Raw genomic sequence first — 128,554 nt, 5'->3', positions numbered from 1 at the left:
CATCCAAAATGGACTGATTGTGGTCCGAGTTCAAATGTGTGGGATGTAATAATTCAAAACATAATGTTTATGACCAAAATCGTAAAACCGCCATATGTTTTGGACCACATTTGACCTTTAATCTTCTAATAAATGTTCCCAATGTGCTTAAAATTTTTTATTGCTCTCCATATAGGATCTCATTTGAACTATATATTGCCCAAAACACAATTGGGCTGGTATAGCATATCTATGTAATTACATTTGTATATGTTGGTTTTACTTATAGCTCAATATTGGAATAGGACAAATTAAAATTTGAAATGTTACTATAGCAGGACTTTATTGTCCCTTAGTTCATAAAATCTCAACTACTACTGCTGGTGCTCCCTCTTTTCATATCTCTTCCAAGATAATCTGTCGGTGGGGGCGATGCTGCACGTGATCAAATTATTTCATCTCATAGATTTTTTAATTTTTCCAAAGATACTTATCTCTTGATAGTAGATTATAGATAAACCGAGATTTTTTTTAATTGAGCATACCTTTAATTTAAGAGATGCTCGGTAGAGAATTTGATTTCACGAATGAATGATGAAATATTAATTTTTCATTCTTAGGGACAGTTGGGTGGCTACTTTTATTGAACATTAATATAGGTTTTTAATTTGATTTGATGCACATGACGCAAAAATGGATTTAAAATTCGCTTGGTGTCGTAAGCTGTGATGACAAATTCTATAATTAAATAATAGGAGCAATGCAAATTAATTTCTTTGAATAAATGTGACGACGGAACTATAGCTGCTCTTTTTAATCACATTATAATGAAATTTAATGCAAAGTTGATTAGTAAAAGAGAAAAAGAGTGGGGCCATCTTACCAAAATTGGAAATTAAGTGGAGGGCTGCTCCGCCTTGAGAGGCGGTGGCGCGGCCGTATGATAAAACAGTGACACATAAGGGCTGCGGTGTCAGAGAGGCGGAGGCTGAGCTGGGTCCCTTCCTATTTATCCAACACATGCAAACGTCGCTGCATCTTGCAGGTTCTTACTTCCAAGCAAAACCTCCACAATTAATTCCATTTATTTCTTCTCCTAACAAAATTCAATTTTATTTCTACTTTCCCAATGCTCTTACCTTTCATTTTTTAACTCACTTCCCCATGTAATTACGGCAAATTCCATGTTTAAAAAAAAAAATTCTTTTCGATTTTAAAAATTGCAGAAGAAATGCATGTGGGCAAGGCGAACTATATTAAATGTGTAATCCATAACTTTGTTAATGAAAGAGAGAGAGATTAAATATAGTGTTTCTTTCAAATCGAATGCTTGAAATGGTAAATGATGGGTATACTATTTACAGTGATGCTGGCATGGCTGGAGCTGAAAGAGGGGGAAGGGGCCAGAGTGTAATAAAGGGAAAAGATTGTATTTGTATCCATGTTTTCTCATTGACTTGAAAAAAACCAACCTTGTTCTGCCAAAGATATGCTCAAGATTTTCTTTCTTTAACTTTTTTCCTCTTGTTTCGCTAGCCGTTTCTGCCTCTGCTCTCCCACTCCCTGATTCTTGCACTCTTTTCCTTGTGCAACTTCTTGACCTTCACACAACGCTTTAGAAACAATGCACAGCTTCAAGTCTATTGCTCTCACCAGCTCTGATGTGTATTGCCATTCTCAGTCACCCTTTTACCTCAGGTTCTCAAAGATGCGTGCTTTTTTTAGTGTTTGCATGTCCTCATTCAATATGGCTTTGTGCACTCTTTTCCTTGTGCTTTGTTCAATGTGGCTGCATGTGTGGTTTGGTGAAACTTATTGCATGCCTTTGTGTGTGTAGGGGTGAAGAAGGTGGTAGAAATGGGGGACGCTTTTCGGATCTTGGGGAGCTCGAGCAGTCAGCGGGAAATGGGTTTCATCATGATGATACTGTTAACTTAAGCAGAAGTAAGCTGCTGTCTGAGTTTATGCGTGTATGTGTGTGTGTGTGATAACTTGTTTCTAACTAACATAAACATAAACCTTCTGTTTCAAATAGGCTCAATGTACAATGATTTGAAGGCAAGCAATGTTTCTGTTGTGTCTAGTAACTTGCAGTTTGGTGGGCTCAACAACGTATGTCTTCTTCCACATCATCAACACTCTAGCTCTATACACAAATTCTCCCTCTGTGTGTGTGTGTGTGCGTGTGTGTGTTCTAGATGTGTTGAATGTATTGTGTTTTTACAGAGCTTGGGTTCAGCAGAGATGGTTTCATCAGCAACAGGGGTTGATTCAAGCCAGTTCATCTCACACAAGGGAGCAATTATGGGGGTCTGCGGCGGCGGCGGCGGTGGTGGTGGTGTTATGGGAAATGGTCAGTTTGAAAACTGGGGTGATTCAGGGGTGGTGGCAGATCACAGCCAGCAGACTGACACTTCTACAGACACTGATGATAAAAACCAGGTCCCTTTTCCCTCTTCATCTCACTACCTGTTTCTTGATTCCATAATGTGTGGGAAAGTTGATTCCTTTCTTACTTAGTTTTAGAATTTTTCACATGTTTGGTCAATTATTTGAAGCCAAGTAAAAAAACTGCAGATGGGTGTCAAATTTGTCTTCTTTCTTAATATGTCTGACTTGTAGACTTGTAGTAGTCATGTAATTCACAACTTTCTACTGAAACATTAGTATTATGTTGGAACTTGAGTTCATTCTTTTGCTGTAAAGATCTGGATTAACCATATATTTTCCAAATTTTTATTTTGTTATTATGATTTTTAATGATATAGTTATGCTTTAATTTTGAGGAAATTTTTATTGGAAGTGACCTTAATTCCAGCTGCCTGACTAGTTAATTTTTTTGTACAATTTAGTATCCTGGAGTGCACAATGAAAGATTGATGGGCATGGACTCATTGGACCAATCGAATGGAAAAATCGGAGACCAAAAGGTCGTTGTTTTGCTATTTCTGACTTGTTATATAGCCAGGTATAATGTTCCCATAAGTGACAATATTTTGTTTATATTGCCTTTGGTCCAGGCACTGCGTAGGCTAGCTCAGAATCGTGAAGCAGCGAGGAAGAGCCGAATGAGAAAAAAAGTAAAATTAAATATTTTGAGCGCTTTGTTGATTGATTTTTAACATAAAATTTTGTATGCATAACCATTCCATCCTTAGTCCAATAGGGTACAAAAATGTGTTTACTTGTTAAGGTGTGTAGTTCTTTAGTTTGAGGCCTGCCTTGCCAGTTAAACTGCTATGGAAACAATTGTTGCTTGCTTTGCCTCAAGACTTCACCAAACACACAGCTTCGATATTTGGCTTTCTCTGTTGCTCTATCTACACCATCCGATGATCTTAATTACAATCTCCTAACATCTAGTTTTGGTTTTTGGTTAAGGCCTATGTTCAACAGCTTGAGAGTAGTCGGCTGAAGCTCACGCAACTAGAGCAGGAGCTGAAAAAAGTACGGCAACAGGTAAGGCTATATAAGACCTCAAACGCTGTCTTTTGGGAACTAATTTCGTGTTATCTTCTTCCCAAATGAGATGTGTTGCTTTACCTACAGATAAGTAGAGCTAATACTAAATAATGCAGGGCGTCTTTGCTGCATCCGGATATTGTGCAGATCATTCTCTAGGTGGGAACGGTAAGTTAAAAAGTTATTGCTCTTGATTTAGACATTGACTGGCTAATATGAAAACTGTATCTGATCAAATTGCAATTCCTTTTGATAAATCATGAATATAGGTGCATTGGCATTCGACCTAGATTATGCTAGATGGCTTGATGAACACCATCGGCTGGTCAACGATCTCAGAGCTGCTGTAAATTCTCATGTTGCTGACTGTGAACTCCGGCTTCTTGTTGAGGAAGTGATGTCTCATTATGATGAGATATTCCGTCTTAAGAGCATTGGTGCAAAAGCAGACGTCTTCCACATGCTGTCCGGCATGTGGAAGACTCCGGCTGAGAGGTGCTTCATGTGGTTGGGAGGATTTCGCTGCTCTGAGATTCTCAAGGTGTGATCTAATGCTCTTATTAGCATATTTTTCATCGGAATCTCATTCGTTTCCCAACGCCTGTTTTGTGAAATTTATAGATACTCGGAAATCAAATCAAGCCATTAACAGAGCAACAGTTGGTGGGGATTTGCAACTTGCAGCAATCCTCCCAACAAGCTGAGGATGCCTTGTCTCAAGGGATGGAAGCACTGCAACAGTCGCTCGTCGAGACACTTTCCACAAACGCCCTTGCCCCGCGGAACTCTGCAAACGTGGCTGACTACATGGGGCAGATGGCCATTGCCATGAGCAAGCTTGCCACACTTGAGAATTTCCTTCATCAAGTAAGTGCCCTTTCCAATCACAGAAACTTTCCGTGTTCTAAAAAAATTCTAAACGCGCCATGAAATTACATGAACAGGCCGATCTCCTGAGACAGCAGACACTGCAACAACTGCAACGAATACTAACAACCCGCCAAGCTGCCCGTGCCCTTCTAGCCATAAGTGATTACAGATCAAGGCTCCGAGCTCTGAGCTCGCTGTGGCTAGCACGCCCTAAGGAATGATCTCTCGTATTCTCATGTTCGTCATGGCTGCTTTGCCTACTCGCCATGTAAGTAAAGCTTTTCCTAGTGAGGCTTGTTGATCAGTAGCTTAGCTTTAAAACCTTATCTGTATCTAAGAATCATTTCTCCCACGCAATTTAATGATTTTTCTTGATCATTGTCATAATATATCTAAATAATCTATATTGATATAAGTGTTACAAACGCATGATCTCAAACTATCATTTATTTAGAGAAATATTTTGGTATATATTTCCCAACACATGAGAGACGTTGATTCTATTTACAAATCCTTAAATAAAAGAATCAAACAAATATTTTCCGATCATCAGTTTTGCTCCGCGCGCTTGTATGTTTGTCCTCTTTCGTTCCTCTTCCTCCCTGCAGCCATACAAAACAGAAAAATTGGTTATTACAAAACATGATGAATGTAATAAAGTAGTAAAAAAGTACTATGTTTGTATCATACATACTTGATCTGTTCTTTTTCTTTGACTGCACAATTTGTGGGATGAAAACACCAGTCCCGTTTCCGGTTCTCCACAAATTCATGATAAACGCAGGTGCAGCCATCTCGTGCCAGTCGTAATAGCCACGACTGTCGTTAAGGCCCTCTTTCCGGGCTGCCACCGTGTTCGAATTCTTGTTTTTGTAAACATGTTCTTCGATGTTGTCGTCTTCGTCTTCTGCTGTGAGTTGCATGACTTGTTTCCTTAGTTCGCTGTAAAAAACATCATCCTCGTATTCGAACTCATCTAATTGAAAATCCATTGAGGAATCTTGGTAATGATTTGAGTGATTTGCTCTGTGTTTTGGTTTAACTTGGCAAATGTTTTCTAATATATATACGTGTGTGAATGCGTGGAAAAGTTGGTTTGCTGAGTAAATGTTGAATGGAGTCGTCTCCATCTAGTTGGATGCAATTTGCTAGGAAAATTCCAATATTTGTAATTTAGTAAGTTATTTAATATTTTTTTTTATTTAAGTGAATGTTAGTGCCGAATTTTTCATTACCGGGTCTATTTAGGGTCTGAAACGCGTTGAACTATTAGTCACACTTGGAAATTTCCATATACTACAATACTAGAAATAATAGTATCTTCGAAGTAATGATGCTTTTTCCATATTACTTCGTGTGGTGTGGGTCATGAAAAAACTGAAAATTCCTTGCACTAACAATGCTTGGTTCAAACTGGACCGTTGGTTAAAATCATAATCGTATCATCAGTTCTAATTTTGGAATCGTAATCGAATGTTACCAATTTTTGTCGAAGATTAGGAATATTTGAAAAAACTAGAAAAACGTGAAAAACAGGAAATAACGTAAAAAACTGATAAATGTCGATGAAAGGTATCAAGTTTGGACCAAAACTTGAACTGTCATTTGCTTTGTTGGGTCGTTTTGGTTTCGAGTTTTTGGAAACAAAACCGACATTCTTGAACCGGTGGAATCCATTGCATTGTATACGGTTGCATAGTTTAGGTTCATATAATTTCAAATATACAAATGAGATAAAATCTACTAAAAGTATTATTATTACAAAGTAAGAGGTTTTTATTTGAATAAAGATATGATTTTTTAGACTTACAACTCATGCATTAACATTTACCCCGTTAACGATTATGTACTCGAACCATACTTGGTAGCAAGTATTTTATTAATTAAGTTACATATCGTCTTTTTTAGTCAAAAAATACAAAAACCATCTATTTAACTCTTGGAATTGGTATATTTACTTTAATTATATTTTTATAAATCTATAAAGATAATTAAGAAAAAATTTCAGCTGAACAATGTTGGAAACATAAAATAAATGAAATGTTGGAAGATTTGTTTATGTTTGAGTGTTAAATGGGCAATTTCAGTGTCAAATATCCTGAATTAGTAATTTTCATCTTTTGATTCGTAAAACTCTGAACCTAATTGATCATTGCCACATTTTACGTGTTGTAAGCATCTTTATCAGTTTTTGCGTTACTTTGTTTCTTAGAGTATTTCTTATTTCTTATTAATGATCATTATTTATTGGACTATGTTTTTTTTACTTTGAAAGTGGCGTGTATAATTTAAACAAGGAACCGTGGATTTGCAATTAAGTAGAAATTAATTACCGATGATGACGCATCACGAATTGAAGTGCTAGAGATATTTCACAGAAAAGACAGATTAGGAGTATTGATTAATTTAAACGAAATGGTAATAATAATGATTTAACAAATCAATATGAAATTGAGTTAGTTGACGAAATCGGATTATCCTAGTGATAATTTAATCTCGTATTTTGTCACACCTAATTTATACTAGTAGTATGCAAAAACAGTGGCATCAACAATAATGTATTCAATTTAGATTTGAAAACAATTCATTTTACCGGTAGACTACATACTTATTAGTTATTACTATAATATTCACATATAAAACAATTGTATGTCCTAGCGCCTACAATCAGTCAAACTCAAAGTCAAGTCAACACTTACAACTGGTAATTATTTTTATGGAATTATCTAATACCTTCTGATTTCGTAATCAATGGTCTTGTTCGACTCTTCTTCGTGGCATATTCACTGAATGCTCGACCAATATTATTAATTTTGAAGCTGACATGTGAAATCATAATTTTTCAATTTCTCACAATAAGACTCAAACTATAAGAACGTCGTTTAGTTTGGTTGTCACATTATATTTGATTAAAATAATAATTTTTATTTTGACCATTGTACGTAGGAAAATTATATAAAAATGAAAATTTATGATTTTATATTTTAGACAATTACATAAAAATGAAAAATTATGTTTTCATTTAATTTTAAAATTATGGGATTGATGGTTGATGGGGTACGTACTAAACAAGCCCAATAGCAGTGACAGCTCGGCCAGCCCAAAGCCCAAGAGTTCAGTTCGGCATTACCAAAGAGTTCGGCCTCAGCCTACAGCTCGGTAAAAGCCAACCAATCAAGCTCTGCTCTCAGATCGGCAACCAAAGCAGTTCGGTCTCGGTATTCGACCGAACAAGGAGTTAGTGGACCCATACCGGATGTCCAACACACCCACTACCACGTGATGTCAGTTCAGGCCACGATCGTAGGCCATGACCTACGCTTCACCCACGATCTTAGGCCATAACCTACACGACATCCACGACTTAGGGTGGTGACGCAAGCCATGATCTGAGTTCATTATATAAATAGAACTTAGATCTGATAGAAGAGGTTAGAATCTCTCTAGAGAAACAATCATATAGCAAGTCTGTGTTGTAAGCTGTATTTGGCAGATCAAGCAATACAATCTTGCCCTCCCTTTTTCCCGTGGACGTAGATTTACTTCAGTAAATCGAACCACGTAAATTCTTTGTGTCTGTATTTTCATTCTCTACCAGCCTTTGCTAACGCCAAAAATTCGCGGATCCATCACTGGCGCCGTCTGTGGGAACCAGAGAACAAAATTTGTGATAAAGCGAATTTTTGATCCATTTTTTTTCCACCCAAAAAATGCATACCAGATCGCAGAGTACCCGTATTCCTGCCCGTGAGAACCAGGAAGAAGCCAATCCATCCCATAGGTCTGGAAAACAGCCTAGGGATAAATCCACCACCAGTTCTCATGGCGAAGGAACAGGCCGCTCCAAAAATCGTCCCACTGAGTCTTCCCAGCAGCCTGATTTGAATGAGGCTGTCAAGCTGTTCTTGGCTGAGAAGCAGGATGAGTTCTTAGCCTTCCTGCAAAAGAGCCAAGAGCCGAAGACGAAAGCGGAGGATTCTCCTTCCTCATCCAGACATGAAAGTCACTACCGCAGTAGTGCCGTGTCTTCCAGGAAGAAGAATCCTCAACCCCGACATATTCCTGCTCTTCCTCGGTACCGGAATCACAGGAGAACTCAATCTCCTCCATACCGACGAGATATCGGATTCGCCGTGTACGGAGCACTGAAGACTCCGTTCTCGGACGACATCACCCGAACTCCTCTACCGCAGAACTACCGAACTCCGTCGATGACTTACGACGGGCTCGTGGACCCTCACGATTTCTTGGGGCGCTATCAGTATAACATGGCGAACCAGGGTCTCAACGAGGTCCACATGTGCAAGCTGTTTCCCGAGCTGCTCATCGGGAACGCGAGAAGGTGGTTCGATAGCCTCCCCCAGGGCAGCATCAGATCTTACCGAGATCTAATGGATGCCTTCCACAGGAGGTTCTTTCAGAAAGCGGAAGCCCGAATCACTTCGGCTCAGCTGCTTTCCATTCGTCAAGGTCGCGACGAAAAAATCAGCGACTTTATGACAAGATTCCACAAGGAATGCCTGCAAGTAGACGATCTCAACGATCTGCTTGTCATCTCGGCGTTCCAAAATGGAATCCTGCCCGGAGCTCTCTACAGGAAGCTCGTTGAGTGCGGTCCGCAGACAGCTCAGGAAATGTGGGACATTGCGGACCAGTACTCCCGGGCCGATGAGGCAGACCGTCGCAAACGGTCGTTAGACAGCTCATCGTCCCGAGGAGACAGGAGGAAGCCCGATCATAGCGATCAGGGACATCCTCGCCGGACTCCTTTTGGCGATCAGGGACATCCTCGCCGAACTCCCTTTGAAAGGATTCAAAGGACTCCGGTGCAAGACAGATTGGGACCCCGTCTCAATCCCGAGAAGCCGCCCGCTCAGTTCGTACCGCTGAACAAGCCGAGAGCGGAAATTTTCGAACTGCACTCTGACCTGTTCGAAAAGCCAAAGCGGATGACGAAATCAGCCGCGCGCCGACCCCAGGATAACTACTGCTCCTACCATCAAGACCACGGTCACGATACCGAGGAGTGCAGAAACTTGGCTGCAGGTATCGATGTTCTTGTGAGGGCAGGGACATTGAAAAAATACCAAAGCAAGCAGTCAAAGAAGAATAAGAAGCAGAGAGGTGCGAACTGCGCTCCTCAGGATCCGAAAAGGCAGCCGGATCCCGAAGACGATGACGAGCCGCAATATGATGGAGTAATCCTGACTATTGACGCTCTCCCTGCCGGGAAGACCAAGTCGTCCCTGAAGTCAGAGCGCAGGGGCTCCAATCGAGAGGAGCCAACGCATAAAAGGCTGAAGCAGGACGAAGTGATTACGTTCTCGGATGCTGATCCCGTCCCGGCCATCTCTCCTCACCAAGACGCCATTGTCATCCAAGCCGGAGTGGCAAACAAACTGATCCACAGGGTGTTTGTGGATACAGGAGCGTCAGTCAGCATTCTTTTTAAAGAGTGCTTCGACAAACTAGAAGTGGACCCAGCTCGGCTCAGCCCGGCTCCGCTTCCCCTGAAGAGCTTCGCCCAGGAGGACACCCGCCCTGAAGGTATTATCAGCCTTCCGATCACGGTGGGGAAAGCGCCTACTAGCTCCAGTACGATGATTGAGTTTTTCGTGGTGAAAGCTCGGTCCCCGTACAACGTCATCCTGGGAAGAGACTGGCTCAACACAGTTCGGGCCATTTGCTCCACTTATCACCTCACCATCAAGATCCCTACTAAAGGAGGGATAGCGGTCATCCGAGGTGACCAAAAGAGAGCAAAGGAATGTCTGCAAATTGCGCTTAGAAGTGCCGAGCAGTCAGATCGGCACCACCAAGCATAGCAATCACAGCAGCCGGAGTCAGAGGCGATGACCGAAGTCATACATGAGCCGAACTCGATGACAGTTCAGCTGTACGAAGACGACCCATCCAGAACGGTTAAGATCGGCTTCGCGGGAACGCCTCTACTTCGGGAAAAAAACCATCCAGCTCCTCAAGGAGTACAAAGACGTCTTTGCATGGTCTCCGTTGGACATGACCGGAGTGCCCCCCGAGGTAATCACTCATCGTTTAAATATTGATCCTTCGGTCCGGCCGATAAAACAGAAGCAAAGACTCTTTGCGGCAGAACGAAGTCAAGTCATCCATGACGAAGTCCGTCAATTATTGAAGGCGGATGTGTTATTCGAAGTGAAGTATCCTTCGTGGGTGGCCAATCCTGTCATGATCAAGAAAAAGGAAGGAGGATGGCGGATGTGCATAGATTTCACCGATCTAAATAAGCACTGTCCCAAAGATTGCTATCCCCTTCCGAACATAGATAAAAAAGTAGAAGCTCTGATAGGCTTTGAAATTTTTTGTTTTCTTGATCTATACAAAGGATACCATCAGGTTTTAATGGATGAGATTGACGCTTCAAAAACGGCCTTCATTACTGATTTCGGCATTTTCGCTTATAAAAAGATGCCATTCGGTTTAAAGAATGCCGGAGCCACTTATCAAAGGATGGTAGACAAGCTTTTTCGGCACCTGATTGGAAAGGAAGTCGAAGTATATGTTGACGATATAGTCGTCAAGAGCAAAAGCACCTCGGAGTACGAGCACAACCTCAAGTCCACTCTCAACGTGCTCAAGAAAGCCAACCTCAAACTTAATCCCCAAAAGTGTACCTTTTTGGTAGATTCGGGAAAGTTTCTGGGTTGTTGGGTTTCAAAAGACGGACTCAAGGCAAACCCCTCAAAAGTTCAAGTCGTTCAGAACATGGCGATGCCGAAGTCCATACATGACGTGCAAAGGCTAACCGGATGTCTAGCCGCACTGAGTCGATTCCTTTCCCAAGCAGCCGAAAAGCAACTGCCGTTCTTCAAGGTGTTGAAAAAGGCACCAAAGTTCGAGTGGGGAGCCGAGCAGAAAAAGGCCTTTGACGAGCTCAAAAGTTATCTAGCCGAGCTTCCTATTCTCTCTGCTCCAGCCGAAGCCGAAGTACTATTCTTATACTTAGCGGCATCGGATCAAACCATCAGCGCGGTGCTTGTACGAGAAGAAGGCCTAAAGCAGTTTCCCATCTACTTTACAAGCCGAGCATTAAGAGGTCCAGAAACAAGGTATCAACCTCTGGAAAAAATTGCTCTGGCGTTAGTAAATGCAGCAAGGAGACTGCGGCCATACTTCTATGCTCACAAGGTATGCGTCTTAACCGATCTACCTCTTCGGCAAGTTTTGACCAAGCCAGAAGCATCGGGCAGAATCGCCAAGTGGGCTATAGAGTTGGGAGAGCACACAATTGAATATCTACCTCGGAAAGCCATCAAGGGACAAGCCTTGGCAGATTTTCTTGCAGAAGCGAAGTTCGATCAAGCAATTCCTATTATTGCCGAACAGAAGAATTCTGCCAATGCCGAACTAGCACAACCCTTGGAATCCGAAGTAGAGCCGCCGGACTGCTGGAGCGGATTCGTAGATGGAGCTTCAAACAAGATGGGAAGTGGAGCTGGTATTTTACTTGTCGCTCCCGACGGACACGAGGTAACCTACTCACTTCGTTTCCTATTCCCCACTACTAATAATGAAGCCGAGTACGAAGCCCTCCTGGCCGGACTCCAGTTAGCGCAAAGTCTACTCGTCAAATCTCTCAAAGTCCATTGTGATTCACAAGTCATAGTAAATCACATGTTGGGTACAAGTGAAGCCCGTGACGAGAGAATGAAGAAGTATTTGGACAAAGCGCAAAGCATCAGCCGAAGTTTCTCCTATTTTCGGATAATCCGCATTCCCAGAGCGGAAAATAGCCGAGCAGATACCTTAAGTAAGTTGGCCTCAGATCCGAGCTCAAAGGCGGAAGAATTAATGCATCGAAGCATTGATGAAGCCGAGGTACATTCTGTATCCAGCTCGCCGAACTGGATGACGCCGATCTTGCAGTATCTGGATCAAGGACAATTGCCCGAGGAAAAGAGAGAAGCTCGGAAGATCACGTGCCGAGCTCTTCGGTACGAACTTCATGAAGGAGTCCTCTTTAGAAAGTCTTACCTCCAGCCGTTATTGCGGTGCGTAGGACCAGAAGAGACGGACTACATCCTCAGAGAAGTTCATGAAGGATCGTGCGGTAGCCACATCGGAGCCAGAGCTTTAGCTAAAAAAGTTCTGAGATGGGGATATTATTGGCCAACCATGGTACAAGAGGCAGTGCAGCTCGTCAAGAAGTGTACGAAGTGCCAAATTCATGCAAATGTCCCAAGGATGCCGCAGACCAATCTATACACTATGCAAAGCCCTTGGCCTTTCATGCAATGGGGCATAGACATAGTGGGACCACTTCCTCAAGCTCCTCGGCAAATGAAATTCCTTATCGTTGCCGTGGACTACTTCACGAAGTGGGTGGAGGCTGAACCATTAGCTACGATAACGAGCTCAAAGGCATTGGACTTCGTCTGGAAGAACATAGTGTGCCGATTTGGCATACCCCACATCCTCATCTCGGATAATGGGACTCAGTTCACCGACAAGACGTTCAAGAATTGGTGCCAAGAGCTGAACATACAACAGCGGTTCACTTCGGTCTCCCATCCCCAAGCAAACGGACAAACGGAAGTAACGAACCGGATTCTGGTGAAAGGGTTGAAAGCTCGGTTAGAACAAGCCAAAGGACAATGGGTAGAAAATCTCCCTCAAGTCCTATGGTCCTACCGAACTACACCCAAAACCTCCAACGGTGAAACTCCGTATAGTCTGGTGTACGGCACTGAAGCCGTAATTCCGGTGGAGATCGGCGTACCCAGTCCCCGAACTCTAAATTTCTCCTCAGAAATGAATGACGACGGACTGAGAGCAGAACTAGATCTCGCCGAAGAAAGAAGAGAATTGGCGTGCATAAAAGCAGCCAAGTATAAGGAGCAAGTAGCCCGGTATTATAACCAAAGGGTGAAAAAGCTTCAATTTCAAGTGGGAGATCTCGTCTTGAGAAACAACGAAGTAAGCCGAGCAGAAAAGCTGGGCAAACTCGAACCCACATGGGAGGGTCCATATCGGGTGTCAGAAGTCCTCGGCAAAGGGTCTTATAAATTGACTCACATGTCAGGAGAACAAGTACCCCGAACATGGCACGTCTCCAACCTCAAGAAGTTCCACTTGTAAGAGACAAGTCCGGTCAGTCCGTCTCGTGTCTAGTTCGGTCATAGGGGTATGTGTTTTTATTTGTTTGTTTTTTACTTGCACCTTTTACTTGTCGTTTTATAAAAAGTTTAAAGTTTTTTCTTTCGTCTTTTTCATTTTTTCTCTATGTGTTTTGTCCCTATGTGCTTGTCGTCTCTTACAAATGGTACCAAGGTATATCGTTCTTTAAAGACTGATCCCCTTTTTAGATCGATTATTAAAGACTATTGTGAGTCCAAGCTTCTAAGGAGGATATAAGACCACAATTCAGCTTAACAAGCAGTCCGTCTGAAACGAACTGCAATAAGCCAACGATTGTGAGTCCAAGCTTCCAAGGAGGATATAAGACCACAATTCAGCTTAAACAAGCAGTTCGTCTGAAACGAGCTGCAACAAGCCCACGATTGCGCGTCAAAGCTTCTAAAGAGGATACAAGACCACAATTCAGCTTAAACAAGCAGTTCGTCTGAAACGAGCTGCAACAAGCCCACGATTGTGTGTCAAAGCTTCTAAAGAGGATACAAGACCACAATTCTGCTTAAGAATCAAGCACTTCGTCTGAAACGAACTGCAACAAAAGTCCGATTCTCGCGATAAAACTTGCCTGAATTAGGACAAGGGAAAGTCCAATCCACGCGATAAAACTCGCCGAATTAGGACGACCAAGTTCGGTCAAAGCAGTTTACCTCATAAGACCGAGGACGACCATGTCTAGTCAAAGAGGTTTACTGCATAAGACCACTTCGGTTAACTGGGAAAGTCCGATCCACGCGATAAAACTCGCCGAATTAGGACAAGGGAAAGTTCGATCCCGGCGACAAAAATCGCAAAATTAGAACACAAACCAAGTCCGGTCAAAGATGTTTATTTCATCAGACCAAAGACGAGTCCGGTCGAAGATGTTTATTTCATCAGACCAAAGACGAGTTCGGTCAAAGGTGTTTATTTCATCAGACCAAAGACGAGTCCGGTCAAAGATGTTTATTTCATCAGACCAAGGACCAAGTCCGGTCAAAGAAGTTTACTTCATAAGACCGAGGACAAGTACGATGAAATTTTTTCGCTAAGCTGTAAATACAGTGTTAGAAGCGAAAACAAAATTTCATTTATCAAATCTTGTTCGGCATACAACTCCGCTACCCTACAAAATGGCGTTACGCTATTACAAAGGACTATTCTACCGTCCAGGGTTGCTGAAGTTAAGCCACCTATCTGCAAAATCCTCTGGAAGCCGAGTTCGGTTGTTCCGAGCAGATGAAGAATAAGCAGGTCGACGAGATGCTATCCTCGACCCAACGCCTCTTCCCCGAGCCCGAGAAGTCCTAACACCTCGGCGATGAAGAGTCTCTGCAATAAGCATCTGCTGATCTTGCTCGCTCATAGTCACAACTCCTCGGCGAATTTCAGTCCGTCCCCGTCTTGACGATTCCGGTTGCTCCTGAGCCCGTTCTCGTCTTGACGTTTCCGGCTGTTCCGGAGTTCGTTGTTGGCTGGGAGTAGGATTTTGAACAAGGGAACCAGAGGTTTGATCTGGAGTGCGAGCATCTGTTGGCACGATATGCCGAAGGAATCTTTCTATGGAGGGGCGCCGAGAAAGAACAATGTCGTACCGAGAAGCCCAGCGCCGTAATGATTTCACAACTTGTTGGCAAGCCGAGCTCTCCAGCGCATTGTTCCTCCGGAGTACAAGATATTCCTCCCACAGTTCGTCAACTCGACTCTGAACATCTGAGATGGTCAATCCCCCGCGCACACGGATGTAATCCTCGTACGCAGTCCTCTCAGCAATGGTCGTATTCAGCTCGGCCTCCAGATCCTTCTTATCGGACTCTAAGTCCTTATTATCGGCCTCCAGCTTCACTAAACGAGCCAGAAGCTCGTCATTCTTCGTCTGATCGGCTATAGCTCTTCTCTCAGCTTCGTCTAAAGCCGAAGAGTACAGCCGTTTCCAGTGAAGTATCTCCATCTCCTTGAGTACAAAGCAGCTATATTAGTTCGGCAGCTGTACCGAGCAGATAGTAAAATACAACAGGAGTAAAGGCGAGTACGCAAAGCTATACGAAGACAAGTGTAGAGAATTTTTCATTCACAAGGAAAATTTTTTACACTAGGGCTTCAAGGCCATTTTACAAGGAAGAAACTAGACTAAGAGAAGGGAGACGAAATCATACTCCGCCAGCTTCGTCTCCGGCTCCTCGGTCTGGTACAGCTTCTTTCTCTTGGGCTACCTCAGCCTCGGCCTCGCTTCCTGCCGGCCTCGCCTCCGCCTCCTGATCGGCTTCCTCCTCCGGATGCCCGGCCCGCTCGACTTCGGCCTCCGGCTCCAGCGGCTCGGCCTCACCCTCTCCGTTGTAAGTCGAAGCGGGTGAAACGGGTCCCACGGAGGCAAAGATAGCCTCCAGGTTCTCGTCCCGATCAGCTCGACAACTCCGGACTCGGTCTGCAGAAAGCAGGACCGAGGATGAAGCGAGCTCCTCAAGGAGCGGCAGATTCTGAAGCCGAGCAGCTATCTCTCGGCTGTACAGAGGCAGCACGACGTCGGGCCCCTGCTCGCCCTTATCGGCAATTAGCCTTACCAGACTACCGACAAAGGCCGAGAACTGGCTGCTCAAAAAGAGTCTCTCCGTGTAGGCACGGAGACCCTCTCCTTGGGCAACCACGGCGGCAGCATCCCTCCGTTTCGTCTGCTCTCGCTGGATGACGAGCTGGTTTTTGGCAAACTGAGCTTCATCCTGGGCCGAAATCCTAGCAGCCCTGGCTTTCTCAAAGTTTGCCTCAGCCTGCTCGGCCCGGTGACAAGCAGCCGCCAATTTCCTCTGCATCTCGGCATAGTCGTTGGACGCTTTGGAGAGTTCGACGGCGACGAGCTTGGAGAGCATATCATTCCTCTGAAAATGGATAAGGAAAAAAGTCAACAGAGGGCACCAAAAATACAAGACAAGCCAAGCCAAGGAATCAAGAAGACAATTCACCTCGGCGAAGTCCGTGGGCCATAAAAATGGCTCACAGATATGCTCCGAAGGAGGCGCCAAGACCACGTCTTTCTCTGGCGCCCTTGGGGGCTTCTGGGTCTTCCCCTTCTTGCTTGCCGAAGTCGACTCCGGCTTCTTTGGACCCGAAGAGGTCTTTTGCCTCTTCGGATTCTTCTCGGCATCAGGCGCCGAGCTGGTAGCCTTCTCTCTCTCCGGCTCCACAAGCTCGGAGGACTTTCTGATAGCCTTATTCAACATGAACACTGCCAAAAAGCAAGAAAGCAAAGTCAGATTTTCTTCGTTAAAGCAGTAGAGCATAAAGATAAAGAGAAATCCTCACCCTCGGCCTCTTCGTCCGAAGACGAGATGTCGAACACGACGTCGCCCTTGACGAGCTCAGACTCCGTGTATTGTTTCCTAACTATGGGAATCTTGTTGAGCTCGCCATCGAGCTCGTCCAACGGTTCAGGCCGAGGGTGACGGATAACGGACTCCGGCCCTCTCCAGGGAAAACTAGGAGCCGCGGTCCTATCATAGTAGAAGAAGCGATTTTGCCACTTCGGCCACTTCGTTTTACAAAAGGCCCTAAAGGGCTGTAAAGGGATCAAGTAAAACCAAGACCCCTTCCTCTTAAATTGAAAGAATTTAAGGATCGCCTTCAAAGACAAATCCCTTCCTAACCTACGGAGTTCGGCAGCGAAGGCCGACAAGTGCCTCCAAGAGTTCGGAGTCACCTGGCCTAAAGGAAGCTGAAAAAAATCTAGTAAATCTATAAAGGCAGAAGGGAGGGGGAAACGAAGCCCGCATTCTAAGCAGGCCTCGTACACGGTGACGTAACCCTCCGGCGGGGAGTCAGCCCTGTGATCACCGTCAGGTACCACCGCCTTCCCCCCAGGAAAAGAGTATTTTTCGTAAAGGGATATCACAGTATCCTTACTCAAGATACTGTGAAAATACTCTACGGTCTTCTCCCCGGATTCTTTCCGGCTAGAAGACCCCTTACCCCCTTTCCTAACGCTACCCGACTCCGAAGAAGAAGAAGAAGACATTTTTCTTACTTTTTGAAGGTGAAGGTAGTCTGAAGAAATTTTTGAAAGCGGAAGGAAATTTTTCACGCAGAAGATAGAGAGTGCAGAAGAAGCCAATAGCAAAGGTGTTCAAATGATGAAGAAAGACGGTATTTATCAGATTTGGAAAAGATTTCAAATCATCGCACCGTTTCATATCCCACCTTTTCAGGATTCAACGGCCGGATTTTACTGTCGCATTTAATGCCGCATTTAATGCAGTCACGCGCAGGGCACGTCCCCTGACTTCAGCCTCCCCCGTACCCTTTTCCAGAATGCCGAAGTGACTCGCTTCGCCGAAATGAATCACTTCGCTTTTCGGGGGGGGTAGTGATGGGGTACGTACTAAACAAGCCCAATAGCAGTGACAGCTCGGCCAGCCCAAAGCCCAAGAGTTCAGTTCGGCATTACCAAAGAGTTCGGCCTCAGCCTACAGCTCGGTAAAAGCCAACCAATCAAGCTCTGCTCTCAGATCGGCAACCAAAGCAGTTCGGTCTCGGTATTCGACCGAACAAGGAGTTAGTGGACCCATACCGGATGTCCAACACACCCACTACCACGTGATGTCAGTTCAGGCCACGATCGTAGGCCATGACCTACGCTTCACCCACGATCTTAGGCCATAACCTACACGACATCCACGACTTAGGGTGGTGACGCAAGCCATGATCTGAGTTCATTATATAAATAGAACTTAGATCTGATAGAAGAGGTTAGAATCTCTCTAGAGAAACAATCATATAGCAAGTCTGTGTTGTAAGCTGTATTTGGCAGATCAAGCAATACAATCTTGCCCTCCCTTTTTCCCGTGGACGTAGATTTACTTCAGTAAATCGAACCACGTAAATTCTTTGTGTCTGTATTTTCATTCTCTACCAGCCTTTGCTAACGCCAAAAATTCGCGGATCCATCAATGGTTCAACCTAAAGTTGTGATATAAACCAGTTCTAATATAATTATCTTCTTGATGATTACTAATGAAGAGCTCAAATGTTTGTTGTTTTTAATGTGGAGGCTATAAGAATTCAATAATCAGACAAGAAAAGATTCAAAATTAGCAATATGAATTCGGCTTGATTAGAAGTTGGAACAATGTTCTGCCAAATAAGCATATTTCATTATTTTTATCCAGCAAAAGCCTAAAGACAGCATAATATCAAGAATAAGGTCCATTTTAGGTCCCTTATATTTGGCTAAACGAACTTTTTATCTCGTACATTAGATTTGTGACCTTTTACTCTCAAACAATATGTTTTAGTCCAAACTTAACTTTTTCCGTTCAAATATATTTGACCAATTTAATATGTTAATTATAACTTAATTAACTAATTAGTGATACTTTAACATATTTAGATATTAATGAATAATTAAATAAAATTAAAATTAAATAAAAAAATTCCAAAATCAAACTTTCTCTCTCCTCTCCTTCTTCTTCTCCCCCAAATCGCTCACTAATTCCCAAAGGTGGTCTTCTTCTTCCAATCGCTCATTAATTCCGTAAGGTTGTGCCATCAAACTCATAAAATCTTATGGCAGAAACCATAATCGACAGAAAATTGTCCATCCCTTGTCTATTAATCAGTATAATCCCTCATCCATTCCCACTCTTCTAAAAGCAAGATCATTTTAACATAATTCATAATTCCAAACAACCATCTGCCAACTCTTCACCAATCTTATAGTTCGAACAACATAATCGAATACCACCATCAAACTCACTTAATTTGAATCGAACATAACAAAAGAACGAAATTTGAAATAAAAGCTAAGCTTTCGAGGGGGTGGGTGCTGCCTGAGCAGTAGCGCACGACGGAGTAAGCAGGGAGCCGTCAGCCGCTGGCGAGGCGGTGCCCAATGGACGGCGGCGGTCTCGGGAACCACAGCAGCGACGGCGGCTGAAGAGTAGCAGCAGCGTGACCCATGGCAGACCGGCGCGAGTCCAGGAAACGGCGTTTCACGGCTTGAACGGTGACTGGTACGGTTGAAATACCGCCGACCATGACGGCGAGCCACGACGGTGGTGAACTTTGAGAGAGAGAGAGACGAAATATAGTGGAAAGAAAATTATCTTTTAAAGTTTATTCTATGTAAAAAAAAATTATTTAATTAATTTTCATTTTAAGTAAAAAAATACTACTACTTATTTTATAAATTTTTATATTAAATTAATGAAGTTAATTAGGTTAATTATATTATAATTAAGTCATTATTTGGTCAAACACGTTTGACCGTTAGTTTTAACGGAAAAAGTTAAATTTGGATCAAAACATATTGTTTGGGATCAAAAGGTCACAAACTTAACGTAAAAGACTAAAAATTTGTTTTGGCCTAATGTAAGGAATCAAAATAGACTTTAGTCTAATATGAACATCTTATTTCTATTATTATATTTTTTTCCCTTTTCTTCCATTTGAATGATACATATATTCTTTGTTTAGCGACATTAATAACGAGTTTTTCTTTTTCTTGTAGAAAATTATACTCCACATGGTATTCCGAAAAATTGTGCACATATTTATGATACAAGTTTTAAGAAAAAGTTAGATAGTGTATTACTGTATTATGTGAGTAGAGTGCCAGTCCAGGAGTATCAGTTAATGTTGATAATATGGTGCACGTTTGATTTTTTGTACATAGATGTGAAAAATGAGAGCAAAGTATACTGTATACCAAAATAGCAAAGTGTACACTGTATTTTGAGGAATAAGATGTGTTAATTATAGTACACTCCACGCAAGTGAAATAACTACAATATCACACAAGTTTTGTCGTACCACACACACGCACACTTATGTGGCGCCTTATCTTTGCCACTTAATGACAGTTATATATTTCATGTCGAAAGCCCATAAAAATGTCATCTCTTCCCTAATAAAATTTCTTTTTGAATAAAAAAAAAATAAATTAGCTCAACCTCTATTAATTTAACAAATTCTTGAAAATTCCTATTTTTATTATAATTTGATGAGTTATTTTTAAAACAAAGGGGAGTAACAAAATAAAAAATGAGCTAGCAGTCATAGTATTAAAACTTTAGCATGTAACAAATTGCTAACTCTCAAATTTAATTAATTAAATAATACTCATATTATTAAAAATCTATAAATTTAATCTACAACTACTAAAATACCCTTTGAAAGTATTAGGGCCCTACGTGCCCACTCCAACGAGCTTTTATGTAGATAGTTATAGGTATTATGTTTCCTACATTATCTGGATAATTCATAAATCAAATTCAAATTCAAATTCAAATTCAAATTCGAATCCTAGATGATTGAAGTATCGAGCACTATATAGTTATGTTATGTTAATAAGTTAATTTTTTAAAAAAATCTATTTAAATCTCAAGATCCTTCAACGCACTAAATGCAACATACGTTGCAGAAACATCAAATAGTTCAACTCTTGTACTCATTTGAAGCCACAAAATTAATATCACCAAATTCAATGAATCTATATACCAAAATTCATCACATCTATTCCACCTCTTGTAAATAGGATTCAATTCAAACCATCCACATTCTTAATCAGCAGTTTTACTTGCTCTCTATTTAATTATTTTCCCACCATAATCAATCATGCCCCACAATCTCTCCCAACCTCAACAATTTATAAATTCATAGGAAAATACTAATAAAGAAGAAGAAATGGAAGCGAAAGCCGACAGCAGCAGAGCAAAGTACGAGGGTTATGAAAACGACACATTTTACCTAGAACTGGAAAGGGAGATTGTTCGATTGATCGACGACGTCAACGCCGATGAACTCAAGCCGCGTAAATCCAAGGGTTCCAGTCTGATAACTGATGAGACTAGCTAGATTGCTGCTGAGCCGCAGAAGCTACCACGATTGGTCGGTGTGCCGGAAAGAGGCCAAACCGCCGGCGCCGACTTATTTTCCGGCGGCAAATGTGGGGACCGGAGTTTTCATACCGCAACATCACGGCGCCAAGTTTGAATTCCGCGATTGCAGGAAATAGTTTTCTTTTTTTATATTAATGCTTAATTGATGATAATGATGATTGATTGATTTAATATTATACTCCTACATAATAAATATCTAAAATGTTTCATACTTGTACTCCCATTTCATATCCCTCAACCTTACTTGAATTTTTAATATGCATTTTTGTTTTGGGATTATAATTTATAATATGATATGAAATCTTAAAAATACGGTTTTAAAAGATGATGTTACCTCAGAAAAGGTATTAATATTAACCAGGGATTTGATGTGTAAAATATGGGGCAAATTAATGAAATAACTATGAACTTTAACTTGGTAAAATTTTTGGCATTTTCACAATTTTAAAAATTAATTGGATAACTCACAAAATTAAAATTTATTCACTATTATTTCATGAAAAATCAGGTCGAATAAAGTAATAGTATTTTTTCTTATTAATGGACGACACCATTTATATTATCATCTATAAAAAAAAGAATTGAATAGTTGCGAACAAATCTAAATTTTATGATTTTTTGGCAAATTTTTCCAAGTTGCTAATAATAATATACCATAATTAGATCATAATTCATAGTTTTTTTTATTGAATTTACTCCGAAATGAAAGTAGTTAATTGAAAGGAGCCGTTAATTAAAGAACCGCCAAGTGCCATATATCACGAACGGTTTCCTCCCTCTCCGTCTCCGATATATTCCGACGCTATCTACCTCATGATAATACTTAGAAAGTCAAGCTGAGGCCGCCGTCAGCTCCTCCAGTACCACCGCCAGCCACCGGTATTCCTTTAAATCAGTGCGCTCCGCCACCTCGTGCCGCTTCGAGTTTGAACCATCACGCTCCTCTTCCGTGGTCAACTGGTCTCTGTGATTGTTGCGACAACGTTAGCATTTGTAAGGTCCAATATTTTCTGAAATAAATTGCTCTTCTTAAATGTTTGAACGTTATGAAGTATTAGTAATTTAATTTGATTCTGTTTAAATTACATCTGTAAATTGTAAATTTAACAGCGTGTGGAGTGAGTGGGGCATTATACTCTATGTTATTTTGCATGAGTGGATGCTCTCTTGCCTATACTCGTGTTTCTATCGATCAAAATTGAGGGGCCAATATTTTCTGGAAGAGCAACCTTGCACGGATTGTTGTGTTCATTTGTGCTGTGAAACATGTTCGTCGTTATGCCAAGAGTATCGAGAACTCGAAAATCGAGGACTTGATTTATCTATCGGTACGTATATTTTTCCTTTCATTTGAATGATTAATTTTACATTTGATTGTGTTTTGAATCGAGAGAAAGTGAATTTGTAGGATGGAACGGAAATTTGGAGAGGCAAAAACGAAAGGCTGCTGCTGATATCGCTCCACCAATTCAACAAGGCATGAAGCTTTAGATTTTATCCTAACTTTAACAGTGTTGATACACTGAAATTGTACTCCTACCAGTATGTATGTTGTTATGGTTTTGATTAAATTCTAAAATACAATATCTGTTGGAATAGAATTGTGCGATTCTTTCCTGTTATAGCAGACAAATTTTTACCTAAAAAATATATGCAGGAGTGACTTAGTGCATGCTAAATTAAACATATAAATTAATTAGATAACCTAATAATAAAGAATATTAGTAGTTAATATGTATGATAAACATGGGGAACCCAAGAAAATGAGGCTAAAGGTGGTCGGAAAGATTCCTGTCTTTTCATAATGGAAGAGAGGAGGGGATGAATTCACATGTCCATCTGTTGTAGTATATCTTATCCTATCCATCTGTGGAAACAATCATGGTCAAAATTCCTAAAGAATGAAGAATAAATATATATATATACTTGCCCATTTGCTTGTGTACTTGGAAGATTTTGTTCTCAATTTCATATTCCATATTTGTAATCTTATAACAGTGATATGACAATTCAGAATTTTATATTTTCATTGTCTCGTATTATTTAAGTCAATTTTTTGGACAAGAATAAAATTGAAGTGAAATTAAATTGCATATGTTATTTTACTTATAGAGAATTTCCATAAGTACTAGTATATAATAAGTTCGAAATAGAACAAAATTCAAATGTAACAAAATATATGTAGGCAACATTTTCAGTTTTCAGTAAAATATTTTACCATTCGTAATTATAAATTTATCAACTACTAGTGTATGTTATTTTAACAATGGAATATATTTATTCGAGAACAAAGCTTATTCCATAAAGTACTTCTTCTTTGGCAGATTCGAATAGAAGATTTCCAAATTTAATGACCAAACTTAGAAATTAGAATCTTCTTGAAACTTCAACGGATGAGGTGGCTTTTGGGAAGTGGAAATGTATGTTATATTGGCGATGGACCATGAAAAACCAAGATGCAATTTTGACTGTAAAAATGGTGATATGAAATTTATTTTTGTGGGAGACAACCAGAAGTTAGGTCGGCTCTTTTTTGACTTGAGATGCATCTTTATATTTTATATGCATTGCTTATTTCTCAAATAATGTTGGCCTATCTACATATGTCAAGCCACAACCAATAAATAATTTTGGCCCCCCACCTTATAATAGTAGTATATTATATAATGTCTACTGCTACATGCATCCAATTATATTCTAATTGTCAAGAATTTGATGATTGCACGTACACCATCATACAGACCACATCTTACCCACTTCTCCTTGCCCACTTAAATAATTTTGTTCAATTTAAATTAAAAAATGTAATGTTGTTTTCATTGTCTCGTGAAAGGTTGATTATTATGGCTTGAATATCGTAGAATAAAATAATACATTTCTATTTATTTCGGTACTTTTTTATTCTATTCAATCATGTTAATATGTAGAATTTAATTCAGCTGACTATGATAGAAATTTGTGACGAAAGCAATTTCTGGTGCTTTTTTGTCTTTTTAAATTTATTTATTATTTATTGCACTGAATTGCAGTTTGGTACTGAAATTGAAGTTTGAGTATAATTGCATCAAAATTCAAAGCAGAGGGGCAATCGTAAAACACGTTGCTAAAATTTAATTATTTAAAGCCATCGCATTCTCACTAGATGAAAGAACGTGTGCCGGCCATTTCCACACTTATATGCGTCATATTTTTAATATACTTCAAATGTGTGGCGATTTCTTAATATATTTTGTTTTAATGTCAAATCTCATTATATTAATATGCCTAGTATGTTAAATTTAGTTTGAAATACTATAAGATGAAATTTCATGCGATAATATAATATTACCGAAAGTTACTACAATGAGATAACAAGATCAATAATTGTATCACGACTCACGTATATGTCCTACTTCCAAGTTCCAATCTTATCTCTTCTTCCATGACTTGCCAGTAGCCTCTATAAATACAACCTCTTCCAACCCCAATATTGCCCCAAACAAACAACACTTCAGTTCCACAATATCTCTCTCTCTATATATATACAAAACACACACCAACACAGATACACAAACACAACTGTATATATATTCCAATGGGTGCGATGACAATGGAGGCAAACCTGAGCAGCCACCAAATGAGAGGCAAAGCTTCCCAACACAAACTCCAAGTAGTTGAGGAAATTGAGGGCCTCATCAAGGTATACAACAACGGCCACGTGGAGCGCCCCGAAATCGTGCCAAGTGTCGGGTGCTCATTGGCCCCTGACCTCGGGGTCACGTGCCGTGACGCAACCATCGACACGTACACCAATCTCTGGGCACGCATCTACGTCCCCACCGCCGCCAACAAACTTCCCTTGCTCCTCTACTTCCACGGCGGCGGATTCTGCGTCGGCGCCGCGTCCTGGGCCTGCTACCACGAATTCCTCGCCACCCTCGCCGCCAGAGCCTCCTGCGCCGTCGTCTCCGTCAACTACAGGCTGGCGCCGGAGCACCCCCTCCCCGCCGCCTACGACGACGGCGTCAAGGCGGCGATCTGGGTCAAGCAGCAGGAGTGGGCCGGGAAATGCGATTTCTCTCGAATCTTCCTCGCCGGAGACAGCGCCGGCGCGAACATCGCCTACAATGTGGGGCTGAGGGTGGCGAATCCGATCGGCTTCGGAGCGATCAAGGGCTTGGTGATGATACAGCCGTTTTTCGGCGGCGAGGCGCGGACGCGGTCGGAGGTGTGCTCGGCACAGCCGCCGCGGTCGGCGCTGACGCTGGCGGCGGCGGACGCGTACTGGCGGATGGCGCTTCCGGCGGGGGCCGGCCGCGACCACCCGTGGTGCAATGCGGGATCGGCGGCGGAGCTTCGGCGGGCGGGGGCGGCGGTGATGGTGTGCGTAGCGGAGACGGACATATTGAGGGATCGGAATTTGGAATTTTCCGGCGGGCTGGCGAGGGAAGGGGTGAGGGTGGTGCAAGTGATGAGTAAAGGCGTTGGGCATGCGTTTCAGATTCTTAATAAGTCGCATTTGGCCAAAACGCGCCTTCACGAGTTGTTGTCTCATGTCAAAAATTTTGTGGGTAGATGATAAGTGGAATTTATTAGCCATGTCACTTTTTATTTTATTTATTATTGTTAACAAGATATGATGAAGTAGTTAGAACTTGTTCCTGAGTTTAGTGTTTGAGAAGCTTTGTGTTTATGCACCCTCCATTTGGGGCATAGTGGAAGAAGTCTTTTAAGAAATGACAAATAACACTCAACTCTCTTACACTATTAATCATGTAATTCATGTGTCCCACCATGATTGTTCTTTGTTCTTTTCTTGTAGGATTATATATGGATTTCGTATTAGTCTATGTTTATGATATTGACAAATATTTATAATCTAAATGTAATTTATAAAATACATATATAGACCGAGAATATGATAATGATAGCATATTTTATTTCATAGCTAGACACTTTTTCCCTTATGTCAAAATTAGGCATAAACTTGGACTACTAACAGTTGTATGGTCTACAAAAATTGCAACATAAAAATATGAAAAATCAATCAATACCATCCATAGAAAATGCAAATCTTTGAATCAACATAAAATTAACCATCATTAATTGTTAAACCAATCTTCAAGAAACATGATGAATATAAATAATAATAATAACCAAAAACTAGAACTCCCTCCATCCACCATTAAAAGTCCATTTGAATTCGGTACGAATTTTAAAAAATACATAAAAAGTGGGTGGAAAACGATAGTAAAATATGAGACTCATTTTTATATTAGTTTTAAATAAAATGTAAGGAGAATGAGTTAGTGGAAAGTGAAGTCAACCTACCATTTATGATAAAAGTAAACGAAGACTCCTAATAGCGGACTGACTAAAATGGCAACCAGGACTCCTAATGGCGGACGGATGGAGTAATTAGTTGGCGGTTTAGTTGGAGGATTGTATATGAGCCGATTAACGGCCACAAATGCGGAACACCCAAATATTCTAGCAAGTTGGTTACCTTGTACAATAATGTTGTCTTTAATTACTTTTGAGTGCACAGCTTGGTCGGTTATGGACTTATGGATGCAGTCTAACCTAGAAAGAAGTACTCCCTCCGTCAGTGATTAAATGTTCCATATTTGACCGGCATAGATTTCAAGAAATTGTTTGACTTTATATAGTAAAGTGGTAGAAAAGTTAGTAGAATGTGAGGTCTAATTTTATATATTGGTTTTATAATAAAATATAAGTGGAATGAGTTAGTAGAGTGTAGGGTCCACTTATCAAATATAATAAAAGTGAAATAAGATATTTATCGGTGGACAAATAAAAAAGGAAAAATGAGACATTTAATAACGGATGGAGGGAGAAAACAGTACGACTCCCGTTCATAATCTTTTATCTGCACTCCAATTTTAATCTCTTGAATACTTGCGACAAATGGAATCTATGCTAATTCATCATTTACTAAAAGGGAACTTTGGGTTTCTCAAGATTTTGTTAACCTCATTTGTTAGAATTAAATATGGTTGATTCATATTTCACATAAAATTGTGATTGACAAAATTATAAAATAAGCGTAAAATAAAAATATTCCAACAGCACAATTATTATTTTATTTTTTTGATAAATATGTGTGTGCTTGAGCTATGACTCAATGGCTAGCTAAGAACACAATAGTACAAACTAACCAGAGTCAGCACAACTATTATTTCTTGACCAATCTTCAACATGATGAATATGCTAACACTTGTACCAAAAACCAACTATTGAGGTGTAGGAGAGGTGAGAGCGTTTGGGAGTAAATTAACGGCCGCATATGCGGACAACCCAAATACTTTCACAAGTTGGTTACCTTGTATAATAGTTTTGTCTGTAATTACTTTTGATGCCACAACTTCTTCGCAGCCACGAATATAGTCCGTCCCACCAAGAAGTAGATCATACGTCGCTGTTTCATACTCTTTTATTTCCACTTCGCCTAGGGCACTTTTGAATGACAATATGACCAAGTCATACGACGTCTTACATTTTTCAAGTGCATTTTTCGAATTGGAATCCGTTTTGTTCTCCTTCAGTAGGGCTTTAATGTGGTCGAGCGTAGTGTTTGACTTTGTGATTCCTGATTTTATGATTTCGATGGAGAGTTCGTATAAGTTTTTCGCAGATGCCACTCTTGGTTCGGCTTGAAGACCTTTCTCGCACGTTGTGACGCTTATAAGTTTTCCGCCAGCGCATACTTTGTTGATTAAGGTTGGTGGAGAGGCGGCTTGGGTTGTTGAAGATAGGAATAGAATGGCGGATATGAAGACGATTGAAGCAATTGAAGAAGACATTGTTATTGTTGATTTTTATCTAATGTGAATTAGCTAGATTATATAGTGTTGTTGCGAGTGATAATTTTGTAATAAGGGGGGAAATAGTGATTGGTTCTTTCTCTTGTAAAAAGTTTGCATATGATTTATTATAGGGACAAGAATTTTAGATATGATATCGTTATGCCATCATATACTTATTTTTCCCCATGATTATATTATTTTTTCCCCTGATTATATTCGAACCAATCCATTAAATATAGAATTAATGGAAATCAAATTTTCTTTTCAAAATATCACTTAATGCAGAGTCATAATACTTAATTATTTTATATATTTAAAATTGCATTATATGGATTTGCATGGTTGAAAATTCTGGGAATTTAAAATGATACTAGTACTTAAATGATTTTCATAATCACATAGTAATTATTTGATATTTTTTTATAAAATAAATTAGATGGTAAAAAAATCTACACATATAATCTGATGATAATTTATTAATTTACTACTAGTATCTATTTGTAACGTAGGATTAGGTAAGAAAAATCAAATACTAGCATATAAAATCACGTTTCTAATTTATGTATCCATGATATAAGTCTTGCACAATCACGTACGATATCGGTTTTACAATCCTTTATTCTTTTGTTATTTCAGGGTACTTTATAATTTTATTTATGGCAAATTAGTTTCAATTGATATATACCAAGATTTCAATTTCTGATAAAAAAAATTATTGTGTGAGTCCTTGTTCATTGAAATGTACATCTGAATTTATATACCCGTGCCAATTAGTGTTGCAATCATTTATAAATTTATTATGTAACTAAAAGACCGGGATGAATTACTTCATATCTCTATTATTAGCCTTAATTTTTTTTAATTCATATCTCATTTGAAACAATACGATTGGGAAAGTCTTAATCTTGACTAATAAAATAAAATTACTTCATATATCTTTAAAAATCATAAAAGTAAATAGTCTCTTAAAAATAGCTTCAAATCATAAATGCATTTTACCAATTCGTATAATAATTACTTCTTGCAGCAAAATTGCTCAACTGGGCCTTTTGGGCTAGGAGGATACAAATCAGCCTAAGGAAAGCCCGATTCAGTTAATAGGCTCTAATCAAGTGTTGGATTTTCTTTAATTCCATGCAGATAAATCGTTTCCTAAATCTGTCACTGCCTGGCCCACCACATAACTTTCCCAACGTCGGTATTTTTTTTTATTTTTTGTGGAGTCACGTTATTAGGATAATCAATTACTCCTATTTTTAGTTTTATACTTTTATGAGTACTATTTGCTAATAAAAAATTACTAATGTGGGAATAATTATGGCGCATTAGTGTGTGCAATGAGGGTAGAAATCGGAAAATGAGTCATGACATATGGAATTTAGACTAAAATAGTTAATTTATTTATTTTGAGTTTACTATACAACCAACTGTCTAGTCATATATAGTGGAGTTTTTTGATATAGAAGTAAAATGCTCCAATTAGCGAGGGTAGTGAGTAAAATTTCAACAACACAAAAAATAAAGCTTTGCAGCAAAATAAACATAAGCACAAGAGCTAAAGCCAAAACACCTCACAATCTCCCAAAATCTTCTGAGATCGGAGGCCCCCGACACACCAAAAGAACAAAGGGATGGGAGGAATAGAAACAAGACACCCAAGCAGCAGCAGAGCCAAAAAAGTCAAAGACAAAGAAAACCCTTAGTCTCTCACAACCTCATGAAGAAGAGAACATACCCGTGATACGCTCGCCGATCTCAACCCCATCTAAGAGTATTCTGTAAAAAAAATTGACACCGATTGAGGATCCAAATTCACTCCCCTTCTTTCCTTGATGATCTCCGGGTCTTGCCATTCTCTTATATCTTTCAAATTTTCTACTATTTGTCCCGGTGAAAAGGGAAAGTTTGGACTTCACCCACATACCCAAGTGCCAAGACGCCACATCAACCTTTTTTCCTCGAACTCCCAATTTGGTTTGAATCTTTGGAATGTTATTTTATTTCTGATATCCCAAATAGACCAAGATATCACATAGAACATGGATATCTACAGCTTCTTGTCGAACTTCTTAAACGATGCTCCTAGCCATGAGAGAAAGCAATCCAGTGGTTGGATTGGCAGACAACCAGACAAGCTCCATCGGAGGCAACAAGAGTACCAAAACTTTGTCGAGACCTTGCAGCTGAAAAACAGATGTTCTATCGATTCAGGTTCCTCTCTACACAATGTACACTTATCATCTTGCACTTCTCCAAAGCCTAATCTGAAAAGCCTTTCTTTTTGTGGAGTTTAATTACATTTCTAATTTTATGGCAAGTTAGTTTCAATCGATTTACCAAATTTTCAGTATTTGACAAAAAATTTTACTACGAAGCCCTTGTTGAGGTTGTTGCAATCAAACAAGAAGATGATATATTTGGATTATTTATTATCCGCCTCAATTATTCTTACAATCAAATACTGTATGAAATTAAATATTCCACTTTGAGTCTAGAGTAGTGGATTTTCAGAAACATAAAAAATAGATTAAAAAAAAGTTTATAGAACATTAATATTATTTTTATATAGTAATATTAAGTTTATTAATAAAATATTAGTAAAAATGGGTTAGTAGAATGTCAAGTATATTTACAAAAAGTAAAAAATAAACGAATTTTAATGATGAACATTACAAAATTGTAATTTTAGACATTTAATAGTGAGCAGAGTATATTATTGCAAACGTCAGAAAACATTTTAGGATATATCTACTTTGGAATTTAACTTAGATATACAAAAATAATTCTGCACCCTTCACAAATATTAGTTTTGAGTATGGATGATACGAGTTTTAATACAAAATTAGTATTGCTTTCGTCCCATTCTAAATGAAGTATTTCTTGTTCGTCAATGTGTTTTTATGTAATGTTATTTTGTGTGTTAGGTAAAAAGAAAATTAAATATAAAAAAATATTTTTTCACTTTAGGAAACAAATATAACAATTATATGTCACTTGAGCATTTGGGATAAATAGAGTATATGGTTAATTCACCATTTACAGAAAGGGAAATTTGGGTATCTCAAGATTTTAATAAGCTTTATTGTTAATAAATTGATTATGTTTGATTCATATTTCATTGAAAGATTGTGATTGTAAAAAATTATAATAATGAACGTAAAATAAAAATACTTAACCAACAAAATTATTATTTTATTTGTGTGATAAATATGAAGTGTGCTGAAACCATGAATCGATGGCGGGCTAAATGCCCAATAGTATAAACGAACCAGAGTCAACACAACTATTAATTCTTGACCAATCTTCACCACAAAGATGATGAATAAACTAATACTAATACCGAAAAACAACTATTGAGGTGAAGGAGAAGCATGAGCGTTTGGGAGCAAATCAACGGCCGCATATGCGGACAACCCAAATACTTTCACAAGTTGGTTACCTTGTACAATAATTTTGTCTTTAATTACTTTCGAGGCCATAACTTCTTCGCAATTGTGAATGTTGTCCGACCCAACGAGAAGTAGGTCATACGTCGCCGTTTGATACTCTTTTATTTCTACTTCGCCTAGGGCACTGTTGAGCGACACTATGACCGAGTCATACGACGCCTTGCATTTTCCAAGTGCAACTTTCGAATTGGAATTCGTGTCATTCTCCTTGAGTAGGGTTTTGATATGGTCGAGCGTAGTTTTTGACTTTGTGATCCCCGATTTTATGATTTCGATGGAGAGTTCGTATAAATTTTTCGCGGATGCCACATTTGGTTCGGCTTGAAGACCTTTCTCGCACGTTGTGACGCTTATAAATTTTCCGCTAGCACATACTTTGTTGATCAAGGTTGGTGGTGAGGCGGCTTGGGGTGTTGAGGATAGGAGTAAAATGACGGATATGAAGACGAATGAAGCAATTGAAGAAGACATTGTTGTTGTTGATTTTTATCTAAGGTGAGTTAGCTAGGTTATATAGTGTTGTTGTGGGTGATAATTATGTAATAAGGGGACAAGTTAGTGATTGGTTATTTCTCTTATAAAAAGTATGCATATGATTAATTATAGGGAAATGAATTTTAGATATAATATCCCTATTCCATAATGCACTTATTTTTTTCCCCTTAGTTATATTCGCACTAATCATTAGATATAGAATTAAATGATCTTCATAATCAAAGAGTAATTATTTGGTTTAGTTATAGAACAAATTGATGGTAAAAAATCTACACATATGATCTGATGACAATTTATTAATAATTAGTATCTATTTGTAACGTAGGATTAGGTAAGAAATGAAATACTATTATATAAAATCACATTTCTAATTTATGTATCCATGGTACAGGTCCTTTTATTTTAAGGTAATTTTTAATATTGTTTATAGCAAGTTAGTTTCAATTGATATATACCAAATTTTCAATTTATGATAAAAAAAAATACTGTGAGAGCCATTGTTCAGAGATATCATATGTAAATAGTCCTTTGATTGGCTTGATTGTTGAAGATGATACATCTGAATTCATATACCCGAGTCGATTATTATTGCAATCATTTATGAATTTATAAAATACTAAACGACCGGGATGAATTTGATTACTAACCCTATTCCAAGCTTTTGAGTTTTGATCATCACAATTATTAGCCTTAATTTTGTTAATTCATATCTTTGAAACATTACGATTGGGAACGTCGTAATCTTGAGTTATAAAAAAAATTACGTCATATATCTCTTAAAATCATAGAAGTAAATACTAAACAGTCTCTTAAAAATTGCTTAAAATCATAAATGCATTTCACTAACTCGTATATTATTACATTGCAGTAATTATAAATAAATAGAAGAATATAAGAAAAGGACGTATTCTTGCAGCAAAATTGCTCTTATGGGCCTTTTGGGCTAGAAGGATGCAAATCATTCCAAGAAAAGTCCGATTCAGTTAATGGGCTCTAATCAAGTGTTGGATTTTCTCATGCAGATAAATGCGACGTCACGTTAGTAGAAAATTAGTAGTAATTATTTTTAGTGTTGGCATTTAAATTAATATTCATTATTTCGGTATTAATGTTTTTTTCTTAGTTTACTAAAAAACCTAGTTCTAAGAATACATCAAACTATATATTTTAAAGAAATTACATTAACTTTTGTTTTTCTGTATTTCCTACAACGAACAATTCTAATAGAGTCAAAGCTGAGTTGGAAAACGTGTGTGTTAATATTTTAGGTACCGCTAAACGCTAATTAATACTCATACAGTCATACTATGTCTTTGAAATCTGAATCGATAAATAACATGATGAATTTGTTTTCTATATAGAAGTATTATTGTTAATATTAATAATGAGAATATAATCAAGATTCCAGTAGGATTAGTGGGAGAATGGCAAGTGGACAAGAATAATTATGTATACGTGACTGGGTTCGGGTGTCATGTCTAATATCATGAGACTATATGATTAAGTTGTTGGATTATTTTAGTTAGAGGGGAAGACTATGACTAATTATCATGAGACTATCCATTTAAGTTTAAGTTGAAGGGTTCAATTTTATGAACCAAACATGATACATATTTAATCATCAACCAAATACCTTCATAGTATACTCTTATCAAGCTAACAGGTTTCAAATTTTGATTGGTTCTGAGTGTGGAGGCCCCCATCTTTCACCCACTACAATGAACAGACCAATCAGCTTTCGTCTTCTCCATTGACATGAAAGAAACCTTATCTATTTAACAATAATATAATGCGTATATTTTTTTAAAAAAATTAGTAAATGTAAATTATAAGGTCGCATTGATTCTAGATTCTAGAAGCTTCAGAGTAGCACAATAAAAGCCTATTTCCTCCTCTGGTTGTCCTTCTTCTCCTTCCTCTGGCCAGTCACCCTTGAAATTCTAGGAAAAAAACTTCGAAATGGCTAGCAGCCGTTGGATCAGACCTGAGGTATTCAAGATTCATCCTTTTTTTTTGCTGATTTGAGTTGATTTACTGTAAAACTTCTACTCTTGTGTGAAATTTAAGGGGGATTTGCATGTGTAGGTGTACCCACTGTTTGCAGCTATGGGAGTTGCTGTGGGCATCTGCGGCTTCCAGCTGTTCCGCAACATCACCATCAACCCTGAAGTCCGGTAATTTCTATCTCTCTCTCTCTCTACAAATATGTATTCTGATGAAGATGTTTGATGAGGAAAAGGTTAATCGCAAATTAGATATAACTTATCACCGGTTTTTTTCAATTTAAATCCTAACTTTAAAGCGTTGCAATTGTCAAAACCGTTCGATCCTTGGCAAATTCTAGTATTTTGATTTTCGATGTTTTCTATGTGTTTAAATCTGAGTTTGGATGCTATTGCCATGTTTCAAAACTAGGGTTTTATTTGTTAAAATACTGAATGATTGACATTGTATTTGCAAACTTCTCGGACTTGGTGGTGATTCAAAGATTGAGATTGCTTTCTTCACTTAGTTTGGACTCAAGAACACGAAGTCAGCGTGAATTAATTGATTAAGATGTAGTATTCTTGCTTGAATTGCTTCTGTCTTTTGATTGCTCTGTTCTGTTATCATTGGTGTGTGTATTTGAAGAGTGTTCTTCAGATTTTATCAAGAATGGTTCTTTCAGTTTCTTGATTAGCATCTACTACATCAATAGACTATAGTGATTGCTCTGTTCTGTTATCACCGGTGCTTCAACTTCAATAGCTGAGAATTCTAATTGTGTTTGTAGTGTAACTGAATGTGTTGAGGGATACATCTTGTTCATCGTTTTTTCTTGTTCAAATAAATCAATTGTCATGGAAATGGTGATATCCTGGTTGGATTTTGTTGCCTAAAATCTTTGGTGATTGTAAACAGGGTGAACAAGCAAAACAGGGCTGCCGGAGTGTTGGAGAATTTCGAGGAGGGGCAGAAGTACTCTGAGAATTTTCTCAGAAAATTTGTTCGCAACAAGAAGCCTGAGATCATGCCGTCCCTCAACAGCTTCTTCTCTGACCCACAGAAGAACTAAATGCCTTGTTGGGCTGATCGGAACGTGAAGATTTCTACGTTCCATAGATGTGGTCGCTCATTCATCTGTCAGAGATTGTATGTCTTTTCTTGGCTTTGAGTGAGGATTAATGGTGTACCTTAATAAACTCATGGATCTTGCTAGTTTAACACATGTTATGATATTTCAGATTAATCCTATCATTGGAATTTCATCTTTTGCTGAAGAACAATTCCAGCATTAAATAACTTTCCGACATGATTTGAACAAGGATGAAAACACCATTTATTCCAACCATAATATACACCTTCCAATAAGATGTCAATGAACATAGATGATAAAAAGAGGATACAAGCATCTAAAAGTTGGAAGCGTGACAATAGGTCACAACTTGTTGAAGATTTCACAGTATAATTTCCTCTTGAACACTGACATTCATAGTCTTGTTTGGAAGAACAATACTGTTGATCACCACAACTTCATCTTCAACCATCACTGATTCACCTGGTTCAACAACTTGTTCGTAAGCTATATATGGAGAAGTAGAGGACACAAGTTAGCCCGTTCAATGAAGAAATATGAAAGGTTAAAGTACCTAGAATGGTAACCCCAAGCTTTGCGTTATGGTCACCCGAGGCCTGCAAAATGTAAAAGAACGTTATAAACATGCTGCACGGAGCAAGAGACGTGTGGAGGGCCTCTTTCAACGTGGCCAACGCAAATGAAACATGAAAAAAGAGGTAGATTTTGAAAAGGTAACAGCAGATCTAGGCTGCATATTGCTGAGAAAAATGTTGAATAAATTTTTAGGCATACCTGGACTCTTGACCACCTTCCGATGGAAGATTTCCATCCAACGATTGCATGAATCACCACCGCATTTTCCTTATAATCAATCGGATAAATGAGTTTAAATACTCAGAGATACAGCGAAATTGAGTTAGTACCTTGATTTCGACATCATCAAGAATAATGCAGTTGACAAGCCTCACACCAGCACCGATTCTAGCATTAGCTGAGATCGAAGCACTGGGACCGATCTGTATCACATTAGATAATACGGAATCAGGAACGAGAGAGTATGCATAAGTTCCACACATAACGCTATTGATTGCAGCCTACCTTAGCAGTTGGATGGACTTTTGCTGATGGATGGATGTATACATTGCCAGAAATTGCAGCAGTTTTCATGCCTTCTCCACTAGCCAAGAGATGTGGTGAGGTGTGTCTGAACTGGGCGAGGTACAACCCTGAGCATTTCAGGGACATTCTGCACGACACCATGCCACATGAGATAGGATCCAAAGGCACAAGAGTTGTGATAGAGGAAGACGTAAATATACATCTTTAGCTCACCCGGGAGTTTTGATTTGCTCCCAGTAATCTGTTGTTTCGTACACATAAAACTGCTTTTTTCCAGCAAGTGGTGATAGAATGTCCTGATCCAGTCTTACAAAATCTGAGGGGAGACTCCTGTTTGTGAATCGGCCATCAGAAACGATAATCAACAGATTCTCTAGCCAAACAATTTAACCATTTTTCCACGAAAAGATTCACAATAGTAGTGTAAAAGTAGATTGTTTTGACTAGCTACTAATACAGATATTCTACCTGTTTGCTGGTTGAAGTGCTTCAAAACTGGATATCCGCCTAAGGGTAGCTGAAAACACAAAGAACGACCTAATTAATTAAACGAGGAACATACGCCTCGTTATAATAGTTTTAGTGCCACACGCAACAAGGAGAAAATATGATTTCAAGACTGCACCAGTGATCTGCATTGTATTTCAGACTTTCAGTAAATAGTTACTACATAAGATTAGAAATGTGCACAATCCCTTACCAAAGAAGGCAGGGTATGAGTTACCTCGGTCTTTTCTTTGGGAGGACACGTCTTGAACGGCCGTAAATATGTCAGGGGTAAATAAATAAACACCACAGTTTATCCTGTCACTCACCTGTTTAATACAAACTTGGGAAAGTTATGATGCGACCGAGCACACATCAAAGGCATTAGCAAATTGTGAGCAGACACTAAGTCGATCTTAGAAATTTTACGCACAAAAGTTTCAGGCTTTTCCGTGTAATGCAACAATTCATTTGTAACGGGATCAGCTACAAGCTCCCCAAACTGGCTTGCTGACTCCGGAGAAACCTGCAGAAGAAAAATGGAAAGCATCAGCCTCTATTGTATAGTGAATTTGTTGTCAAGAATGATGAAGATTTGTTAACTATTGGCCCGAAGGAATTAGAGGTACCGACCTTGATCACCAAAATGGTTCCCATCCCACCATAGCTTCTGTGGACCACTGTACAATCAACCAAAAATTCAATACACAACCAACAAAAACACAATCAAATGAAGACAAGTGATTTCCTGCCTGTGATGCACTGGATAAATAGCTAATTTTCACGAGCGACAGAGTGATAATTACCTAGCATCTCTGCCAGAGGAAAACTGCAGCAAACATCACAATTCAGCAAAAAGATGTGAGACTGCAAGGTTGAATACACCTCTATCAACAATATTGGCAAGAAACATTCAAAAGTATATAAATCAAAAGTGTTTGTTATCTACTCATTAGCCATAATGAGGCTTTTTAGCATAAAAAAATAAGCAACGCGATAATGCAGTTAGAATAGCAACCGGACTCTCTTCCATGATTTGATCCCTGAAGTTATAAAGTCCGCCTGCTGAACCATGTGGCTTGTCTTCTTTCAAATATCTATGAAATTTTAACACAACAATGAAAAGGTCACAATCTAACCTTTGGAAATGAGTAAAGGAGACGATCTTATATAGCAGCGGAAGTACCTAACAGGAACTCTGAGCTCATTGGATATTGATGACACAAACAATGCAAAGTCACGCTCCTCATAAAGGCCAATGAGGTAGATCTGAGCTAAATTCGGTATCTAACACGAGCAACATACATTAAACCTCTGTGCTTCACAATCATGAAGAAGCAAACACAATGCTTTTGCTTGCTTTCATTTCTACATACTCTCAACTTCATTAATACTACCACAAATCAAAATCAACTATCCAAGGATGAAATTAACAATACGCCAACGCGCATTTAAGCGTACCTTTTTACAAGCAGATATAGGATGATTAACCATTGGCTGTCCAGCCAATGGGAATAGGGGCTTTGGAGTATTAAGTGACAATGGCCTAAATCTGGTCCCTGCATTTGCAAAACCATAACCAAACAGTCAAGAAAGAGGACTAAGGTTGTCATTATTGCCCAACTTTCTCTCCTAACAAACTCACAGAATCTATAACATGGACATCAAATGCATAAGCAAATCACAATTATACAAGACACGAACATTGCTGATCAATCATCATCAGCCAAAGCTAGCAGCATTAAGCAAGAAAGAAAAGCTAAAGATGATACCTTTAGTTGGGCCACCCACCATGATCACAGCCACAACTCTCTCTTCTGAACCCCCCATTTCTCCAAACACCAGAACAAAAAAGAAGACAAGAATGAAAAAGGCCCCAAACAACCAGATCTCTAAACTTATAATTTAATAGATGAAATAATCAATTTGCTATAAAACACAGCAGCAACAGGACAAGAGATCTTGAACCAATCCTGTGAGCTGAAAAGGGTAAGAAGTGAACAATGAAAGAATGCTTCAAGATTGACTGAACAAATAAAAATCTAAACACTGGTGATGATCAAATCTGTCAGTCAGGTAATTTTCAACTGGAATAGGGGTGAGGGTGGGGTGGCACGTTGCTTGCATGTGGGGCAGAATGCATTGCCAATGACAGCTTAATACAAAGAACACATTTTTTTGATAGAGTGAGTGAGTGAATGCTACAGAGACAAGGGTATAATTCAGTTGGATTAAAGGACTATCGAATTCAATTGATGGGATTTTGGATTGCTGAATCTCGAATTATTGGAGCTAAAGCTACGTCAACAATTATTGAAATTTGAGGAAATAAAAAATTGGATTGGATTTAGAATATTAAAAAGTGATGGATTAAAATAATTGGAATTTGATTTGTGTATGTATTTTATCTTTATGAAATAGACTTTTTGTCTGTTTTGTTTTTCTTCTAAACAAACTTAATTTCGTAATGTAATGAAACGGCCCTACTTAATGCTTAATACACTAAAATGTTCAATTGGATATTTTTTTGGTTAATTAGCTGTAACACCGTTTAAGGATTCATTCGGATTAATTTTTCAATTGTAGTTGACGTGATCACAAATTTACAATCATGATTTTTAAATAACAAAATAGTCATAAGAGCATGCGTAACGCTTGGGGCCGGGCCGCAAATTGCGAGTCCCGGCCCGTCCCATGCATTACACGGAAGTGCGGCACGGCTCAGGACCGTCCCGGTGACGCGTGACCGGCCTGGGGAGCGTCCCGCGTCCCGGCCCGGGACGGGGTTGCACGGTGACGGGCCGCAAGTCCCGCGTCCCGGCCCAGCGTTACACGGTCTTCGGGCCGGGACGCAAATCCAATTTTGTTTTTTTTTAAAATTCGATGTCTATAAATACGAGCTTGCGTTCCATCCATTTCAATCCCGCGTTCCATTTCAATACTCTATTATACCCTTTGTATTTTCGGCGTCAATGGATTGGTTCAACAGCGATCAACGTGAGATGGAGGAGTTCGTTAACTCGAACAATTGGTACATACCGTCATCGCAACCATCGCAGACACAGCCTAGTCCGGGAGTCGGTAGCAACGGCGACATTACATCGCCGGTCAACACCGACGAGTTCGAGGTCAGTGAGATGGAGCCCGCTCAAGAGCGGGGAAAGGAGAAGGTCGGGGAGGAGGATGGGCCGAAGAAGTACACTCCGCCCGAGACAATGTGGCTTGCGAGGAACTACATCGACGTCTCCGAGGATCCTATCATCGGCAACCAGCAGACCGGCAAGGCTTTTTGGGAGCGGATTGCGCAGAAATATAACGCTGGCCGTCCGGAAGGGTCGAGCGAGCGTAGCTACGTGAAGCTGCGCAAGCATTGGGGCCGGGTCCAGGCGGATATGAGCAAGTGGAACGGAAAGTGGGCCAACGTAGTCCGTATGTGGCCGAGCGGGCACAGCGAGGCGGACCTCGTCGAGAAGGCAAAGGAAGCGTTCTTCACTGACGGGAAGAAGACCTTCAAGTACTTCGAAGTTTGGAAGCTCGTCGAGAAGAGCCCGAAGTACACCAGCGGTGCTGAGCCAGCGGCAACTGGGGCGGCGAAGAGAACCAAAGTTTCCGCCTCCGGAAACTACTCTTCGAGCGAAGGAGGTCCGGCGATCGACCTCAACGTGACGGGCGACGATGTCTTCTACTCCTCTCCTAGCATTCAGAGCCGCCCGACAGGAACAAAGGCGGCCAAGAGGAAAGCAAAGGGGAAGGCAGCTGCGAGCAACTCCGCTATGGTGCCACCGCCGACCAATCCGTCTCTGGATAAGATGTCCGACACTTTGTCGGAGATGAATATTACATGGCGGATGAGCCAGCTGACGGAGTTGACAGCGAGGGATACATCGAAGATGTCGGACGAGGAGCTCGAGTTGCACCGTGAGATGATCGCCTACCTTCGCGCCCAAATGAAGAAGTAGTAGTCGTGGCCCGGGTTTCTTGTATTTTAAATTTGCTTCGTCTAGTAATGTAATGTTAATTTCGAATGAACAATGCATTTTCCCGGTTTCAATTGTTCAACGAATTGCGTTTTCGAGTTAAATAGGTTGGAGTTGTGAATAGTGTCATTTATTAGTTGCGGCCCGAGTTGCGGCCTGCAGGGTTACAGCAGTTGGGGCCTGGGCCGCAACTGTAGAGGAATGATGAGGTGGAGGGGACTTGGGGCCGGAAATGGGGACGGGGTTACTGATGCCCTAAGTTGCTCTGGCTTTGTAAATCATTTCTACTTTTTTGAAAGCAACTCATAATCTCATATATCCTCTTTCTGACATTACGAATTCACTAATCAATTGTCTTAATTGAGAGTAGTTAATATCACGAATGAATCATGGAGTACTAAAGATTTTGACACTTTTCAGAATTCAGCGAAACATTTCTCTCTTTTTTTTTTTCTTTTTTTTTGCATTTCAATTTTCAACTCTTTGTTGGTCAACCTATAATTTCCTGCTACAGTAACGAGATTAATGAAATCATTTAATTCTGAAAAAGTGATAATTGAATAAAAGCTTGTGCGGGTGCCCGTAATTATACTATACTCACTTTTACTATAAACGATAAATGATATATAGATCCAATATTCTACTGACATTTTATTATAAAAATAATATATATATATATATATATATATATAGGGAGATGATCAAAATAAGTATGTGTTTAAATCCAGAAATGCAGACCAAATCTTGGCCATAGGATTAGATGATCTAATGGTCAATAATTAACCAAAAACACGGAAGGTCATAATTAAACAATTTTAGGTCATATTATAATATTTGGGTTTAATGTCATGCTAAGATCATTTTAGGTCATGCTTTGTTAGCATGACCTAAAAATTACCTAATTATGACCTAAAAGTGACCTAATTATGATATTGTTCTGCGTTTCTATATTTAAATCTAGTTTTGCATAGATCAAAACCCTATATATATATATATATATATATATATATATATATATATATATATAGGGGTGCGTTATAATAATAACCCCAATTTCCGTAATAACCCTATAACTAAATCTGGACCACACATTTTTAAAATCACGCGGTCTAGATTAAAACTTAGATTTACTTCATAAAAAAAAGCGCGGGGGTAAATATGTCATTTCGCTCATGATAAAATTTACGTATCCAAATTTCGCTCATTTAATTTCTGAATTTCGCTCATTTTATCATTTTATCAGTCAGTCAAAAGTATCATTTTATCAACCCAGAGTATCATTCTATCCGGGAAAACTATCATTCTATGCAATAAACCTAACATATATCATTTTATCATTTTATCAGTCAGTCAAAAGTATCATTTTATCAACTCAGAGTATCATTCTATCCGGAAAAACTATCATTTTATCAGTTTTAAGTCATTTTGTCACGTTAAAGTATCATTTTATCAGCTTATATGCAATTTCTTCAGCTAAACTATCATTTTTATAAGGTTACTGTCATTTTATCCGCTTAGATTATCATTTTATAAGGTAAAAGTATCATTTTATTAAACAAAAATGTCATTTTATACACAAAAAATACCTATCATTCTATCGGCTGAAAGTATCATTCTATCCGGCAAAACTATCATTTTATCATTTTATCATTTTACGTGATATTTGGCGAAATTCAGAGTATCATTTTATCAGTCAAGAATATCATTTTATCAACTCAGAGTATCATTCTATCCGGCAAAACTATCATTCTATGCAATAAACCTATCATTTTATCATTTTACGTGATATTTGGCGAAATTCAGAGTATCATTTATCATTCAGAGTATCATTTTATCAACTCAGAGTATCATTCTATCCGGCAAAACTATCATTCTATGCAATAAACCTATCATTTTATCATTTTATCATTTTATCAGTCAGTCAAAAGTATCATTTTATCAACTCAGAGTATCATTCTATCCGGCAAAACTATCATTCTATGCAATAAACCTATCATTTTATCAGGCAGTCAAAAGTATCATTTTATCAACTCAGAGTATCATTCTATCCGGCAAAACTATCATTCTATGCAATAAACCTATCATTTTATCATTTTATCATTTTACGTGATATTTGGCGAAATTCAGAGTATCATTTTATCATTCAGAGTATCATTTTATCAACTCAGAGTATCATTCTATCCGGCAAAACTATCATTCTATGCAATAAACCTAACATATATCATTTTATCATTTTACGTGATATTTGGCGAAACTCAGAAATTAAATGAGCGAAATGACATATTTACCCCTTCGCCTTTTTTTATGAAGTAGAGTATCATTCTATCCGGCAAAACTATCATTTTATGCAATAAACCTAAAATATATCATTTTATCATTTTACGTGATATTTGGCGAAATTCAGAAATTAAATGAGGGAAATGACATATTTACCCCTCCGCCTTTTTTTTATGAAGTAAATCTAAGTTTTAATCTAGACCGCGTGATTTTAAAAATGTGTGGTCCAGATTTAGTTATAGGGTTATTACGATATTTAGGGGTTATCATATGATCACGACTCTATATATATATATATATATATATCACATTTCACTAACTTATTTAACATACTTTTTTTACAATTTTTAAAACTCGTGCTCGAATCAAATATGACTCCTATTGCGAGATAGATGAAGTATTATTTATAGTTAAGGAAGTGTTGCTGAATTTAGAAATTTGTTTTGAATTTATAAGTTCATAAAATTAAATTAGAAATTTAGAACGGATACATTGTACGTACATTCCGTTACACATAAATTACAGTAATGTTTTATTGTTTTCTAATTATTTTAATTTGATTAATATTAGAGAAAATATAATGATTCTTACAATTATTACTACTATAATATATGTTAGGATGTCTTGAATCATTACTGTTTGCCGCTAGCCAAACGGGGGTCTCGCTGTTAGTTGCCCGTGGAGGGCAAGTTTGAGGCAAGAATGGAGAAGTTTGTTCGTCTGTTATTATGATGATGCATTTGGAAGGAGGATTCAAGCCAAGGTGGGGATTTGTACCTATTTATATAGAAGTAGGGCATAATAACTATGTATCTGTAACCGCAGTCATAATACAATTTGTTCTCCGTTCTTGCCCGTGGACGTAGCCAACACAACGTTGGTGAACCACGTAAATTATGTGTCTCTTTACGTTCTTTCGTTTGTCGATTACACAATTGCTCTATTTGTCATAACAAACTGGTATCTGGAGCCTGGTTTTCGAACTAGGGTTTTGAATTCCGCTGCTAGGGTTTTCTGGTAAATCGATCAAAGATGTCTGCTCTGAACGTGAAGGTTGACAAATTCACCGGGAGGAATAGTTTTGGCTTATGGCAGATCAAGATGCGATCTCTGCTGAAGCAGTAGGGTTTGTGGGCGCCGCTCAAAATAAAGAAGGCCCACTCGACCATCATGTTGTGTCTGTCTGACGATGTTATCATCAAAGTTGCTGATCAGGAGACTGCTGCTGACCTTTGGACGAAGTTGGAGAGTCTATACATGACGAAGTCTCTAACCAACAAGTTGCTCATGAAGCAACGTTTTTTTCGATTACGCATGCATGAAGGTATGCCCTTTGGGATCATCTGGAAAATTAAAACAAAATTTTGCTGGATTTGCATAATGTTGATGTTAAGTAGAAGACGAGGATGCTGCTTTAATTTTGCTTGTTTCTTTGCCTGAATCATACGAAGATTTTGTTGAGTCTTTTATGACTGGCAATGAAACTCTGTCGTTGGAGGATGTTCAATCTGCTATTCATATCAGAGAGGATCGTCAACAGACAACAAGTTCAGCCACAGAAAATCTGGCATCGGGATTATCTGTTAGGGGTAAAGGACAGAAGAAATTCGGACAGAAGAAGCAGAACTCCAAAGGTTCAAAAGGTCCTAAAGGCCCTAAGTCAGATGACATCTGCAGATATTGTAAAGAACCAGGGCATTGGAAGGCTGATTGTCCAAAGATAAAGAAGAAATTGGACAAGAAGGAGGATGCTAACGGTTCTGTGACTGTGGCAGAAGCTGATGACGCAAATTCGGAAGAAGAATTGGCCTTGGTTGTGGATGAACAGCCACACTGTAATGATGTGTGGATTTTGGATTCAGGAGCATCGTATCATCTCTGTCCTCACAGGGAGTATTTCACCACTTATGAGCAGATAGATGGAGGGAATGTTACCATGGCCAACAGTGTTGTCAGCAAGGTGGTTGGCATCGGCTCAATCAGGATTTGGACGCATGATGGGGTCTTCTGCACCTTGAACGATGTTAGGCATGTTCCACATATGACGAAGAATCTGATATCTCTGAGTACTTTTGACAGTAGGGGTTTCGGTTTCAAAGGTGAAGGTGGAGTAATGCGTATTCTGAAAGGTTCAAAGGTGGTTCTGACAGCTCTGAAACGAGGTACCTTGTATGTTCTGAGAGGTTCCATCGTGACAGATTCTGCTGATATTGCATCATCCGAGGTTGCAACCAAGGATATGACCAAGCTGTGGCATATGAGGCTCGGTCATATGGGAGAACGTGGCATGAGAATCATGTCGAATCGTGATTTTCTTTCTGGGCATAAAGTGCAGGAACTTGATTACTGCGAACACTATGTATTTGGGAAGCTTCATTGCAGCAAGTTTCCAAAGAAGGGTGATGTGTAATTTTAGAGCTTAGATATTATATGCGAGATCAATCAAGTTTAATTAATTAACTCTAATATTACAGCAATACTGCAAGAATACAGTGTCGATTGTAATATTTCGAGTGTCGATCCACAGGGAAGGAATTGATTATTTAATTCTAAAACAAAGAAAAGACATAAATGAAGGTATTTTGTTTTGAAGATTTTGATTTCCAAAAGTTGATTACAAAATACTACTGCAAGTTAACTAAGGAAGACTTTTCAAACAGGAAAAAGACGTCACTCCAAGTTGCTCACGAGGCTTGTATTATTCTACACCGATATTAAAAGCACATATTTGGGATTAACTAATCAACCTAATCGCGTGCACTGAACATGTCTACGACGTATAGTTCACAGTCAGCTGAACACTTGTTCCATGAACCAACTTTCAACGACATTTAATTCCTGCGGATGCGCGGGAACGAACGTCGTCTACTATAATCACTTACCTAATCCACTATCAATTTATCCCCTGAACAGTTCTAAATCGATAGCATACCAACAAACGATCAATCCTAAGCTATGTTAAAGAGACGATAGCAAAGGAATTAACATCACTACATCCATAGCAAAAAACATAGTGAATAAAATTAAGCACATTGTTGGACACAAACATATGAAATTAATGGTGTAAAAATATCCATACAAGCCTAGATTACAACTTGGAGCAACATAGGGAGCTTAGCCTAAAAACATGGTGAAATATGCAACAAAAACCGTAGGAAGCATGCTCTCGTTGAGTGGAATTGGAATATGGAGACGGGGCCTAGGAATGAAATTCCTCTGAATTCGCCACCCAAGTCAATCTCTTTCCTCAATTTTTCTTCCCTTTAATTAATGCTAGCCACTCCTTCACGTCACCTTTCTTCTCTCTCTCCTCACCTTTTTTTCTTTTTCCTAATCCTCCTGCCAACCTTCTGACACCTCCTTTCTCCTTTTTCCTTTTTTCCTCGACAAAACTGCCGAAAAACTGCTATTCAGCAGTTGAGACACGAAACGCCCGACCGGGCGAAAATCAAAGGGTATAAACGCCCGACCGGGCGAAGTGCTACGGGAGGTATCGTGGGAAACGCCCGACCGGGCGTTTTTGTGATGTCATAACGCCCGACCGGGCGAACTTTCTGGACTCCTCATGCATCAAACATTTCACCCGGCCGGGTGTTTCTTCTGCCTGCTATTCTGACGCATTTCCAGCTTCCAACACCCAAAACTACACTCAAAACACACTTTGGTGAGTTTCAATTAACATAGAAATGTTTAGTCTACGGGGGAAAAGTATAGGAAATATGCTTCGCATCAAAGGGGGTTCATCGAACGAAGGGGACACTTGACTACATTCATATGGATTGTTGGGGTCCCTCACGTGTTGAATCTGTTGGAGGACACAAGTATTTTGTGTCGATGATTGATGACTACTCGAGAATGACTTGGGTGATTATGATGAAACATAAAGGTGAAGCATTCAAGAAGTTCAAAGAGTGGAAGACTCTTATTGAAAACCAGACAGGGAAGAAGATCAAGCGATTGAGAACAGATAACGGTCTGGAATTTTGTTCGTTTGAGTTCAATGAGTTTTGCAGGAGTGAAGTGATCATTCGACATCACACTGTTAGACATACACTACAGTAGAATGGTGAGGCAGAACGCATGAATCAGACATTGTTGGAGAGAGCAAAATGCATGCTCTTTCATGCTGGTTTGACTAGGAAGTTTTGGGCAGAGACAGTAAACACGACGTGTTACCTGATCAACCGTGGTCCTCACACTGGCATTGACTGTAAGACACCTTACGAGGTATGGTCTAATGATGTGCTTGCAGATTATTCTTCGTTTAGAGTTTTGGTTGTACTGTTTATTATCATGTCAGTGAGGGTAAACTAGAACCGAGAGCTAAGAAGGATATATTTATTGGTTATGGGAATGGAGTTAAGGGATACAGAATCTGGTCGCCTTCAGAGGATAAAATTATTCTCAGTCGGAATGTGGTGTTCGATGAAATTCTATGTTTAACTCTACTGTGAAGTCTATTGCTGCAGAGGATTTGGATGGTGTAGATAAACAGGTGGAGCTGTAAGTCACTCACAATGAGAGTGAATCACAACTCCAAGGTGGAGAAGATCAACACACTACTGTTGAAGATACCGATACTACTAGTTCGGATGTTCATCCACAAGCTCGTCAGACAAGCATCGCTATTGACAGAGCTAGGAGGACAGGTGTGAAGCCTCCGTTGAGGTGTGGTTTTGAGGATATGATGGCATATGCATTACAGGTTGCCAATGAGGTCGAAGATGAGCCATCGACAGATGAGCCACCTACCTACAAGGAAGCTATTTCATGCACTGAGCGTGCTAAGTAGCTCGCTGCAATGGAAGAAGAGATAGAATCACTTTTGAAGAACCTGACTTGGGAATTGGTTCCACGGCCCAAGGGGAGAAAAAATGTTACCTGCAAATGGATATTTAAGAAGAAGGAAGGGACCACACCAGATGAGGGTGTTAGATACAAGGCTCGGCTAGTTGCAAGATGGTTCACGCAGAAGGAGCGGGTTGACTATAATGAGATATTCTCACCAGTGGTCAGGCACACTTCCATCAGAGTGTTACTTGCGATAGTTGCACATTATGATTTGGAGCTTGAGCAACTGGATGTGAAGACGACTTTCCTACACGGACTGCTCGAGGAAGATATCTATATGACTCAGCCAGAGGGATTCGTGGTTCCGGGAAAGGATGATTATGTTTGCAAGCTGAAGAAGTCCTTGTATGAACTAAAGCAGTCTCCAAGGCAGTGGTATAAGAGGTTTGACAGTTATATGATCCAGTTGGGGTACAGCAGAAGCCCGTATGATTGTTGTGTGTATCACAACAAAGCTGATGATGGCTCGATGATCTATCTTGTTCTATATGTGGATGATAAGCTCATTGCTGCGAAGTCGAAGTCTGAGATTCAGAAGTTGAAAGCCTATCTGAATGCTGAGTTTGATATGAAGGATTTGGGTGCTGCGAAGAAAATTCTAGGCATGGAGATATCTAGGGAAAGAGCAAAGAAGAAGCTCTGTTTGTCACAAAAGAGCTACATTGAGAAGATTCTATCAAGATTTGGCATGTCTGGAGCTAAACCTATTGATACTCCAAGTGCTACAAATATTCATCTATCTTCGGATAACTCACTGAAATCTGAAGTTGAGGAGGAGTACATGTCTCGAGTTCCGTACTCTAATGCAGTAGGGAGTTTGACGTACGCCATGGTCTGTACTAGACCAGACATAGCACATGTTGTTAGTGTTGTCAGCAGGTTCATGGGACATCCGGGAAAGGAGCACTGGCAAGCCGTGAAGAGAATTTTTCGCTACTTGAGAGGTGCGTCTGATGTTGGTCTCATTTATGGAGGTGATACTCATTGTTCAGTGGCTGGTTATTCTGATTCTGACTATGCTGGAGATGTCGATAGTAGAAGATCTATGACCGGTTATGTTTTCACTCTTGGTGGTTCTGTTGTTATTGGAAAGCAACTTTGTAGTCTGTAGTTACTTTGTCTACTACTGAAGCAGAGTATATGGCGTTGACAGAAGCTACTAAAGAGAGAATATAGTTGAAAGGGCTAGTTGGTGATCTTGGTTTACATCAAGATCAAGCTATTGTGTTGTGTGGCAGTCAGAGCTTTATTTGTTTAGCCAAAGATCAAGTCCACCATGAGAGGACTAAGCATATTGATGTGAGGTATCATTTTCTAAGAGATGAGAAAAGAATTGAGGTGAAGAAAGTTGGCACTGCTGATAATCCCGCTGATATGTTCACCAAGCCGGTCCCGCAGAGCAAGTTTCAACATTGTTTGGACTTGCTTAATGTCATGAGCTGTTAGTTGCCCGTGGAGGGCAAGTTTGAGGCAAGAATGGAGAAGTTTGTTCATCTGGTATTATGATGATGCATTTGGAAGGAGGATTCAAGCCAAGGTGGAGATTTGTTAGGATGTCTTGAATCATTATTGTCTATGATATGTTTCTGTTTTGAGCCTTAATTGTTGTATTAGGATCAGTTCGTCTCTTGTACCTATTTATATAGAAGTATGGCACAATAACTATGTATCTGTAACCGCAGTCATAATACAATTTGTTCTCCGTTCTTGCCCGTGGACGTAGCCAACACAACGTTGATGAACCACGTAAATTCTATGTCTCTTTACGTTCTTTCGTTTGTCGATTACACAATTGCCCCATTTGTCGTAACAATATCATATATGCGTGTGTTTGTATGTACTAAACCAAAAAAAACTAGCTAGTTGAATAGATAGATCCATGCTCTATTTCGCAATCGACAATTTTGATCATTTTGTTAAAATAATAATGAAAATTAAGGCTGATCCAATTTATATTTGGATAAATATTTCGATTTTATCTATCATTATAGTATTTCACGAAAATATCTCAACGGCTAGTTGCAAAACCTACGAAGCATTTGACTTTTCGTATAAAAATGTTAAGAAAATTTCGTCCACCGAAATTTGATATGTGAATCGAATTAATAACATCAATTAAAAAATGTGCTTGGTTGAAAAGGGGTTTATGGAGACACACGCATCACTTAGCAAAGGAAAAAAACTTATATATCTAACCAAATTTCTTAGGAGCAAGTTATTATAAAAAATTATAGGTCATGATTGAATATATATTATATTTAATTTATTAAATTAATTTTAAATAAATAATTATATAATTGAGTTATAGTAATTATCTCTGCCTAAAATAATCTCACAATTTAATCTTAAATAAATTATCACACAAGAAGAAGTTATTAATTATATAATAATAAATCATAAAATCAAACTACACATAAATAGTCCTTTATCAATTTATTAATCATCGAAAAATTGAGGCCCCAAAATCCCCTTGCACGGACGGGCACTGTAACGCGACATTAGTTCAGCATTAGATCTAAACTCAACATACAAATTGAAATGATGGTTGCAACAGACAAATAAAAGACACAAAATAGAGAAGTTTTTTTTATTAAAATGATGAGAGATTTGTTGGGTTACAAACCTATCCCACATCGGAGGATGAGTGAGGGAAGTTGGAAGATGTATATAATTCTTGTCCAATCCCAATTAGTTTGAGGCCTTTTGGGAGTGACCCAAAAACAAATCCGTGCGGGCTTGACCCAAAGCGGACAATATCAAACTAATGTTGCAGTCCACGATCCTAACAAGATTCGACTTCAAACATTAGTTCTATAGACGAATTAAGGTTATAGAACCTCTATATAAAAAAAGGCTATAGCCGTATAGGAATGTTGCCATTTTGGAAGCTTCATTCTCCACTGTAAAGAAGCAATCACTCTTCAATCTGTGGAATGCAGAAGCTTCTTCATAGCTTGGAAGGAGACTTGTACCAACCCCATGGTTCGTCGGAGATGTACTGCGTCACCTGCTTCACATTCAAGTAGTTGTCCAGTCCCCTGTTACAGAGACACAGATTCAGTCATGCTAAATCAATGGGGGAATGAACGAAACGAGACGTGAGACGATAAGGATATTATGAATACCATTCCCCAAGTTCCCGGCCAAAACCGCTGCGTTTCCTGCCTCCCCAAGGTGCTTGGGAGAAGCATGGCTGTGAGCAGTTCACCCAGACAATGCCAGATTGAATTGCCTGCAAAAAAATAATGACATTCAGCATAATGTTTGGCGACATCGTTGCTTCTAGAGGTCCGTGTGAAGATACTTGCCTTAGTTAGACGCTCACATCTTTCAAGATCTTTGGACAATACAGCAGAACCTAAACCGTATCTGAAAAGATAAATTCACACATGACAAATTAGAGATCAACAACCGAAAGAGGAAAAGTTAGTGGGTGTTAGTGTGTGAGAGATGGCTCACTGGGTGTCATTTGCAAGTTCAATGGCTTCCTCTTCGGTTGCAAATGTTTTAACGCCAAGAACAGGTCCGAACACTTCCTCTCTCCAGATATGCATCGATGTCTTTACATCTGTTATTATAGTTGGAAGGACGAAATAGCCTTTCTTTAGATGCTGCAAGTTAACAATAAGGCTTCGTTAATTCCATTGCATGATGTTCCACAAGCACCCAAACGTTAAGGGAGTCTTGTACCTGAGGTCGTGAACCTCCATACAATATCGTGGCACCTTCCTCCTTAGCTATCGAGATGCACTTGAGCACTTTCTCATACTGTAAAGTTACAAGATTTGAATACCAGAGTTATGAACTCTTTTTTCTCTTTTCTGGAAACAAAATTGGGGGAGGAAAGAGGAACAGACAAGAGTTCTAATCCTAGACCTCATGATTCATACAATTACACAAAAGAGGTCCGCTATCAGTGACTGAAATAATTGGTCTCATGACATTACCCAATACACAAAGAAATATGGATGGTTACTCACCTGTCCAGCACTAACAACAGGACCAAGCCTGCAGCCTTCCTCTAAGGGGTTAGATACTTTAATGTTCTCACACCATTTCACAAGCTTTTCCAGGAATGCTGCAGCAATGCTTTCCTGGAATATTTCCACAAAGTCGGACAAAAAGTTTATAACAAGAACTAATTTGATATTTCGGGGGGGGGGGGGGGGGGGGGGGGGTCTTTTTGTTGAGTGGGTGGGGTGGAGTTTGGGGCACAATCAATATCATTCTCCAAGCTTACATGCACTATGAGTCGAGAAGTAGCGCTGCATATCTGACCATTTGTCCAAAAGCAACCAAAGGCAGTCCACTCGGCAGCTGATTGAATAGCAAACATGGAAGTAAGAAAGTGAGCATCCTTTCTTAAAAAATCAGTGTATTAGGCCAGTAGTTCTACTTCTGATAACGAAAGTAGAAAAGGGTATTTTTCATATTATTAGAAGGCTCAAACCTTTATCAAGATCAACATCCTCAAAGACCACAATTGGACTTTTTCCACCAAGCTCAAGTGTTACCGGCTGAAATCAGGAATGGTTATCATTTTCTTAGAAGACTCAGAAGAAAATCACTTGCAATCAAAGATAAAATACTGCAATGAACATACTTTCACAAGCTGCGCTGCAGCTGTCATAATTTTGCTTCCTGTGGCAGTGCTCCCAGTGAATGCTATCTGTTATATCAAATATGAATCATGATCACCACATCATTGGTATCGAAACCCATGCAAAAGTACTTAAATTCCATTTTATTAACCTTGTCAACATGAGGATGAGAAGCCAAAGGAGCACCGGCTTCTGGCCCCAAACCAGTCAAGACGTTGAGAACACCAGGTGGAAGACCAACCTCCCTGCACACGTCGGCCAACTCCAAACATGTGCTGCAGTTAAAATAGTAGAGATTCATTTAGGGACTTCCAGCAACTAGTTGCATCTAGAAGAGTCTAACACTCTGCCTCAACTATGGATCGAGAAAATACAGCTAGCTCGTTTAAATGTAAAAAACTAATAGTTATAGCAAAGTATATATAATGATCATTTCAGAAAAGACTTTAAATATGTAGATACTACTGTATTACATAGTAGTGAAGAGGTATATATGTATATAGTTTAATAAATAAAGCATTCTAAATATGATGAGTACATTCACCAGGATTACTGGAACATATCATATCTAGGTTTGGTTATTAAAATACAACAGATTCATTTTCAATGCCTAAAGTAAACAGGTATGCTATATATCAATGAAGAAGACTTACATGGATGCTAATTCGGATGGTTTGAGTATTGCAGCACATCCAGCTGCCAGGGCAGGGGCCACTTTCCATGTTGCCATCAGCATAGGGTAGTTCCTAAATGACAAAGCAGTAGTTCCAGAACAATGAGTACTATTGTTCCTCCATGCAGATATTATGAAATAGCCAATATAATTGTTCAAATTTAAACAATCAACACAATTGACGAGTATTTAAAGATTTCAGAAAGTGACCTAAATGCATCTCTAACAGTAAGAAACATAAAATTCACATTAAAAAAATCATCCAACACAAAGTTCATATCATTTATACAGTAAATAACATGAGTATAAAAGTCAAAGTCTAAGACAAGGATTTGTACTACTTTAGAGATGAGATTCTAAATTACTCGAATAGCTTGAATCAAATTCCACTCTGACAGCTATTGATCAAAATTCATGCTCACATAATTCACCGAGGTCTTTACTTGTCATCAAAACAATGATATTTCCGGCTCTTTACTTGTCTAACCAGACAGCAATGATAATTTATATGCTCATCCAGAAACATAAAAAGGGGACTTGCACGTATAAACTGTCCCCTCAGCCAATTCAAAACTAAGCTCAACAGGAGTATATCTTAATCATTCAAGTGTAACCAGGAGAAGCCAAAAGACAGTAAATGCTCACAAACACATAAGCCAAAAAGATACTAAACGCTTGAAAATAATTCATAGGTCTCTCTCAAAGGGAAAATAATATAACAAGGAACCGGTATTCCTTCTCTTTGTAAATTTGGAGAAATATACTAGTAAAATTCAACATACCATGGCGTGATTAAACCAACGACCCCAATAGGTTCTCTTATAACGTGACATTTAAATGTTTCCATGGGCAAGGCAACAGGACTCTTCTGCTTTTTGTCCAAGGCCTCAGCGATGTCAGCATAGTATTCGAAACATCCAGCAACATCATCCTGAGTATGACTTTATAATCAGTATGTGCAGTGATACAGAAAAAACAAAGGCATTAGAAGCATACCATATCCCAAGCCGCTTCGTCAAGCGGCTTCCCAGAGTCGAGTGATTCAAGTTTTGCAAGCTCTGATTTCCTTTCCGTAACCTACATGTGACCAGATAAAGGTAAGCATCCAAAACGTCTAGGACATTTTCACAACTACCTCAACTAGTAAAAGTGAAATAGATAATCAGATAAAAAAACTCAAGGACCTTTGCAGCAATTGCTCGTAAATACTTGGCACGATGAGCACCAGTTGCAGAAGCCCAATCCTTCCCCCCATTTCGACTAAGTGCTCTGCGGGCTGCCTCCACAGCAATATTTACATCCTCCGATGTAGCTGCCGGAATATCCCCTGATACACACAGACACCAGAGCAGAAAACATCTAAAGAATCAGACTTCAGCAGCACTACTAGACATCGATATACTGTTTGTATTCTTACTCTTAGAGATATAAAGGTGAGGAAAAATCGGAATAATCTGCGGATCTACAGTGAATCACAAGATTTAAACTTAATTTACGCAGAAATTGTCCATCTAATGAAGCAGTAATTCACGAGATTTAAAGTTAACCGAGCAGTAAATAAACATTTGGCCGACTTCTACTGCTTCTGACTGACGAGCATATTGCTATTTCATTAAAACCGATGAGGGGTTTTAGTTATCTGCTTAGCTCAATAGCAAAAACCCAGAAGAAATATACAATCTTGAACGCAAATTGTGTTTAAAACAAAGAAAGAAAAGGAAGTAGAAGTAGAAGTAGGAATATGAGAGCCAAAAATAGTTAGGGAAACAGACCGATAATTTCTTCGGTGGCGGGATTGGTGACGGAGAGGCGTTTTCTGTTGACGGGCTCTCTCCATTCACCGTCGATGAAGAGTTGGCGGCGAGGAATTGGGATTGACATAGCTGAGCAGAGCTGTTGGACGATCACTCCAGTTATGCATTCACTGCGTCTGATCTTTTATAATTATTTAATTAAAGATAACGACAAACAAAACATGGGGAATTGGGCAGTTCGACACGTATCTCGTTTTCTAATTCAGTCCCCTTAATCATATCATTATCATTGTTTGCCATTAGGAGTCTGGTTCCTTAGCTAACACGAATTTAAAAAAGAATGAACTACAAAGTTAGCCCCTACGTATAGCTAATCAAACGCTGGAGGTACTCATGTTTCAAAAAATGCACTAGACACCTCTACATATGTGTATAATATCATTTGAAGTCTATTTTCATTATTTACGGTCTTTCATGCCCTTCTCACCCTCAATTTTTTTCCAAAATGCCACTCCAAGGGCATTCCGGTCTTTCCATTATTTAACACTTTTGAGATCTTCTCCCTCTTGCCGTTAGCCATTTTTAGTGATGATAATATTATAGTAAATAAGAATTTTTATTTATTCCTAGTATAAATTAGTTTTAAAAGTGTGGGGAAAATAATTTTTATATATTAGTAGGATACTTTAATCTTTATTATTATTTCTTAAAAAAATAATTGGGGAATAAAATATATTTAATTACCATTAAATCATTCAATGAAATATGTGTATTATATTTTCAGTATTTATAATTTATTGATATTATGTTTATATAAAAATTAATATTTTAATAATTTATTTTAGGATATTCTTATAATTTATATTTATTTATATTAATGAAATGTAATAATGAAATATTGGAAAGGCCGAAATGCCCTTAGTCATTTTGGAAAATAGAGGAGGATGAGAAGGACATGGAAGACCGTAAATAGTGAAAAAAGGACTTCAAATGATATTATACCCATACGTAGAAGCGTCTGATGCATTTTTTGAAATATGGATACCTCCAGCGTTCGATCAGTCATACGTAGGGGCTAATTTTGTAGTCCACTCTATTAAAAAAAAGTGAGTGAAAAAGAATAAGTGAAATATGAATCACACTTATATATATTAGTTTTAAATAAAATGTGAGTGACTTAAGTTAGTGGAATATGAGACTCTATTACCAATTATGGTAAAAATGAATCGGGACTCTCATTCACAGGACAGGCTAAAATAAAAAAAAATAGAACTCCTATTCGCGGACGGAGGGAGTACGTACTTCATATCAATTTTTAATTCATTTCTTATTTAAAAATTAACTGTTCCATTACCCTTGCTTCTTTAAGTATTTATAAATCTCAGTATTAGTAATTACTTATTACGTTATTAAACTTGGATGATGACATAAAATTTTAGAAGATAGTATGTTCATTTTTAAAAAATAGATTAGTTTTATCATTTTGGTTCGTCAGTAAAAATTAGATAAAGTCTAAATATGAAAAAATAAATCAATTAAACACCTCTAAAAATGTGGACCCATAATCCATCTCTAAAATGTATAAACAATTTCCTTATTAGTATGTCCTTAAAAATGTGAACTTTGGAATAGTTAAACTTACACATTACCCTTACACACCATTTTATTTACAATTTATACAATTACACTATATTACTATTGGTGTGGAGTCAACTCTGAACTAACAATACTTACACTATTTTTTATCTTTCTTTCTCTTACTGTACCAATTATACATTAAAATCTATGCCGAATCAAATATTCATACTTTTAGAGACGGAGAGTATTCTAATTGAACTAATTCCCTTTTAATGAAAATATGATATTCGTTAAAAATATAAAAGTATTGCTATAGTTAGAAATTAGAATCCCAGTTTTGCATTTTGGCCCCAACTTGGATCGTGAGTCTGATTCTATGCTACATTCCACTTGTCGATGTGATCAGAAGTTTGGCTTAGGCCACTAGCTCATTCTTTTATCTAGTTGTTGTAGACAGCACAAGACTTCTAAGTTTTGGGGTTCATTTGGTTAAAATGGGTTTTGAAGTGTGCAATTGAGCTTAGCTATTTAGATCGGTACCGACAATATTGTTACCAATTGATATGCTTTAAAGTAGTAGTAGTTCAGAATTATAGAACGTGCTGTAGAAATGTAGAAAACCAACACGAAGAACCGATTATGAAGATTGAAAACTCAGATCACAAACACTGGAAACTGACTTTGAGGATAAGAGCTCAACATTAAATCATACCAACAATTACAAACACACACAAACTAACCGAGGGAGAAAAGATAAACGAGAGAATTTTATTTATCACTCAATGAATCAATACATGCGGTTATGATCGCTATTTATAGTCGAGCTAAGAATAGAAGAGAAAACAAAAGGAGTTGCCAGCTCATCCCAACTAACTAACTAACTTCGAAAATATCTTTCAACGGTCTTTAATTTCTTCCATCGGTCTAGTTCTTCTTTCTTCAGTCTTCCAGCTATGTTGACGTATTTCAACACCCCCCCTCAAGATGGAGTGTACAAACTATGGAAACTCATCTTGCTCAGAATTCTTTCAAAGGCTGCAGCTCCGAGAGGTTTCGTAAAAATGTCGGCTAGTTGCAAATCGTTCTTGATATGCATCGGCTTAATGATTCCCTCTAGATATTTCTCTCTAACCGTGTGATAATCTATCTCAATATGTTTGGTACGTTCATGAAAAACTGGGTTAACACTGATGTGCACCGCAGCTTGATTGTCACAGAAGAGGGGAACCGCTTTGTCAATTCGAACCCCAAAATCCTTCAACAATGCTATGGCCCAGATGACTTCGCAAGTTGCCTGAGCCATTGCTCGGTATTCGGCTTCCGCAGATGATCTGGAGATGGTTTGTTGCTTCTTAGCCTTCCATGACACCAAGGAAGATCCAAGAAATAAACAATATCCGGTCATGGATCGGCGAGTGTCCGGGCAAGCTGCCCAGTCAGCGTCCGAAAATATGCTAAGTGCCGGGGTGGCTGTGCTTGAATAGAACAATCTATGACCCGGTGTGGCCTTCAAGTATCTCAATATCCTTTCACTTGCTTCCCAATGATCAATACACGGTTTGGACACATATTGGCTCAGTTTGTGCACGGCAAACGTGATATCTGGCCTTGTGATGCACAAGTATAGTAGCCTCCCTATTTGCCTTCTATACTTGGACGAATCTTCCATCAAGTTACCTGACTGTTGCTGCAACTGTTTAGAAGGATCCATGGGCACAGAGGAAGGTTTACACCTAAGCAAGCCTGCATCCCGTAGCAAATCCATTGCATATTTCCTTTGAGAGACCATGATGCCTTTCTTACTTCTTGCTATCTCTAGTCCAAGAAAATATTTAGGATGTCCTAGGTCTTTGAACTTAAAATACTGACCTAGGAATTCTTTGAAATCCTCCATTAGTTCGGGCTTGTTGGTGGCTGCCATTAAATCATCAACATAACAACCACTGCAAAGAAGATAGAGTTCTCATTCTTGAAGAAGAATGAATGGTCCGAGGCTGATTGTTGTAATCCAAATTTTGCTAACACCTTAGTGAGCTTCAAGTACCACTGTCTTGATGCTTGTTTTAGTCCATATAAAGACTTATTTAGTTTGCAAACCATTCGGGGACCAGCTTGATTGCCCTCCTCAACATGAATACCAGGAGGAATTTTCATGTAGATCTCTTCCTTAAGATCACCATATAGAAATGCATTGTTGATGTCAAGGTGATAAAGAGACCAGCCATGTATTGCAGCAAGGGCTAAGATGAACTTAACTGTTGTAAGTTTAGCCACTGGTGAGAAGGTGTCTAAGAAATCGATTCCCTCCAGTTGGGTGAATCCCTTGGCCACCAAACGAGCCTTAAACCTTTCCACGGTAGCATCAGGCTTGAATTTAACCTTAAACACCCATTTACAGTTTATAGGAAGCTTTCCTTCAGGCAAAGGAAGAATCTGCCAAGTGTTATTTTGAATGAGAGCAGAGAGTTCCTCTTGGATAGCTTGCTGCCATTCAGAGCATTGGGAGGCTTGTTTGTAGGATTTAGGCTCAAAGACAGCAGTCATAAGGACAATGTATTTGAGGTGAGATGGAGAAAGCTTGGAGAGAGAAGTAAGCTGATATAGGATAGGATGAAGAAGAGGAAACTGAGTTGCAGAGATAGTCAGTTAGGTGAGTTGGGGGTTTTGGTTGTCTGCCAGCTCTTGTGGGCTGAGCATGAGCAGGCTGAGGAATTTCAGAAGGAGTTGTGTTGTGTGGTTGTGGAAAAGAGGAATCAGAGATAGAGTTTGAAGGAGAGTGAGGAGTATCAGTAGGAGAAGTGTTTAGAGGAAGTGGAAAAACAGATGGAGAAAGGTGATCAAAGGGGAAGGTGTCTTCATGGAACACCACATTTCTGGTGATAATTTCTTGCATAGAATCAATGTCAAGAAGCTTATATCCCTTATACCCCGATGGATATCCCAAGAAAACACATTTAGAAGCTCTTGGTGAAAATTTGTCTCTATGCCGATTTAAGGTTGAAGCATAGCATAGGCAGCCAAAGGCTTTGAGATGGGAGTAGGATGGAGATTTCTGGAAAAGAGCTTCAAAGGGGGATATATTATCGGGTAAGACAGATGATGGTGTCCTATTTATAAGATAGGAGGCTGCAAGAATGCAATCACCCCAGAATGTAGAGGGTAAATGAGACTGAAATAGCAGGCTTCTCCCCACATTTAACAGATGTTGATGTTTCCTTTCTACTCGAGCATTTTGTTGTGGAGTTTCCACACAAGAATGCTGAGTAACTGTACCAAATGAGGAGTACAGATGAGGAAGATTAAACTCAGGTCCATTGTCACATCTTACAGCCTTTATTTTTCTGGAAAACTGAGTATGAATGGTGTTGAAGAACTGAGTTAGAACATTTTTAGTGTCAGATTTGTGTTGCATCAGGAAGGTCCACACAAATTTTGACTTGTCATCAACAATAGTGAGGAAATAAGAGAAGCCTTGAGCAGTACAAGGGGAGAAAGGACCCCATATATTACAATGTACAAGATCAAACACTTCATCTGCTATAGAATCAGAGGCAGTGAAAGGTAAATGTTTTTGTTTGGCTACGAGACAGATTTCACAGAGTGTATGAGATTTATTTGAGAAAGGAAGAAAAGATGACATTGACTTGAGCTTATTGAAATATAAGTGGCCAAGTCGTTTGTGCCAAAGATCAACAGATACAGCAGAATTAATGCAAGGAAAGGAAGAAGAACCTGAGATTGGGTCAGAATCAACATCAAGAGTGTACAGATTTCCCATTCTTCTACCCTTCCCAATCACAATCCCCGGAGAAGTTCCCTGAATGATTATAGAGTCATGAGTAAAATTGACAGCACATGACAGAGATGAAGTGAGGGAACTAACGGAGATGAGATTAAAAGTGAATGTAGGCACACAAAGGACTGAATGGAGAGTGATTGTGGGGGTGAGATGGACTGATCCTATGTGTGTGACAGTGGCTTTAGCTCCATTTGGCAAATTAACAGAAGCATTATCCATAGGAGATGAAGAGATAAAAAGATTTATGTCACAACACACATGATGAGTGTCACCGGTATCAAGTAGCCACATAGGAGTATATGGTGAAATTGAAGCAACAAAAGGAGAGAAAAGAGTGGTACCAGTGAAGGGAACTTGAGTGGAGGTAGATGGAGAGTTGATATGTGCGGCTGAAGGAAGAGATGTAGAGGAGGTGGACATGGCAGCAAGCTGTGACTGCAATAGAGAGATCAATTGTTGACACTGATCAGATGAAGGCATGACAGTTGATGGGGCTGATGCTGCTTTATCAGTGTCATCAGTCAGACAATCATCCACATAATTCACTGATTTTGCAGAAGTAAAGTCCTTAGAAATGAATTTTCCACGGCCTCTGCCAAGGCTTTGAGGAAAGCCATGGAGAGAAAAACAACGATCTACTGTGTGAGTATTTCTTCCACAATGAGAACACATCAATCTGCCGCGTCCATAATTCATGGAGGCTGCATTAGCATAAGGCTGCTCACTTGAAGATATTGTAGGAGAAGAAGGTAGATAACCTTCAATACTCTTTTGCCTTTCTTCTTGTACAACCATGGAGAAAACCTTGGATAGAGAAGGCAATGGAACAGTAGATAGAATACTAGATCTGATTTGAGAAAATGAAGGATTTAAGCTAATGAGGAACTGCATTGTGCAGTCATCCTCCTGGTATTTGTGCCACTTCGCAGCACTATCACAACGGCAAGTGGTGCAAGTACACCAAGCAAGAGGTTGAGAGTGTTTAAACTCATCCCAAACAATTCTCAGATTTGTAAAATATGTGTTGACATCCGAATTACCTTGAGTAAGGAACATAAGCTGTTGCTTGAGCTGATAAGATCGAGCTGAATCGATCTGAGAAAACCGATCGCGTAGATCCAGCCAAACCTCATGAGCATCTTCAATGTACATTATGCTCGAACAAATCTGAGGAGAAACGGAATTGCGAAGCCAGGAAAGCACCATACTGTTACATCGAATCCATGAAGGAGATAAGAGATCATCAATCGAAGGTCGAGGAAGCGCTCCATTGACGAAGGAGAGTTTGTTCTTAGCGATCAGTGCTGTGACAACAGATCTGCTCCAATTGATATAGTTAGAGCCGATCAACAAGTGAGGAACGAGCTGGAGACTTGGATTATCACTAGCATGAAGATAATACGGACTGGTGTTGTCTTCAACCGGAACAGTCACCTCACCACCACGATTTCCTCGGGGAACACGATTCATTGTGAGAAAACAGAGAAGATCGAAGCGGAAACGCAATTAAACTACTGATACCATGTAGAAATGTAGAAAACCAACACGAAGAACAGATTATGAAGATTGAGAACTCAGATCACAAACACTAGAAACTGACTTTGAGGATAAGAGCTCAACATTAAATCATACCAACAATTACAAACACACACAAACTAACCGAGGGAGAAAAGATAAACGAGAGAATTTTATTTATCACTCAATGAATCAATACATGCGGTTATGATCGCTATTTATGGTCGAGCTAAGAATAGAAAAGAAAACAAAAGGAGTTGTCAGCTCATCCCAACTAACTAACTAACTTCGAAAATATCTTTCAACGGTCTTTAATTTCTTCCATTGGTCTAGTTCGTCTTTCTCCAGTCTTCCAGCTATGTTGACGTATTTCAACACGTGCAGCCGGAAAAAATGCTTGAAATAGATAGCTCAAAAATGATAATTATAGCAGAGTGGGCGGGCGGTTGTGAGTTAATAGATTTTGACAACACAACCTGGGTATTGCACCGACTTTACAATAGTAGTACATCACTTATGTCACATTCATCAATTATTCAATTTTTTCAAACTTTGGATTTCTGTGTGCACCAGTTCTCAATTTGCAGAAAATGGAAATATTTAACTCGGTATGTTTAAATGGAAAATTATAAAAAAAAAACGAAATCCAGACTCAAACAAAAACAATGGATAGTTGCCCTTAATTCAATATCTATTACTCTACATTACTCAATTAATATAATATTCAATTCTCTTTGCTTCCGATTCCCATATAATAAAAAAATAGTAGTAATAAAAATTCCATTCTGTTTTCAAACTTTAAACTAATAAATTTATTTTAAAAATAAATATTTTACTAGTACTAGTAGAGTATTATTTAGAGCATCTCCAATGCCGGCGTCAAAATCGCGACGCCGATTTTTCGCCGACGCCGGTTCTGACGCCGAACCATTGGAACCGGCGTCGGCGAAATCGGCGTCAAAATCGGCGTGGCCATGCCGATTCGCGCGATGACGCCGGTTCCGACGCCGATCCTCACGGCGCCATTGTGGGTCCCGGATCGGCGTCAGATTTTATTTTTTATTTTTTTTTTCTTTTGAAAACACTATATATACGCGCTTTGAACGTCATTTTCATTCGCACCACTTGTTTTAACGAGTACTCTCTCTACCTTACTTTCCGTATGTTGATACAAGTGTAAATTAAATTATATAATTGTTATTAGTGATGTGGATAGGTAGTGTGAAGGCTATGTGAGGGCTATTTGATGTCCAGTTGATGTGGCAAGCTGATGTGGCAAGAGAATTGTAATGCTGATAATGTGGCAATGTGAAGGCTATGTGAGGGCTATTTGACGTCCAGTCTTACTGGAGATGCTCTTAGAAAGCAACATGGACATATATAGGCGGCACAATCTCAACCCCACACACTCACCCAAACAGACACGGCACATAATTTGTTTTTTATAAAAATGGCATTGCCTTTTTAATAGTACATGATATTAAAACAATGATGCATACGATATAAAGGATTCCCCAAGATCAAATCGTATCGATTTCGATTTTTGACACCAAGATTCAGAGTGAGGTGGCCGTATGGCATCAAGATCACTTTGAGCTGGCTGTAAATATTTAATATAATACCCTTCAATTTCAAATCAAATCAAATCAGACCGATTTCATTTAAGCCAATTTTATTACTCTATTAATAAAGTTTGAAATTATTATTGAAAAAAATGTTTTAACTTTCTTCTTTTATTTATGGGAAATAATCATATATTTATTACTGTAATTGCATAAATATCGCCCGCCTGTTAATACTATTTAATTTAAATAAAATATATTAAACTGAAATTGGGGGTGGGTCGTGGGAGGCCCGCCTGAGCGAGTTCTGCAAAAGAGGCAGCGTCTACGCTGCGGCCAGCCTATAACCCCTCCATAAATTCATGCACCATCAATGGAGATGCGGCGGCCGGTTCTCACCTTCCGCTTTGTTTTCCTTACTCATTAGTTTAAGGCAATTTTATCCCTTCTCCCTCCCTCTTTATTTATATCTCACTCACTCATACAATACTACTCTCCACTTTCGATGTGGGACTTAAACAACTATTGTTCCTTCAAATACTTTTCACAGAGCCACCTCGATATGTTGAGGGCGTCGCCGTTGCTACTGGTGGGGAACACGCCGCCGCCGCTCTGCCACTCGTTTGTTAATTTGATCCACTCCTTCCTCCACTCTCTCATCTCGAAACCCTGCCCTCTCTGTAGACTCTGTATCATGAACTTGAAGTAGATCGCTGCTCGTGGGCCGTAGTAGCCGTGCAACATCCCGCTCCAGTACTTGTTCCCATAGTCGCGGAGCAGGCTAGCTTCGTCGTCTGTGTTGTCGAACCACATTGTGATCTGTGTCCTTGCGTTCCACTCGAACTGCACGTTTTCGCAAGTTAAACATAGTGATGAATAATGTTGGGAGAAGGATTCTTACCTGTTTCCTCTGTTGGTCGTCTTGGGCGAGATTCTTCGCGCTCTCCAGCCACGGCCCGAGGAGGAATCCGTCGTGGGAAGCCAAGAGAGTGTCCATGTCATCCACGAGTCCGAGGAATTTTCGGCTGAGACGCCTCACGCTGCGCAGATCACCTACCTGATAGGCTCCTACGACCTCTACGAAGAGGTGGTTTGCGTACTTGGCCAAAGCTTGTCTCGTTAGGTCCACAACGTCGTACCTGAAGTAACCGGATAAACGAACTCACGGCTTGAAAATGCTTGGAGGGTTAGGAAAGTGGAGCTACCTGTAAGTGCTGCTTTCCGAGAGCTGATCCCCGGCCGCGATGAACAGTTGCAGCGCACGGATCACTTCAGAAGTCGAATACCATAGATGAGGGTGAGTATAGTCGTAGCTATTTTGTTCATCGACAGCTCGGCTGAGACTTAGGCGACGGACCACGTGTAATGATAGTAGGGATGAAGTAAAGATTGAATTAGGATCAACGTCTGGAAATGACACAATTACATCTCTGTTCTTGTCCTGTTACATAAATGAAAAACCACAAACAATTGTATCATCACTCTTAACACACACTATAATTATGATTATGAATTCTTCATACTTACCATTAAGCCATCTGTGCAGTTATATAATGTTTGATGTAAGATTTTCCAGGCATCTTGAATCGATGGAACCAGCTTCCCATACCGTCGTTGGACATACGTGGCAATCCATGTCTGGAGGCAAGAAAAAGAAGCTGCGATTACATTTCAACGCAAAGAGCCAATGATCAGCGGCAAACAGACTTAAGTACCGTCACATCAACTCTGTCCCATCGAAACGCCATTTCAGACATGAGATCATAAACAACGGGATTCTGCTCTATGCCTTCCATTGACATCCCAACACCAACCTGAAAGGTATGAACAAGGAAGAAGCATGCAATGAAAGTGAGATTGAAAATAGGTAAGAAGATAGAGAGGAAGCGAAAGAAAACCCTAGTTTGAGTCAGTGGACTTGCCATGGTTGAATTTTCACTAAGACGGGCATCTATAGGTCCAGATCCCACTGAGTCGACAAAACCATACATTTCGATGTTACCAGCAAAGTTGTGCAGCATACACCTGAAAACATATCAAATTTGGATGATATGGACACCCATAAAAACAGAACATACATGGACATTAAATCAAGTGTTAATGCATGCAGTAGATATGTCAAACAAAATCATGACGAAAGAACGCACCAGATGTAAGGGATGCCGTAGAACTGTTCTGAAGTAGCCCAAACTGGTTTAACTTCAGCGAATAGATCAAGAACAACCAACTTTCCAAGAGGAACAGAATGCAGGAGTGCCTGTAAATGATATTGTCAATTGAAGGAAAAAAAGAAAATATTATGGAAAAACCGTGAAGCCAATGCTGCTGCATTTTATGCTTTTGGTTTAAATCCTCACTGTAATGACATAGGAGTAAATGTTAAGAATTTCCACGTTCGGCCATATTATGTAATAGACCAAAAGAAAAAATCTAATTTGTGAAGAATTAGATTCTACCTTCATCTGTGGAGGCTTCCAAAATGGATCGTCAGTAAAAAGCCAACCCTACATAACACAAGGAAAACTTCTAGAGTCACGATGTATTCACTGTGGGCTCAAGGCATTGGAGTTACTTCCATCATTTTTGCTGCATTATAAAAAAGTGATAATGAGGCTATAGTATTACACCTGCATCAGCCAAACAGCATCATCATCGCCACTTTCCATGCCCTTATAAATGGCAGCAGCTAATGAAGAGATGTATTCCGGGTCATCTACCGGAGGCGTATTCTCATCAAAGGTGTCGCTGCAATATATATTATTGTAATTCAAGTAACCATAAAACTAGTATAGGCTTTTAGGAAAACACAACAAACAATATAGCTAATGGAACTTATGTGGAGAAAATGTAGTAACAATGAGACACAAAAGATTAAGGGAAATACAAAGAGAAAGCAGAAGAAAAAGCCTTGGCAAGTGCATGCAAACTTGAGCCTAATTTGGAGCTTACCAGTTATATATGTGACTGGTCCTTCCATATTCTGAAACAGATAAATATCCGAATAATCAGTAAGACAATTAGATGTTAGCTTTAGTTCATTTCAGACATAATGCCAAACACAAGCTCAGATTTCTGTGAATGTAACTAACTAGCTTGCATACCTGCCAACTGTTGTGTGATAAAAGCCCTCCCTATTTCGACGAACAAAGGATCTGTTGCATCCAGGAGATAGGTGCAGCACCATCTGGGGTCACTCCTAACAGTAAACCTGAAGAAGGTCAAGAAAAGTAACAACTGAGTTACATATAGTAATTCATTATTTTTGTTCAGTGTCAGGCTTCAAGAGTCATGCTGCAGAAAATGCATTGCCTGATTATTTTCTGATCTTTTCACTTCCAGGAGAAAGAAACAGGAATGACTATAGTCTATCTATTTCAAAAATAATAGTGGTGGTTTTGATAAATATTATAATATGCTTTTGTTCAAATATATTACAGCAGCATGCATTGAGATAAAAAAATATATATATATAAATAAAACATCCTAACAAAGTACACACCAGTTCCCTAGACGAGTTATTACTGCAGATGGATATACTCTTGTAAGAGCTGCTGGAACATTACCGGAGAAGGCTGGGAGAACTGCAATGCAACTCAAACTTTCAGTTTAAAAAAGAAAAATTGTATGAAAAGATTCTAACCTGAATATTAATAATCCAAATTTTTTTGCAAGAATAAAAGGGAATTGTAGTTCAGATCCTTATTGCGTGGAGAGAGTATGAAATTGCATTTTGCATTCAATTACTGAAGCACCTGGATTCATTCCGAACTCGTACATTCTGTCAAGAATTCTCTTCTGCATCTCCAGTTGCTGATCCAACCAAGTTTGAGGCAATGGACCACCCCACCTGCAATTAAAGTCCAGTGAGACTAAAGTAAGATAAGTTGGCAAAAATATCCAGAACATAAGCTCTTCTTTTAGTCAGACTGCCTGTAGATTTACAAGTTAGTTTAGGGCTGTAAGCTTACCCGTGGAGATTTCCCATACGTGACCACGCTAGAAAAGCTGGACCTCCGAAGAAATCATCCAAATCTTGAGCACTTATATTAAATTTCTGCTGAAGAGATCACAAAGACTTAGTAGTAATACTAACAGAAGTCATATTTTGACTTGGCAGAAATGTTTTACAACAGAAGGCATGACTTGTATTTCAATTTTTTAAGCGTGGATTCATTATATTCTTTTTTACCAGTAGAGTTTTTACTTTCCCCTATTTGTTATTATTTGCAATGTAACAGGATGCTTCATCTTGTTGTATTCCTTACTTGGCTTAGAGTAGTATGTAATGGACCATGCATCATCTACAATGAACTTACAAGTTCATATCTCTCGTTTCTCTATGTAAATTATAAATTTAGTTTGTTTTGTTCTTGTCTTTTACCTTTTGCCACGCTACAAGAGTAAATTCAAAAAAAAATCATTGAATTAAATAACATCATTTTAAAGAAAAAGTCGATATAACCTGGAAGACTTTCCGCCAGATGGCTTCTTGACCAGTAAACGCCAACGGTAAATTGATACCTTGGAGTGCCATCCAATCAATTTCCTTCTCCCATCTTTCCCAGTCCCACCACGCAAACGAATCTGTAGCAGCAAATAACTGAATATGAGCATTGACTCGTCTAAGAGCATATGCAACAACACGAAGATGAAACTATCTCTTACAGCTAGATGAAACAGCATTCTGATAGTAACTCCACGGAGTAGGTCTCTTTGTAGTTAACTCAGAATCTTGAATAAGGGGCAAAGATCCGGGTTTTGGTACTGAAGAAAGCTGTGATCCGCCAGTTTTGCTCCAGGATATATGTGCACCACAGTAATACTTCAGGTACCAATGTAGACCAGACAAAATCTCCACTCCAGTAGTTCCACTTATTCTGAGGGAAACAAAGCGTGCAACAGAAAATTCAAAAAAAGACCGTTTCACTACTTGATTTAAACACAAACTCATGTATGTGCAAATCTACTGCAACAAGGCCACAAGGCAGAAAAAGGTAATCAATTTCGATATGATCAATTGACTATGTAGTGGCATGTGAAGACATAGACATTTATATAATGAAAAGGAGGAATTCTACATACAAAATTTCAGGAGAACCACCATAACTGATAGCAGCATAATTGCTCAACTTAAAGCAATATTCTCCACCACAACTATCCTGCAAAAACAACAAAAGGGAGGACTCAAAAAACACAGCCATATGCCAGAAGGGAAGAGAAGTTCTATAATGAGAAATGGACACAGAGAAGCATCCCTTGACTAAATAAGCCTTTCTAAGTCATTATTTACACTTGTCTAAACCAGGAAGATAACTGACAAGTAAAAAAGGAACTTGCCAAAATGGTCCAGTCATTTTAGTTTTACGTGCACAAAAATCTTGTAGAAGGTTTTAACCCAAAATATAGTCAGCCAAATAGCCCAACCAGACAGAAAATTATCAAGATAGTTCCTCTGCCTCAGTTGATCCATTGAATATTAGCAGAATTAATGCGACTCCAATCCAAATTAATCTATTTACAGAAAGGGATAAAAGATGCAATTTTGGCAAGACTTACTAATTTAGCATTAATTGCAGTAAGGGGACAAAAAGGGAAATCACAACTCAATACCAGAATTAACTCAAAATCGGTTAGTAAATTTTCTATATCCAAAAACCCATAACATGAAGAAAGATAGTGAGTGGATTGAATTAGCTATATAAAGCAAGATAAAGAGAGGGTGGAGAGTAGTAGTGTGCCTTAGAGATTATGCGGAACTGAAAACTGGAAGAATGGGAGGGAATGAGGCGGTTGAGGGCAGTGTGAGCGGCGGCGACTTGGACAGACGGCGGCGCTCTCTCGCGGTCTTGAATCTCCAGCAACCGTGAAATATAACCCACCCCGAGAGTGGAGGAGTCGGCCAATGGTACGCCGTTGATAGTAACAAACAGGAAAATCAAGAGACCTATCATCATCCCGTTCAAATATGAAAAGGCAGCCATTGAATATCACTATGTGAGCTGCAAGGGGTTTGCGTATATATAGAAAAAGGTTGAAATTAGGCATCTTTTGGTGTGTGTAATGTGCGTATGAGTAGAGATAACGGGATGAAGACAAAGTTGCCGGCCGAAGAGTGTGTGTGCGCGTTTTTCAGTGTCGATATTCAACTACCTTCAGTGTCTGTTTCTTTTTTAAAAATTGTTGACTTAGTTTTGTCTTGTATATGTGTCTTGTCTTTATATTTTATTCAGTTCAGTCATCTCTTAATTGTCCTAGAATCTTATATAGAAAAAATTATGGCATAGTGTAATAGTGTTGGAAAACTAATACTCCATTGACATAGAAAAGAAAAAAACAGCAGCAGCCACTTTCCATTCTAATACATTCAAATCCTCAAGAAAAATACTATACAAAATTCAATTTTTTTCCTTTCTTGATTGATTAGTTGTAGCTTAGAACCGAAATTTTGGCTTGAGCTCCCCCTTGAATGTAGACGAAAGCGCACTCCGAATTAGGCTGTAGTGTTTGAATCCATTGTGGAAGCTCATAAGTATTCTTAGCCTGTGTTGGATTGAGCCCCCACAGTGATCCTGTCAGGCCCTCAAACTGCAGCTTCAGCCCCCCTATAGGCTTCTCTGAGATGTTCTTCACCACCACTTTGTGACGGTAATACTTCTCCGTCCCAACCATCCACGAGTTAGTTATGGAGTGGAGAAACTCAACTGGGACAGCTGGAGCTGATGATCCATGATGTACTTATGTTAGGATCATAATAAACTAATATGGAATCTTGTTATAGCAGTTCATGTTTGTTGATGTTACTTTACCTGCTTTGGGTTGGGGAACTGGTGCATAGTGTTGAGATGGAGGGCCTTGTGGTTTGTGGTAAGGACTGGAAGAGAGAGTGTGCAGTCTTGTGAAAACTCCAACAAGAGGGGCAGTTCCAGATAATGTAGGCTCAGTCTGGTCGTAAACAGATCTGTCATCCGTGAACTCATCATTGGCATTAGGCCCTCCCACAAGAGCTCCGTGGATTACATTGGGGTTGGCCTCGCTGCGCTTGTACCAAGTCTCAAACCCCTCCACACATCCAACAGATGCGTGTAGGAGAGAGACAGGAGCAATGGAGGCGCCCCTGTGGTGGACATGGATTGGATAGCTCTGGCCATAGCCCACCAAGTAGCTCAAGGACTTGGGGTTTTTGCCAAGAATGTAGTCAGCCTGCATTTGCAATGTTAGGGTTAAGACAAGACAAGAAGTCAACAACCAGTGTTAAAAAACAGGGAAGTGGGAAAACCAGTACTTGTGATTTGGCAAAGTTGAGGATTTGTTGAGGCTGGATTAGGCCATCTGGGCATTGCACGGACTTCTTGGCTTTGGTGAGGTAGTCGGAGTAGACAGTGAGGAGGAAAGAAGCCGAGGCAGAGTACTGCAAGTTGTTCCACTCACGTACATAGATAAGGCCACCTAATTAGCAACAACAACCAGTCAGTCAATAAATGCAGCAATTCTTGAAAATGGATTACATATATAGAAGAATGTGGGCTAACCGGGAGTCAACTTCACGTTGTATCCATCGTTCTTTTGCATGCACGCGCAGGTGAAGTAGTCGGCTTTAGCCTGATACTGCTGCAGCGTGGAGGCGTAGCTTCCAGCACGGCCTTCCAGAAGCATCTGCAGGTGGATATCATAATAGTTTGAATTAGTACATTGTTTTTGTGTATGTGATTGGTGATCTTGGTTTACCTTTGTGAGTAGGATTTGAACTCCGGCATACTTGTTGTCCCACGAGAATTCTTTGACGGCCCAGCCGGTTCCTCCAAAGGCGGCGCAGTTGTCAACAACATATTTCAAGTAATATTCATCGTTTGTAGATCTGTGTAGCCATGTTGCACCCCATAACAGTTCATCCTAAGAAAAAGGATGTGATTAATATTTTGAGAAATATATGTATAGAGTATGTGAAAGAAGGGGAAATAAACTTACATAGTAACCAGATGATGTATAGAATTGCTTAGAGTTTCCAATTGAATCACTAAACAAGCCTCTAAATCTGTCTGCAAATGAGAAAATCTAGAAAGAAAAAAAAAGAAACTCACATGTCAAATATTGTATATTTGAGTATGTTTAAGTGTAGAAATTGAATACTACTAACTAACCTGTTTTGCATGTACTAAAAGAAGACTTGAATATGTAGAATCATAAGGCTTGAAAGCTAGAGAGGCAGCAGCCAAGGCGGCTGCGGTTTCTCCAGCTAGGTCGGACCCGGGATGCTCGGCGTCCAGCTTGTATGCAGTCCGGGACGTCGTCATGTCCTCCGCCCGTTGCCAGCAATAGTGATCCGACACTCCATCTCCAACCTAATTAATCACATTAGTTTTACCATGGTCACATTAGCATTTTTTTATTTTGTTGCATGATATACATACCTGCCCCCATAGCACATTTTGTTGAGGGTGGCATTTTATGAAATAATCAGTTCCCCATTTGATTGCCTCCAAAACATGTCCCATTTGATTTAATTTAATGAAATCTTCCTTAAAATCAATAGCTGCCCATGACAACATTGTCACACTATACGCCATTGGTAGACCAAATTTTACGTGGTCTCCGGCATCATAGTATCCTCCCACCAAATTCACCTAAAATAAAAATACAAGTTAACATCATCATATGGAGTAATATATAAACCTATGAAATTAATTAATGTAGGTGAAAATTTGGTATGGGACTTAATTATTACCCCTTGAGAATAACCGTCGCCAAGGCCAGAATTACCACGCCATTTTACGCGTTGGGTTGGAGGCAATTTACCGGATCTTTGCGCCTCCAAGAAGAGCAAGGTTTTATCGAGGGCGGCGCTGTAGTCGAAGAACTCGACTGCAGCGGCGCCCGTGACAACGAGGCCGAGTAAGAGGGTTAAAATGGCGTGTGTGGTTGCTGCCATTTCTTGGTTTTGGGTTTAGGAGATGTGATCATGTTTTTGTATGTCACGTCTATTTATATAATTTTAGAGGAGGGTAGGTAGAGAGACTATGTATATATATGTATAGATGTTTTGGGAGGAATATGAATGAGTGGGAGGAGAGCATAGGATGGTAGCCTCCACGTTCTTGTAAATTGATGCAATTAAAGATTGAGCTTCCCACGTTGGGTTTCACGAATTTAAATTATATTAATTCAATGAATTTTTCTGTTGAATGGTTTTGAGGGGACAGGAGAATAATCTTTGTTTTTGGATTAGATAGAATTGTGTGTGTTATTTTACACAAGTTTGGAATCTATGGGGCTATATAACGTTGGTGATTTGTTGTGTGAGTGTATTTATGGTTTTATTCAGTGTATGTCATCGTTTTTGCTATGGACCTATACACTATATCTTGGAAGCTGTATCAAACTCTATTTGAATTTTGAAACAATATTTAATTTTGATTTATCGTGTTACTAACGAAAATACATCACTCCGGCTCATATTTATTACTATTAGTAGCTTTCTCGTATGCATAAATAAACAATAATGATCATTATTGTGATTATTAATTAACGTCTCCATTTTCTGCCGTACATGAAACTCAATTGTGATATAAAATGTAGTACTCCTATCAAAGAGAGAGTCACTAGTCAATAAGAACATTTCGTATACCCATAAAATTGTTCCGAAAAAGAAAACCCCTTTTAAAAAGGACTATGTGAGTTTGATGTGCAACTATAGGCTATAGCAATCAGTGCAAAAATATTTGTCTAAAAAAACACCAATCAGTGCAAAATGAGAAAGGAAAAAAAGGAAAACAAAAACATTTTATTACATCTTTTACTTAAGTTGTACTCCTATTAATTTTTGAATTAATAATATAAAAGAAAAATAATGCAAAATCACTAATTAAATCATATTATAGCACTTTGGTAGAGATATTATGTCTCAAAATCATGATACTTGAATAAAATAGTATACTAGTACTAATATGTAAATTATGTAATGGATAAAACTACTAGTAATATTTTTAAATCCATGGGCCCATAATTTACATCCCTCCCTCTTAAAATTTCTTACCAACTTGAGTGAAGTTAGAAAGAGAAGCCATAGAAAGGAGTGAATGAATGGAAAAAAAGCATATCTACTATGAATTATCATATTAATTCCAACTATCTATCAACATAAAAATGAAAATACTATTGATGGTTCTTTAGAACTTGCCCCCAAATAAATACCAAAAATTCTACCATCTAAACATGTTAAAAATAAGTGTTTGAAATTATCTTTTCTGCATGTTGTTGTTCTCTACCAATAGTTTACATGGGAACTTCTGTGGAAACTAAGGCCTTAGTATTGTTAGCATATTTTACTTAAACAAGGAACAAAGGTATTTTAAGCTTTAAGAATGTATATGATGATGAAAAATGAGATATAACATTGAAAGCCAATGCAGTGATGAAGCTTAGAAGTGTCTCTAGAAGCTTGATCAAACTTCAAAAGTTGGGACCGGGGAATCGAAGCCATGGTAGCTCTGATAAGCCAGACGAACTAAAAGATTCCTATATGGATCCTTTTCTCTTCTGTCCTTCAAATATTCTATGCACTTCTCTGTCTTTGTCTGTACCTCTAAATACACTTCTCTTGCTTTGTCTTTGTTTTGTCAATACATCATTCCTTCCTGCATCAACACACCAAAGCAAGACATGTTACTCGATAGGAGACTTTTCTAGCTTGATTCAGACACTATATACACTGCTACCTTCTGTGGAGATTGGCTCCCCGAACAAGAAATAAAATCGGCCAGGTAATTTCGGTAGAGCAACGGGACAGTATAGAAATTGCTTCCCAATCTCTCCTTCTGCATTACTCCTGTATCACCATTATTACTCCCAGAAATGAATAAACATAGATAATCGTAAACGTTTACTTCGAATCACATGAAGACCATTGCTTGCATAAAAGCTACTATTGACTATTGACTTACCTCAACCTGGCAGTCTCATTAGTTAGTTCTTCTATTAGGGCCTTAAGAGGTGGAATCTTCATCTAATCATCATAGTCTAATAACAGCTGGTTTCAAAGAAAAAAAACAATCATGGAAAATCCATAAAGGCCAATAAAAGCTGTTGGAATCTAGGCAGACTTACTTGAAGAACATCATCCTCCCCAACAGTACCAAAAGGTACAATTTTCGCCCCAAATCTTGGTGCCATGCGGACAAACTCTGGTTCGTTTGGCCAAATCAATTTGTGTTCCTCACCCTGAGGATGATGATTGAAAGATTATATGATATATAATCTGTCAAGAAAGTCATAAACTGGATGTACCTTACGATGGAGTCCTTCCCTCGCTCCTCCCGGGTACAGCAGAACATGAGACTTCAATGAAAACAGTCTGTATAGATTATTTGCTGAAACTGGTACTCCACCTGTTATCCTAACCACATCAAACATTGGATGGTCTTGTACTTTTCCATCCTTCGTTTTTTCAAAGATTAATGGGTGAGCAATCGTACGGAGTTTGATGTTCTCTTTAATCCAGAACCTGGACAGAATCGGGACAAAGTCCAACCCAAGAATCATATTGTTGCTAACAAATAACACATGTCCTTCTGAAGGAATTCCTGCTAGCCCTTGAACTACCTTTCCACTCACAGTTGACAGCATAACGGGATCCACGGCCACATCCATCCATCTGAGATTTGTTTTTGATTCATACTATGTTAGTTTTTGTTGCATCATGTAAAATTGACTATACTTTTTGCCTAAATGGTTCACAAGCTGACTCCAGTTCAGAAGGGCTTGGTGGCAAGAAATCTGCCACATAATCTGCGGATGCTCCACGGCGGTAACAACTGGCACACTTTATTGCTGCTACTAAATCAAACTTATGATCCTGTTTATAACATGAAAAGTAACACAGTCTATGTTGCCACCATTGGAAAACCATAAAAAAAGGACTTTGTCTCCTTACCGCGAATAGAGGATCATCGTTGCCAATAAACGAATGAGTCTGACTATTTTGCAGCATGCTGCTAAGTCTTTCACCTTCTGTTATGCTTGTCAGGAGCATATCCTTCCCACTGCACATGTTTGATCATAACTAAGATTCATCCACTATGTGTGAAATTAGTATGATATCTTCTTTGAAACATGAAGAATTGAGGCAGCAGAGAATCGAACATAACCTTGTAAGTATCATTGTTTGAGCTTTGACAACATGAAGATGTGAATTTAAATATGTTTGCATCTCCTGAATCATCTTCACCTTCCACATAACTGTTTCTACTTTTGAATTCCAACGGTTAAAGCAAGTAAGAAACTTGACAGAGTTAGCATATTCAGATGATCTGTGTTGGTTAGTAATAAGTGGGACAACCTGGTATTGAGCTCATCCAGTTGAGCAATACAGCATTTAGTTGATTATGCAGGATCATATTCGGCAAAGGCAAAATACTCTGCACCAAGCATTTTCTTAAATTTATAGTTGTCCTTATGCAAAACAAGACAACAATACGAATGTTAATTATCCGTCTAAAGATTCATGGTTGTCTTGATTATATCTAACACACAACTCCCTACCTGGATTTGCCAGGATTAGAACAAAATCGATATCGGGATTGTGTGCAGCAACAAGAGGTGCAAGAGATGCTCCAAGGGACTCTCCAACTAGATATATTGGCCTTTTTGTTGATTGATCTTGCTCTTCCCTAACCATATTCTGAACTAGCACTACTAGGTCTACAACATCAAAATATAAATGAAAATGCAGAAAAAGGGACTAGGAGAGCGAGTGAGAGAGAGAGAGAGGAGACCTGCCAGTGGTGTTCGATCTGCAGCAGGAACATGCAAGCACCGTATATCGAAAATCCTTTACACATGCAAAATATAGGAAGGATGGCACATGTATGAGGTAAAGGAAAAGTTGTAGTTATTAGTGAAGTTATATAGATGCTACATCAAGTTGAACACATGAATAGTTGTTGTACAAAGTGGAAGAGCTTACTCTCTGAGTTTTTGATGGTGCAATGTTAGACCAAGTCCATTGCCATCGATCCCTGTGAAACTACATCATCATCAAAGCTACATATTCCAACATATAAGAGAGAGACAGATCAGATCATATCAGAGAGAGACCTGGTAAGAAGAGCAGTAGAGGGGAGCCTGTCGACCTGCGACCTGAGACCACACTCCAAAGGCGAAAACCATCGTGGTGGGCCACCGTCGTCATCAAATTCCATCCACCCCGTTGAGCTCAAACTACTACTAATCTTGAATGTGCTTGCATTGGCAACTGAGGGGCTGCTGAAAGTTGCCTGAAAACTCTTGATATTCCCAACAGCCATCATGAGTGGCCGGAAATTGGCAGCCTGGAGACCATTTACTATAGCAGCTGCTGCCATTGGGTAAGAAATGGACATAATCATGTGTATAGATGGTTAAACATCTTAGCACTCTAAACATTTCACTAAAAAGATAATTGGATTGGTGATAGTTGCACGAAATTAGCATTTCAACTAAGACTTGGAACACATGATGCTTGCTCGCCTTGTGTCTAGGGTGGCATAACTTCTCTAATACTCCTAGTATAATACCTGCTCTAATCAGATAGTTCAAATTAAATACATAGTACTAATTTTGATCCGTTTGATCGATCGAATATAATGCATATTTAGTCACCAATAACTTGTACACACTACACACACCTACTTGTATCACAAGTTTAAAGTTCATAGAGAAGAGATTATGTGTAGATATTGTAATGGTTGCTTAAAAGTGTAGGTACTTAGTGTTTGCCTCCACTAATTAAATAATTTAAATAAAAGTAAAACAGGAAATAGCTAAGTTGTGATTGCAATCTGTAAGGGAAAAAAATGATAAATCAAAACCAAGAGTATTTTTTTAAAAGCCCACAGTTGTTGCTCTTTTCTAGAAAGCCCACAACTGAAAAAGATAAGCCCATGACTGCGGTGTCTTTATGGTGCAGTTTTCTCTTCCTTCTGAAACATAAATACAAGGTGGTGTGAATTGATTGAGTAATGAAAATAAGGGCTGTTTATTTTGAATGATAGAATTGACTGATAAAATAATCAATTGAATACACATGTTTACATAAATTTTGATAGATTGATTATATTTAACCTATAATCCTTGTTACTCAAAATAAACATCCCTAAATACACATAAAATATCATCATATCAATATGTCATTCAAACTCATTCCATTTAATCATTAATCCCATCACTCTATCGCGAGCTTATCCCCAAACGAGATGCATAAGTTTTATATCCCCAAGTTCTTGGTGATTCTTTTGAGTTTTGAATAAGTTTGAAATCCAACAAAATACGAAAACACGCATCCACATTAACCCACATTTATTTGAAAAAAATATGTGTATAAATTCTATAATGTGATTTACTCTGTTATGTATAATTTGCAGAGTGCACATAAAGTAAATACTAAGTAGTAGGAGTATTAAACAAAAAAAATATCTTTTTTTCATCTCAAAATGTCACTTTCATAATATGATACTGTACGTACTATTTGTTATTTGTGTTTTAGCGCACATTTATTAATTTTTATAAAAGAACAAATTAAGAAATTGTCCTTCTCTATTTTCTCTTCTTTGTTAGAATTAGGAGAAACGGTCCTTATCAATTAGTAGTTCAAATTCAATTCCAATACAAATATCAATACAGCATAAAATCCAAAAGTACTAAATATTTGTCCTATAAAAATCAATCAAGCCAACAAAATCGGTAAATGCGTGGGGTTGTATTTATCCCTAAAGTCTGATACTGATAGCTACATATATTGTTGCTTTTCCACCAAAATTGAGTTTTTTTGCACCATTGAAATAACTTGTACGATTACAACTGGATTTTCTTAGACTTTGACTACAACTTTGGGATCCAAGGCACTTCTCTTCTCTCTATCTCTACTATGTCGTTTTTCATGCACGTAAAGTAATGATGATGATCAATTGTTCGAATTGGGTGGCTGTTCGAATGTTGCTGGGCAACGATGTTCGATAAAATGTCTGATCCAACTGCAAAGTAAGAGTTCAAGCATAATGTGTTCGATAAAATGCATACCCAATGCTCGAGAAAAAAAAATCCGAATTAAATTACCCAATACTAGAATTGTTTCTTCCAATTATTTCTCTTCATTTTAAATTTGTCAAAAAAATTTAAATTTGGATTTTGTAACATATAAAATGGTATAGTTACTCCTACCATCCATCGAAATTATGCAGGTTTATTAAGCTAGTTAGGATGACATGACTCCAAGATTATTTTTTTTCATAAATCGCTAGTAATAAGATTTTTTTATAGTTAATGGAGTAGCTTTTGCATGACCTTTTTTTTTTGTGAAGGAACTACAGATGAGCGAATTTCTAACCCCAAAAACTATATTTATGTTAAGTGTAATAATTTTTAATTCTGAATGAGACTTCCAATATGTAATCAATTCTTTTTTCTTAAATGCAATTGACACTTTTTATTCATAAATGATATTTTTCTATAATACAAGTAATACTTTTTCAGAAAATTAAACAAGACTTTTCTCTAAAACAATTACTATGATTTTTCTTAAGATAGATAATAATTTAAAATTTTTTGTTTATAAATCACATTTTTTTGTAAATGTAAATTAATTTTATAAAATCAAATACTAGGAGTTTTATTAAACTCGTATGTACCCATAAGAAAATAAGTGCTTATCTAAGATAATAAATAATGTATAAAGAATTAATTATTGTATTATGAAAAGTCTCATTTATACATGTGTTAATACTTTTATTTTAATAAAAAGTCTTGTTTTTATTTAAAGTTCCATTGCAAAAGTATTATACAAGTGTAATAACAATATACGAAAAGAAAACATGAGAAATTTAATTTTAATAAAAAAGATCTTACTTTTTTTAAGAGAGAATTCACATTTGTTGTAAATAAAAATATTATTTGATTTTATACAAAAAAAAGTTATAAGATGGGCAAAAGATACAAAAAATGGTTGGGAATTCTTGCCAGCACCTCTTATTGGTACAGCATTTATTCGTTAACCACAGGAAAGATGTCAATGAGTCAATTTTTTCACTAAGTTTTGCAAAAATGATAATACTAATAAATAGTTAAAGTAGGAGAGAATAATGTAAGAGACTGAATTATGTAGAAGAAGAGTCTTCGCTATACTATTCTCTCTCTTACTTTACTCATTCGATCTCCACTTTAACTATTTATTGTTTTTGGAAAACGGGTGAAAAAAAATGACCTAACTATCTTGGACGGAGGGAGAATTATTTTGTGGGACACATTAAAATAGCAAAATGTACATGATTTCATGGGACTATTTTGTGAGACATTAAAATAGCTATTCTTGTAGTATTATTTTATGGGATCCAGAGAGTATTAAAATTACTTTAAATAACTATTCAGTTAAATATAAGGGTTTAATAAAAAAATGGGTTCAAGTAAATAAGTAAAGCTGATTTTGTTGGGTTTGCTAACAAAATATCATATGAGTATTTAAAATTCCAGCTGGTTTTCTATAAAGTTGGCTGATATTTTATCTGTGTGTCACCTCTAGTACATACAATTTGCTGTTACAGATAGATCAATCATTTCTGATAAAAAAAAGTTTTCAATAGATAATTTAACCTCTGGGCTCTAGCACCACCGTTTGTAGAATATTGAAAGACAATGGGCTGGAAAATGAATATTTGAAGAAAGAAAGAGCTGTAAAATGTATAATTTGAATCAGCAACAATATCTCTCTCTATATTTAGAATTGTGAATATAAAATAACTGTCTTTATTTAATACCATTAATTAATACTGAACATGCTACTAAAACTGTTCTACTAGTATTTCCCAGGCCTAAGAGCCAAAAATGTACAAGAAGTGCTTGAGTTGCATTTATGTCTTTGATTTATTTTCATTATTTCTGAACATTACAAAAAAAATTGTGTTTTGCAAGCACCAAATTGGCCTGGGAAATATTAGAGCAGTTTTATTTATCATGTACACTTTCATTTCAAAATTTCGAATAAGAAGATGAATGGAAAATGTGAAACAAATTCTCAAGTTAGATGTTTAATGATAATTGCTGTTTCTATTAAATGGATTATGGATAGGTTGTATGGTTAGTACTCTAACTTATAAAGACACAAGTATATCCAAAATTTTTTGAAAAACTTTACACTTCAATAAATAAAACGCGGCTTCTTTTTTGTTTGTTATAATTTGTTGTCCTTGGTAATTGTCTAATTATTTATTTTGGCTTGTTTGAGCATTTTATATTTCATCTAGAAAAATGAAGTCAACTCCAAAAAAAAACTAGGGTTAAGTTTTGCTTATCGTCGACTTTTAGTTTTAAGTTTTAAAAATTAAAAGTAAGGTTGATATTCATTATATATACATATACACTACTAGTCTGGAATTAATTTTATGAAAACAATCAAACATTGAGCATCAAGTTTTAAAGATGAAATAATATCTCACCTCCACGGAATTAATACTCTTGTTCTTTTTTTGGGGGGATGTTATTTAGATATTGGTGTTAATAATATGTTCCCCCGAGTAATAAATAAGGAAAAAATATAGTAAAAACATTATTTCTTCTAAGAAAATAATTATCCTTCAAATTATTATTTTTGTTTCTAAGAAAATAATCACCTTTTTATTTTTGTGAAAGATGAGAGAGGACTGTTTTGATTTTGAATTGATGGGAGGGGATGGGATGGGGAAGTAGTTTGTTGCCTTCATCAATGCACTGTTTTGTTCCATCACATACTATTAATTACTTCCTTCGTTTCACCATGGTTGAGGCGAAACTTTTCGGCACGGAGTTTAAGAAAGAGATGTTGAGTGTGTTGAATAAATAGATAAAATAAGTAAGAGAGAGAAAAAAGGTGTAGAGAATAAAATAGAAAGTGAATAAAGCAGAGAGAAAAATGTAAGAGAGAGTAAAGTAAGAAAGAGAAAATAATTACTATATATAGAAATGTCTCAACTATGAAGAAACTTCTCGAAATGGAAAAATGACTCAACTATGAAGAAACGGAGGGAGTACATGTGTAGGAGTACGATATTAGAGTAATCATTTATATATATTTATAATAGCTGTAATATACTGTGAGTTTTAATTAAAATCATTAATATTATGTCACATGCCATGCATCAAAACTATCATCCAAATATGACGATATGCATATATTTGTTGGCATTAAATTTTTGTCACGGGGGCATCATTGTCAAAATGTAACAAATTATTATTCTATAAATTCACTACCATGAGCAGACTGGAGTTCATAACAAGTGATGGCTTCTAAACTGGTGTTTGCACTGATCTTCTCTCTCTTCTTGGTTGCTCAAGTAAAATATTTTTATTTTTATTTTTTTTATAGTAAGTATACCTTTTAAAAATTAGATCATTGTAAAAAAAGAAGCCTAAGAATTTTAATAACATCGCCACTTTTTGTCATGCAGGTTTCGTCTGATTCAAAGAAGAATGAAGAATCCAGCCATGTTTGTTCCAACACTTTATATTTTCCTTAATTTATTTAATACTCTATTTCTCATCGACTAAATATGACATATATATGTATATCTGAATAATTTTTTTTACCATTTTCAAATTTTTTTTTTCTTTAGGTTTTCAGTGGAGGAGACAGTGAACGAATGGACGAGGGTAAGTTATTTGCACTGAAAACCACAAGATCGTTGGTAAAATCATCTATGTTCTTTTATTTCACATAATTAAGTAGTGTATATTTTATTTTATTATATTTCAATTCAATTTTGTATTTGCTTAATTAGATATGTTATTTCACATAACTATGTCCAGCTCATTATTGTGATCCCTACCAAATTATCATGAACATTCAAAATATTTTTTGGTTAATTCAAATACCTGTTTAATTGTTATTAATAAGTACATCAAGAAATAGTTATGTGACCATGAACTTTTGAATTGTCACAATACTTAATTACAGTGCAATACTTCAAAGATGGGGTAATATCCCGAGGGCGAGGTTTTGGCCTCGCCCCATCCCCAGCCCCAAACCCTAGCCAGGGGATCAACTGCGGTGGGCTTTGCAAGACGCGGTGCAGCCTCCACTCGAGACAGAATACGTGCTTGAGGGCGTGTGGAACATGTTGTGCTAGGTGCAAGTGTGTGCCCCCAGGGACCTTTGGCAATAGAGAAATGTGTGGAACATGTTACACAAATATGACCACCCATGGAAATAAGAGCAAGTGCCCATAATCAACTAAAATTAATTAATATCTATGGGGCCCCTTTTTGCAGCTGGATCTTTTAATGGCTTCATTGTATTAGACTATTAGGTTAAGTTTGGTGGGACTATATATTTTGTTTGGATTGAACTTATTGTTATTCTTGTTTTCTTTGAACTTGTGTAAAATATGGAGTATCTTTCAATGACGAGTTGGGATATTTTTATCGCTACTACTATTGTTTTTTTGTTTTTTTTTTTTGGATGTTTCAATAAGAGGGTGAAAATTTTAGGTGTGGTTTCATTGATGAAGGAATCAATGCTGAATAGGGTAGATAAATCTACAGTGGTTGTTAAATCTGTGAAAGTTTCAAAGTAATGGTCGACAAGACGAGGCCACTGTGAATTAAATTACTACGAGTATAGGTAAATTATTGGGTGTGGGCTACAAGATTATTTATCGGTGTCGACATTTCTGGAAATAATTAATTGGGTAGCTATGTTGTACTTGGCCCATCTCAAATGGTAATTTTACATTAAATTAAGAAGTTCAATTAATTCCGAGTGGCAAGTTATATATAGTTGCTATTTTAGCTTAATTAATTTGCTTATACTACACACGGAGATGGTTATGAGTTATGAGACAATCGAAAACATGAATATCCATAAGATTAAGAGTTAAGACCATACATAACTTCTTGTCATGAGGTTCCCAACCTAAGTTAGGCGGCATGTTATCAATTCCTTAGGAAAACACATGGAAATATAACATTAGTACCAAAGTCTGCTAGAAAACAACGTACCACTGAAAATGATTTGTTCAATAGTCTCTAACTCTTCATTGCAAAAGATACATTTATCATCTTCCATTTCGGGAATGTCTATTTTGATGAGTCTTTCTTCAGTATTGAGTTTTCGTCGGTGAAAGAAACATGTGTAGATATATTCAGCAATGGTGGTCCTCATCCTCCAAACTTTGGAGTTCTCATCTACAAGAAAAGTGGCTGACAGTCTAGCAACTTTACAGTTGGAGTCTGATCACAATCTTTTGAACTCATTCTTCATCACAGTTCATTGTAATGAATTTAAAACATGGTGTACGACATTGAAATCTGTTGCGATTTTTGCTATAGTTCTATCAACTCTATATTGAACTGGGTTGAAGCCCACACACTTTTATTTTTCATTTTTGGGAGAAAATAATTTGGTTGAAAATCATATACTGTGGCTAACTAAATTTAAGTATATTTATATAGGAGAGAGATATATAAACATACTAGTAGTATTTTTAGAGCATCTGCAGCGGTGCTCGCGCCCAAGGACGGCGTCCGTGCCGCTGGCGCGGCTCATCCCTGCTCGCCGCTGGCACGACGCTGCTCGATGCATCGAGCACACGTCCGTGCCGCTGGGCAGGCTGACGTGGCGCGTTCTTATTGGCCAACGGCAATGCCGTTGGCATTTTCGATTTTTCTTTTTTTTAAAAAATTTAATTTAATTTAAAAAATCAATTTTAAATAAAAAATATTTTCCCACTTCCCAATAAATTATATCCGTTTTCTCCACACTTTTAATTTATTTTTCAATTTTTTCCCCCAAAATTCACATTTTCATCTATAAATACTCTCACTTCCACACCAAAAATTTCACACCACACTACACAATTCTCATCTAAATTCTCTCATCTTCTGTTATCAATTCACAATCTTTCACTCTTACAAAAAAAATGTCCGGCTCCGGCGATCACCCCTCCGACTCCCGCGGTTGGAACCACGAATGGTTCGGCTCACAATCATTCCCTAGTCCGGAAACGCAATTTTTGGCCCCTCCTCAAACCCAAGGTTCTCAAGTTTAGGGTGGCTACCGGCCTTACCCGGTGGACTACCAAGATGCCCCCGATGGGCGATACGGGTGGGCACCCGAACCCAGATCGGGAGGGAGCAACGGCACTCAAACTCCTTCTCTTCCTACTCCTACTCCTCGTGGTGTCCGCACCCCGTACACTCCGGCGGAGATGGATCAATTATTCAAAGCATATTTGATTATCTCCGAAGATCCGGAGATAGGCACGAACCAAAGTGGGGATAGGTTTTGGTGGCGCGTCTCTCGCCGGTACAATGAAAACCGTCCGGCTGGAACCATCGAGCGCAATGAGAGTATGTTGCGCAATGCCATATTCAGAACCAACGAAGAAATCAAAAGTTCCGGAGGTATTACCTCCAAGAAGAGCGGTCGGCGGGGAGCGGCAGGAGCGAGCTCGACATCATCAGTGCCGCCTTGGCGACCTACCAATCCCTAAATTACAAACTGTTCAAGTACCTCATTGCTTGGCAGGAGGTGCGTGTGCATCCGAAGTATAGGGGAGGCGTATCATCCTCCTCCAGCTCCTCCAGCAAACGGTCGATGTCGGTATCCCTATCCGACGCCGCCGAGGATGAGGTGGCTAGCCAGCTTTCCGGAGCTAATTTGGATAGCCCCGACGCCGGCCTGAGCAGTTCCCAACGCCGGCCGCAAGGAAGGAAGAAGGCGACGGCCAACCGCCGTCGCGCAGCGACTCCATCCGCCCCCGCCCCCGCTCCCTTTGTGCCACCTCAACCCCCCACCAACTCGTTGTAGACCCTTTTGGCCAAACTCAATTTGGCCGATAGGTCAAATATGACCCCGAGCAACTTGATTCACATTTGGCAATGATACGGGGTCTCCGAAGAACATTGGGGATAGGGCCAGAGGAATAGTCTTCCACTGGGGTATTTTTTAGCCTTTAATTATTATTATTTTTTTTAGGATTTTAATTATGTATTTTTATTTTTTAGGATTTTAATTATGTAATTTTTTATTTTTAGGATTTTAATTATGTAATTTTTTTTTTGTAATTTGTAATAGTATTCTGGGTATTTTTAATACATTTTAATATTGTGGAAATGTTTTTAAATAAATTGAATAATAGAATGATGTGACCCTTGAACATGTCATTGCAGAAGAGCATGGATGTGGGTGTTGTACTCTTGGGGAAGAGCGGGGAGTATAAAAGTAATAAAAGTGGGTCCCGGCCCACATTCGTATTCTTACCAAAGAGCACGAATGGAGATACTCTTATTTTTAAATTAGAAAAGAGAATTATTCTTTCCGCTTCTAGGAGGAAGTCTAGTTTCCAGCCCATTCAGTTTCCAAGATTTGGTAAACCGAAAACTAGAAAAGCCCACTACGATAATTTAATTAAATAAAACATTGTATTGGCTAAGTTCGTAATAGATAATCTTTTTATTTATATATTTGAGAAAAAAAAATCTGAATCCAAAATAAGGCGCCTCTTCGTTAAATATTAAAGTCGTTGTACTTTCGAAATCAGAAGAGCTGTTATTTTTTCGCATTTAACATAAAATGAATAATCTCTTTCTCCCAACTTAGTTGAATCATATTTCTATCCTCTCAACATATAAAATATTTAATCAATTTTATATTATTCTCTCTTACTTTACCCTTTATTATCTCTCTTGTTTTATTTTATTTTCAGTTAACTTAATTTCTTAATCTTCATGTTGGAAAAAAATGCCCCAACTAAATTACAACAGATCAGGGAGAATTTAGTTTCGCGTTTAACATACTTATTTTATAAAATTTTAGAATATATCATGCGATTTTTATAACTCAGTAATGTTTTTTAATAGTCCGGAGAATTTAGTTTCGCGTTTAACATACTTATTTTATAAAATTTTAGAATATATCATGCGATTTTTATAACTCAGTAATGTTTTTAATAGTCCTTTTTTAGTTACTCTTGTTTTAATTTGAACTACGACTTATTGGATTGGGAGAGAAGTGTCTTATTAACTAAGCGATGCGTTAGAGTTGTTGTGTTTATACTTTAAATTGAAGTTGAAAATCTTAATAGTTCTAGTACATATAAGTCGTGTCAGGATGATAGTTGCTTTGTTTGATTAATTTGGTAATTACTAGCGTTAACTCATACTCCATTAAATTACATGGAAACCGAAGAATTAATGTCCAAATTGAAATTTCTTCTGAAACATTTAAGATATGTGAAAGCTTTTCGATTCTTTATTAGTATAGGAAGAACGTCAATCGCCACTATATATGTAGTATCAATTTTCCCCTAGTTGGCATATTAATAATAATGATAACAAAGCACTAATTAAACTAATTATACTTTAGAAACTACAAATCACAACTTTTTAAATCATAATCGTCTCGTTAAAGCTGCTTTTCTGCAGCCGATATAATTAGGTCAGCTTCCTAAATCCTAATGCATAAAAAATTGGAGATGGGGCACGACTTAAGTTGATCATTTTCTATTTCTTATGTATTTCCTTAAATTAATTAAAGATATAAGTAAAACAATTTAAGAATGCAAATATATATATATTCAGGGGTCGTCTAGAAGTCTAGAACTGACTACATGCTCCATGTATATTGCCTGGATATAATATGCTTGAACACTAAAAAATTTGTGATGAAATATTGTTTCTAGTCTCTGTCTAATTAGCTAGATAGATGTTTGGTCATGTGGTTGAGATAAGAAACATGCTGTGACACCAGAACAAATCACATGTTGTCTCTGGTACAATTCATTAATTATGTTGATGAATTGTGGTATAGTTTATTAATGAATCATTGGATGCCAATGTGGGTAAAATATTGCTTCTATAACTCAAATCATAAATGTATGTGCACATACTACATAGGAGTACTATAGTTTTGAATATATAAAATCAGTCTTCGATCATGGTTGGCAGCTGTGGATATTAAAATATGTTTAATACAGATTATGGTCTTCAAAATTAATTATTACTAGTGTTGAACATTCGTGAAGCACGTAGGTTTTTCTATTTTGGGATATGTGTCATTCCAAAACCAATGGTGCAGAGATTTGAGGGCATATTCTATGACATGGAGTACTATTATATTATTTGTATTTCTCATTATTTGTTAATTTTTCAGCATTCATCTAGCTAGCATGCATAAAGATTTGGTATAATAAATTGATTTACACTTGATTGAAGTTTATACTAGTATACAGGAGTATTATATAATCATCGATCTAAGCTCATTATTAATGCCAAATGAATTATATATATTAGTAAATTAAAAATATCGTGAATGAGGTCTAGTTCGAGTGGTTAAGTTGAGTTACATACCACAAATTTGCATAGCAAGAGGTTTTTTTATTCAATTTTGCTTGTGTGCTAGCATTTTTTCACCTTGTGTGACGGTTGAAGTCTCGTTTATATACAACTTACGTAGTTTTCCACCTTGTGTGATATATGGTGTGTTCAATGATCATGTATATGTATGGTGTAGTATCTAAAATTAGCTAAAATATCAAAGAACAAACCCTAAATTTCTCTGTTGAGTACAAACTCATCTCGCGCCGGGAGTCTGAGGGAAGTTGGAAAGTGTATACGATTCGTGCGGGATTGAACCAAAGCGGACAATATTTGGGGTCGACAGTCCGAACATTCTCAAATGCAAATTGTGCTATAACGCAAAAGGAATGATAATGGGATAGAATTAATTAATGTTTGAATTGTATGTATATTGTGATGGAGATAAGTTCATTGATTCTACAAATAAAATGAACCAAACAATTTATTTAATATATTTCAAAATGAAAATGAGATTATTATCAACAGTGGACAGAATTTTTGTAGCACAAGCTACATTCCCGATTGTCAGTGTCAAGCAAGATCACCAAAAAAACAAAATAGATAAGCGAAAATCGAAGAGGAAGCTTCGTAGAAACTACAATGCTTTTGTCACTTTGGAGACAATTATTTGCTATTTTCCCTTCCATTGTTTTCTTTTTAAATTTCTTACAGTAAATCACGAATAATAAGGAATTTTACGATGTACAGAAATAAATAGCTTGGATTACTGCACGAATTTTAAGAATACAAAAAATTCGCCTAGTTATTCGTGTTATTTTGACCAAATAACTCATTTTTAATCAACCATTTTTAGGGTAGATATCAATATCATATATATCTAAAGAGTAATTAAGACGTAGGAAACTGAATTTCGATATCTTTCAACAAATATGAGATTTTAAATTACTCCATTAAACAAACGTGTACGTAGTTGGTAGTATGTGCATAAGTGTGTCATGATATATATAATATTGCCTCATGTTCTTATTGAAATCAATAAGAATGAATATGAGATTATAAAACTATTTAAAGATGAGTCCATGAAACTATATATCCGATTTTGAGACGAATCATCTACGTTTGAATAGCTCAACTAGTTTGAGGAACAATTCAACATACATATATTCCACCTCTAGAATTGAATTTGGGCGGTCCGGTGTTCGTGACGTGCGCCCAACGAGGCAATGACCTATCACCTAACGCACACCGATCATGAAAGAGAACATGACATGCTTTAAAATGGATTATTTGGTACTACTTAAAAGGATCATATATATGATTATGTGATATTATTAAGAGGGATGCTAATAGTGGATACCATGATTCGGATAATGATTCAAACCTCGACAACACATATTATGCTTACATGACACTATGCTCATACGTCCTCTTCTTATAATCTCTATCAAGGTACACCAAAACACTATATATGTACTTCTCATGTCTTGGTAAGTAGTATGTCTTGGTAAGTAGTATGACTTATACAATACGACACGACACGAGTTTCAATAAAAGAGATTCCTTTAATATGAGTACAGAAAGAGTCTGATCTTGATGGTAATGTTAGTAATGATTGATAAACATATTGTAAATGAAGAAAAAATTAGTGGGTAATATACTTGAAAATTTAAATAAATTGATATATTAAGGGAATGTGTTGTAAAATTGTGTCTATATAACGGATTAACTTTTGTAGACACTAAACTAGCGAAGTATTTTTTGGAGACATGAAATATAAAACACACAAAAAATCAATTACGTAAAATACAAATAGATATGCCTAAAGAAATTTATTTTCCCCTAAACCTGATTACTCATGCAAAATAAAAATAAAAATATAGTGAGTGACTACGATTTTTCATATATACTCTATAATCTATATATCCGACATCCGTGTATAATACGTGTTCAAATAATGATGGTAAATAGCCTGTATATGATTGATGTGTAACATGCCTAATTATTAATAATGGTAGTATATAATACTTTGTGTGATCTTTTGATAGACCTGTCTAATTGTACGTGTTCAAATAATGCTGGTAAAAGAGTCTATATATATATGATTGATTTGTAACATGCCTAATAATCAATAATTGTATCTAATACTTAATTAGTATGATGATTTAATAGACTGACTAATTATTATAGTTATAATCATACAATATTCTAGCGTTATCGTATATCCGAAAACACACAACCTACCTATTAAGTTAGGCAAATAAATTACACTGTACCTAACTCAAAATTATTGAATTTATGATACATGTTTGTTTGGTACAATATTGCACATCAAATTGATAATAAAGACATAAATGCGGTGATTAGAAGCATGATTAATTTCAGTACTTTATAATTATTGCTCTATTTATCATCAATTAATGATATTACAAACGAGTTAAGTAGTACTCCTAATATCATTAAGAGTAGTGATTTAGAGACATAATGTCTCTATGCCATAATGCCCCTATGTCACTTTGCCATAACCTTAATTTAAATATGTACTAATATACCCTTATTTTAGATAAAAGGAAAATTAGTAGTTATGTATAACTGATTATTACGAAAGGAAAGTCAAATCTAATCAAATTGACTATCTATAACTAATTAATACATAGTAGTATCAATTAAGATTCACGTTTATTAGCAAATTTTTTACAAAATTTCAACTATTTTCACTACTTAGTTTCTTATTGATATCCAACAAAATAATATTTATATTCAATTATTTTATTATTAAATAATTCTTAAAATTCTAAATAAAAAAAAAACTAAATTTAATTTTACAAAAATTAGAAGTAAATTATAATTATAATAGTCATTGTCTTCTAATTATTTTATTATCAAATATTTATAAAATTTGCAAGTTATAAAAAATACTTGATGTCTAATATAAAATAAATTAAAATGATACTCCATTTAATAGCAACATTTAAATTTTAAGTCATATAAACGATTATATATATTAAGTGTTAAATAGTCATTCACATAAAATTATTTTATTAGATTTAAATAATCATTTAAATGATAAGTTATGGAAACAACTACGTGTATTTGCACTCAATTTCTTAGTGTTATCGTTCAACGAAGTAATATATTTATTAAAGGTTTATTAAATTTTTAAGTTGTGAAAATGGCCACATTTATATATCAGGATATATATTACTATTAGATTCCATAATTTTAGGAATTGTTTAATATGAAAATAATTGATGAGACTTCTATTCACATTTTAATTCATTTTAGTGTATTGTATATCAACTACTAATTGATATTAAAAATTAAGAATATAAACAATCACATGTTTTAAAAATTTTAAGAACATGTGATTGATTGATTTAGCTGTGACATTCAAAAAAAATTAAGAATTTAAAGAATGTAAAACTTTGGAATGCAAAAATATTAAAATTTAAATTATGAAACTTTTAAATCAAAATTGCGAACTCAACTAGTATTAATATACTATCATATCAAATTAGTACTCCCTCCGTCCCATGCTACTCGCACTTTTCATTTTAGGCCGTAAATTTGGGATTGATTTTTTTGTATAATTAAAAAAGAATTTTAGGTGTAATGAGACATCACTTAATAAAAGAGCTCTTAACTTAAACTAACATATTAATTAAATGCATTAATTCTAACTTAAATTATAAATAGTGTAAGGACTTTGTGACGAGCCGAAAAGCAAACGTGCGAGTAGCACGGGACGGAGGGAGTATTAAATATCAAATTTATTGCATGATATAGTGAACCGAGCTAAGAACTATAATATTTTGTACTAAAAAAGATAGAACATAACTCAAAATATTCCGTATATAACGAGTTAAGAACATGTGATTATTTTTTTAGATGTTCGATTGTAGCGTTCCAAATATTAAGAATTAAATAAATTAAATTTTTGAATGTAAGAATTAAAATCATATCCAGAAACTCAATCAGTATGATTATTATATACTTTGTATCAAATTTTAATTTATTGCATAATATAGTAAAGATCCTATAACTCCAATAATTTATAAAGAAAAAAAGAAAATGTTAACTATATATTTTTAGAAAATTAAATAGATGTGTTAAGAATATGTGATTATTTGTTTTTATTAAAATTTGATGTAATCTTTCAAAAATTAAGATTTTAAAAGAAATTAAATATTTTGAAAATAAAGATTAAAATTATAAAATTCTTAAATAAAAGCTCTAAGCTTAATAATAATATACGAAGTACTATCATATATCAAATTTTTATCGAGATTTAATTATAATATTTCAGAAATTTAGAACTTATGAAAATCAAGTAATGAACGCGAATTAAGTATGTCTGCAGATATTTTATTTCATGGTTTTAATTTAAATAAATGTTTTAAAACCTGAGTTCATGTTTTAAGTCAAAAACTAGCTGAAGGTAAAAATATCACAAAAAATTAAATGCATGAAATCATTGCATATAATTATATGCCACTAATTTAAGTATTTAACTAATAGTATGAAGATTCCATTGCATTTGATATTTGAAATTGGGATAGTCCATAACAAAGAAACATTCACCACACACAGTGGCGGAGCTATGCGGTGGCCTTGAAATTTTTATGAATATTATAGCCATTTTAAGTTAATTAAAATTATGGTGAGATGATTAAAGTATATATTTGCTTAAATCATGTCATCCATATAAATGCACACAACTTTCCTAAGCAAGTAATTCTTAAATATAAAAAAATGGTTTTATATGCACAAGGGTAGTATGGTATATGTACAAAATATTTATTTAAATAAAAATATAAAACAATCTAAAATGACTACTTTAACCTCATTATGTCTCCAAAACATTTTCCTATCATTAATTTGGTAAAACTTTTTGGTTACTCCATCAATTGTCAAATATCTGTTGGGTACATACAACTTATTATACTATAATTAAGAGAATTTATTTGTAATTACTATTTTGTGTGTTGTTTGAATTTGCGTTAGGACTGCACTATGTATATTTGAATCAATTTGATATTACTACTTCGTTTTTAACCTCAAACCTTATTGTACTGGGATTAAAATAGACTGGACGAGGTCTGCATGTGCAAAAACATGATTCTTGTCCGAAACAAATAAATTACTATAGTGCCACAATTATATAAATGTACATTCCAAAAAATTCGGATATGATCGGTCTATATTTAATAATGGAGTGGCTTGGGCCATTACTCTGATTCAAACATTACATAGAGATCTTATAATTAAAACTATTTTTTTAATTCTTTATTTACGATAGATATAAAAATTATTTTCTTTAAATTAGTTTGTTTCCATTTGAGAGATAATAAATACTTATATAGACCGAAACAAAAATGCAGAAACGGTTGCGATATTTACGCATCAACTATGAAAATCTTATTTATAAATTCCCCCCATAAGATTATTGATATTTCCGCCCCAAAAAAATATTAAAAAAATAATAGACCATGTCAAAACTAGACCCGTCCTCCGCCGGAGGAAGAACAATTCTTATTAATTTACTGTGAAAAACAATTCTTATTAATTTAATATGAAAACAATTCTTACGATGTAAGATTGTATCCACTTTATTAGTCAAATTTGTGAATATTGAAAATTATTAGTGTTACGAATTTCCAAAATTAGTGTCTAACGTCGAGATTGGTAAGCGATGTCAGACTATCCCTACTGTGGGGATGTAACAACGACATTTGAATAAATATTTTCCAATAATTTCTTTTTAATTTAATATCCGAGCACCAAAATCATGTATAGTTCTTTCCCCGTCATCACAACGCATTGCTCCGAATAATTTAGAATTTAAATTTTAAATTACTGATCCTAATCAAAATTGCAATCAAATCCCTAGTTAAGTATACTATACTAATTAATTGTCATAACTAACACTTAATTAATTGTTAATTGCAGCCGCTTCCCCCACCATTGTTTTTTTTTCCAAAAAATAATGTCGTGATGGAAAAAACATAATTTTAATATAATACTAAGTGTATAAATATAACAAATTTTATGACCTGAAACACACTGACACCCATTAATTAGTGTTTATGAACTGAATCAGCTTCTTTCTATATTACCAATAGAATCTTGCTCTCAAAAAATGAATAAAATAAAATAGATATCTTTAAGATATACAATGACTTAAAATAAATTTTTGTACTTAGAGAATATAAATTGGATAATAAATAGACAATACATACTAAAATACATATATTCTGATATTCCAACGATATACGTAAGCTCCCATGCTGACTAATGAGTGGGTTCCACGTGCTTTGGTGACTCGAGCTTTCCACCTTCATTAATCCTTCAAACTCCATGAAAATGAAGCTATAATCACTCCTCTAAACCTAATTCGAAATCCCAATTTTAAATTTGTACCTCTGGATTTAGCTGATCCCTAAAAATCGAATCTTTTTTGTTCAATTTACAGTGTTTCTTGGACTCATTCCCGCCCTTCCATCCCCTCAAATTCCAAAAAAAGAAACATCCAAACCAATTAACCCACCAGTAGTAACATGCTGATGATACTTCTGTTGTGATAGTACCTGTATTGTTTTTTGTTGTATTGTTTTTCCTAAAATATTAATTTAATCCCCCGTAGGACCACCGGATGTTTGGTGTTTTGGTTCCCCCAACAAGCAAATTTGCTTCCGATTCTCTCACTCAGGCACCCGTGATTATTATATTTGCAGATACTCACGCATTTATAGTTTTATACAGTACTCAATATTTACCAGCTTTTGCAATTTTAAAGCGTCAGAGGCCGTGGTTTGTGGGTGGTGAAGTTGTCGACATGTCTCATAAGCGCCACGGAAGGGACGAAGGTGGTTCCATCGATGAGAAGCGTTTGAGGAAATCTCATTCTTTTAGAAGGTAGTTGGATGGCTCAACAAAAAAATTTGATGATTTTTGGCATATGATCCGTTTCTTGATTTTTTTTATGCTATGGAAAATTAATGATGGGAGTTTCATGACTGTTGATTTCTATTTGAGGGTTATATTAGTATGTAGAGATGATCAACTCTGTCTTGGAGTTTTGGAGATTTATTTGAGGAATCAATTTTTGTAACTTAGTAGTAGTATAGTTTTTAGGAATTGGTTCATCTAAGGAGAAGGGTAAAATGATCTTTGAGATGTGCATTTGCATGCTTGTGTTAACTCATGGTATTTTAAGGGGGTAAGTTGGACTGTTGGATTCCCTAAGACCAAGTTCATTGATCTGCATCTTGATTCGTCTGAGATTCGATAGTACTAGGATATTCAGTTTGCTGATTCTCCTTTTTTGTTACTTCTCATAGTGTAGTGCTGGAAGTGATCAACTTGATAAGAATGCAAAATCTCATGAACCCACTTCTGGAGCCTCTGATTCGTCGAGTTGTAAGTATAATTGAAATGTTTGCTTTACATATATCTGTGATTTATATTGTTTTGACCATTTCTTGTATTGTAGTTTTTCAATCCATTTATTGGAAGCATATGTAACTTGGTCAGTTGATTTCTTTAGTGTGTAAGTTGGTTCAGGAGAGTAATCGTTACCACTTAACTCGTCATTAAATTCGTGGTGGCAAAATCCTGTACTTTGCTCCATATATTCCAGAAAACAACGATCTATTGTTTAACATTCAGAAAATTGATTATCTGTTTGCATCTAATTTGTTTTAGTGTCTGAAATAATGTTATCTTGTTTGTAGCACACCTTTTCCTGATTCCATCAGTTAGATGTCTGTATTAATATCATTAACTACTTAAAATTGTGTGCTCAATTACTTCTAATATGTGTAGGCTATCTAGTATTTCCTTTTCCTGGCACAGGTTCTGATTGATGAAGGAAGACGTTTACTAATATTTAGTTTGTTTCGACTCGAGCTCTCAGGTCAAGGAGGAGGTGGACTCAGCATTAAGGAAGTATATAGTTTCTGCCAAACGGTATGCCATCAGTCCTTGGTTCAAAGTGACAGTTTTGTTAATCAGGAATTTTCACACTATTCATACACCATCATGCCTTTTGGATCAAATTTGCAGGAATTCTGGGAAAGAGCCATGCTCTTTTGATCCAAAGAGTATACAGTTACAGTTGCAGTTGAAATTTTTGAATGCTATATCTCTTCCCGTTTTCACTGGGACTCGTATCGAGGGAGACTCTGGCACAAGTGTGGAAGTTGCTTTAGTTGACGTTCATACTGGGGAAGTTGTTTCTAATGGTGCTTGGTCCTCTGCAAAGGTGGAAATAGTAGTACTTGAAGGAGATTTTGATGGTGACGAGGGAGATAATTGGACCCTCAATGAGTTTGCAAATAATATAGTGAGAGAGCGGGAAGGCAAAAAGCCTCTTTTAACCGGCGATGTGATCTTGACCCTTACAAATGGCACGGGATCAGTGGGTGATATTTCATTTACAGATAATTCAAGCTGGACAAGAAGTCGTAAGTTCAGATTGGGGGCTAGATTGCTAGATGATGCTGGTGGTCTCAGAATAAGAGAGGCCAGAACAGATCCCTTTGTTGTCAGGGATCATCGTGGAGAATGTGAGTTCACTCCCTTTATTTTCTAAGCTCTCTTATTGCCATTGTTTGACCTTTTTCCATTTTGTATTTCGCCTTTCAAGTGTACAAGAAGCACCATCCTCCATCCCTGACTGATGAAGTTTGGCGGCTGGAGAAAATTGGAAAAGACGGAGCATTTCACAAGCGCTTGAGCAAGGAAGGAATCAGGACCGTGCATGATTTCCTGCTCTTGCTCTCCTTGGACCCCACAAGGCTTCGAAACGTAAAGATACTATCAAACTCATCCTGTATTCATATTAAAGGGATATGTTCAATATACAGTTACTCTAAGATAGTAACAATTGTTGAAATTCCTGCAGATCCTCGGGAATGGTATGTCAACTAAGAAGTGGGAAGTCACAATGGAGCATTCTCGGACATGTGTACTGGACAAAAAGTTGTACATGTACAGCCCTGCATCTCCAGGACAGAATGGTGTCGTTTTTAATGTTGTAGGACAAGTTGTCGGGATATTCTCCGATGGCCAGTATGTGACCTCTGATAAGTTGTCCGATGATGAAAAGGTTACCTTATGCTGTTTATTTACCTTTTTAGTATTGTTGTGTAATATTTTGATTGGATGAATTACTGATTACACTGTAATTGCATTCTATGTTAATTTCAGGCAGAGGCTCATCAGTTGGTTACCTCTGCATTTAGATATCATGAGAAAATTGTCATCATAGACGAATCGTCCCTTAATATGCCTACCTCCTCGCTGTGCGTATCCAATGCTGAACCTTCTTCAAACTTGCTCTCAGAAGGTAGTTGCCAGCAAGATTCAACAACTTCTGAGAACATGAGCAGATCCACCTACTCCCAAGTAGTAGCTTCTTCCCCGGATTTTATGCAGTCGTTCTATCCCTTTGGAGCTTCCAATAGCTTCGACTACTATCTTCCTGGAATCGACCCAATGGAAATCGGGTATGACCAGCCTCTAGGTTTCCCTAGTCAGGTCGTGGACACCTCAATCTGCGACACTGATACCATGGCTGGGGCATTCTCCCAAAGCGAGCATTTAAAGTATTTTGAACCAGATTGTTCTCTACGGAGTCCCAGTGATAGAAGTCATAAAGGGTGGAACTTTTTGGCCTGCGTATTGAGATGGCGGTTCTCTGTGAAAAGAATCGTATCTAGGAAGAGCCGGTGCTAGGTTGATATCTTGATGCCATGCCGCTGTTGGTATATACATGTGTTCGTCGTGACCATTCATTTGTCGAATGTAAAATGATCTGCCCGACTAGATGTTGCGTGCAGTAATTATCTATAGAGAAGTTTATTGGAAGCTTTTATGTAAAATTGTTAGTGAACATGGGCATTCATTTAATTAGGGGGTGGAAGGTGAAAGTATTTCTACTATTTTGTAGTACTATAAAATACTAGATTGGTTATGAGGGTTATTCATTGTTTCAATGCTTGATTCGACACAGTTTTAGTATTCCATTGCAAAATATATGTGTGAATTATTCTTCTGTTTGTTGCTGCAAAATCTTTTAAGAGAGATACTATTACTGTATTACACAATATACTTGAAAAACACTCGAAAATATCTGGATGAATACTTGAAAAAGAAAGACCAAACAAGAATATGAATTACACAGAAACCTTTTACTACTATAAACATGTAGCAATGTTACTAATCTGTATATACATCCATATGTAGTAAAGCTCATACGTATACAAAGTGAATACGCAGCTCATACTTGTACAAAGTGAATACGCAGCCATGCCTGAGAAATGTGTGCTCTACATTTTACAAACCTTGCCGTCTTCACACATTTCTTTCTGCAAAATAAGTGGAAAAAATCCGGTCAATTAGTAGTTTCAAACATACAGATTTTCGTGATGCACTTCAATTCTCGTATCATCGTATGCCTGAGCTACACGCTGCGACAGCATTTATTCGACTATAAATGGCGTGGACAAGTAAAATAATACACGAGATCGAAAAGATGCATCATTTATGGATGCAGGCACGTTCATACCTTTTTCCTCCTTGCCTCCAAAACTTCTTCTAGTGGTGGTCGGCCTGTACAACGTCAAATAATTTTGTAAGACAACGATATCAGTGAAGATCGAGATGTGGACAAAGGTGGCCTGAAAGACAGGAGAGGCACCTGTGACTTGAAGATGATATTTAGCCCAAACTCCATAAACAGCATCTGCAATGCTTGCAACCTGTGGGTCACACATTGTCATCAGTCGACTCAATAAATGAAAAAAATTCCAGTTGAGGAAAGAGACGGCGAATAACAACACATCATTTGAAGATGTCGAAGCTGGACTTACAGGTTCGTATTTTGTAATGGCATAAACCCATCCCAAACCAACTGCTTCATAAAGTTTTCTGAATGCCTGCATAGGAGAAATTTCTTGTGTGTTATATGCTGCTTGACAGTTGACGGTAACTCAAAAATTCAAGAAAATTAACTTTCTGACCTACCTATTCTATGAGAAGTTTGTATGCATCTATCATCTACAAAAATATACATAAATGTTTATTTTTGCATTCAAGCATCAACCAGTGAAAGCACTCATCAAATGTAATACTACTTGTCATGAAGAGGGAAGGCCGTTTCTCAGGGAGGTTTTGCAACTTCCAGTTTCTAAGTTGATGAAAAAAAAAGTTCTGCACACATGACTGACAATGCACAGGATATCTATATCAAACATCTAGGAATGTGTGGACTATCTTGAACCCACAACTAAACTAGATGGATATCGACCATCAGTACTAGGAGTCTATTACAGGAAGATTCAACAAGAAAATGTAAACTGAAACAGTTGACATGAAACTAAGAGTTAGAAGTAGAAAGGGTGAAACATATAACAATAACCTCAACATCTTTCACAACAGTCCCATCTGATTGAATTGCGTAGATTCGTCCCATTACCTTGATTTCGAAAAAAATCAGAAAAAGTTAGCTATGGAAGCATCAAAGAAGCATGTTGTAACTAACATTGTATCCAACATCTACTAATATGTGTTATCGTTGCATTTCATCATTTTTAGATAACCTTGCCTCATGACCTTTAAGCCAGAAACAGCTTTTATCTATAACTCTAAAGATTCTTTTGCAACATTGACAAAACCAATCAATATATAACAAAACTGACAGAGTGACAGATCAAGTTGAAAGACTTTGAGGGAGATCATACAGTTTCATAATCAAGGCCTTGATTATCCTCTGGACTGTACTCATCCCAACTTATATCCACAAATTTTATAGGTTTGTATCCTTCATTCCTCTCTCTCAGCATATTAACCTAATAGGAGTGAGTAATAACAACATGATTAACGGTCAAATTCCTTTCCAAAAACACTAATAAAATTGGAAATCATCATCCCATCCAACGATCACGAAAACCATTATTTCGACTTTGTTATTACCTCCCTCATACATAAAGGACACTCCCCATCATAAAAAGCATCTTAACCTTCCAATTCTCTGATGAACCCTCCCCGATTTCTTTACTGAGAGGCGAATTCTCCACAGCTGATCCATTTACCGCTCGAATTGACAATCTCACTCCTGGAAATTAAAAGGAAAATTAAATTTCTCTCCAATTTTACACTCTAAACTTGAACCTTTGAGAGGGAAAATCACATCCACATAAACTTCGAAGCTTTTACAAAAAAATCAACCCGCAAATCACCAAACACATGATCTTAATCTCACAGCTTATGCGTGACAATATCACGAAAACATTTGTTAATGTAGATACCCGATTTATATCGAGGAACACGGGATGGCTTGAGCAAAGGGATTGAAGCAGAGACATTGTGTTAAGGAAGAAGTTCATCAACGATAGATTCAGCGTCGAACGTCGAGGGAGCTTTTAGCCGTCGATCAATCCGGGGTCGAAATTAGGGTTTGTGCACGATGAAAAAGAGAAGACAATGTGAGAATAAAATAGAAGGATAATTGATATTTCTTGATTGATTGAAATGAATAACAATGTCCACTGTTTATAATAGTGGATACTAACTTAACGAGTAAGACAAAAAATCTAAGAGATATATGGGAAAATATGGGAAATATATGTTAAATCAATAATATATGAAATAATAGAGATATGGGGATATTCGTAGAGATATTCTCATATCACATTGTGTGATGTTGGGAAATGGCTAGGGACGGAGAAGAGGCGTGTGTTTGAACGTCTTCCAACAGAGATTGCTCCTCGTAACGCCATTAAGAGCACCCACAACCGTGCTCTTGCTAGCGAGCACGGTTGTGGGCCCGGCTCCACTTTTTCTGTCTGATCTTAGGCAAGAGCACAACACCCACAGCTGTACTCTTCCGCAAGAACTAGCATAGTTCAATTTAAATAAAAGCATTTCCATAATATTAAAATTCATTAAAAAAACTGAAATAATATTACAATTTACAAATAAAATAAAAAGACATAATTAAAATCTTAAAAATTAAAAATTACATAATTAAAATCCTAAAAATTAAAAATTACATAATTAAATTCGTAAAATTAAAAAAACCCCTACGCGTTGCCGAATTTCACCCACATGTGTTTGATTAGGTCTTCTTGTAGCTCAACGTGGGTTCGGGTATCGCGCATTGTGTACCTTGTTTCGATCCTCTCACCCACCGGCGTATGCACACCTCGGCGTGGGGGAAACCTCGGGCGTGAGCTTCCGATTTTGAGTGAGAGATGAATGTGTAGATAAGTTGTATGAAAAATATGAATGAGAGATGATTTAATGTAAAAAATGGATGATGAATGTGTGTATTTATAGATGATTTTGGGGGAAAATAAAATAAAAAAAATACAGAAAAATGGGTAAAAAAACGGTCATTTTTTGGGATTGGGATTTTTTTTTATTTTTTGGTATTATTTTCGATTTAAAAAAAAAAAGATTTTCCAACGAATATGCCGTTGGCCAATCACACGCTGTCATGTCGCCTGCTCGTTGGCATGGACGTGCTCGATGCATCGAGCAGAGCCGTGCCAGCAGCTCGAGCGCAGCGACGGACGACGTCTTCTGTGCCAGTGGACGGACGAACGCCGTCCGTCCGTCCACCGTTGCCGATGATGAATCAATTTCCATACTTTTTGCGCTTCATAGTTTTCTGTTGCTACCAACTGTTTTCTGCTTACGTGGCACCACCTTCTTCATTCAAATGATTCGCGGGCGGCGGGCTGCGCTTGAAATCGGGCCGGGTCATATTTGGCCCAACCTCAGATTTATATTGATAAATCTAAGGGTCAAAAGTGATAATACAGAATCATTTGGGCTATTTTGAAAATAGAAAGGCTTTCCACATCAATATACTGTGCCCAAATCTCAGCAAACTGTCTCATCTATCTGAACCCTTGTAGAGGAAAAGAAGTGAAAAACATGGCGTTTTTACTCAACAAAACCGCTCTCTCCGCACTCCGGTTCAATTCCCAGGTACGTCTATGGAGCGTCGCGTTTCTCCCCCCTTTTAATCGTGGTGTTCAAATGTGGGAATAAGCAAGCTGTAAAAATTGATGGGTTTGATATGACAATTTTTACAGAAATCAAATGATTCGCTAGCGCTCTCAAGGCGTGGATTTCATGTGGAGCCAGGGACTCGCGAGAAGGCGGTGAGTGATTTTTATATTTTTCATTTTGGTATTGTATTTAATTCTATTTTCTTGCTCGATCGTATTTGATGTGGATATGTAAAATGGATCTGAATGGATACGTGGGTAGGGAATATGATTCTGGCCTTATGGTTGATTGTGGATTTTCGACCGAAATTAAGAGTTTGAGCCTTTGTGTCTGCGGAAAATCTTTTCGTTCTGTGCGATTAGGTGTTTCATCTGTGTTGAACCAACTGAATATGGTTCGAGATGGAAGATAAGCAATTAGTTGGTGTGCTAAATTGCCTCGTATCGACCATAGTTTTAAGTTCAAGATCGAATTTTGGATTGTGGATATATCATAATAGGACTTGAATTTGTATTGAATCTATTGATAATATTGAATTAGAAAAGGGTCTCCTTTTCTTTGTTGTTGTACTTTTGCTAATTCTGGTTCTTAATTACAATGATTACAGCAGTGTTATGTTTCAGCTGTGGTAGTACACTTTCATGCTTCATTTGAAATTGTTACGAGTGTTTTTCATTCAAGAGCTTAATCTACCAGAAAAGAGTATCTAATTATTATCTATTTCTTTGAACTTTGATGTTCTTGATTTTTTACTATTCATCCCTCAAATCCGCCCTGGGTCCCTATCACTTTGTGATATGCATCTCCAATGTTTCAGTGATCACTTCTTTCTTTCTCTCCATCTACATGTATTTGGAAATTATGTTGAGGGTCTGAAATACTAGTACTGTATGTTTTATTGCTTGCAATGTGGTATGATTGAGATGATAAGATTACAGACAAAATTTGCATGATGGCATCTTTTTCCTGTCTGTGGTAGTATATTTCACCATGCATTTGAGTGCTTTCGTCCCATGTAGTATTTACCATATCTTGAATGATTCAATTGTCTTGCAGCTCTTGGCAGAGGACTCTTCTCTAAAAAGCTTCAAATCACATAAGCAAGGAGTACGGCGACTCAAAGTTGTAGGAGATATTCTTACTGTTGTAGTTGTAGCTGGTATGTTTATCCTCTAACACCAACTCCCAATTAGTGTATCTACTCCTTAGGCTCTATAGCTCTTTGTTGTATGGTTTTCTCCTTATAGAACGTTAGTAATGCAGTTGACCGATAAACCTGAAATGTGTCGTTATCAGCTATCCTGATGATTTTGTATGACACTAGCAATGCTTTTAAATATGAATATAACTTCATCACCCAGTCTTCTAAAACGTTTAGCTGGGATTTTGACTGACAAACAAATCCGTAGAAATGCTTGTGTTTCCAGCCTCGAATATTTGAAAAGTGGCATTGGTTGGAAAACTTACTGTAAAACAGCTCAGTGGAAGTGTTTTCGTATTCATTATGCAATATAATATGCTGCAAACCTTTTGTAAAGTACTCCATTATCTAAGCAGTCATCAGTTGTATCATGCCATAAGGACTTTTGGGTTCTATTCCATTTGAAATTCTTACTTCAAGATGGGGAATCATTTTACTGTGGTTTCGACTGTTGGAGAGAGTTACTATGCAATAAGGTTTGTCTAGCTTGTTTTCATTTAACAGGGTATCTGACGTCTCTCTTTTTTTTTGTGATGCCTGTGCTCAGGATGCTGCTATGAGATCTATGATAGAGCAGTCAGGCGAGAGGAAGCCCGTAAGAAGGCAACTTAGAGTGTCGCTGCCCGATCAGTCAGTTTGATATTTTTGCTCTAGCAACTTGTTCGAACTCAATTGCTGGTTTGAAATAAATGCAAAAAAACTCGGTTGTGCTTTTTAGCTACAAGATTGCGAGTGGAAGTTTTTCTGTATTGTACAGATACAATTTATTGCATTAACTTGCTTAATCTCACAAACTATATTTGCGTTGAATCTCACTCCAGAAATCTCTCAAATGACTGCCATCCTTGTAATAACATTATCTACTTGGAAAATGGTTTCTTAATGAAAGTCTAATACATCCATTTTTCGATCTAATGATTAAGATTTAGTCTATTATCACTACCCATATTGTGAATTGATCTCACATTTCAACAAGTCATTTGAAAATTTTATAGTACTAGTAATAATGTCTTTACTTTAATTTGTGATTAAGATTTAGTCTATTATCACTACCCATATTGTGAATTGATCTCACATTTCAACAAGTCATTTGAAAATTTTATAGTACTAGTAATAATGTATTTAACTTAATTTGTAATGTTAAATGCGGTGTTGAAATTATTAAATAAGTCAACATTCGGCTATAATGGACCACTATATCTAGAATTTAAAAGATTATTTGTTAGTGTGTTGATTAGTTGTGACTTGTGAGTGGTTAGTGCTTGATGCAGGAAAAAAATTTAATTTTTCATTTCAATTTGTCCATTAAAATTAATTTATATATTATTTATAGAAAAATTCATTACTTTTTCCACGTTTTGTTTTACTTTTACCGATTTAATTTCCTTCTGTCTCATAATTTATTAGTAATTCATTTGATACCCTTCCAACGCTTTTAACAGTAAACTAATTTGATTTTGTTGTCTTCTCAACCGATTAATGGCGGCTTACGCAGCTCTACTTTCTTTGATGAATACCGTTGATCACACCCAAAACCACCCTCAACTTTCACTTGATCATTCCCTAATTGAGTTACTCCGCGGAAACATTTGCTTCTTCCTAGATTTTATAGAAACTTATTCTTCTCATGGAGGTATCGACGAACCTGCCGATGATTTGGAGAATCAGATTGCAGCTGCAGCTCATGTCGCTGAAGATGCATTCGAATCCCACGCCATATCTCAGTTTCGTGATAGTGGTGACTCTCGAGATCTGTGATGGATCCGCGAATTTCTGACGTTAGTAAATGCTAGTAGAGAATGAAGATTATGACACAAAGAAATTACGTGGTTCGATTTACTGAGGTAAATCTACGTCCACGGGAAGAAAAGGGGGCAGAGTTGTATTGCTTGATCTGTTTTCTACAGCTTACAAATACAAACTTGCTATTTGCTATATGGTGTTTTATCTCTAGAGAGCTTAACCTTCTTCTATCTGATCTAAGTTCTATTTATATCTTGAACTAAGATCGTGGCTTGCATCACCACCCTAAGTCGTGGATGTCGTGTAGGTCATGGCCTAAGATCGTGGATGTAGCGTAGGTCATGGCCTACGATCGTGGCCTGAGTTGACACCACGTGGTAGTGGGTGTGTTGGACATCCTGTATGGGTCCACTAACTCCTTGTTCGGTCGAATACTGAGACCGAACTGCTTTGGTTGCCGATCTGAGAGTAGAGCTTGATGCCGACCTGAGAGCAGAGCTTGATTGGATGGCTTTTACCGAGCTGTAGGCTGAGGCCGAACTCTTTGGTAATGCCGAACTCATACTCCTGCTTTGGTTGATGGGCCGTCATTGCTGTTGGGCTTGTTTAGTACGCACCCCATCAATCTGCATAAGGTAATTGTAGCAATGGATCTTCTCAGAGATAAGACGTTGAAGGTGAAAGAGGAAAGAGGGGTTAAACATCATCAGCCAACTCCTAATTCGTCAAAATCCCCAATTTCCGGAGAGACACTTATGGTTGGATGTGATCACAACTTAACACAACTCCTGGATGTGCTTACCGGAAATGAGTCCAGCCGCCAAATCATCTCAATAGTCGGCATGGGCGGCATTGGTAAGACTACACTCGCCAAAAACACTTTTGAGAATTCAATCATCGTTAGACGCTTTGATGTTCGAGCTTGGGTGTCTATTTCCCAGGATTATAATTTGTCAAATATTTTCCTAGGGCTTCTTTCTCGTCTAAAGGAACTCACTAGCACTATTGAATTGGTTGCCAATGAAAGAGATGATGAGTATCGATTAGGAGAGCGATTATATAAAACTTTGGTGGGTAGGAGATATTTGGTTGTGTTGGATGACATGTGGAGTGTTGAAGTTTGGGACAAGATAAAGTTCTATTTCCCTGATAATGGCAATGGGAGTCGCCTCGTTTTCACTACTAGGTTTTCAGATTTGGCTGTGTATTGTAGGCCGGTTTGTGTTAGGATGAATCTTTTAAATGAGTATGAATGTTGGGAGCTATTATGTGTGAGGGTATTCGGACATGGAGATTGCCCCGTTGAACTTGAACTAATTGGGAGAGAGATTGCTGCAATGTGCAAAGGGCTTCCTCTGTCAGTTACTGTGATTGGAGGGCTTCTTCAAAAGTCAGCTAAGACAGTTGAATATTGGCAGGATGTATTAGTGAATATAAGATCAGTTTTGAGTTCAGGAGAGGGTGACCATTGCTTAAATGTGCTGTATTCAAGTTATAGTCATTTGCCTGCTCATCTAAAGCCGTGTTTTCTTTACATGGGGACGTTTAAAGAGGATTCAGAGATTCAAGTCTCGCAACTCACCAGACTTTTGGTTGCAGAGGGGTTTCTAAAACCAGAAGGTAACCGAGTCTTGGAAGAGGTTGCGGAGGATTACTTGAAGAATCTCATTGATAGGAACCTCGTTGAAGTTGGTCAGCTACATGAGAATGGAAAAATTCGATCTGTTCTGATTCATGATCTTGTAAGAGATCTATGCATAAGTATAGCACAGAAAGAGAAGTTTTGCCCTGATGGGAGAGTTTGGTTTACGAGCAAGGATTCTTGTGTAGAAGATGTGTTGCAGAAGTGTAAGCTGCGGTTCTTTGCTTACAGCAGTACGTCTTATAACTCCTTGTTCGTGCTTCCTTCTTCAATATCCTTGCTTTGGAATCTGCAAACATTGATTTTTGGAGAAATAGCCTGTCATCTAGTTGTTGCACCAGTTGAAATTTGGAATATGCCGCAACTTATGCACATTGTGTGCAACAACATTCATCTACCCGATCCTCCACCAAGTGACAGAGGAGATGGCTTTTGCATTTTGAGAAACATGCAAACACTCATGGCAGTAGTGAATTTCAGATGGAGCGAGGAGGCGTGCAAGAGAATCCCCAACGTCAAGAAATTGCACGTGAGGTTTGATGACAGCTTAGCAGGTTATGAAGATTGTTTGTGCTTAGTCTATCTCCAGAATTTCAGGTGTTTACATAAGCTTGAATTGCTGAAGATACAGTTCCCTTTCTGTATATCGCGATATCCTATGGATCTGCTGAGCAAGAGGCTCGGTTTCCCCACTTGTCTAAACAAGCTGCATCTGATAAACTGCAGTCTTACTCGAGTAGACCTGGCAATGATTGGTTCGTTGCCCCATCTGCAAGTTGTTGAGCTAGAACACATTTCTGTTTTGGGAGGTGAGTGGAGCGCTGTGGCAGGTGATTTTCCTTGTCTCAAGTATTTGAGAATCAACAGCTGTGATCTCGTGTATTGGGGTGTAGAGGCCTCTGCTTTTGGAGTTCTTGAGAGGCTCTTTGTGGAGGATTTGTGGCAGTTGAAAGAGATCCCTTCAGAGATGGGAGAAATAAATAGACTCGATCTCATTTATGTGCATCACTGCTCCGAGTCTGCGGCCATTTCAGCAATGGAGATAAAGAGAGAACAAGAGAGCTTTGGGAACGATGGCCTTCGGATTCAAGTCAACATCTCTTTCGTCTCCGGTTATGGTTTTCTGGAAAGGGCAAAAGAAGAGGGCTTACCCATCGATGTTATTCGACACAGGCCCTTTTGATTATGAATATAATATTAGAAATAGTCTGTTATGTCTGCACAAGAGCTACAAATGGCAAATTTACTCAATAATTTTGATGTATGTTTTGTCCCACATCGAAAGTGGAGAAGAGTGTTGTATGAGTGAGTGAAGTATAAATAAAGAGGGAGGGAGAAGGGATAAAATTGCCTTAAACTAATGAGTAAGGAAAACAAAGCGGAAGGTGAGAACCGGCCGCCGCATCTCCATTAATGGTGCGTGAATTTATGGAGGGGTTATAGGCTGGCCGCGACGTAGACGCTGCCTCTTTTGCAGAACTCGCTCAGGCGGGCCTCCCGCGACCCATCCCCAATCGCGGTCAGCCTATAACCCCTCCATAAATTCATGAGATGCGGCGGCTGGTTCCCTTACCTTTTGTCTTCCTATATTTTATAGCACCAGATTCTTGGCCATGTAGGTATAAGAGAAGCTGCCGATGATTCGGAGAACCACAACTACAGCTTATGTGGCTGAAGATGCATTCAAAAACCACATTGTTTCTTAAATTCGTGCTTGTTATACCCGAGAAAATTATGGTTTCTTGCTTGATCTGCACAAAGTAATTGTAGATATGGATTTTGTCAAAGCAAAGCTGTTAAAGGTGAAAGAGGAAAGTGGAGTCAATTGTCATCAGCCAACAACATTCAACTATATCTGATGCATAACTGACAAATGGAATATGCCATAACTTAGGCATGTCGTATGCAACAACATCCAACTATCTGATCAAGTGATGACTTTTGTGTTTGAGAAACTTGCAAACAGTTACGGAAGTAGTGAATTTCATAAGGAGCGAGGAGGTGTGCAAGAAAATTCCTAACATCAAGAAATTGCACGTGACTTCTGATGATAGTTTGTGCTTAGTCGACTATCTATCTCCACAATTTCACCTGTTTTACTTAAGCTTGGATCATTAAAGATAAAGAAGCAATTTTAAGCAGACTTTAACTTCAGCATAATCTATCACTATACTGTGCAAATCAAGCACAAGGTGCACATCAGCTACAAATGACAAATTTACTCGTGCCAACCAAACAAAACAGCTGTAATAAGTTATGGAAGAGTATATTCATCTATAGTCCCATCATCCGATATAAAATCATCACATGGTTCCAATCAAAATTTCTTCATCAGCACAAAGATGACAGGTATTCGAGTATGGCTGCACTACAATGAAAAGGCAGTGTACAGACCCGCAATACTAGAACGAGGCAAGATAATAAAAAATTGTATCATAATTACGATGAACCCCACACATACACATGAACGGGGAAAATAAGGATATGAAGATGTTAAAGAGCAAAAAATTAAGGCAAGTTCAAATTCCAAAGGGCTTCAGTTCCATCAGTACTAAGACCAGCCTCCTCGGAAAGGTTAGGACGTCGTACCAAAACTACTTTTAATTACGACCTTCAGTACCTAGGCGCCAGAAGTTTATGTTTTTTTTTTGCAGTAAGAATATCTACAGAAGGCATGAGTATATGCTGCCTAGAAAGAGTAGGTGGGGGCAGGATTTGGACATTAAACACCTACTAGCAAGCCATCAGTCCTCAGAAGAGAAATCATGAAGATGATGGTAAATTGGCTTCCGAAACTGCAAAAGCAAAACCCCATGTCAACTTCACTACGCAAGAAGACAGCATCCTCAGAATATAGAAAATTAGTACTATTCACCTATCAGTTTTATTCTAGAATCAGTACTTCCCCAAGTCCTAAATTCCTAATATACTAAAAATTCCCCTCAGTCACTTCAAATCCTTTTTAAATTCCCTGAAAATGAATATTCACTTAATGCAGTCATCTGTATAATACATTCAAATGATAACACAGATGTGGCACCTTCAAGTTAACTTAACATCATTATGTAGCCATGTTAATGCCCATCACGTATCATATTTTCTTAATGTGACTGCAACTGAAGCCTTGATGATCATCAATCTGAACAAAAGAGCTGTCTAATATAATCTATTCCATTCCATCAGGAGAGAAGCTTACCTACAGTAACAGCAACACTGATGAGAACCAGCACTTCACCTCACAACATTGACAGCCTCCTACAAAATCAAATCATAACATCAGCCAAAAGAGTTTAAAGGGAGTAAAGTTAATTTTTGCCCATTCAACATTGATGTTACTCACTTTGTCATAGTACTTATTTACAGAAATTTACATACGCTCACCATCTCAATCTTGCCCATTTAAAGATATGCAGAACAGGAATAGAGAGAGCAGCAAAACCATTTCATACAATAAAATAGAAAACCTTATATACTCTAAAGAAGTTATAACTTCATATTTTGGTGACAGTAAGCATGCTGTAGCAGCTTATTAACTGCATTGAAGTGGCAAAAAGCCCGTACAGTGAACTCAATTTCCAAAAGAAGCAATTTTGTACTACTAAATTGGATAGTCCTCTCAAATAAACTGAGAGAACAGAGGTATTCAGCTAAGGCATATAGATCCAAGCAGTAGGAAAACTATTTTCCCACATACAAGCAAGATCTTCCTAAATTGGATAGTCCTCTAACAATGATTTAGCACAAGAAGTTACCGATTACAAATTCAAGTTAAACCTTCCTAAATCAACTAGTCTTGCAAATTGGGATACTGGGATGCATAGAAAAACACTTACAGGATTCTACAAATTGTTATGTTCCAGATGTTTATACTCTACTGCCATGAAGACTGCTTGCGTCTGAATGATTCATCATCCCAGTCTCCATCGGGCTCCTTCCTTTTCAAAATATTGCCTGAAATGGAAAAAATCCTAGCCTGATCCTCCGCTAGACCTTGCGAAGTGGAAACAGCATGCTGGACAGACGAAAGAGGCAACATCTCCTCCCTGACTTCACTTTCCAGAGCTCCAAGGCCTGAATTAAGGTCCAAACCCTGTCTACTCCACTGCCTGTTGCTCTCTAGCATGCTGTTATTACTAATGCCAGGAAAGGTAACCATAAATGGCCTCTGAAAAGGTGATGTCACTGAACCAACAGGTCCTAGATACTGTGAATTCACTGGAGATGCAAAAGGCCTTACAGTAGAAGAATCTGCATATGAGGCTGCCCCAACAGAAAATGTGGCTGATGGGAGAGGAATGGAGGTTCCGTAAGGAAATACAGGTAACAGGAAAGGACTGGATGGGTATGGTACTGCAGGCAATGATGATAATACTGATCCACGGAACACCTCACGGTTATATGGAGCAACACCAGTAGGCTCAAATGTTCTCTGGGCCGCACCAGGTGGATAAACAGAAAAGGGTTGCTCCCCTCGCTCGGGTAACATTGATGGGATTGCCATTGTTGAGTACGCATTTCCAGGAGGAAACCAAGATGAGAAACTGCCCATGACTGAACTGTTTGTTCTAAGACCAGCAGAAGGCAACTGAGACGTACCACCATTAACTAGCTGATTAATAAATGGAAACTCCTCAGCGCTACCATCATCAGCTAAAGGTCCATTGTTGAGATCAAAATCCCTCCAAACATGCAAACTATCTAAATGTTTAGCATTCAGTGCAGATACCTTGCCTTTAGGATTGCTGCTGGCTGAGCTGTGCACAGCATCATTGGCATCAACTGTGTTCAAATCAAGATCTAGGCCACTACAGCCATGAGAAGTCATTTCCTCCAGAACTCTTTCATCTGGAACATTTAGATCAATATCCAAAGGGATGTGCTCATGTTTAGTGGTAGAAACATCAGGGCAAGACAAAGTTGTCGGACTTGATGAGGTTTCGTGAACTTTTCTAGGCTCAGCAGGTCGAAATGCACTGGTGGCAGCAGAACCCTTCCATCCAAGTTCCACTCTATTTTTCAATAAGTCCTGTGGAGGAACAAATGGGCCTTTGGCAGCTGCAGCTACAGTAATGGAGGTAGAATGGCCACTTGGGATAGACTTCACAGAAAATGGTAATGGGTTAATGAGTTGAACAGTTGCTGGCCCTGAAGATGGTGGTGTAACGGACTCCCCATATTTCCCATCATCAGCACAAAAACCTTCGTTCAGGTCAAACTTCAATTTTGTACCTGGATCTGTTTCTCCTGCGGCGGGAGAAGCGGTGCCAGAACCACTGGGAGCATATTTGTTAGCCTCTTCTGGCTGAATCCTCCCAGACTTGGATCTTCTCAAGGCAGTTCCCCCCTGAGCTTCATTCTCTGCTGCATCAGAACATCTGCTCTCAGGCACTGATAGATGATTTGGAATCACCTGGTTTTCTACATTATCCTCTACATGATGACAGTTGAGATCATGAGATGTGGAACACAAATCAGACACGGTATGACTTTCATCAGCTGCATCCTTTTCCACTTCCTTGTCAATGTTCAGTCTTCCAGACTTGCTTGCAGAACTATTTGCAGTCCCATAATTGAGTTCTCCGACTTTCTCTGCATCATCAGCTTCTGGCAGTAATATCCGGTCACTTTCAGCTTGGAGTAGATTTTCACAGTTAGCTGTTTCCGCAATTCCGGACTTAACAGTTGCAGCAGTCAGCTTCTGTTCTGCATCTGTCTTGTTCACTCCTTCATTTACAACCTTACCGGATTCACCTTGATCAATTGGCTTTGGCTTTGATCCTGCAACATGAACCAATGGCTTACACTTACCAACTCTAGTAGAACCATTATCCACAGCAGCCTTCTCCTTGTGGACTCCTTCACTTGTATCATCACCGTTTCCTGTCTTTTCATTTGGCTTTCGAGTAGACTCCAAGTCATGGTCAATACTGCTTCTCAAATCTATGTTAGTTGAACTAATTTCTTTTACTCGGTCTCCAGCATCAATACCTTCGGAAGAATGAGAAGCAACACTCTTTCGATCACCGGAAATCTCAACTGGTGCAATAGCCTGTCTCTTTCCATCACAGTCAGATTCACTGAACTGTGTTTGCACCACCAAAGAGCATTCCTCAGGGGTAGACTCGGATTTTGCCTCATCACCAACACAAACTTCCTCATCCACATGTACACTTCTTTCCATAGAATCAGCAGGAGAAATTACATCAGATTTAGACATTTCTCCAGCTGCCACACTAGCAAGTAAGTTCATTCCAACATCATCTTCAAGTGATAAGGATGAGGTTGCTTCTGAAAATTTTGCACAGCTCTCAACTAATGCATTCATAGGGCTAAAAGAAGATTTGTGTACTTTTTCTGAATTTAATTGGTCTGTTGGAAGTCCCTCTACTATTCTCTTGGAGTCTTCAGAGTCCATGCCTTGTTCCTCACCAGAATGAACAGCAGGTGACTCACTACTCTCCTTTCCATCAAATTCAACTTGTGGATCTTTATTTTGCAATGCATTCGTTCCTGCAGCAACAATGCAACGACGAGCATCACTCTTCTCCTTTGAAGCATGATCACACTGCTCGCTTTCGTTCATAAGAACAGGAGAAGAAGCTCGGCTGCTCATTAAGGTAGGATCTTCGAGGGATCCTCCATTCATGCCATGGGCAGGACTTCTTACTCGGTTTGGTATCTTAACAATTAGTTTAAGACTGCTCCCTTCGTAGATGGGCCCCTCAACAACCCTCTCATTTGTTAATGAGGACTCAGACAATTTCTCCAAAGCAGCATTGTTGTGTGCTGAAGAAACTTTGCTGGAGTTGTTCTCTTTTTGACTTACAGATGCTGACACCCTTGGAGAACCACTAAGTTTTCGATTACGAGCACTACTACTTGAAGTCTTATTAACAGTAGCCAAAGCTGAAGTGGAACTTTTCGTATCATCCTTCACCGAGACAGACTGACCATAACTATGAGACTGGTTAGAACTACTGCTCCTATCCTCCCTAATTTGAGGAGCATCCGCACTGCCTCCAACAGAAGCATTGGGTTGGTTATCCTTTCCAGAAGAAAATGGCGTAGCAGGTTTCACAGCCCCAGGCGAAGAGGATGCAAACTTTATGATACTTTCCCCGTGTGAAGATCTAACTGAAGTAGTTTTGGCAGCAGAATTTTGAGAAATTGAGCTTTTCATGGCAATATCAGAACCACAAGGGGTTTTTCTTCCACCATGAGAGGCCTCAGGGAGACGTGATTTGGATGGCCATGCATCTGTAGCTTGGGTTGAGCCAGACTTTGCATCAATCATGTTCATTTCAGCCTCAACACGTTTCTTCCATGTGTCAACTAAACTTCGTGCTTTTCTCTGAATTTCTACATTTTTATGTGTTCGTAAATGATTCACGGACCTGCCAATGTTGCTCATTTGCAGGGCATGAAGATTAACTGGAAGTTTATCTAGCGCACTAAGTAAAACCAACAGAAATTCTTCCACATATTTATCACAATCCTTTAGATTACTACAATCCATGACTTTCCCTTTCTGAATATCCTGTAGCCATTCATCCAAAATAGGTAAACCCTTGAGTTGCACAAAGCGATTGAGGCAGTCATCCTTCTCAGTGGAAGCCATTACACTGGTAAGCATGGAACGGCTTGCCAAATCTATTTTTCTCACCATTCCATTTACCAAATCTATTTTTCTATCCATTCCATCCAGTTGCATCAACTGGATGAGCTTATCAACCCCCTCAAAATCAAAAACTCCACCTTTTTCTGTTATTCGAGCAATCTCATTTTTCAAACTACTCTCATTTTTCCGCTGAACTAGATCACCATCATCAATCCTCGATGAAGAACGTTCACTTTTGACAGGATCTGCACCATGATCACCTCTTTCCCTCTTCTTTCCCCTGGCTTGAGAATGAAAAGAATTCCCATTATTTTGACCATCATCAGAAGCAGATTTAAGTTGTGAAGTTGAAGTTGGACCATTAACTTGCTTTGGGGAACGACCACCAGGCTGCAGAGTCACATGCATCTCTGTCTTAGTTTTGAATAAAAGCTGATCTACCTCTTCTTTCTGCTCCTGGAAACAATCTATTGCATGTGAGAATGAAGAAATCAAGCACAATAAATGATAAATTTCATTTAATCCCCTCCTTACCATACACCCTCCCAAGTAAAATAAAGACTAGAAAATAACGAATTCATTTATATGTAGAGAACATAACAGGAAAAGAAAAGAGAAAACTTTTTCTGGCTATGATGACTAACATTAAAGCAATCTTGATCAGTTAGCCACCACAAACGCTTGTTTGAAATGTCATAGGCTCGTCGACAAACAAAAGCAGCTGTCCCCACAGGAAGTTCTACGCCTTTAGGAAGAAATGCAACTTTGCATGGATGTAGTAAATATGCAGCAGAAGTTTCGTCCTTGTGAAAGGAATAGAAAATTTCATTTGGTGCAGCGTCCAACGGATGGCCTTTTCCCAGCTTCAGTTCAGACGATCGATAAAGCCAATTCACACCTAGCTTCAATTTCTTTTCTTTGTCAAATGCCAACCAACGAATTAATCCAATGGATGGAGGGGAACTTTTAGGAGGTTTGAATAGAGCACAATCACCAACAGTAATTTTGCGACTGTCCTGAAAGGCAGAAATAGGGAATACCATGTATAAGTACCACAAAGAAATTATTGCATCCATATACCACAGCTTTTCACAATATTAAGGGTTTGAAAGCACAAAGGAAGGAAAAACTACTCCATAACCTTAATCCAAATAACAATGACCAAGACCAATTCATTGGTATAAATTATAAACGATACAGTTACACAAAATAATCATGGCATGGGGCAAAAAGAACGTACATTTTTTCTTACGTCATTAGTAAAAGTAAAATCATAGAAGACATAGCAAATACAAGAAAGAAACGGCATGAATTTGTGAAAGGAAATACAGCACAACCCACCAAGCCAATACCTTGAAGAACGAATCGCCAGTGGTGGAGGTCGTGATGGAAGAAGCAATAGGAGAATGATTATGACCTGCGGCAGTTACCTTTGTCGCCGATGGAAGGACTGGCCGCATGTGCTGACTGTTACTCCTCCTTAAACTCTTACAGCTCTCGCTGTCCCGCTTGACCCTCCCATGCATAATAAAGCAAGGTATTTTGCATTTTCCCCAAATTCAAGCGTCAAATTCTTCCGATTCGCCCTCAAATGTACACCTCAATCAAAAGCGCCAGTACCTATGCCTCATTCACAATCCCCAGAAACTCTAGGTTACCTTATTTAAAACCCTGATAATACTTCCTAATTCCCCGAACAAGCCACTGAAAAAACCCTAGATCGGTCCAATTCTACAAAAGCCACTATTTATTGCGCTTTATTTCATTTCTATGAGCTTCTATTCCCGGATCCCAAAACCTATCAAATTACAAGTTGGAAACTTTCAGATCGAATAATTAAACCACATCAATGAAACAATCACCAAAGAAGAATGCAAAGCAATAACAAATTTGAAGCCTTCAAAATCGCGTACAAAGACGAAAATACACATACATCCACACGTGCGAGTGGATAAAGAAGAAAGAGATAGACCTGGTGAGTTTTCTCGAATCAGAGATACAACGAGAGGTTTGAGAAAGAAAAAGCGGCGAGATATAGAGATAGGAAGCTGTACGTACAGAGAGAGAGAGGGAGAGAGATGAAGAAGAAAAGGAAAACGATGTCGTGACGACTCGGCATAAACGTAGCGGTCTAAATTGAGTTGTGAGTTCAGTCGAGTCAAGCGTGTGAGTTTGCTGACGAGGTCTAGGGCCTATGGGTATAACAATACTGATGTGGAATATTTATTTTTCTTTTAGTATAGATCACTACACTAATACAATACGTACTACGTACATTCTTTATGCTGGCTGGCAAAAAATAATTTTTATTCTCTCTTCTTTTTAACTTTATTAACTTAATAAATAATTTTATCTTAATTCTCAAATGGAATGCCTTTCACTATATAGGAGTAAGTCTGGTCATACTCTCTATGGATTAAAAAAGTCCGGAATTTTAAAAAATATTCCCTTCGTCCACAAAAAATAGGGCACTTTCATTTTCTGTAATCATTTTAAAAAAATGGTAATAAATAGTTAAAGTGAAGAGAAATAAAAGTAAGAGAGAATAATGTAGAGAAACCTTTGTCTATATTATTCTCTCTCTTACTTTACTTTCTCTTCATTTTAACTATTTATCATCATTTTTTTCAAAACGAGTGCAGAAAATGAAAGTGTCCTATTTTTCTTAGACGGAGGGAGTATTGTTTTGTATGTTAGGTAATAAGAGAAAATAGTTATTTATATTCTAAAAAAGGAAATGTGACATTTTTTTGGAATAAATTAAAAAAGAAAGTGTGATATCAATTATGAGACGGAGGGAGTGCATTACATTATGGTGTGAGCTTTGATAAGGAAAAATGCCGCTAAAATCATAGAGTTTGGAAAAATTCTGATTCTTCTCATAACTTCGAAAACTTGAATAAAAAATTTTGAACAACAAAATTTTCTCCCAAGTGTGAAGTTAAAGTGGCGCTTACATGTATACTTTGGTGGATGTGGATGACTAATAGTGTGGATATAAGTAATATAGGCTAGTTCGGTTTGTAAGATTGTATCTCAGGATTAAATATATAGTGTATTGGGTTTATGGGATTGAATCTCACGACTCAATCCTAGATGAATAATCATGTGATAATTAGTCATAGTCACTCCTTCCAATTAAAATAATATCACAATTTAATCCTAAATTATAATACCTTATTATTATTTTATCTAGTAAACTGAACACGATATAATAAATGACTAATTGGGGTCATTTTGATAGTATAAAACTCCCTCCTCTTTCTATGCTTATTTGTTTTCACACTCTCTTTATAACACATTGCCCTCCTCCATTGATGGTTGGGCGAATTTTTGATGGTGACAAATGCGGGTAAAAGAAAATATAGATCACGACACAAGGAATTACGTGGTTCGATTTACTGAGGTAAATCTACGTCCACGGGAAGAAAGGAGGGCAAGATTGTATTGCTTGATCTGGTTTACAGCTTACAAATACAGACTTGCTATATGATATTTGATGTCTAGAGAGCTTTTTTCTCCTTCACTAGTCTATCTGATCTAAGTTCTATTTATACATTGAACTAAGATCGTGGCTTGCATCACCACTAACTAGGTCGTGGCTTACATCATCACTAATTAGGTCGTGGCTGACATCATCACTAATTAGATCGTGGATGTCGTGGAGGTCATGAGATCCTGCATGGGTCCACCACTAAATAGATCGTGTAGTGGAGGTCGTGGAGGTTCTGCATGAGTCCACTATCTCCTAGTTCGGTTGAAAACTGAGACCGAACTGCTGAACTATTGCCGAGCAGCTTTTGCCGATCTGAGAGTAGAGCTTGATTGGTCGGCTTTTACCGAGCTGTAGGCTGGGGCCGAACTCTTTGGTAATGCCGAACTGATACTCTTCCTTGGGCTTTGGGCTGATGGGCCGTCACTGCTATTGGGCTTGTTTAGTACGTACCCCATCACTACCCCCCCCCCCGAAAAGCGAAGTGAATCACTTCGGCGAAGTGAGTCACTTCGGCATTCTGGATAAAGGTACGGGGGAGGCTGACGTCAGGGGACGTGCCTTGCGTGTGACTGCATTAAATGCGACAGTAAAATCCGGCCGTTGAATCCTGAAAAGGTGGGATTCGAAACGGTGCGATGATTTTGAAATCTTCTCCGAGTCTGATAAATACGTCCTTTCTTCATCATTTGAACACTTTTGCTATTGCTTCTTCTGCATTCTCTCCCTTTTGCGTAAAAATTTCCTTCCGCTTTCAAGAATTTCTTCAGAATTTCTTCAGACTTTCAAAGAGTAAGAACTATGTCTTCTTCTTCTTCTTCTGAGTCAGGTAGCGGTAGGAAAGGGGATAAGGGGTCTTCTAGCCGGAAAGAATCCGGGGAGAAGACCGTAGAGTATTTTCACAGCATCTTGAGTAAGGATACTGTGATATCCCTACACGAAAAATATTTTTTTCCTGGGGGGAAGGTTGCGATTCCCGACGACCTTCATAGGGCTGACTCGCCGCCGGAGGGTTACGCCACCGTTTATGAAGCCGGCTTGGAATGCGGGCTTCGTTTCCCTCTTCCCCCTGCCTTTGTAGAGCTGCTTGATTTTTTCCAACTCCCTTTAGGTCAGGTGACTCCGAATTCTTGGAGGCACTTATCGGCCTTTGCTGCCGAACTGCGTAGGCTAGATAAGGATCTGTCTCTGAGGGCAATCCTTAATTTTTTCCAGTTTAAGAGAAAAGGATCTTGGTTTTACTTGATCCCTTTACAGCCTTTTAGGGCCTTCTGCAAAACCAAGTGGCCAAAGTGGCAACATCGCTTCTTTTTTTATAATAGGACAGCGGCTCCGGGCTTTCCCTGGAGAGGGCCGAAGTCCGTGATTCCTCATCCTCGGTTAGAACCGTTGGACGAGCTCGAGGGCGAGCTTAATAAGATTCCTATGATTAGGAAGCAGTACCTGGAGTCTGAGCTCGTCAAGGGCGACTTCGTGTTCGACTCCTCGTCTTCGGACGAAGAGACCGAGGGTGAGGAATTCTTTTTTGTGCCTTACTGCTTTTGTGGCGAAAACTAACCTTGCTTTCTTGCTTTTTGGCAGTGAACTTGCTAAATAAGATTAGCCGCAAATCCTCCGAGCTTAAGGAGCCGGAGAAACAGAAGGCTACCAGCTCGGCGCCTGATGCCGAGAAGAATCCGAAGAGGCAGAAGACCTCTTCTTCGGATCCAAAAAAGCCGGAGTCGACTTCGGCAAATAGGAAGGGGAAAACCCAGAAGCCCCCAAGAGCGCCAGAGAAAGACGTGGTCTTGGCGCCTCCTTCGGAACATATCTGTGAGCCCTTTTTATGGCCCACGGACTTCGCCGAGGTGAATTCTCTTCTTGATTTTCTGGCCTTGCTTTTTTCCTGTATTTTTTGTGGCCCCTCGGTTGACTTTTTCGTTTTTCCATTTTCAGAGGAACGATATGCTCTCCAAGCTCGTCGCCGTTGAACTCTCCAAAGCGTCCAACGATTATGCTGAGATGCAGAGGAAGTTGGCGGCTGCTCGTCACCAGGCCGAACAGGCTAAGGCAGACTTTGAGAAGGCCAGAGCTGCTAGGATCTCGGCCCAGGATGAAGCCCAGTTTGCCAAAAACCAGCTCGTCATCCAGCGAGAGCAGACGAAACGGAGGGATGCTGCCGCCGTGGTTGCCCAAGGGGAGGTTCTCCGTGCTTTCGCGGAGAAACTCTTTCTGAGCAATCAATTTTCGGCCTTTGTCGGTGATCTGCTGAAACTGATGACCGATAATGCCGAGCAAGGGCCCGAAGTCGTCCTGCCGCTGTACGGCCGAGAGATAGCAGCTCGTCTCCAGAGTCTGCCGCTCCTTGAGGAGCTTGCTTCGTCCTCAGTCCTGCTTTCTGCTGACCGAGTTCGTAGTTGCCGAGCTGACCGGGACGAGAATATGGAGGCTATCTTTGCCTCCTTAGGGCCAGTTTCACCCGCTCCAATTTTCCACGGAGAGGGTGAGACCGAGCAGCTTAATCAGCAGACCGGAGACAGGCAGGCCGAGCAAGAGGTGCTGCTGATCGGTGATGGGGGCACCGAGCAGGCTGGGGGGAGCAGGGAGGCCGAGGCTGAAGCTGAGGCAGACAAGGAGAAGGAAGCTGAACCTCACCGAGGAGCCGGAGACGAAGCTGGCGGAGTATGATTTCGTCTCCCTTCTCTTAGTTTAGTTTCTTCCTTCTTGTAAAATGGCCTTGAAGCCCTCCTTGTGTAAAAAATTTTTTTCTTATGAATGAAAAAATTCTTCTTTCTGCACTTGTGTCTTCGTATAGCTTTTCGTACTCTCTTTTACTCCTGTTGTGGTTTACTACCTGCTCGGTAAAATGAAATGCCGAACTGACATAGCAGCTTTGTATTCTTAACTCTTAAGGAGCTGGAGGTACTTCACTGGAAGCGGCTGTACTCTTCCGCTTTAGACGAAGCTGAGAAAAAAGCCATAGCTGACCAGATGAAGAATGACGAACTCTTGGCTTGTTTAGTGAAGCTGGAGGCCGACAATAAGGACTTAGAGTCCGAAAAGAAAGATCTGGAGGCCGAGCTGAATACTGCCGTCGCTGAGAGGACTGCGTATGAGGATTTCATCAGCAGGCGCGGGGGAATGACCATCTCTGAAGTTCAGGAACGAGTTGACGAACTGTGGGAGGAATATCATGTACTCCGGAGGAACAATGCGCTGGAGAGCTCGGCTTGCCAACAAGTCGTGAAATCATTGCGGCGCTGGGCTTCTCGGTACGACATCATTCTTTCCCGGCGTCCCTCAATCGAGAGATTCCTTAGGCATTTCCCGCCAACAGATGGTCGCACTCCAGCTCGAACCTCTGATTCACTTGCTCAAAACCCTACTCCAAGTCAGCAACGAACTCAGGAACAACCGGAGACGTCAAGACGATGACGGACTGAAGTTCGCAGAGGAGCGGTGACTATGAGTGAGCAAGATCGGCAAATGATTCGTGAAGAGACTCTTCGCCGCCGAGGTGCTAGAGCTTCCCGGGCTCAGGGAAGAGGCGGTAGGTCGATTAGAGCATCTCGTCGACCTGCTTATTCTTCAGCTGCCCGGAATGACCGAACTCGGCTTCACGAGGATTTTGTGAATAGATGGCTCAACTTTAGCAACCAGGGACAGTAGAATAGTCCTTTGTAATGGCGTAACGCCTTCTTGTAGGGCAGCAGAATTATATGCCGAACAAGATTTAATAAATGAAATTTTCATTTCGCTTCTATCACTGCGTATTTACAGCTCAGCGAAAAAATTTCATCGTGCTCGTCCTCGGTCTTATGAAGTAAACTTCTTTGACCGGACTCGTCCTCGGTCTTATGAAGTAAGCTTCTTTGACCGGACTCGTCTTTGGTCTTATGAAGTAAACTTCTTTGACCGGACTTGGTCCTCGGTCTTATGAAATAAACTTCTTTGACCGGACTCGTCTTTGGTCTTATGAAGTAAACTTCTTTGACCGGACTCGTCTTTGGTCTTATGAAGTAAATTTCTTTGACCGGACTAAGCTTGTGTCCTAATTTGGCGAGTTTTATCGCTCGGATCGGACTTTCCCTTGTCCTAATTTGGGGATCGGACTTTCCCTTGTCCTAATTCGGCGAGTTTTATCGCGTGGATCGGACTTTCCCTTGTCCTAATTCGGCGAGTTTTATCGCGTGGATCGGACTTTCCCTTTGTTGCAGTTCGTTTCAGACGAACTGCTTGTTTCTTAAGCTGAATTGTGGTCTTGTATCCTCCTTAGAAGCTTGGACTCACAATCGTTGGCTTATATATGTTCTAAAAAGGGGATCAGCCTTCGAAGAACAAGATACCTCAGTAACATTTGTAAGAGACGACACGCACATAGACAGACAAAACGCACATAGACAAACAAAACGCACATAGACAAACATGAAAAACAAGTAAAAAAACAAAGAAAGCACATACCCCTAGGACCGAACTAGACACAAGACTGACTGACCGGACTGTCTCTTACAAATGGAACTTCTTGAGGTTGGAAATGTACCATGTTCGGGGTACTTGTTCTCCTGACATGTGAGTCAATTTATAAGACCCTTTGCCGAGGACTTCTGACACCCGATATGGACCTTCCCATGTGGGTTCGAGTTTGCCCAGCTTTTCTGCTCGGCTTACTTCGTTGTTTCTCAAGACGAGATCTCCCACTTGAAATTGCAGCTTTTTCACCCTTTGGTTATAATACCGGGCTACTTGCTCCTTGTACTTGGCTGCTTTTATGCAGGCCAATTCTCTTCTTTCTTCGGCCAGATCTAGTTCGGCTCTCAGTCCGTCATCATTCATTTCTGAGGAGAAATTTAGAGTTCGGGGACTGGGTACGCCGATCTCAACCGGAATCACGGCGGGCGGGCGGCTTCTCAGGATTGAGACGTGGCCCCAATTGGTCTTGCACCGGAGTCCTTTGAATCCTTTCAAAAGGAGTTCGGCAAGGATGTCCCTGATCGCCAAAAGGAGTTCGGCGAGGATGTCCCTGATCGCTATGATCGGGCTTCCTCCCGTCTCCTCGGGATGAGCTGTCTAAAGACCGTTTGCGACGGTCTGCCTCATCGGCACGGGAGAACTGGTCCGCAATGTCCCACATCTCTTGAGCTGTTTGCGGACTGCATTCCACGAGCTTTCTGTAGAGAGCTCCGGGCAGGATTCCATTTTGGAATGCCGAAATGACAAGTAGATCATTGAGATCATCTACTTGTAGGCATTCCTTGTGGAACCTCGTCATAAAGTCGCTGATCTTTTCGTCGCGACCTTGACGTGTAGAAAGCAGCTGAGCCGAAGTGATTCGGGCTTCCGCTTTCTGAAAGAACCTCCTGTGGAAAGCATCCATTAGGGGGAGGCTATCGAACCACCTTCTTGCGTTCCCGATAAGCAGCTCGGGAAACAGCTTGCACATATGGACCTCATTGAGACCCTGGTTCGCCATGTTATACTGATAGCGTCCCAGGAAGTCATGAGGATTCACTAACCCGTCATAAGTCATCGACGAAGTTCGGTAGTTCTGTGGCAAGGGAGTTCGGGTGATATCGTCCGAGAACGGAGTCTTCAATGCTCCGTACATGGCGAACCCGACATCTCTTCGGTATGGAGGAGATGGAGTTCTCCTGTGATTCCGGTACCGAGGAGGAACAGGAACATGTCGGGGTTGAGGATTCTTCTTCCTGGAAGACACGGCACTACTGCGGTAGTGACTTTCATGTCTGGATGAGGAGGGAGAATCCACCGTTTTCGTCTCCGGCTTTTGGCCCTTTTGCAGGAAAATTAAGAACTCTTCCTGCTTCTCGGCCAAAAACAACTTGACAGCCTCGTTCAAATCGGGCTGCTGGGAAGACTCAGTGCGATGAGTCTTTGAGCGGCTTGTTCCTTCTCCGTGAGAACTGGAAGTAGATTTCTCCCGAGACTGTTTTCCAGACCTGCGGGCTGGACTAGCTTCCTCATGGTTATCACGAACGGTATTATGGGTGTTATGTGATCTGGTATGCATTTTTTTGGTGGAAGAGGATCAAAAACTCGCTTTATCACAAATTTGGTTCTCTGTTTCCCACAGACGGCGCCAGTGATGGTTGGGCGAATTTTTGATGGTGACAAATGCGGGTAAAAGAAAATATAGATCACGACACAAGGAATTACGTGGTTCGATTTACTGAGGTAAATCTACGTCCACGGGAAGAAAGGAGGGCAAGATTGTATTGCTTGATCTGGTTTACAGCTTACAAATACAGACTTGCTATATGATATTTGATGTCTAGAGAGCTTTTTTCTCCTTCACTAGTCTATCTGATCTAAGTTCTATTTATACATTGAACTAAGATCGTGGCTTGCATCACCACTAACTAGGTCGTGGCTTACATCATCACTAATTAGGTCGTGGCTGACATCATCACTAATTAGATCGTGGATGTCGTGGAGGTCATGAGATCCTGCATGGGTCCACCACTAAATAGATCGTGTAGTGGAGGTCGTGGAGGTTCTGCATGAGTCCACTATCTCCCAGTTCGGTTGAAAACTGAGACCGAACTGCTGAACTATTGCCGAGCAGCTTTTGCCGATCTGAGAGTAGAGCTTGATTGGTCGGCTTTTACCGAGCTGTAGGCTGGGGCCGAACTCTTTGGTAATGCCGAACTGATACTCTTCCTTGGGCTTTGGGCTGATGGGCCGTCACTGCTATTGGGCTTGTTTAGTACGTACCCCATCATCCATGCTTCCCAAAACTACCAGTCTACCACAGTCACCCCCCAACAATCAAAACGAAATAATTTACAGAGAGAGCATGATCGAAGAAAAATATGAATAGAAATTGAGTAAAAACATGAGAAAATAAAAGGTTAAAAATATTTGAGTCTAACTAAACAACGTTGTTTATGTTACCCAATGTTTTTCCATGCAGACTTTTCCATATGCAATGTCAGATTCGATTTCTCTGAAATTAGGACGCGTGAGACAATTAAAAATTGAAGATTCATTACTTATCATTCGGATTTTGAGAATTACTGGATGACTAATTATAATTTGCAAATTTTATGATTTTAATTGCAATTGTCCATTTTAATAAATATTTTGTAAAATGTATTGTAAGGAGAAATAAATGGTCTCATTTCATTAGATATAACTTTTAATGAAGAAATGTCCCTTGCTAGCGTCATCGGCCGAAAATGTTAATTCAACCTACTAACACTCCAATATAGTAGTAACTCATTATTTAAGCATAAATCAATGTACTATCAAACTTGTTGGTATCTTTTCATTATTTTATTAATCAAAATTAATAAGTATTTATGTAGTATCTTAGTACTTTTTAGAAAATATGTTGTCAAAAATAATATACGGAGTATTTATTTTATCATAAGCCATGACTTATAAACTTTTCTTTGTTTTTGCTAATTTTGCATTTTTTTTAATATGTAATTTCGAATATTACATTAGAATTTAGAGTTGAGAGATGTACTCAGATTTGTCAATAGGTGTTATTTCTCTCCAACTTTTGTCGACAATAATTGGCTTAAGTTGTTTACACATAATTTCCAACGTTATTGTACAATTTTTAATGAATTATAGACTTATGTCACACTAATTAAGAGTTAAGACGATAACATTTATACCTATCTTTCATTGTACTACGAGTGTATTATTTCAGCTTTTCTTCAATTAATGTTTTGGTTTATCTGATGGCTGGTTAAATTAGTTGATTATTTTATCATGGGTTTCAAAATGTGTAATGAACTTTTGTACTATAAAATTGATTGTTTCACAAGTATTTATAAATATTTTAAAATATCCAATAGGTAGTTTTAAAAATATAGTATTATATTCATATAGCGAGACAGCCGAGACTAGATGAGTGAGCATAAAGATGAAAATAAAAATAAGCCTACCCAATCAAATTCAGTTATTTTGGCATGTTTCGAGTAAAATATTATACTGGTTCGAATAGATTCAATTCAATAATTAGTTTTATTAGTTTGATGCATTAAAAAGAAGAAGAAATCAAATTCCAAAACAATATCCTGTTAATTTTTAAAAATATTACTGTATTATTTAATTAATTAAATTGGAGAATTATTAATTGGTTCCATACTGTAACTTTAATTCTAAGAATAATTAATTTCTATGATAAGAAATTATAATCATACTTCCTACGTCCACGATTAATTAACATCAATTTTCCTTTTCGTCTGTTCACAATTAATTGACATGTTCCACTAACTTTTTACTATATTTCTTAAAACCGTGGCAAGTAAAACGGGATCAATTATTTGTGGAAGGAGGGAGTAGTAATTTAGAAAACTTATTAATTTTTTGTAAGTTGAGTTGGATAGTAGTGAAATGTCTTCTTGAAAATGTTTGGCTCACATCCAACTTGGCTTCATCACCAACAAAATAACATCTCCTCGCATGAAGGCCGCTGCGTCTTCTTTATCCCTCACTTCCATCTCTGTCGTTGGAGCTTCCGAATCTTCCCTTAAAATATCGGCTCTGTTAATCGAACCGAATCTTCCAGGTCGAACAAAGAGCTGCTGCAGCTAACTCTTGGAGTTATCGGATGCTTCTTAGAAGCTGCTAGAATGCGAAACCGAGGAAATTTCTGATTCTGCTCATTGGAGCTTTGATTTAAATTAGGTTTGGAGCTTTCACTATAATTAATTAGGACAATATTTTTTGTAAAATCTGCAGATAAATGTACAAGAAGGTACAAAAGATGATTAATCTGACACTGCAGAATCTGAAATTAATCTGACAAATAATGGAGAAACAGACAATATGAATGGATAGGGGAATATCAAGATGTGGCAGAGATATGTTTTTTTATCTTGCAACAGAGAGCTGACAGAAATGTGTGTAGCGAGAATGAGACAAGAGTGAGAGCCATAATTGAGATTGCAAGTGGGAAATGAAGGATACGAGACAAGAATTGGAGATTTCTGTGGATGTCGTTTTACCTCTGTTTCTTGTCACCTCAGAAAATGCCTTGAGACGTCATTTTCTCAACCAAATGGGACTTTATTTTTATTCTTTTCTAAGATTTTCCAATCATATATTGCATTCTGATAAATAATTGATGCATGACACGCACCTTCTTGTTTAATTTCTTTCACACTGAACCACGTGGGAATTTATATATATTGACAATGGAGTATAAAAAGTTGGCGAAAAATAAATTTAAAGAGTATATTATTAATTTTATAATGAAATGTGGATGAATTGATTTAATGAAATGTGGATGAATTGATTTAATGTTATGGCGGATGGATCAAAAATGAAATATACTACATACTTACTAAATGAGAATATGATTACAGTGTTTTAATTAATTAATCATATGGTAAAATAGAGTTTATTGAATAGGAATCAAACTTTTTTTACATACAAGTAAATTGGGCTATGAATTTAGTCGACGCGAAGCTGTATAAAAGATCTGCATAAATTTTATGAGTTTCATAAATCATACTAATAGTAAAAACCCAATTACATAGAGAGAGAGACACACACATTCAGAAGCAAAATTTGAGATAGTAGTGAAGATAAAATGTTCTCCAACAATCTATATTCAATAAATTCTACTCCGTATTCATTCTTTTTACAAGGAATCAAATAGAGTAATGCCGGCAATTTTGGACAAAATCTAATATTCCTACAACTCTTTAAAATTCACCAAGGAATGGACCCAAATGACCAAACAAATTAAGTCTTAGAAAACAATTAGAGTAACATTCAACTTTAATGCCCAAATGACCAATCAAATTATGTCTTTAGAAAACAATTGAGCAAAAGTTAGATTAATGCGGAAAATAAAAAATAAGGAAAATATTGTCTTTTTCTTGTTGGTGGTAACCCATAAGCCATAAGTCACATGCGAAGACTAACGGTGTCATTATTTAATTTTCCTTCCAATAATATCCTTCTATTTTGAATTACGTAACCATGTCTGATAATATTAGTATATAATTAGGGTAGTGATAAATGTACATAATTGTACGTACATAATCGAACCTTTTAAAACATTTTACATTGAAAATCGTTTTATAAATATTTAATTGATTTAAAATAAATTTCATACTAATCATTATGCAACACTTCAAAAAAAAATTAAAATTTTAACTTAATATTTTGTATATTTAAACAAAAAAAATATTTTCTTACTAAAAATTGTATGATTAATTCGAATCAAGCTCGAAATCATGTTATGATTCGACATAAAATTTCTATATCACTTCTTTCTTATTGCTACATATAATATAATAAATAACAAAATTAGTTTTTAATTAAATTCACTTAAATTTAAAAGTTTAAGGATATTATGTACAGTTACTATTTATTTACATTTATCTTTTCTCATATAATAAAACTCATAGTATACAAAGCCGGGGAAAATGTAAAATAGCAAAAGTGATTGGGCCGGCTTACCAGAAAAGATTAAATTTGCAGAGGAAAAAAGTGACAACAAAGTTCGAACTTTAAAATTTGCTTGACTAGTCGGAAATTAGTTTATTTAGTTCCAAATTCTGATGTCACATGAATATTTATTTAAGATTTTCATTTCCATCTCAAATAAATTATTCCTCCGTCTCACAAGAATATGCACTCTTTCCTTTTTAGTCCGTCCCACAAGATTATGCACTTTCTAATTTTAAATAGTCTTTTCTCTAATGGGGTGAGACCATTTCTCCTCTAACAATACTTTAATTACTTTTTCTCTCTACATTTCTTTTACTTGATCAATTTTAAAGTAAACTCGTGCTGAATTCAAAGTCTATATTCTTTGGGGACGGAGGAGGGAGTACAATATATATAAACTCAAACCGTGTGAAACTTTTTAGGCCAACAAATTCAGAATTTTCTATTCTAGTAACGGTGTTCTTTTCTTTTAAAAAAAATTATTTGTTCAAAATTTCAAAAAATATTTAATGATAGAAAAATAATAAGAACGAATTAAATTGTTTTTAAGTTAACACTCAATAATATACTCTCTCTCTGTTTGTTATAATTTTTAATTATCATATTAGTTTTATAATATAATATAAGTGGATAAAGTGATGGAATGTTGATCTGGTTTTATATAATAGTGAGATAAAGTAAGTAAAGAACTGAGTTAATTAGTAAAAATAGTAATGAGACAACAGATGAAAATAGGGAATTGAGGTAATTAATGACGGACAAA

At 38.1% G+C, this 128,554-nt stretch overlaps 13 protein-coding genes, 2 non-coding genes and 2 pseudogenes across 20 annotated transcripts; 8 read left to right on the top strand and 9 right to left on the bottom strand.

Moving 5' to 3' along the window:
• Window positions 1-1,279: 1,279 nt before the first annotated feature.
• Window positions 1,280-4,689, top strand: LOC121799007 (transcription factor HBP-1b(c38)-like). The gene is made up of 11 exons (XM_042198310.1): window positions 1,280-1,677; window positions 1,817-1,923; window positions 2,015-2,091; window positions 2,206-2,421; window positions 2,832-2,909; window positions 3,000-3,059; window positions 3,361-3,438; window positions 3,558-3,609; window positions 3,711-3,982; window positions 4,063-4,308; window positions 4,386-4,689. Exons 1-11 carry the CDS (start codon window positions 1,604-1,606, stop codon window positions 4,530-4,532), a joined length of 1,407 nt encoding a protein of 468 aa, XP_042054244.1. The 5' UTR covers window positions 1,280-1,603; the 3' UTR covers window positions 4,533-4,689.
• A 51-nt stretch (window positions 4,690-4,740) lies between these two features.
• On the bottom strand, window positions 4,741-5,365 carry LOC121799008. Its single transcript, XM_042198311.1, has 2 exons — window positions 5,006-5,365; window positions 4,741-4,913 (listed from the first exon to the last, which is right to left on the bottom strand). Exons 1-2 carry the CDS (start codon window positions 5,301-5,303, stop codon window positions 4,861-4,863), a joined length of 351 nt encoding a protein of 116 aa, XP_042054245.1. The 5' UTR covers window positions 5,304-5,365; the 3' UTR covers window positions 4,741-4,860.
• Window positions 5,366-24,721: 19,356 nt separating this feature from the next.
• Window positions 24,722-26,118, top strand: LOC121797967 (probable carboxylesterase 6). The gene has a single exon (XM_042196758.1). It carries the CDS (start codon window positions 24,922-24,924, stop codon window positions 25,903-25,905), a length of 984 nt encoding a protein of 327 aa, XP_042052692.1. The 5' UTR covers window positions 24,722-24,921; the 3' UTR covers window positions 25,906-26,118.
• Window positions 26,119-33,925: 7,807 nt separating this feature from the next.
• On the top strand, window positions 33,926-35,331 carry LOC121797968. The gene is made up of 3 exons (XM_042196760.1): window positions 33,926-34,086; window positions 34,183-34,271; window positions 34,999-35,331. The coding sequence occupies exons 1-3, from the start codon at window positions 34,057-34,059 to the stop codon at window positions 35,150-35,152; spliced, it is 273 nt and encodes a 90-aa protein (XP_042052694.1). The 5' UTR covers window positions 33,926-34,056; the 3' UTR covers window positions 35,153-35,331.
• Window positions 35,332-35,391: 60 nt separating this feature from the next.
• On the bottom strand, window positions 35,392-39,074 carry LOC121797966 (mannose-1-phosphate guanyltransferase alpha-B-like). The gene is made up of 15 exons (XM_042196757.1): window positions 38,533-39,074; window positions 38,222-38,319; window positions 37,947-38,047; window positions 37,779-37,857; window positions 37,567-37,627; window positions 37,394-37,440; window positions 37,194-37,286; window positions 36,999-37,089; window positions 36,743-36,791; window positions 36,488-36,604; window positions 36,254-36,401; window positions 36,079-36,171; window positions 35,948-36,016; window positions 35,727-35,769; window positions 35,392-35,635 (listed from the first exon to the last, which is right to left on the bottom strand). The coding sequence occupies exons 1-15, from the start codon at window positions 38,588-38,590 to the stop codon at window positions 35,535-35,537; spliced, it is 1,248 nt and encodes a 415-aa protein (XP_042052691.1). The 5' UTR covers window positions 38,591-39,074; the 3' UTR covers window positions 35,392-35,534.
• Window positions 39,075-50,424: 11,350 nt separating this feature from the next.
• On the bottom strand, window positions 50,425-55,068 carry LOC121801167 (betaine aldehyde dehydrogenase, chloroplastic-like). The gene is made up of 15 exons (XM_042200612.1): window positions 54,912-55,068; window positions 54,324-54,466; window positions 54,136-54,216; window positions 53,922-54,070; window positions 53,120-53,212; window positions 52,618-52,741; window positions 52,469-52,534; window positions 52,316-52,382; window positions 52,106-52,182; window positions 51,846-51,959; window positions 51,556-51,633; window positions 51,325-51,476; window positions 51,174-51,234; window positions 50,991-51,097; window positions 50,425-50,903 (listed from the first exon to the last, which is right to left on the bottom strand). The coding sequence occupies exons 1-15, from the start codon at window positions 55,018-55,020 to the stop codon at window positions 50,813-50,815; spliced, it is 1,512 nt and encodes a 503-aa protein (XP_042056546.1). The 5' UTR covers window positions 55,021-55,068; the 3' UTR covers window positions 50,425-50,812.
• Window positions 55,069-63,581: 8,513 nt separating this feature from the next.
• Window positions 63,582-69,466, bottom strand: LOC121800323 (alpha-N-acetylglucosaminidase-like). Of its 2 annotated transcripts, none has more exons than XM_042199898.1 (18): window positions 69,086-69,466; window positions 68,430-68,506; window positions 68,013-68,224; window positions 67,810-67,931; window positions 67,316-67,404; window positions 67,100-67,194; window positions 66,847-66,928; window positions 66,449-66,555; window positions 66,297-66,327; window positions 65,975-66,092; window positions 65,804-65,851; window positions 65,495-65,604; window positions 65,270-65,372; window positions 65,063-65,161; window positions 64,875-64,985; window positions 64,553-64,788; window positions 64,249-64,486; window positions 63,582-64,190 (listed from the first exon to the last, which is right to left on the bottom strand). In XM_042199898.1, the coding sequence occupies exons 1-18, from the start codon at window positions 69,326-69,328 to the stop codon at window positions 63,870-63,872; spliced, it is 2,442 nt and encodes an 813-aa protein (XP_042055832.1). In that variant the 5' UTR covers window positions 69,329-69,466; the 3' UTR covers window positions 63,582-63,869. The 2 variants fall into 2 exon arrangements, with proteins under 2 accessions (XP_042055832.1, XP_042055833.1); XM_042199899.1 differs by having other exon boundaries at window positions 67,316-67,401.
• On the bottom strand, window positions 63,631-63,784 carry LOC121801662. Its single transcript, XR_006050607.1, has one exon. It is a non-coding gene; the product is annotated as a U12 minor spliceosomal RNA (small nuclear RNA).
• Window positions 69,467-69,636: 170 nt separating the features above from the next.
• LOC121800306 (endoglucanase 5-like) lies at window positions 69,637-72,273 on the bottom strand. The gene is made up of 9 exons (XM_042199882.1): window positions 72,070-72,273; window positions 71,756-71,968; window positions 71,486-71,686; window positions 71,313-71,399; window positions 71,073-71,237; window positions 70,877-71,000; window positions 70,630-70,793; window positions 70,154-70,547; window positions 69,637-70,063 (listed from the first exon to the last, which is right to left on the bottom strand). Exons 1-9 carry the CDS (start codon window positions 72,271-72,273, stop codon window positions 69,768-69,770), a joined length of 1,848 nt encoding a protein of 615 aa, XP_042055816.1. The 3' UTR covers window positions 69,637-69,767.
• Window positions 72,274-73,513: 1,240 nt separating this feature from the next.
• LOC121799338 lies at window positions 73,514-76,767 on the bottom strand (annotated as a pseudogene).
• Window positions 76,768-81,556: 4,789 nt separating this feature from the next.
• On the top strand, window positions 81,557-82,769 carry LOC121798551 (gibberellin-regulated protein 9-like). The gene is made up of 4 exons (XM_042197615.1): window positions 81,557-81,676; window positions 81,791-81,829; window positions 81,956-81,992; window positions 82,297-82,769. The coding sequence occupies exons 1-4, from the start codon at window positions 81,623-81,625 to the stop codon at window positions 82,566-82,568; spliced, it is 402 nt and encodes a 133-aa protein (XP_042053549.1). The 5' UTR covers window positions 81,557-81,622; the 3' UTR covers window positions 82,569-82,769.
• Window positions 82,770-94,025: 11,256 nt separating this feature from the next.
• On the top strand, window positions 94,026-97,654 carry LOC121797963 (calmodulin-binding protein 60 A-like). Of its 2 annotated transcripts, none has more exons than XM_042196755.1 (7): window positions 94,026-94,571; window positions 95,002-95,075; window positions 95,572-95,624; window positions 95,721-96,223; window positions 96,304-96,464; window positions 96,562-96,765; window positions 96,867-97,654. In XM_042196755.1, the coding sequence occupies exons 2-7, from the start codon at window positions 95,028-95,030 to the stop codon at window positions 97,392-97,394; spliced, it is 1,497 nt and encodes a 498-aa protein (XP_042052689.1). In that variant the 5' UTR covers window positions 94,026-94,571; window positions 95,002-95,027; the 3' UTR covers window positions 97,395-97,654. The 2 variants fall into 2 exon arrangements, with proteins under 2 accessions (XP_042052689.1, XP_042052688.1); XM_042196754.1 differs by having other exon boundaries at window positions 94,997-95,075.
• Window positions 97,655-97,830: 176 nt separating this feature from the next.
• On the bottom strand, window positions 97,831-100,025 carry LOC121800305 (annotated as a pseudogene).
• A 1,471-nt stretch (window positions 100,026-101,496) lies between these two features.
• LOC121798042 (succinate dehydrogenase subunit 7A, mitochondrial-like) lies at window positions 101,497-103,689 on the top strand. The gene is made up of 4 exons (XM_042196862.1): window positions 101,497-101,654; window positions 101,762-101,830; window positions 102,735-102,837; window positions 103,427-103,689. The coding sequence occupies exons 1-4, from the start codon at window positions 101,601-101,603 to the stop codon at window positions 103,489-103,491; spliced, it is 291 nt and encodes a 96-aa protein (XP_042052796.1). The 5' UTR covers window positions 101,497-101,600; the 3' UTR covers window positions 103,492-103,689.
• A 1,440-nt stretch (window positions 103,690-105,129) lies between these two features.
• Window positions 105,130-108,356, top strand: LOC121797961 (putative late blight resistance protein homolog R1B-16). Its single transcript, XM_042196753.1, has 2 exons — window positions 105,130-105,477; window positions 105,592-108,356. Exons 1-2 carry the CDS (start codon window positions 105,270-105,272, stop codon window positions 107,445-107,447), a joined length of 2,064 nt encoding a protein of 687 aa, XP_042052687.1. The 5' UTR covers window positions 105,130-105,269; the 3' UTR covers window positions 107,448-108,356.
• On the top strand, window positions 107,612-107,763 carry LOC121801674. The gene has a single exon (XR_006050618.1). It is a non-coding gene; the product is annotated as a U12 minor spliceosomal RNA (small nuclear RNA).
• Window positions 108,357-108,509: 153 nt separating the features above from the next.
• On the bottom strand, window positions 108,510-116,046 carry LOC121797960. 4 transcript variants are annotated; one of them, XM_042196751.1, is made up of 6 exons: window positions 115,855-116,046; window positions 115,235-115,680; window positions 114,527-114,898; window positions 110,098-114,332; window positions 109,461-109,519; window positions 108,510-109,059 (listed from the first exon to the last, which is right to left on the bottom strand). In XM_042196751.1, exons 2-4 carry the CDS (start codon window positions 115,406-115,408, stop codon window positions 110,136-110,138), a joined length of 4,743 nt encoding a protein of 1,580 aa, XP_042052685.1. In that variant the 5' UTR covers window positions 115,409-115,680; window positions 115,855-116,046; the 3' UTR covers window positions 108,510-109,059; window positions 109,461-109,519; window positions 110,098-110,135. The 4 variants fall into 4 exon arrangements, with proteins under 4 accessions (XP_042052685.1, XP_042052683.1, XP_042052684.1 ...); XM_042196749.1 differs by having other exon boundaries at window positions 110,098-114,338; window positions 115,855-116,045; XM_042196750.1 differs by having other exon boundaries at window positions 110,098-114,338; window positions 115,235-116,045.
• Between the last annotated feature and the right edge of the window lie 12,508 nt (window positions 116,047-128,554).

Source organism: Salvia splendens, chromosome 4, assembly GCF_004379255.2.
Source record: "Salvia splendens isolate huo1 chromosome 4, SspV2, whole genome shotgun sequence".
Lineage (NCBI taxonomy): Eukaryota > Viridiplantae > Streptophyta > Magnoliopsida > Lamiales > Lamiaceae > Salvia > Salvia splendens.
This window is presented reverse-complemented; position numbering and strand designations above follow the sequence as displayed.

Coding starts and splice junctions, on each gene's coding strand:
- LOC121797961 (XM_042196753.1), top strand. CDS start 105,270: ATGGATCTTCTCAGAGATAAGACGTTGAAGGTGAAAGAGGAAAGAGGG. Junction 105,478..105,591: donor AGTCGGCATGGGCGGCATTG/GTAAGACTACAC, acceptor ATATTTTCCTAG/GGCTTCTTTCTCGTCTAAAG.
- LOC121799007 (XM_042198310.1), top strand. CDS start 1,604: ATGCACAGCTTCAAGTCTATTGCTCTCACCAGCTCTGATGTGTATTGC. Junction 2,092..2,205: donor AGTTTGGTGGGCTCAACAAC/GTATGTCTTCTT, acceptor GTGTTTTTACAG/AGCTTGGGTTCAGCAGAGAT. Junction 2,422..2,831: donor ACACTGATGATAAAAACCAG/GTCCCTTTTCCC, acceptor TGTACAATTTAG/TATCCTGGAGTGCACAATGA.
- LOC121798042 (XM_042196862.1), top strand. CDS start 101,601: ATGGCGTTTTTACTCAACAAAACCGCTCTCTCCGCACTCCGGTTCAAT. Junction 101,655..101,761: donor CACTCCGGTTCAATTCCCAG/GTACGTCTATGG, acceptor CAATTTTTACAG/AAATCAAATGATTCGCTAGC. Junction 101,831..102,734: donor CAGGGACTCGCGAGAAGGCG/GTGAGTGATTTT, acceptor ATTGTCTTGCAG/CTCTTGGCAGAGGACTCTTC.
- LOC121797963 (XM_042196754.1), top strand. CDS start 94,309: ATGTTTGGTGTTTTGGTTCCCCCAACAAGCAAATTTGCTTCCGATTCT. Junction 95,076..95,571: donor AGCCTCTGATTCGTCGAGTT/GTAAGTATAATT, acceptor TCGAGCTCTCAG/GTCAAGGAGGAGGTGGACTC. Junction 95,625..95,720: donor TATATAGTTTCTGCCAAACG/GTATGCCATCAG, acceptor TCAAATTTGCAG/GAATTCTGGGAAAGAGCCAT.
- LOC121797960 (XM_042196750.1), bottom strand. CDS start 115,408: ATGCATGGGAGGGTCAAGCGGGACAGCGAGAGCTGTAAGAGTTTAAGG. Junction 114,899..115,234: donor CTGGCGATTCGTTCTTCAAG/GTATTGGCTTGG, acceptor TCTGCCTTTCAG/GACAGTCGCAAAATTACTGT. Junction 114,339..114,526: donor CTGATCAAGATTGCTTTAAT/GTTAGTCATCAT, acceptor GATTGTTTCCAG/GAGCAGAAAGAAGAGGTAGA.
- LOC121797967 (XM_042196758.1), top strand. CDS start 24,922: ATGGGTGCGATGACAATGGAGGCAAACCTGAGCAGCCACCAAATGAGA.
- LOC121799008 (XM_042198311.1), bottom strand. CDS start 5,303: ATGGATTTTCAATTAGATGAGTTCGAATACGAGGATGATGTTTTTTAC. Junction 4,914..5,005: donor AAAGAAAAAGAACAGATCAA/GTATGTATGATA, acceptor GTATGGCTGCAG/GGAGGAAGAGGAACGAAAGA.
- LOC121800306 (XM_042199882.1), bottom strand. CDS start 72,273: ATGGCAGCAACCACACACGCCATTTTAACCCTCTTACTCGGCCTCGTT. Junction 70,548..70,629: donor TCAACTTTGCCAAATCACAA/GTACTGGTTTTC, acceptor TTGCAAATGCAG/GCTGACTACATTCTTGGCAA. Junction 70,064..70,153: donor AGTTCCCCAACCCAAAGCAG/GTAAAGTAACAT, acceptor ATGGATCATCAG/CTCCAGCTGTCCCAGTTGAG.
- LOC121797966 (XM_042196757.1), bottom strand. CDS start 38,590: ATGGGGGGTTCAGAAGAGAGAGTTGTGGCTGTGATCATGGTGGGTGGC. Junction 38,048..38,221: donor CTATATCTGCTTGTAAAAAG/GTACGCTTAAAT, acceptor TGCTCGTGTTAG/ATACCGAATTTAGCTCAGAT. Junction 37,090..37,193: donor CGGAAAAGCCTGAAACTTTT/GTGCGTAAAATT, acceptor TGTATTAAACAG/GTGAGTGACAGGATAAACTG.
- LOC121801167 (XM_042200612.1), bottom strand. CDS start 55,020: ATGTCAATCCCAATTCCTCGCCGCCAACTCTTCATCGACGGTGAATGG. Junction 54,071..54,135: donor ACGAAGCGGCTTGGGATATG/GTATGCTTCTAA, acceptor AGTCATACTCAG/GATGATGTTGCTGGATGTTT. Junction 52,183..52,315: donor GGATGTTGATCTTGATAAAG/GTTTGAGCCTTC, acceptor CTATTCAATCAG/CTGCCGAGTGGACTGCCTTT.
- LOC121800323 (XM_042199898.1), bottom strand. CDS start 69,328: ATGGCTGCCTTTTCATATTTGAACGGGATGATGATAGGTCTCTTGATT. Junction 67,195..67,315: donor CGTATGGGAAATCTCCACGG/GTAAGCTTACAG, acceptor CTTTAATTGCAG/GTGGGGTGGTCCATTGCCTC. Junction 64,986..65,062: donor GGGACAGAGTTGATGTGACG/GTACTTAAGTCT, acceptor TCTTGCCTCCAG/ACATGGATTGCCACGTATGT.
- LOC121797968 (XM_042196760.1), top strand. CDS start 34,057: ATGGCTAGCAGCCGTTGGATCAGACCTGAG. Junction 34,087..34,182: donor GCCGTTGGATCAGACCTGAG/GTATTCAAGATT, acceptor TTGCATGTGTAG/GTGTACCCACTGTTTGCAGC. Junction 34,272..34,998: donor ACCATCAACCCTGAAGTCCG/GTAATTTCTATC, acceptor GATTGTAAACAG/GGTGAACAAGCAAAACAGGG.
- LOC121798551 (XM_042197615.1), top strand. CDS start 81,623: ATGGCTTCTAAACTGGTGTTTGCACTGATCTTCTCTCTCTTCTTGGTT. Junction 81,677..81,790: donor CTCTCTTCTTGGTTGCTCAA/GTAAAATATTTT, acceptor TTTGTCATGCAG/GTTTCGTCTGATTCAAAGAA. Junction 81,993..82,296: donor CAGTGAACGAATGGACGAGG/GTAAGTTATTTG, acceptor ACTTAATTACAG/TGCAATACTTCAAAGATGGG.